This window comes from Caretta caretta, chromosome 4 (assembly GCF_965140235.1).
Source record: "Caretta caretta isolate rCarCar2 chromosome 4, rCarCar1.hap1, whole genome shotgun sequence".
Lineage (NCBI taxonomy): Eukaryota > Metazoa > Chordata > Testudines > Cheloniidae > Caretta > Caretta caretta.
In genome coordinates this window covers 44,783,437-44,927,615 of record NC_134209.1, presented here as the reverse complement: position 1 = coordinate 44,927,615, position 144,179 = coordinate 44,783,437, and the positions used below count along the sequence as shown (strand labels likewise).

Below are 144,179 nucleotides of genomic sequence, written 5' to 3'. Positions count from 1 at the left end.
CTGTAGGCTTTTGTCTCCTGCCCCCATTGAGCCTAATTTAAAGCCCACCTCACCAAGTTAGCCAGTCTGTATCCAAATATGCTCTTCCCCTTCCTTGATACGTGGATCTCATCTCTGCTTAGCAGTCCTTTTTCTTGGAACATCATTTCATCTCAAGGAAGCCAAAGGCCTGCTGGTGACACCATCCTTGCAGCCAAGCATTCACCTCCAGATTGAATCTCTCTCTGCCTGGGCCCCTACCTTTGATCAGAAGGATTGAAGCAGCTCCTTCACCCTTATTCCCAGAGCTCTGTAGTCACTTCTGATCTGCTCAAGGTCATACTTCACAGTATCATTAGTGTCCACATGGATGAGTAGCATGGGGTAGAAGTGAGAGGTCTGGATGGTCCTCAACAGTCCCTCCATAATGTCTTGAATAAGGGACCCTGTCAGGCAGCATACCTCCTATGGTGCCATATCAGGTTGACAAATGGGTGCCTGTCCCCCTCAGAAGAGAATAACCAACCACCACTACCCAACATTTCCTCCTGGGAGTGATGGCTGTGATCCTCCCAGCCTTGGGTGTACATCGTTTCTTCTCCTCCACCTTTGGGGAAGATTCCTCATCACTCATTACCAGGGCAGCAAAATGGTTCTTCATCACTATGGTGGGTGGGTTGGGAGTAGGTGTGGACCACTGCCTGCTGCTAGAAGTAACGAACAGCCAATGTCTTCCCTGTGACAGAGCCATATTGTCCTCCCCTAGAGGTGTGACAGTAGTCCTCTCTAGCTGGATAGCGTCCTCAGCCTTGGACATCTCCATATGAATACTCTCAGTGAATTCCTCATGTGCACAGATGCTCCTCAGCCTAGCCACCTCCTCCTATCGCTTTCCCACCTGTTTCCTGAGAGATTCTGCCAGCAGACACCTTTCACAATAGGTTTCAGTGCCAAAAGTACTCCTTTTCTTTCACAATAGACCATCCAGTGTGAAAGGTATTAAATTTATGGGCCAAATTTAACCCTCAGATTCTATTCTATTTAAGTTCTTATAACATGCCCAGCCTCATGGCACCTGCACACCTTTATGGTATCTGATGTGATGCTCTTATTGACTTCAGTAGGGATCTAAGAACTCAAAGGGCAGATGTAGCCCATTGATTGTAGAACAGTGAATTTATTTACAGGTTTGTTTACTGTGTTATTTTTAGTCCCTATATCCAGAAAAATGTGATATTACTCTTCATTCTCTAAGATCTTTCTTTTCAAGATATGTGGATCCTTTAAACTCTATGCCTATTTTCTCTCCTCTGAGCCATCTATTTATGGTCTAAGAGGGGAGATGAGAAAGCAAGCCCCCAAAATAGGGGTGGAAAAGATTAAAATGCAAATAAATGATAGTACATTTTAAGACTGCAACTCTAGTTTGTATCTGATAGAAAGGCAGCACAGCAGGTTTCCCCCTGTTACTGTGACAGGTCACCATTTCTAATCTCAGGGTCATGTCCACGTTCTCTCTATGATAATTGCTTGAGTTGACATCTATCCTGACCTTTATTTACTTTGGCCTTTCTGACTGCGGAGTGTCACACAAGCAAGAGACGACAGAAGTCCCATAAAATGCAGTGATGATTAAGGAATGAGCATATTACCCCTGTGACCTTTGGTGTTAATAGATGTATGCTATGTTATGCTATTTTAACCCCTTAAGGTGGCACACAGTACAAATATTTGTCTTGTTTCTGTGGGACTTCAGAGAGCTATATCACTGACTTTATTATTTGTGTATGAAATACTGTAAAATGTTCAAATATAAGCTTTTATTCTGGTCCCTGATGCTGTAATTTAGGAACAATACATACCTAAATTACCCAAATTGGACATCTGGACTTGGTTTTATAGCTTTGGCTCCCTCTGTTAGGTAATACCACTGAACATAAAAGGTATCAGCCTTCCTCTTGTTAAGCTAGGCCATGATGCTACTCCTAGTGAAGTCAATGGCAGTTTATCCTCTGACATTAATGGGAAGAGAATCAGGCTCCCAAAGCTCAAGATAACTGTTCTTGAAAAGAGGGTGGGTATGGTCTAGAGGAACTTCCTAAAAGTTATCTTACTAACTGTTTCCATAAAGACATTCTTCCTGCTCATTTCACCCCAGATTTTAATCAAGCAGTTGGATAACTTTGTGGTGTGTATAGTTTGTCACCTGGCCAGTATTTGACTGGCCTGGCTTTTTTTTATTATATGAATTTGCCAGAAAAATAATTTAATCTGCCAGGTTTTTTTATGTGGGTCTAAAAAATTTAATTATTTTCACCATACACTGAATATCTAATGTTAAAAATTTGTGTACAGCTAAAGATGCTGCAGTGTTACCACTTCCACAGTTTAAGCGATGATAGATCAAAACTGTCGAAAAATACAGTAGCTGTCTGCCCACCAACACACAAGCACACCACGCATGTGAGAGAGGAGATGCGCAATGTTATCAATCTTATCCATAAGTGGTCTCTCTCTAGATACTATATGTAGCCATTGAAGGGGGACAGTTTGTGGAGTTGCCTTGTGTTTGTGGTTGCGATGGGTAAACCTTGTGGGTGTGTGTGCCAGTTTTTTTGCATTTCAAAGGTGGTAACCCTAGGTGTGTACCCCACACTGGCAGTGGTAGGGTTAATTGGAAGAGAGAGCAATTGTTGCACCTGTAAGGTGGGCCAGGCCCATGTTAGCATTAGGCCTGGCTGGGGAAGGATTCGGGTGACTAAGAAAGGCATTAGAGGGGAGCTGTGGCAAAGGGCCAGAAGAGACACTGGGAAAGGACAGCTGTGATGTACAGAGCTTCAAATGGTCAGAAGGAGGAAGGTGGGGGTCCTATCATTTTCTACAGAAATGAAACGAATATCACATGTATGTATCCCTCATCAATTCTGCCCCCCTCTGCCTTACCTCTGTTCCTCCTGGGGCTCTTCAACCCCCCATGCAAGGTCTAGGAGGAGCTCCAGCAGGGTCCTCTCTGCCTCTTCTCAGGCTGGGTGTTGCAGGGATGTGGGGGGGATGAGGTGCAGAAGAACTATCCTGATGCTGACTGGATGGGAGCATAGCCCTGTGCTGTTGGGATCTTTTTGCTTCTGCTGTGAGGATATTGTTAGCTCCCAGTGGAGAGCTCTGCCTGCTTCCTGTAGCAACTCTAATTGGCTGCTTATACCCCCAGGAAGGAAAGCAGCCAATTAGAGGGGGATTTCCCCCAGGCAGGTGTGGAATGTGTACCCTTCAGCCATCTGGCTTGTGGGTTAGGAATGTTATTTGCCAGGTCTGCAAGCCTTTATAGCCTTGCTGCCTCCCTGGACCACTTCCTGGTGGAGCAAACTTCTTTGTGAGCCTTGACAAAAAGGCCAAATGCCAGGGAGACATGCCGGGGGCTGGGTTTCGGGAGGAAACAGACATGGGCACACAGAAAGACTGACAGGAGCCAGGCCTCTGGGAGAAAACTCTAAGAGATTCCACTCTGCAGAACTCTTTCCCATTCTTGCACAAAGCCTACAAAGGAGCAAAGAGTCTGCTGAGGAGTGAGCCCACCAAGAGGCTGGAGAAAAAGGGCCTAGAGACTGGCTGAGGTAGAAAGTGGTCCAGGGTGGCATCAAGGAGTCTGAGAAAGCAGACCTGAGTTACTTCTTGTAGGGTCCCCAGGCTGATACCCAGAGTAGAGGAGGCCAGGGTTCCCCTACCAGCAACCAGTCACGGTGGTTTGAAAGCCACCTGACAAGGAGTGTTAGGATCACTGAGCCCAGAGTTGGACTGAAGACCTGTCATAAGGCCATTGGATTACTGTTTTGTGGGACTCTGTTACCACCCCTGAAGAGATGGGACTGAGCATGACACGAGCCTGAAGGGCTGAAGAAGCAGACCACCGCAGGCCTGGAGCAGCTGTTGGCAGAAATAACCATAGTGAAACATGGTTATTCCTTTTGCATTAAATGAGCATGCACACCTTGATGCTGTCCTTTCATGTTAGCTCCATCATCATATCCCTGTCCTCGGCAATTATCCAATGTCACACCATGTCTGGATAACTCCGGAAGTATATCATCTGACAGAACCTTTCCATTAGTTTCCTGCACATTCAAAAATTAAAGGAAGTGCTCTCCATTGTTGACTTCTGTCTCTTGGATTTTAACATACCTCAAAATGACAGACATTTGTTGCTTGTGACTGATAGATGCTCAATCCAAAATAATGGAGTCCTACTTCATCTTGTACATTACCTTTTCAGATAATTGTACATTAATTGTACATTACCTTTTCAGATAACTTCAAAATATCATTTTGCATTGTAGGGCTTGTGTAATGGTGTGTTTCTTTAGTGAAGAATGGTCTTACATATTCCTTCATCAAAGGCTCAAATGTAGCTGTGATAAACTAAGGGTGGGGAGAGAGAAGAGGGTAGCTCCCTTTTATGGGCACCCAGCCAGCCAACTAGCTATAAAATCCCTGTTAGTAGCTGTTCTCTACTTGCTTTACTTGTAAAGGGTTAAAAAATCCTTAGCTAGAAGGAAGGGAGTGGGCACCTGACCAAAAGAGCCAATGGGAAAGCTAGAACTTTTTAAAATTGGGGGAAAAAACTTCCCCTTTGTCTGTCCTTTCCAGAGAACAACAGACAGACACAGCATAGTTCCAGACCTAAGAGCTTGCACCAGGTGTGAAAAATCATATCATACTAGAAACTACAGCTACTCATTTGAAATCCCAGATACGCAAGTAGATCAGGAAATGTCTATGAAGGCATGATTAGGTTTATCTCTTTATGGCTTGTAGACTCCTCTGTGCTAACCCCAGGTGATTTTGTTTTGCTTGTAACCCTTCTTGAGGTCCAGCTTAAAACCATTCTGATGCTTAATTATTGCATTTGGTCTTTTTAAATCTAGCCTAAATCTAGCCTTTTTAAATAGCCTAAGTTCCAGATGTACTTTCTTGCTTTTTGTTTTTAATAAAATTTACCTTTTTTAATAACAGGATTGGGTTTGTGTGTCCTAAGAGGTCTGTGCACAGGTTGTTTAATTAACTGGTGGCCATGGCTGATTTCCTTTGTTTTCTTTCTCAGCTCTTCCCTGGAGTGGGGGTGAAGGGGCTTTAGGGTACCCCACAGGAAGGAATTCCCAAGTGTGCCTTCCTGAGTTCCCAAAGGGTTTTTATTTTTTTGAGCACTTGGGTGGTGGCAGCATCTACCCATCCAAGGACAGATGGAAGCTGTAACCTTGGGAGTTTAATACAAGCCTGAAGTGGCCAGAGTTAAATTTTTAGAATCCTTGCGGGCCCCCACCTTCTACACTTGAAGTGCCAGAGTGGGGAATCAGCCTCGACAGTAGCCATCGACTCTTCTTGGCCTAAGTAGTTTCCATTTACATGCTCATTTTTCTTCATGGATCCATGAAATATTAGTTTAAGTCAAGTAAAGAACAATGGCTACAATTCTTTCAAATACACCTTGCAAGTGGTTTATCTCAGTTTCAAGCAACAATTGTGAAGTCTGATCAATTGCAAATTCAATTTTCAGTCATAGTTCCAATTTTCTCTACTTCACAATATTTCTGATGTGAACATAGTTTTTTTTGTGAGTTTTGTGCATATATTACCATTCCTGAAAACCACCATGAATGATACTATGCTTATCAACACCAAATACAGATGCCTCTACTTTATCAACACCAATACATTGCCTCTACTTTACTGGAATATACGAGCCAGTTATGTTGTACATTTTCTCCATTTTTCAATACTCTTACATAATGTTTACAGAGAAGACTTCTTCCACTGTAACTGGGAAAACTTTTACCTTTAACTTGCAACAGTCCATGTTTCACTATGTTTATTCCTGCTCTGTCATCTATGACTTTTGGGCCATCTTGAAGGATCACGGACATCAAAAAGGGATACCGGAAGTAGTGGAATGTCTTCTGAGTTGTGTCTGTTCTATTCCATTTGTTTCAAAATAGTGCATAACTGTTAGACAACATTTCTTGTTCCTTACTTTCTGCATGCACCTCTAAGCTCTTTTCTTGATCAGTTTCTGGACTGATTCTACATTCAGAGAGGTGCCAGGAGTCAAAAAAACCTTTCAAGTGTACCTTTGTGTCTTTTAATCTGCTCCTCGCTTTCTCTCTTTCCTTTTTTTTGTACATTTTCTAAAACCTCCTAACACCTTGTGGAGCAGGGACTAGCTGTGCCAACGTTTAGAGCTAGAGGGAAAAAATGGGAATGAGGTGAGGCATAAACAGCCATAACCAGCCCTCTCACCCATTCTCTCACCCACACACCCTCTCTTGTTTACTCCATCATAATACGTAGAGGACATTCAACTACACTGAAAGGCAATACATATACTGAATTGAAAGGCCATATTGAGTTGGTTAGTTTTTGCAGTCAAAGAACATTCATATGTACTATGCACCTAATTTTAAACAGAAGTACATGTAACATGTACCTGCAATTGTAAAGCAGAGAGGTGAAAGCTCACCTCCAGCAGGGAGTTTATCATTCTCTAAGGAACAGAGTTGAGGGTGGGGGTGCACAGGTATTTCCCCAACCGTGGCTAGGGAATGTACCAACTCTGTTGGAAAAACAGTGCATATGTCTAAGGAGTTCAACCATGGTATAACCTCTCAGGCCAGGTCTACACCACCACTTACTTCGGTATAACTTATGTTGCTCAGCGGTGTGAATAAGTCACCCCCCTGAGCGACATAGGTTATATCCTGCCACCATAGCTGCTGCCTCTCGCGGAAGTTGATTTATTACGTGATGGGAGAGCTCTCTCCCGTCAGCATGGAGCATCTTCACCAGATGTGCTACAGCGGCACAGCTGCCTCGGTGCACCTGTGCCGATGTAGCGCTTCTAGTGTAGGCTAGCCTTTATTCGGTCTACTTTACATCTGCAGTAGCACGTTGAGTGTGCAAAGGGCCACACAAATGCCAAATATCCCATAAGTGCACTACATTTTGTCTGCCTGGCATCAATCAAAATAACCTTGAAAGCACGGACTGGATTTGAGGCCCCCTGCAACCACAGGGTTTGCCGGGTGGGTTGCTAAGGCACTCTGAGTGCTCCCGCCATCAGGCATTAGAAGTGAAAAGTTAGAAGGTAAGCGGTGGCACCACCATCTCCTTGTCCAGCCAGATTTTGAATGGGACCTGTCCACATGTCTTCATCTAGTTTGTGAATTGCTCTGGGGCTTCAGTGGGAGATAAGCATCTGGCTGCCTAGAGTGGGGCAGCAGAGCACACACTCAAAAGCAGAAACGTCAGAGTGCATGGGCACTTCTACCCTGAAAATTTAGGCTCCAAGTGAGTGTAAGTGATTACAGCATTCGGTGGGAGTTTTGTGGATTGCAGTGTAGCCTAAAACTGGGACTTAGGTGACAAAGTATCTAAGTATCTTTGTGACTCCAGCTTAGTGTGCCTGGGAGAAACAATAAATGCCTCAATCACTGAACATTCATTTTTAACACCTGGGGGATAAGGCAAGCTGAGCATGTGAATGCTGTGTGTCTGTAACTTGGTACAAAGGGACCAGGTGTGAACAGAATGGGTTTAAGTTTGCTGCTGGCCTGGGCAGCCTCCTGGCCCCATTCTCCAACTAAAGTGTTGCAGTAGAAGAAGTCAGAATGGGAAGCAAAGAAGCTTCAGATGGAGTAACAGAAACTGGCACCGATACACCAGAAACTGGCTGAGAAAGAAAAAGAGAGCTGAGCAAGCCTTACAATAGAAGTGTGAGGAGCAACAGTGAAATTATGCACCGGAAATGGAGACGCTGAGGAGCAAGAGGCTGCATGGAACGATAAGTGGAGAGAGACCACAGGATGCCAAGAGGGAGGACGGATGCTAAATTATTAATACAGCATTATTTTAGGGGGGCGGGGAGTGAGACAAAGTGGATTGATTTAAAAATCAAACCAATGTTTTTCCATTTAGTTATTTTCCCAAAGAAAGAATGATTCTTACTAGTTGGTAACCATTAAAACAGGTTGATTTGCAACTAAGTATAACCTTTACACGAAATTTGGTGCTTCATTTGCTAATCAGGACAATACACTATATTTGTACACATTATTTAAGCAATTATGTAGTTTAACTTACATTTATTCAGATTATTGATTTTTACTTTTTATTGTGTTTGCAAATGGTGAATTATTCATTTATAATTTACTAAATGATGATTTGCTACTTATGATTTGTTTCAAGCTCTATTCGTATAGAAATTCAAATTCAATTAAAATGCACAGGATCAGCATTTTTTTTGACTAAATAAAATTACTTTAAAACTGTATTAAATGGTATTTAGAGTCCTAAGTGCCTAAATCATTCTTAAAAATGAGATCTGGGTTACTAAATCAGTTAGGCTTTGCAACGACTGTCTGGGTAGGTGTACCTAGGGAAAAGGTACTTGGAGGTACTGTTAGGGTTCCCATGGGTAGGGCTTCCCACTCTATGGTTAGGGTTCCTATGGGTAGATCTGTCCACCTTGTGGTTAGTGATCCTATGGGTAGGGCGCCCCTCTCTAGGCTTAGGGTTCCAGTGGGTTTGGCACTTAGATCTAGGGTTAGGATACCAATGCATAGGCCACTTGGGGTAGGGTTAGCGTTCCCCTAGATTGGGCTCCCCATTTTAGGGTTAGGGCTCCTCTGGATTGGGCACCCAGGCCTTGGGTTAGGGCCATCCATAGGAGGGTACAAGGCCGGGAACATAGGTGCTGAGTTTCTAATCTGCCCAGGGGTGCTCCCCCTGATTCTGCCCCCACTCCACCCCTTCCCCAAGGCCCCACCCCCACCCTGCTTCCTCCCACCCTCGCTCCTTCCCCACTCAGTACCACTCCCTCCCCTGAGTGTGCTGAGCCCTTGCTCCTACCCCTTTTCCCCCTAGCACCTCATGACGCCACAGGTGAAACATCTGATCCGTGGTAGGTGCTGAGAGGGAAGGGGAGGAGCTGATTGGCAGGGCCCGCCAGCAGACAGGAGGCACTGTGAGGAGGAGGAGGAGGGGGGCTCCTCCTCACCCCGCTCGCCTGCCTCACCTCCCAGCCCACCTTCTATGGGGCTTCCCAAAGCACGGGGCCTGGGGCATTCACCCCGATTCGCCATGCCCTAGAGACGGCTCTGCCTGCGGGGAGGGTACTTGGGGCTAAGGTTAAGGTTCCTATGGGGAGGGCACCCCATCTGAAGGTTAGGGGTTCCTATGGGTTGGGCTCCCACTCTAGTTAGGGTTCCTGTGGCTTGCACACTTGGGGCTAGGGTTAGGCTTCCTATATGTAGGGCTCTCAGCCCTAGAGTTAGGGTTCCTATGGTTGGGGGACTTTGGATTATGGTTATGGTTCCTATGGGTAGTGGATTTGGGGCCAGGGTTCAGTTCCTTTGGGTATGGTTCCCCACTCTAGGGTGAAGGGTCCTATGGTTAGGACTCCATTCCCGAGGGGTAGGGTTCCTATGAGTAGGACTTTGGGCTAGGGTTATGGTTCCTATAAGTAAATGAGTTGGGGCTTGGGTTAGTTTCCTATGGGAAGAGCTCCCCACCATAGAGTTAGGGTTCATATCAGTAGGGTTCCCTGCCCTTGGTTTAGCATTGCTGTAGGTAGGGGACTTTGGGCTAGGCTTAGGGTTCCATGGGTAGGGCTGCCCTCCGTAGAGCAATGGTTAGTGTTCCTATCAGTATGGTTCCCTGTCCTAGGGTTAGGGTTCCTTTGGGTAGGCTCCCCTCTAGTGTTAGTGTTCCTATGGGTATGGGACTTGGGGCTAGGGTTCCTATGGGTAGGGATCACCACCCTAAGGTTAGGGTTCCTATTAGTAGGGGACTTGAGGCTAGGGTTATGATTCCTATGAGGAGGGGACTTGGGGCTAGCTTTAGGCTTTCTGTAGGTAGTGTAGTTGGAGATAGAGCTTTTTTCCCCCTGTAGTTAGGGCTCCACACCCAAGGATTAGGGTTGCTATTGGTGGTGCTCCCCACCCTAGAGTTAGGGTTCCTATGGGTAGGGTACTTGAAGCTATAGTTATTGTTCCTGTGCATAGGGTTCCCCACCCTAGGGTAAAGGTTTCTATGGGTGGGGTACTTAAAGGTAGACTTAGGGTTTATATCAGTAGGGTACTTGGAGCTAGGATAGGGTTTCCTAACCTAGGGTTTGGGTTCCTGTGGGTAGGGTACTTTGTCCTAGGATGATGATTACCGTGGATAGGGATCCCCACCCTACTGTTTTGGGTTTCTATGGGTATTGTACTTTGGGCTATTTTTAAAGTTCCTGTGGGGAGAGCTTCTGTCCCTAGGATTAAGTTTCCTATGCATAGGCTAGGTGGAGCTAGGGATAGGACTCCTATTTGTAGGAGACATGGAACTAGAGTTAGGGTTCCTATGGTTACAGTAGTTGGAGATAGGTTTAGGGTTCCTAAGCATAGGGCTCCCTACCCTAGGGTTGGGTTCCTGTGGGTATTATACTTTGAGCTAGGGTTAGGGTTCCTATGGTTATGGTATTTGAAGTTAGGGTTCTTATGGGTAGGTCTCCCTTCTCTAGGATTAGGGTTCCTGTGCATAGGGTACTTGGAGCTAGGGTTTGGGTTCTCTTTGGAAGAGTTCTTGGGGCTAGGTTTAGGGGTGCTATGGGTAAGGTACTTGTTGCTACAGTTAGTATTCTTATGGGTAGTGTACTTGGACATTGTTTTAGGGTTCCTTTGGGTAGGGCTACCGACCCTATGATTAGGGTTTGTATCTCTTGGGCTCACTGCCCTTGTGTCAGTGGTCCTACGGGTAGGATTCTTGGATTTAGGGTTAGCTTTCTAATTAAAAGATCTACCTGGTCTTCATTTAGGGTTCCATCAGGTAGAGTTGCCTGGGTTAGGGATGGGGTTCTAACAGGTAGGGCTTATTGGGCTAGGCTTAGGGTTTCACTATATAGGCATCCCCTTGCTAGGGTGAGTGTTTCCATAGTTAAGGATTCCCTGGCTCGGGTTAGGTTTCTAGTAGGCAGGATACATGGGCTAGGGTTAGGGTTTGAAGAGGTAGGCGTGCCTATGCTAGGCTTATGATTCCAACATGTAGGGCTCTCTGGGGTAGGGATAGGGTTAGGGTTCCAAGAGATAGGGCTGCCCAGGCTAGGGTTAGAGTTCCAGAGGGCAGGATTGTCTGGGTTAGGGTTTCAGTGGGTAGGACTTCTCAGGATAGGGTTAGGGTTCTGATGGGTATGGCTAACTGAGTTAGCATTCGGGTTCCAGCAGGTTTGGCTCCCTGAGCTAGGGTCAAGGCACCAGAGAGGAGTGCTTCCTGTCCTAGGGTTAAGGTTTCTGGGGGTAGGGCTGCCAAGGCAAGGGTTGCAAACTGACGGGTTCCCTGTGCTGTAATTAGGGTTTCAGAGGGATGGGCTTGCAGGGCTAGGGTTAGGGTTCCAACAGCAAGGGCTGCCCTGGTAGTGTTAAGGTTCCAATGAATAGGGCTGCTTGGGTTTCAGGAGGTAGGGCTCCCCAGGCTAGGATTAGAGTTCCAATGGGTAGGGCTGCTTAGGTTATGGTTGCATAGCCATAAGTTCCCTGAGCTATGGTTAGAATTCCAAAGGGATGGGCTCCAAGGCTAGAGTGTGTGTTCTAACAGGTAGGTCTCCTTGGGATTGTGGCAGGATTCCAGAGGGCAGGGATCCCCTGGCTAAGGTTAGGGTTCCAGAGGGCTGGGTTCCTACGGCTGGGGTTAGGGTTCTAACAGGTAGGGCTGCCCGGGGGAGTGTTAAAGTTACAAGTAGTAGGGCTGTCTGGGGTAGGGTCACCTGGGGAAGGGTTGGGGTTCTAGAGGGTAGGTCTGCCTAGAATATGGTTAGGGTTCTAGAGGGTAGAGCTGCCCTGGCTACAGTTAGGATTCAAGAAGATAGGGCTCCCTGAGCTATTGTTGCAGTTCTAAATGTTCAGGCTTCCTGGGCTGAAATTAATGTCTGAAATGATAGTGCTCTCTGAGTTAAAGTTGGGTATTGTTGCCCAAGCTAGGGTTAGGGTTCCAACAGGTACAGCTGCCTGTTCTAGGGTTTGGGTTCTAATGGTAAGGGTTCCAAAGGATAGTTGTCACTATGCTAGTGTTTGGATTCTGAAAAGTATGTTCCATACACCTTGGGTTAGGGTTCTAAAGAGTAGGGTTCTCTTGGCTAGGGTTTCAATTCTAAAGGGAAGGACTCTTCAGGCAACAGTTATGGTTTGAAAGGGCTGGGTTAGAGTTTCAGATAATACAGTCCATAGGTCTACGGTTGGCATTCCAAATGGTATGGCTTTCTGGGCTTGGGCTAGTGTTCCAGAGAGTAGGGCTTCCCCCACTAGCATTGGGGTTTCAAAGATTAGGGCTCCCTGAGCTAGGGCTTCAAAAGCTAGCACTCATCTGGCTAAAATTGTTCCAAATGGTAGGGCTCCCTCTGCTAAGGTTAGAGCTCCAGTGGATTCAGCTCCCCGAGTTAGGGTTCTAATGGGAAGGGCTCCTTGGGTTTGTGGTAGGGTTCCAAAATGTAGAAGGCACTTGGATGGGCCCCCACCCCTCACCGGGTGTGGATAACGTGCCAGATGTTAGAAGTCTGAGCTAGGATTAAGGTTCTAAAGGCTACAGGTTAGTGTTCCAGATGGTAGAAATCCACAAGGTAACATTAGGGTTCCAGAGAGCAGGGCTCCCCAAGCTAGGGTTACGAATCCAAATGGTAGGGTTTCCCAAGACAGGGTTAGGGTAACAAAGGGTAGTATCCCTCAGGCTACAATTCAATCCTAATCATAGCTGCCAACCCTAATCTTAGGCTGGGGCCCCTAACCCAGGAACCCTTGCTTGCCTCAACCCTAACACTAGCCCAGGAGACCCCCCTCAACGCCAGCCTTGGGCCTCCTGAGTACCACAACCCTAAGCCTACCTTGGAGCCACTTGCTGATCCCAGACCTAACTAACTTGGAGATCATGGTTCACCACACCCCTAACCTTAGCCTGGAGACCCCTGCCCCACCCAATAGTATCCTAGATCCTCTTACGCTTGGTAACCCCAACTCTAGGCTGGGACCCTCATCTCAATCCGGCCCTAGCTTGGGGCCTTCCCACTACAATATAAAACAAGTAAACTGAGTTACACATTGTTCATAAAAATATTGCACATTCTCCACATGTGGGTCCGTGGTCTAGAGTTAGGGTTGGAGTGGGCAGGGAGGCCCCAGTTAGGGTCATGGCAGACAGAGGGTCCCAAGTTAGGATGATGGTTGGGGTCTCATGGCTAGGTTTGTGGTTGATAGGGGTCCCCATTCTATTTCATTCCTACACATGTAATATAGATTTTATATCACAAGGAAATTAAAGTCACAATCGAGCATGACACTTATATGCACAACATGAACACTGCCAGTCAAGTCAATACTTTAGTGTCACTGAAGTAAGTGTGCTTAAGTACTTTTCTAAAAATCAGGGTTTTATTTGCTTATTGTCAGGTAGGCAAGCCATCTATTTCCTATAATAAAAATTCTTATTTTATTTTAATGAATAATCCCATTGTAATAGTTAACATCTTAATTTCATCTACTCTTGACAACCTATTATGAATACAGTGTCTCATATCCAGATCTTCAGATGGTGTAAATCAGCATAGCTCTGCTGAAGTCAATTGAGCAATGCCAATTTATACTAGCTGAGGATCTAGCCCTCAGTGTGAAGTCCATAGTTAATGAGCCAGATATTCATATGATGAAAACTTGATTACAATGGAGTTACGCTGATTTACACCAGGTGAGGATCTTGCCTAACATCTGGCAATATTCTTTACAGTTTGCATAGTAAAATGCTTCTATATCTATAAATCAGTAGATTGCATAGCAACTACTACATAGTGTCTCAGCATTTCTGTACAAGTGTTCCACTTTAAGTTGTGAGAAAGCAAAAAGTAGTTTAAATACATTTATCATTTTCATGGTAACATCCAGTTTTATTTTGTGGAGGAATTATTCTAATACCCAGATATGAGTCAGCACAGCATGCCATTGCACATTCATTCCATTAACCTACATTTATACAATCACTTGGAAAATGAGTGGTTTTTCTTATACTGTCAAAATATTTATGGGATACATAATCTGTATATTGTTGAGGTAATGTATGTAGTGTTTAATGTCCTAGCCACATTTTCCATTCCAGAAAACGTTAGGAGAGCTGGAAATCTGATTTTTTTTTAAAAAAATGCAACTCCAAAATGTCAACAAAGTTAGAGAGCAAGATTTGTTCTATATCTGACTTTCACAATATTTCTTACCAATGAAGACTGTTTCTGTAGGGATTACAACATTACTGTTTAATTTCACATTTCCTGAAAGTTGTAATTAATGGATATCATGAGCCCCTAGGCAAAACATTGGGCGGAACATAGAGATACCTACTTAAAGCTGAGAAATGGTCCATCCAGTGTGCATTTCATAGGATCATCTCATCACAGTTACGTCATCCCTCAACTTTTGCCACACCTTAACACTAAACTAGTTAAAGGGTAACAGGAATGAAATGGCTCTAGCTGTACAATAATTGCAATGACCCAATTAGCTTCCATCAAAAATATCTTCCTCCCCCCACCCCAATCATGTAATTAACCACCATTCAGTTTAGAGATTTGATTAGATCATCCTTATGTTATTACTGAAAATAAGATAATTAGCTTTTCATGATTAAAAATGTCAGATTCTGAGAGAAGAGCTTCTGAACCTTTATTGCTTTGTGTGGTCATAAAACACATTTTAAAGGACTGCAACAGAGTTTACACGTAAACAAAGTAAAAGGCTTTAGCATTACAAAACAAACACCCTACTTTTAACAGATGGCACAACACTGGTATTGCTGTTCACATCGCAGCTATATGCTTTGTCCAGCAAACCTTTACTTTTGTGTTGTCTTTACTTACACAACTAGCACCATTGGATCCTGTGCTACAGGCACTTAGAGACAGTCATCATGCATGGTCATAGCCCCACTGGTTGCACATGAGTGAGGGTTTGTCAGGATGAGACATTTATCAGTGGGCGATGTGTTTTTAAAAAGGAATAAAAGTCAAGGAAAGGAATTCAGCCTTAACCAAACTTTGCAGAGTTGAACATCCTGAACTAATCACAGCTGGTTTTGTACTCTGGCTGGATACTTTAATTAAGAGGGCTGAAAAATCAGAATAAAGGACACCCCCCCCCCCAAAAAAAACCAAACAAAAAAACCCACAACCTTAGGTGTCTTGCAGATTTTTGTTAATCCCATCCCAACTTTCACCTTTACTTATCTCTCCTCCCCACTGAAGGTTCCTTTTTTCTTAAAAGGGGGGGAACGGACCTCCAGTCCACCCACTACTCCAGGTTCCAGCCCACAGACCTGGTAGAAAGCAGCTATCTGCTGTGTCCCTTTAGCTAAGTCATGCTGCTGATGTAATTCCCTGGCCCACTTCCCCATGGCCCTGCGCTATTTTCACCCCTACCTCAGGGCCTTGTCCTGATAGAATCCCCACAACAAGCTCAGGGCTCCTTCTTGCTCTCCCTAGCTTCTTGCAGACCTACCACAGCCAAGGTCCTACACCTTCCCCAGCCACATTCCTACAACTCTAGTAAGAGTCTGAACTCACTGTAGCCCTGTAGCTCTTCTTAGACTGACCTGCTGAGCCCTGATTGGTTGCTTTCCACACAGCCACTCCAGGCAGCTTGGAGGACCTCTCTATTGCCCTTTTCTGGGGCAGGGTGTGGCAGAAGGCCTCCAGCAGGGGGCCTCAGGGCCTACTCCACCCCTTCACAGGTGTATTAACAGAAGAGGTGGATGTAAGATATGGAGGTAATTGTCCTGCTCTAATAAACGCTGGAAAGGCCTCAGCTGGATACTGTGTCCAGTTCTGAGCACCACACTTTAGAACAGATGTGGACCGACTGGAGAAAGTCCAAAGGGAGGAACAAAAATGATAAAAAGTTTAGAAAACCTGACCTATTAAGAAATGTTAAAAGAACTGGGGATGTTTAGTCTTGAGAAAAGAAGATGGAGGGGGGACCTGGTAACAATTTTCAAATATGTAAAGAGCTGTTATAAAGGGGATGGTGATCAATTGTTCTCCATGTCTTTACACAGTAGGACAAGAAGTAATGGAGTTAGGTTGGATACTAGGAAAACTTTCTAACAACAATGATAAGCACTGGAATAGATTTCCAAAGGCGGTTGTAGAATCTCTGTTATTGAAGGTTTTTAGGACTAGCTTAGACAAAACACCTATTAGGGATGGTTGGGGTATACTTGCTCCTGCCTCAGCTCAGGAGGCTGGAGTAGATGACCTCTTGATGTCCCTTCTAGCCCTACATTTCTATGACTATGACTCCATAAACAGTAATTTCTGAAATATGGTTGGATGACACTGCTCAATGGGATCCCATCACACCTGGGTATAGTCTATACAGGAATGATAGACAAGGTCACAGAGCTGAAGGGGGTCTACATCTGAAACTAAAGACTATATATAGCACTCCAACATCAGAGCCAGAATAGTAGCATTATGTCATCAAGCAAGAAGACTTGGTGGTCCTTCTGAGCAGACTGTCACCCTACAGTAGTGTTGTTACAGCCATACATAAGCAAGCTAGCAGTAAAACAAGTATGAAGGCAGTCAGGTGAGATGGAGTCATGGACCCTCAGGCTGGAGGTAATGGGAGTCACACAAGGGTCAATAGAGAAAAATGTTGTGACAGTCAGAGTCCCAAAGGGGCCAATGAGGGCAACAGTGTAGGCAATGAGTCACGGTGTCATGGAGAGCAAGGCTGGAGGTAGTGAACTCATCCAGGGGTCAATCAGGAAAACTTGGAGGCAATTCGAGTCACAAATGGGACTATGAGAGCAACTTTGCAGGCAGTGCATTCACATGGGGTCATCAAAAGCAACTCCAGGAGCTGTGGAGTGATGCAGGGGTCAAAGAGGATAAGGTTGGAGGCAATCATGGTCACAAATAGTTCAATGAGCTCGTCTCAAAACACTGAGGGGGGTCACATGGCGTTCATGGACCACCATGCTGGCCGCAGTGAGCGTCATTCAGGGGTCAATGAGGATAACTTTGGAGGACATCAGGGTCACAAGGGAGTCAATGCAAGCAACTCTGCAGGCAGTGGGTTAACATGGGGTCATAAAAAGCAAGGCAGGTGGCTGTAGGGTCATGCAGGGGTCAATGAGGATCTATATGGATGTAATCAGAGTCACAGAGGGTTCACTGAGGGGGTCATATCAAAGAAGTGGGGTCACACAAAGTTATGGATAGAAGGTGAGGCGATAGAGAGGTCATTTGGGGTCAATCAAGAAATACTTGCAGGCAATCAGGGTCACAGAGTGGTCAGTGAGAGGCTTAGAAGGCAGTGGGGCTACACAATGTCATGGACAGTAAGTTTGAAGGCTGTGGGGTCATTCAGGAGTCAATGAGGAATAATTTGGAGGCAATCAGGGTGACAGAGGGGGTCAATGATAGAAAGTCTTTTGGAGGTGGGGGTCACACAGGGTCATGGAGAGCAAGGCTGGAGGTAATGGTGTCATGCAAGTGTCAATGAGGATAAATTTGGAGGCAATCAGCATCACAGAGCCATCAATGATGCTGACAAACTGGGTAGAATTAGTGGGGGAAGCAAAAGTGGATGGGAATCTGGGGGGCAGTGACCATGAGTTGGTTGAGTTCAGGATCCTGACACAGGGAAGAAAGGTAAGCAGCACGATACGGACCCTGGACTTCAGGAAAGCAGACTTCGACTCCCTCAGGGAACGGATGGCCAGGATCCCCTGGGGGACTAACTTGAAGGGGAAAGGAGTCCAGGAGAGCTGGCTGTATTTCAAGGAATCCCTGTTGAGGTTACAGGGACAAACCATCCCGATGAGTCGAAAGAATAGTAAATATGGCAGGCGACCAGCTTGGCTTAATGGTGAAATCTTAGCGGATCTTAAACATAAAAAAGAAGCTTACAAGAAGTGGAAGGTTGGACATATGACCAGGGAAGAGTATAAAAATATTGCTAGGGCATGTAGGAATGTTATCAGGAGGGCCAAATCGCACCTGGAGCTGCAGCTAGCCAGAGATGTCAAGAGTAACAAGAAGGGTTTCTTCAGGTATGTTGGCAACAAGAAGAAAGCCAAGGAATGTGTGGGCCCCTTACTGAATGAGGGAGGCAAACTAGTGACAGAGGATGTGGAAAAAGCTAATGTACTCAATGCTTTTTTTGCCTCTGTTTTCACTAACAAGGTCAGCTCCCAGACTGCTACGCTGGGCATCACAAAATGGGGAAGAGATGGCCAGCCCTCTGTGGAGATAGAGGTGGTTAGGGACTTTTTAGAAAAGCTGGACGTGCACAAGTCCATGGGGCCGGACGAGTTGCATCCGAGAGTGCTGAAGGAACTGGCGGCTGTGATTGCAGAGCCATTGGCCATTATCTTTGAAAACTCGTGGCGAACCGGGGAAGTCCCGGATGACTGGAAAAAGGCTAATGTAGTGCCAATCTTTAAAAAAGGGAAGAAGGAGGATCCTGGGAACTACAGGCCAGTCAGCCTCACTTCAGTCCCTGGAAAAATCATGGAGCAGGTCCTCAAAGAATCAATCCTGAAGCACTTGCATGAGAGGAAAGTGATCAGGAACAGCCAGCATGGATTCACCAAGGGAAGGTCATGCCTGACTAATCTAATCGCCTTCTATGATGAGATTACTGGTTCTGTGGATGAAGGGAAAGCAGTGGATGTATTGTTTCTTGATTTTAGCAAAGCTTTTGACACGGTCTCCCACAGTATTCTTGTCAGCAAGTTAAGGAAGTATGGGCTGGATGAATGCACTACAAGGTGGGTTGAAAGCTGGCTAGATTGTCGGGCTCAACGGGTAGTGATCAATGGCTCCATGTCTAGTTGGCAGCCGGTATCAAGTGGAGTGCCCCAAGGGTCGGTCCTGGGGCTGGTTTTGTTCAATATCTTCATAAATGATCTGGAGGATGGTGTGGATTGCACTCTCAGCAAATTTGCGGATGATACTAAACTGGGAGGAGTGGTAGATACACTGGAGGGGAGGGATAGGATACAGAAGGACCTAGACAAATTGGAGGATTGGGCCAAAAGAAATCTGATGAGGTTCAATAAGGATAAGTGCAGGGTCCTGCACTTAGGACGGAAGAACCCAATGCACAGCTACAGACTAGGGACCGAATGGCTAGGCAGCAGTTCTGCGGAAAAGGACCTAGGGGTGACAGTGGACGAGAAGCTGGATATGAGTCAGCAGTGTGCCCTTGTTGCCAAGAAGGCCAATGGCATTTTGGGATGTATAAGTAGGGGCATAGCGAGCAGATCGAGGGACGTGATCATTCCCCTCTATTCGACATTGGTGAGGCCTCATCTGGAGTACTGTGTCCAGTTTTGGGCCCCACACTTCAAGAAGGATGTGGATAAATTGGAGAGAGTCCAGCGAAGGGCAACAAAAATGATTAGGGGTCTGGAACATATGAGTTATGAGGAGAGGCTGAGGGAGCTGGGATTGTTTAGCCTGCAGAAGAGAAGAATGAGGGGGGATTTGATAGCTGTTTTCAACTACCTGAAAGGGGTTTCCAAAGAGGATGGCTCTAGACTGTTCTCAATGGTATCAGATGACAGAACGAGGAGTAATGGTCTCAAGTTACAGTGGGGGAGGTTTAGATTGGATATTAGGAAAAACTTTTTCACTATGAGGGTGGTGAAACACTGGAATGCGTTACCTAGGGAGGTGGTAGAATCTCCTTCCTTAGAGGTTTTTAAGGTCAGGCTTGACAAAGCCCTGGCTGGGATGATTTAACTGGGAATTGGTCCTGCTTTGAGCAGGGGGTTGGACTAGATGACCTTCTGGGGTCCCTTCCAACCCTTATATTCTATGATTCTATGATTCTATGATTCAATGAGAGTAATTCTTCAATCAGTGAGTTTACACAGGGTCTTGAAAAGCGAGGCTGTGGGGACATGCAGGGGTTAAGGAGGAAAATTTTGAGGAAATCGGGGTCACAGAGGAGTCAATGAGAGGGCATACTGTGTCAGGGAGTTCACTTGAGGTCATGGATTTCAAATGAAGAGGTAGTGGGTTTATGCAGGGATCAATCAGGAACAACTTGGAGGCAATCTGTGTTACCCAGGGATCAATGAGAGCAACTCTTTATACAGTGTGTTCACATGGGTCATAAAGTGAAAGGCAGGCAGACATGGGTCAATCAGAACAACTTGGAGGCAATCAGAGTCACAGAGGGGTCAAGGAGAGCACTCTGCAGACAGTAAGGTCATTCCACGGTTAATGAGGAGAAATTTGGAGGCAATCAAGGTCAAGAGAGGGGGTCAATAAGAGTAACTGTACAGACAGTGGGGGTCACAGGGGGTCATGAAGAGCAAGGTTGGAGGCTGTGGGGCCAGGCAGGGATCAATAGGGATAAATTTGGAAGTAATCAGAGTCACAGAGTGCTTAATGAGAGGGGATATCAGGACAGTGCAGTCAGATGAAGCCATGCATTGCAAATGAGGAACTGGTGGGTCATGTATGGGTCAATCAAGAAAAACTTATAGGTAATCCCGTTCAGGAGAAGAACTCTGAATGCAGTAGGGTCCTGCAAGGGTAAAAGGATTAATCTGAAGGCAGTCAGGGTCACAGAGGGCTCAATGAGAGGAAGTCTGCAGGTAGTGTGTTCACATGGATTTATGTATAGCAAGCCTTGAGGCTGTGGGGGTCATGCACGGGTCAACGAGGATATATTTGGAGGCAATCAGGGTCATATAGGGGTCATGTCAAGGCAGTGGGGTCATATGAAGTCATGGATTGCAGGGTAGGAGATTGAGCGGTTCTGCAGGTGTCAATGAGGAAAAACTTGGCGGCAATCAGGGCCATAGAGTGTTCAAGGAGCACAAGTCTGAATGCAATGGCCTCGTGCAAGGGTCAATGAAGAAAAATTTTGAGGCAATCGGAGTCACAGAGGGGTCGATGAGGTAGCTTATCAAGGCAGTGAGGTTACATGGGCTCATGGACAGTAAGTCTGGAGGCTGTGGGGGTCATGTAGGGGTCAATGAGGATACATTTTGAGGCAATCAGAGTCACAGAAAGGTCACAGGCTAACTGCTGGCAGTGGTGTTCATTGAGAGCAAGGCTGGTGGGAGTCATGCATGGGGGCAATCAGGAAAATACATGTAGATCATCAGGGTCACACAGCAGTCAATTAGGGCAAGTCTGTAGGCAGTGTGGTCACATGGAGTCACAGAGTCACAGAGCACAAGGCTGCAGGTAATGGGCTCATGCAGGAGTCAATGATGAAAAACTTCAAGGCAGTCAGGGTTACAGTGGAATCAATGAGGTCAAGTATCAAGGCGGGGCGGTCATGCAGTGTCAAAGGGGTCAATGAGGCTAAATTTGGAGACAGTTATGGTCACCAAGCTGTCAATCAGGATGATGCTTGAGACAGTGAGGACCATGGAGGTTCATGGAGAGCAAGTCTGGAGGTAGTGGGAGGGGGTCAATGATAATAAATTTGGAATCAATCAGGGTTATGCAGCAGTCAATGAAGATGAGCCTGGAGGCAGTGGGAGGCTCACATGGCTCATAGAAATCAAGTCTGGCGGTAATAGGTGGGTCATGCAGTGGGTAATGGAGAACAAGGCTTTATTGTGGAGGGTGAGGCTGAAGGGAGTGTGTGGGAATCATGCAGAGGTCAGGAAGAATAAATGTAGAGGCAATAAGAGTCATACAGGTGTTAATAAGAGCAAGTCTGGAGACAGTTGGGGCCACACTGGGTCATGGAGAGCAAGGCAGAAGATAGTGGGGTGCACAAGGGGACAATGAGGGTAAATTTAGAGATGATCGGGGTCACAGAGGTGATGGCAAGTGTCAAGGCAATGTGTTCACTGAGGTCAATGAGGGTGAGGCTGGAGGCAATGGGGTCACACATTCACAGAGAGCAAGGCTGGGTGTATTGGGCTCATGTAGGGATCAATGATGGTCACAGAGAGTCTAGTGGGTTCAAATGGGGTTACAAAGCAAGGCTGGATTTAGTAGAGTGATTCAGGGATCAATGACGGCAAGTCTGGAGGCAGTGGGGTCACAGAGAGACAGACTGGATGTAATGGGGATCTCACAGCTGTCAAGGAAGATAAATTTGGAGGCAGTCAGGGTCACTCAGGGGTCAACGAAGGCAAGTATCAAAGCCACTGACTTCTCTCTTGAGCAAGGGTTCAGCTGTCTACTTTCTAGCTTGTCTTGGACCACTGACGTTTGCTGAGCAAATAGACCACCCTCTACTGAGGGAATGGAGGTCTCTCCTTTTCTCCACTCTCGGCTCTGGCCTGTTGTCATGCTTCTTGCTTAATGACTACCCTGTAAGGAAGATTTGGGTCTACTTTCCCATTCTTCTTTAGCCACTGGTCACTTTGACATGCCCAACAAAAATGACCAGATCAAGAAACCAGATCGTGATGACTGGGAGAATGGGTTGACAGCAATGGAGTGTGCCTTGCACCTGGAAAAGAATGTGAACCAGTCACTCCTTGATCTGTACAAGCTGGCAACTGACAAGAATGACCCTCATTTGTGTGACTTCATTGAAACTTACTGAAATAGTTTGTAAGTCTGTAAATAGGGTGTAAGGTTTTAGCCTTCTCCATCTTAAAATAGTTGGGCTTTTTGGTACCATCGTTGGAGACAACTATACCAGATTGATATGGAAGGGTAATTCCAATGTTAAGTTTAACATATAAAATTTCACATTGGATGCTGGGGTGTATGGTTCTTTCATAAAATGGTAAATCGTATCCTAACATCAACATATATGCTGTGTGGTTTTTTTTTTATAAAACAAATAGCAAACTACACATCCATGTACATTTTGACACAATGGTCAAGAACACAGATTGAGTTAAATCAAGCTCATGCATGCTCCTTTTAAGCTTCTTTTCTGTATAAGAAGAGTTTCCTGTAATATCATTCAATTCTATTTTGCATTACATGCTTTTCCAAAGTCTCAGAACCACCAACTCTTTCCTTTTCTCTTTGCTGGGTTCTCACTCCCACCACTACGGCCCAACCTATAACCCAACCTCTCTTCCTCCTGCCATGCTCTCTTCTTCCAGATAGAGCCATGATTCATGTTGCCTGGTATTGTTCATCAATAGCCAATGCATCTGACAGACCCCTAAAGTAGTTTGTTTCTGTGTCCCTAATGGAAACGGGACCTTGATTTTTTTTGGCACTCCTATGACTTGCAATAATACATAATGACCCCTCCAATCTATCCCATTCAGTAGCACAGATTTATTGACAGATCACAAATACAATTTTGCTATGAAACAGTCCCGGAGCTCTTGGGCACATTTTCTGATATTCCCAAGGTAGAGCCTGAGGCAAAAACCTTTCTATTAATATAATCATTGGAGGAAGACAAGTAAGAATGTTACGCTTAACAAACATGTTGGTTTGTAAATACCTCTTCAGCCGCCTCATGCCTTTGCTTTACCAACCAAATCAGTAGTTCTGCATCATTTCTGCTGTGTGACCAGCAAAATACATAGAAAATCATCCTGGGACTCACTATATTCTGCAATCCTTTGCTGATAGAAAAGTTTGTGGGTTTTGGGTCACAAGAGGAAGCAATGGTAAGTTTTGGGGTACTGTGGGCTAGGTGAGAGGTGACTGGGTGGTGGGGCTGGGTGGTGTAGACGGTTTGCTGGCAGGGTTGCAGGGTGGAAGGCTGGTGGTGGGTTTGTAGCTCACACCTGCAGTGTACCTACTACAGTTTAGTTTCAGGCTAATGTCAGGTTTTACTTAGCATGTGGTATCAAAACAGACTACGATATCTGGATATAAGACTTGAGAGCAAAAGAAAAGGTTCCATCTCTCTCTCTACCCATATCCATGTAGGTGCGATCAATTAAAAATTCAAGGTGTTTCACAGTTCCGAAGTGTTTGAGATTATGGATATTGTAATGTTCATCGGCATACATGATTTAGATAGCTGGAGATATGAAGAGGTAACAATGGAGTACAGTGATCGAGCTAATTTAAGGTCACATGACAAGATACAACTCCACCTCCGTCACATATGACTTTCACCATTTCACAGGCCGTGAGGCTACAGGATACATTTAAAAAGATTCTTTACCCACAAAGATGCTTCTTTATTAATCTCCCTAGACAAATAATAGGGGTTTAAAGTACAGAAAGGAAGGTTTGTGAATTTCTTAGCATATGTGCAACGTCCCTCAGGTGGTAGGTGGGTGCCCCCACTCCACCCCTTCCTCCAAGACCCACCCCACCCCTGCTCTGCCCTGCCTTTTCCCGCTCCGCCGCATCCCCAGAGCATGCCCCCCCCCATTCCTCTCCCAGCACTTCTTGCACGCCACGGAACAGCTGATCTGAAGCTGGTGGGAGGTGCTGGGTGGGAAGCAGAGGCGCTGATCAGCAGGGCCACTGGCAGGCAGGAGGCACTGGTGGGAGGGGGAGGCGCTAATACACTCAGCACCCACCATTTTTTTCCCATGGGTGCTCCAGCCCTGGAGCAGCCACAAAGTTGGCACCTATGGAAACACTGGCACTTGGGGAACTTTTACTGAAGAAATGTAGGCACCAAGTGAGCTTAGGTGCCCTTAGGCTTTGGTGGCATCTGAGTGACAGTTTTGTGAATACCAGAGGCACCTAAATCTGGGACTAAGGCACCTAAAGTGGCAGTTAGGTGCCTCAATCCATTTGTGAAGCCAGTGCTAAGTGATTTAGGGGCCTAAGCCCATTTAGAAAAATGCATCTTAGGCTCCTAAATTACTTGAGTGCTTTTGAAAAATTTAGCCAAAGTCTTTAAAAAAAATAATCTAAACTAATCTCTGTGAAATTAGAACAATTATAAGCAAAGGGATGCTTGTTCTTAAATAGATGGAGACTGACCCTTGAATTGTCAGTTTCTATGAATCTTTGTAAAGTACCATGCAATGGAGTTTTCTTTTTTAACCACATATATAATTCACTTAAAAAGTGATCTCCTGCAGACCTTTAAAGCCAGGGAGGGTGACAGCAAGGGCAAAAGGCTTATTCTAAGGGTCACATTTCATTTGCATAAGCAAGTAACCACAGGGCACTGTGGAATGTCTGTAAATAATTTCATTACAGAAATTCAGCTTAAAGGGACTATAAGTAATCCTCTGACAAACACTGTATATTGCTTCAAGTTCTTCTATAATAAAAATATTTAACACAACAATCCAAGAAAGCAGGAAATGAAACAGAAGATGCTGCACATCTTCCCTTTTTGTGCTCTCAGGGCAACATTATATTGTAGTATGTTTTAAAGAAGAAAAATGTGATGTTCATATTTTAGCAAAGTAATCTTATCAAACCAAGGTTATGTCATTCTATATGGCTGACACAGGGTGGCTAAACAAATACACAAATCTTTTTTGGCTCTTCCCCAATCCTTGCAGATCATCTGCTCAGCAGGACAGGTGTGCTGGCTTCATGGTATTCTGCCCAAAGGAATATCTGAATATATATATCAGTCTGTACAGTTTCTTGGATGCATTTTGGCTGAGGGGGCATTTAAAATACAAGTTTCAAGTATTGGCATCAGATTGACCAATTCTGACTATATAAAGATGCAATTTAGGCTTCAGGTCCCAATTCAGCAAAGCATTTAAGCTCCTGGGTCAACTTTAAGGACGTGTTCAGGCCCCATTGATTTCAATAGAATTTAAGCATATGCATAAACTTAAGTGATTTACTGAACAGGGATGGACTGACTTACATGCTTGTGGGTAAGCATGTGCTTTGCAGACGAGGCCTCATTGTGTAATACACACAAAACTTATGCCCAAATAAATCTGTTAGTCTTTAAGGTGCCACCGGACTCCTCGTTGTTTTTTGGATACAGACCAACATGGCTACCCCTTTGATACTTGACACAAAACTTGGTACCCTTCTGCCATGATGAATTAGCTTCTACCAGCTGGTTCTGTTTCCTTTCAGAGAGATGTCAAAGCCATGAATTTCAGACTTAGATCAAAATGGTCTCAAAAGTTGTGGGGTGTACAGTACAGGGTTTTGATTTGAAATTGTCTCTACTGGAAAGGGTACAAATCAGCAACATTTCAGCGCATCTGTTCATCATATCACAGCCACTTCTGAATGTCCCCATCCTATTGTGTTAATGCCAATGCAAGCATGAGATGGGACAACAGATAACTCTAGATCTTTGTATGCTGCATTGACCCTGTTGGAGCACCAGAAAGGCATTGTATCTCCTGTAGCTGTCCAGCATGCAGAAATATGCACAGTGCAACACCTACAGAAGGGGCCACGTGCACTTTTACTTGCTGTTTGGCCAACTTCAGAGGACAGTGGGGGACACGCCCCTAACTCCTTTAGGGTACTAAAGAGGAACAGCCTTATTCAGGAGAGCAGAGACAGCAACTGTAGCTGTCCCCTGCATTGGAAGGCAACATATTGGGAGACTCTTTGCATTCCCCCAACCCTAGTAAAAGGAAGTCGGCAACAATCTGGCTGTTAAGTTTCTAAAAATATACTCATCAAGGAAAACGCATGGAAAACATAGCACCTTTCTACTAGGTGAAAGAAAACAAATAGTCCTTTGTAGCAGTAATTTAATCAGCTAATCTCAGTTTATGTTAGTTTTTGTTTCATCTTGTTTATTTTTCTAATAACTACAATTATTCTCACACTGGAATTACTGTTTTCTCTGGAAAACGTGCTCAGTGAAAAATCAAATTGCATCAGAGCATGTAACGAGAAAATGTAATCCATCATTATTAAAAAAGACAGTTCAACTTTATCTGGGTGTTAAATAGTACAAATCCATGAGAGTCACTGAATGTTTTGAAGTCAAAATGAAGGGCATTACTGAGGCTGAAGTGGATTTGTCACAGAATTATATGTATTACATCAGAAATGGTCTAATACATGGTTGGGGAAAATGTGCGTTTCAGGGACCGGGGTAGAGAAAACAGGCTGAAGACCATTTATTTGTTTTCCACGTCTTCAAAGAAATCAAAATAGCTTCTAAACAGCAGGTTATTTTATGGAGATTTTTAGGATTAAACATAGAGTCTTCTTTGAATATAAACCAGAGTGTATGCCACTATTAATTTTAGAATGCTGTTTCTGGAGCAGAGCCCATGTATATCAGAAAATGTGAACAAATATGCTGCTATGTAGAGTTAGGCAACATGATCCAGAGGCTTGACAACAGAACTGGGAGTCAGGCAGAGCAGCTTGGTCAAGTCGTTTAGCCTCTCTATGCCTCAGTGTCCTTACTGGTGAAAGGGCACAGTGATGCTTACCCACTTTTATGAAATACTTTGAGATCCACAGATGAAAGAATTATATAAAAGTTAGGTGGTAGCATTATTAAATGTATTTGCTATTCTGAGAAAATACCCAGTAAACACAGCAGAAAGGATCATTTCCACAACACAGACTAGAAGCATGGCATACTTCATTCATAAGATTCAGGCTGTTTGTTTGAATCACACTGGTAGTAGCAGTGTGTGAACCATTCATAACAAACCCTGAAAACAAGTGAAATGCATTTACTGGCAAATTTAATCTAGAGATGGGCCCAAGTTGTAAGGTTTGGAGGTTTGGCTCCTGAACTCAATTATTCCAAAGTATGGGGGTTTCAAATCTTGGGTTTATTTCAGGTCCATAGTTTCATTATAAATCCAAACCTTAGGCTAAATTCAACTAGTCTGGCAGTGTTTGTGAACCTTCCCAGTTGTGAATAAAGCAGGAATGATTTACACAAAACTTGGCGTGTTCAGTTCAAAAGGTTTTTATTTTTATTTTTAGTTTGTTTGAACTAGCAGCTCAAAGCAAAACTCAAGTCACAGAAAAAAATCAAAATGTGCATTCACGTGCAATATAGTTTATAGATGGTTTGTATGAACCATTGTTCCTTTTAATGTTTACTGTCATGTTAAACAAATCACTGGCAGAGCAACTGAATAAAACCTATGAGCCCAGTCTCTATATCTCCCTGCTTTCTCTCTCCCTTCCCTAATTCCTTCCTACCTCTTCATTCACTTATTTCCAGTCTATCTCCTCCTCCTCCTCCTCTATTGACTCACCTTTCTTTCTCATTCTGTCTCAGATTTTTACCTGCTCTACCCTGGAACCTCTTTCTGCAAGTTGCTTAGCTAAGACTTGCAGCACAAGAAGTAACGGGGGGAAGGGGAAGCAAGAACCCAATGGAGGACATCTCTGCATAGCAATCTGTCTACAGAGCTTGCAAGCTTTGTGGTGATCTTTACATGAGCTCCCATTACATGAACTGCCATTGTCCACTTTGATACAGCTCCAACTAGCTCATATAACTTTTTTTCCATTATTTCCCCAAGTTATTTAGCCTCAAACGTTTCAGGGAGATGGAGAAGATATTACTGATGACCTGTTACATTTTTCAACCACTAGGCTGTCCAGTTTTGGTCCTATGGGATGAGCATTCTGTTCTCTCATGCAGGGGAACCAGCTCCCATTCTAATCCCAATTCCTCACTCTCTGGGCTGTTTGGTGAAGACTGAATACCGTGGAGGTACCACATTTAGAGCTACGGAAAGAAAGCACCTTCCATTATTTTGCAGTGACCCCCGTGGCTGAACTAGATGCAGCAATGATGACTTCCAAAGTGAGTACGGCCCAGCCTTCCTAGGTCAAGGAAGGTCACCATAATACTGGACCTTGAGGAAGACAGGGAGAATCCCTTTATTGAGGAGTGAGGAGCAAAAGTCCTCTTTTTAGAAGACAAACCCTCTTCGCCCTCATTAAGGAAAAGTTTTTTAAAAAAAATAATTCCAAACTATCATTCTTTTTAGTTACTTTTTCTTGCAGAAATCACTACAGGATGAAGATTCAAACAAACAACTGCACCTTCAAGCCATTTTGGAAGAAAGAAGTGAGCCCACATGGACATTTCCCCCCCTCCCCAAGAATATTCAGTTGACATTTTAAAACAAATTCATGCTGGTAGTTTATACCATTTTGTATTTGTTTCATATGAATATTCTAGCAAAAAAGTTTCCTGGTTGGGATATTCCCCCAAATTTGTGAATTTTGACAAATAATGGAAAATGTTCACAGAAAGAAAATCTGTAATGACTGGAAACTTGATTCTAAGATTCACCTCATTCAGTCAGGGAGTAGAATATTGTGTGTAATTTTTGGCATATGTCCCGTTAAAAGAGCTTTTATCTCAAATAATGAATACTCTCAATTAACAGCTTGTGAATCATCTAGAGATCAACAATTATTCAGAGGAAATATTTGGTGAATATCTGTTTTGATTAAATGTGTGATTTTGTTAAATCGGCTCACGGACAATGCAGGAAAACAGGTAAATGTAGTTCATTTTTTATTATGAATTATTCACCCAGCTCTATTGAAAGACAATGATTATGGAATGCTAAATTAACCATTCATTAGGATGCATTCACTTTCCTTTACTGTTTGGTGGTGGTATTGACTTCATTATGAGAAAAGTGTAGATGGATACCACACAGGCATTAGATTTCTCTGACAACACAGCTCTTCCAAGGGACAGCTCAACTAACATGCAAGCAAAGACTGAAAGACTGTCCAGAATCGCAAAAAGATTAGGTTAATAATTAATTATGAAAAATCAATTCTAAAGAGAATGCCAGCAACTCCCAACTCAAGTATTACGTTGGAAGACAATGGAACACAAGAAGTGATAACATTCACAAACCTTAGCAGTAATATGCAAGCCAATGGGATATCCAGAAGGAAAACATGTTATGAATTGGCAGAACAGCAGCTGCATTAACCAGCTGAAACAAGATTTGTCACTGAAAATCTAGCACGTATAGACCAAATCACAAATCTTTAAGTGTTATTTCCATCTTAATATATGGATGTGGAAGCTAGGAATCCACCAAAGGTACAGACATACATCTAAATGGCTTTGAAAGGAAATTCTTTAGAAATATACTTGGTGTTAAATAGAATGAATTTATAACAAATGCCGAGATTTGTCAGAGAGTTCAACAACCTCTTAACTCCAAAGTTATCCAGAGGAGAAGATGGAAATATCTGGGATGTGAGTTCAGAAGGAAGCCAGAGCGTCTGCCATGGCAGGCGTGCCATTGGACAATTGTGGAAACCTGTAACAGTGTCTGACTGAAAAAAAACGCTCCATCAAACAGTATTTAGAGAGGGAATACTTATGGGACTTAACACAGAAGGCATGAAAAGAGCGGCTCAGGATAGACAGGGATGACGGAGGCTTGTTCATGCCCTAAGCAATGTTTGATGGCATAGGAAGGATTCGGATTCAGAACTTAGAAATTGCCCTGCATTACTTCTTGAAGTGGCACTTCTAGAAATTTCACAACATGCTGTTCTGCAGGAGTTCAAAGGTTTTCCTACCTAAACTTAATTTTTGTATATTCCCTGAAAACCTATGATTTCTTATTCCAGAGATTAAAATACCATGTATCATTGTTTTTCTGGAACTTGGTGAAAAACTAGATGTTGGGGAGCTTTTTGTCATGGGGAAGGTTTGAGGTGCATATTTTATAAATATTTATCTAATAAAAGAAATGTTGAAGTTAACTATAATTAGGGTGACCAGATATATTAATTTTATAGGGACAGTCCCGATATTCGGGGCTTTTCCTTATATAGGCGCCTATTACCCCCCACCCCCTGTCCCAGTTTCACACTTTCTATCTGGTCACCCTAACTATAAGTACAGCTAATTCACACATTTTACAAAAATAGAAATCTTCTATCCTGTGTTTAATATAACCTGCCAAATTGGCAACCATTTCTGTGGTATATAGTCTACCCTCTAAACATGTATACATCCCATTATGCCCAGTCTTACTCAAACAAAACTCTCACGGTAGTGTTACCTGAGTAAAGGCCCTAACTTTAATGGGAGCTACAAGCACGTGTTGAAGCAAAATAGAGTATCTGGCAAGATGCTTTTCCCACCCTTCTGCCAGGTGCTGATGGCAGCAAGAAGGGTCAGGTGCAAATCACTAGGGTTCCTTTTAAGAACCATAACAATAGTTCAAGCCCCCATCCGGAGTCATACTCTCATTTCTGACTCTGGGAAATATAACAAAACTTCTCTTGTCACCTTTGTGAGTATTTTTCCCCCCACTCACAAGTACTCCATGTCCTTTGGGAACATGGGGCACAGGACTCTTGTAGATGGGAAAAGAAGGAAACACACAAGAAAGAAACATAAAAAGACCTTAATGTGTAAATATCTACTCATATAAGAAATAGCAACTCAAAATGCATATAGCAGTCAACCTCTCCCAGCCTCTGATAATACATGTCTGGCTACTGAAGGACCAGAGCCCTCTCTTACACAAATCTTACCTTCCAAAAATGCCAGTCACAGGACAAGTCAATCTCAAGGTGGCCCGGGGCATCTAGGGCTGGTTCTCCTCGAGCCCTGATGGCACTGCTTTGCCAGTGAGCAGCTACCAGGTGTAGGTCAGTGATTCAGCTCATCTTCACCAGGCCTGTGAGCCAGGGTATTGTGAAGTCAGCTCTGACCTGCAGGTTCAGTCAGGCTTCTTTCAGCAGGCAGCTGAGTTATGCTCTGCTACTGGCTCTGTCAGGCCTCTCTGCAGAGTCACCTTATCTACTCCACCACCAGTCCAATCTTATCCCACAGATTCTTCCATGCAGTGTCAGAAGTGCCACATGGAATAATCCAGAAAAACAGGACCTTTGGATAGAGTTCCTGCTTCTAGGATAGAGCATTTCCCCCCTTTTCTTTGCTGGAACCAAACTTTATTTCCCAACCTTGGTTCATATATTGTCCCTGATAGAGACCCCTCACCCAGAGCATATTTAGCAGCAGAGTTTCCCTGACCTTTCATTAAGCAGTAAGAATAATTAGTTATTACTGCATATGCACATTAAAACTTAAACAAATTGTAATCAAAACAACAAAGCTTAGATGGTGAAATTATGGGTAAACAATATGCAAAGGAAGCTGGCCAGAGTTGGCTTTTCCCCTTCTCCACAATAGAGGGAGCTGAAAATTTCACCCCTATAAGTTTTCTGGCCATGAGGCTTACACTTTGTGTAGGAGACTTATTTATATCATTCTAGATGCTGGACACAAAAGTACCTTTTTCACATATAAGCATTTTATAGTTGCTTAAATATAAATGAACATTGCATTCATTCCTGTGCTCTGGAAAGGCAGTTAATTACCATGTAATCCACAACCCATACATGAATGAATTAGCTATCCATAACACCATATCTCATATCAACAGTCTATTTATCTGCTTGCTGTTTAGCTATGTACTGAAATGCAAGCAAATGTGTGATCTATTCACAAAATAAAATACAGTGCATAACCCTAATTTGCTATGCTTATGTTGTTGGATGCAAGATGATACATAGAGAAAAATTCATGAGGGCATCTGGCTGCTTGGATTACTTTTATTGTGATTTAATTATCAATTAACAGTTTAAGAAATGATATTAGCTATTGACCTTGATCTTTTTTCTCTTCCTACTATTAAGAAAGCCCCAGCACCAAAACATGGCAGTTATCAGTTTCACGATAAAGAAATTATATATTATGCCTTCTTTCTATCTGTTACCTGGGAACCTGTTCCATGTAAAGTCAAGCATATCTACTCTGTAGACACCCCCTAAAAGACTAATAGCTAGTAAAGTAAGCCAGACTTCAAAGGCAATCCTTACTGAGACAAATTAGGCTACAGCGATAGAAAGGGCCAGCAGCAATCATTAATCTAACTGAAGGCCATTTTCTGAAATGTGCAGTTGTTTTTAAGATCAATGACCATTTCAAGATGAATAGTTCATAACTTTACAATACATCTTTCTAATTAATACACTATTTAAACAATAAAGGATTTCAATCTGGATTCAGTTCTTATATACTGCAACTACTAGAATAAGTCAATTTCTTTTGTTTAAAAAAATTAACTTGGATCTCCTGGAGTTTTAAAAGTAATTTGAGAGAAACATTTTCATGATGGTGTTCACAAAGCTGAATTTCTTGTGAGACCTTCCTTGGGTGTAAATTGATTAGTTCACAAACACACCACACCTGGTTCACTGTTACCCTGCACCTTTTGTCATCATTTACTCCTGTGCAAAGCATGTTTAAACTGAAACCATTTGAGTTTGATAGTACCCACTTTGCATTAGCCCAAATGATAACACACAGTGTAAGGCAGTAGAGAATTAAACCCAGTGCGTCTTTGCCATGCTTTTTAAAGCATGGTTCATAGCATGAGAAATATTAAAGACATAACAAGGAAGCAAGTCACTTGAGTGTATGTTTGTAAAAAGTTATATGATAAAGCTGTACATGTATTTACAGAAAACAAAGAAAGATTTATACAGAATAGTAGAACATTTTCATTCATAATTGAATAAAATACTTTATGCACACAAGTACCTCAGTTCTGGCAATTGCTCTTGTTGCTAGCAAGTGGCCTGTATCATATGAAATCTAAGTGCTCCTGTGGGTCTCAGTTGAGATATTCTCTTTATTCATGCTGCGCACTCCCAAGACTATTGGCACCTGTCAGTTAAAGGTATTATGTCAGCTGAGATGGTACTTTACACTACTCTGGCAAACTGCTGCACTGAATATACCTTTTTCCTTTCCCTCACTGCAAGGGCTCTGGTAGTAAATATAAAGCCAAAGCACTCCCTCTTGTGGACAAGCCCAAGGGAGGGGCCACATGGGAAAGAAAGCTCTGAGATCTCCTTCCTGGAGTTTTCCTCAAAATGTTGCACCAGAGAGTTTTGCACCATCTGCCCCATGGAAAGGAACTGAAAATTCTATCCTCAGAAAGTTTGCATCTTAGGGATTTGTTGGAAGCCAGATTCATGCACCTGGAGACTCTGTGCCCTTGAAATTGCTAGTAGGTGGTCCACTGCCTTTCTGGGTCCCTGGCAGTGAAGATCCATTGGAGCTATGCTAGAAGGGACTCCCTCTCCACTCCAGCCACTGGTACTACTCATAATAAAGACAAAGGTGTTCCATGGGTCTGAGAAAGCCTGCAGAAAACTTAATGTAGCCTCTCAGGCTCTATTGACTTCTTAGTGGATTCACCTCTGTTTGCCTGTTATAACAGATTTACTTCATATTTAGGAAGAACTATTGTTGTCAAAGTAGTTACACTAAATAATGTGATGGACATTTTAATCAAGGTTTACGTCATTAGGGTTTTCTTGTTTTTGGCAAGAATAGGTTTTACTTTAGGTTAGTAAGAATTTGTACATGTCCGAGAGAAGTCCTTTCGGATGACTACAGCATGCCAACCTGTGGTTTTAGACACCATGTGCTTCCAGTGAGTTATGAACCTTGAACTGTGTTCAAAAGTAAATTTACATATATTCTGAAAAGGGCTCTTACTTCACTTTCCAAAGGGAGATTCTGATAGTAAAAAATATCAGGAACAAGAAATGAGCTGGCATTTTACTTTTGTTATGTCAACCACAAAGAAGCTTAGGATGCTCTGATTCATCCATTTCAGTGACTTTGCAGAAGGACACAAAATCTCCTGCAGCTTCAAGCTACTGAGATGATATACAACTGTGTTGAAAAAGCAACAGCAGAAAAGAATGCAATGTTTTTTGTGAACCCAAGGAAGGAACCAGGAAAAAAACCAAACCCGTTTTCTAAATAAAAGTAAAATTCTCTCATTTCAAATTTCACTGAGAGCAGGTTCTTCATGTGCAAGAGGATAATGGGGCATCTAATTCTAAAATTAAACCTTCAGGAAACAAAGTGTGACATTATATGGTACTCAGAACACAAATTATTTTACAACAACTGCCAAGTTCTCAAAGATTTAAATAATTCCCACTGTTTGAAGTTGCGTCAGCTATCATACCTGAAAATTACAATGGTCAGATATAGAAGTATAGATTAGAAAAGAAAACTGTTTAAACTAAAGGCAAAATCAGACTGTCAGATCCAGAGGCCAGATCTCTATTCCATCTCTTTACAAGTCAGATCAATGGAAGTTTTCCAAATAGAGGGATAGCAGAATATTCACGGTGAACACTCTCCTCATGATTTCACTAGCTGGCCAGTGACTGGGATCTGGGGAAGGATTCCAGGAACCGAGCCTGTGAAAAAGACTGAGGAAGGGCTATGAAGAACTTTTTATTTGGTTGGAGGACCTCATTACTCTACCAGCCTGGAAACTATCCTTAAGAGGAAACTGAAACAGCAGATGCCTCTCCACACTGGAGAAGTAAGATGACTGTTACAGCCAGCATTGTTGGCAGGGTTGACCCCCACCCATCAAGGAAAGAGCATTGTGGAAGACATCCTGTGTCTGTGACAACAGCAACTATAAGAATAGGAGCATCAGACCCAAGCGTCCATCCTTGAAACTCTGTAGAGGCAGCAGTGGCCCAGTAATAACATTACAAGAGATCCAGGAATGCAGCCAACAGCTCATAAAGATAACCCAGGAATAGCATCTGGACCTACCCTAGCTGTGGAATTCCAGTGGGCCACTCTCAACCTCCACACAACTCGGAAAGGTCCCTCCTATTGATTGGAGGGAAGTGCCGATAGCCTGCTTCACTTGTAAGAGACATGGGCAGTGGACACAGAATCTGCAGAATACCAGTGATGAAAGGTACATAAAGATCAGAGCTATTCAGTACCCCCTTACCAAGACCAGGTAGTTCTAGAAGCTGTAATGGACAACACTGCTGTCCTTACTGCTAGCCAGCTGCCCATTGTGAAGTAGCAAAGACTGTGGAGTTGGCAGGAGTTAGGAGGCAGGGAATGTGGAAATAACCAATTAGGTAATTATAACATCCATTAACCAACCTATTTTTGATGCCCTAGGTGGGAGAATGAGATCTGTTCTGGGAGCCAGGTAAACCACAGGAGGTGAAGCCAAAGGGGCTGGTAAACTTTTCATTCTTAATGAAGATGATGAGACAATATACAGAGGGGAGAAGAGGCCAGTGAGAGGCTTGGTGGGGGGTCTCCAGCAAGAGTAGGGGAGCACTCAGCCCCGGAGGGGATGTGGAAAAGGCTTGTAAGAAAGAAGGCTCTACCATGGGAAGGAGTATACCAAATGAAGGCAACATTGGTGTGGGCTTGAGGCCAAGTGTTGACATCAGTTATTGTTTACAGGCCCCAGGCCAGGACTTCCAGATGGTGTCAGGATTGGAATCCCCCTTCATTTCCTGAATCAAGAGGGGAAACTAGGGCAGACCCTAGGAGCAGTATTAAGCCCAGGAAGGGCTTGTTTGTTTTGCTTAGATTTTTCTTTGCTTCAAAATACTCAACAAATCCGGGAAAGAACATCTTCCAAGGGAAACTCAGGCAGCAGATATATCTCCACACCAAACAGGGAGATTTCTGTTAAAAATATGACTCTAAGGCAATGAGTACTCATGCTGTTGTCAGGGAGTTGAGATGACCCTGCACTTTCCATATTGCTAAATAGGATGGGGGTCTCAGCTAATTGTCAACTAAATGGGAGGGAGGACCCTGGGGAGAGGGAGTTGTAGTACGGGAAAGGGGATCTCAGGATGGAAAAGGTTGAGGAACACCAGTGTAGGGGATTTTTTTGCCTTTATTTCTGGAATGTTTTGTGTAATTAATGAGATAATTTGGCCCTAAGAATAGTTTTTGTTTTCCTTCATTTGTGAATTTTGTTACTCAGAAGGATTTTAGTTTTGTTTATTATTTGTCAAAGCTTTGCTATTTCAATATTTATTTCTGAATTCAGTGATTGCTACTGCCTTTAGGTAGCCAGAGTATAAGAACTGACTGAATAGAACAACAAATGCCACATCTGAATATTTCGTTGTTAATTTATAAGGGCTGTTATTTACAGAATGAAGTGGCTTCTCTGACTCATGCCATGGAAAATCAGAATTATATCTAAACTGTCCTCTGATTTTAGGATTGTATTGTGTTCCTAGATTAAATGTGAGATGGCAATAATGCTGAGTTGGGCTGGTAGAAAAATGCAGTAATGATTTTTTGCACAAAAAATTGTTGAAATTTCAAAAAATAAAAAAAATTGGAACAGCCACTATGCTGACGAATAGCCCTCTATATCTCTCAGATAAAGACAAGATAAGTGAAGGACCAAAATCTTCACCTTGCATTTAACTGCTGTAAACTATACCACTGATATTGCAAATATCCCTGAAAACATCCCTACAAAACATCTTTAGGTTAAGAGTCTCCTGACTTACATAGCTTGAATGCATTTTTAAAAATAGCCACTTAAAAATGAAACTACAGTGAACTTTCAAACAAAATTTTATTAAATTAATAGGTAAACTCCTTAGAGCTGATACAGCTCATGAAAAATGTACTTAGATTACTCTTTGGGAGCCAAAAAAGAAAATGTATAAAAACTACCAAAAGAGAAAGTATCTTTAACACACACTCTGGCTCATTTTGTTTTTACCTTCTTTAAAAGTTGAGTTTTATTAAACAATTCATGAAGGGATGTTGCAAGAATGGGCGAATTGAACCAAAATGGACACGTTTTCAGGCTCATAATACTGGCTAACACTTTAACAGGAAATATATGTTATTTGTTTTTTGGGTCCTTCTGCTTTCCTGGATCTGGCCAGGACCTAAAGGCAGTAGCAATTATTTCATGCAGAATTAAACACTGAAATAGCAAAGCTTTGCCAAATAAAAAACAAAACTAAAATCCTGATGAGTAACAAATAATTATTAACATTTTAATAATATTTTGCATTTATAGTGAGTTTTTCATTTATAGATCTTGTAAGTAAAAAGATTCCTATTATAAAGCTGGGGAAACCAAGGCACAAAAATGCAACTTGCTCAAGGTCACAGAGTGAATCAGTGGGAGAGCTGGGACTAGATTAAATCCCTGTCTACTGGAACACACTCCCTCTCATTCTGTTCTCACAACATTTCCAAGGCATGTTTCTGGCCCAAAACAGTTTAGGAAAATTCACATAAGTAGCCAAACTTTTGGTGCTTCTCTGAGCCTTCTAACTGTCACTCACTTCTTTCTCACTTCCACTAGATGTTTTGAGACATAGCTATATTTATTTTAAAAAAACCCAAACCTACAACAAGCAATATTTTAGAACTAGCAGCCCATCTGTTAGATTTTTGTTTATGTATTGAAATGTAATTGGGCAACTGGAGAAAAATGAGCCCCAAATTTGTTAGGTGTTATTTTCATAAAGATTACACTTAATAATGTTGATATGGCCTCCATAATTTATTTGATTAATAATATTTGATCTAAACCCAAATTACGACTTCCCACATATATGACATAACTAATGAACTGTGAAAGGAAAGCTGTTCAGATGGTCACCAATAACCAATGCTTAGTTAATCCTTTAAATAAACTGGAGCTCACAATGTGTCCCTTTGAAGTCATAAATAATGTATATTTTTCTTTTGACTTTTAATAAGCCTGTGGAGTTCATCTCACAGTCTCCAAACACATATATTTTATTATGGGCCTCTGCAGTTTACTTTAATTAGTGTGTCTGAGTGCTTTGGGAGACTTAGCCCTACTGAAAACAAACAGAGTCTTACCATCTATAAAACATTAGCTCCCTTTGGTTTATCCTGATACACTGAGGCTCAGTGAGAAACACATGGTATAAGTAAACACTCATAATTGCATTAGAATTCCCATGTGTATTGGTAATTCAAGCTCTGTTTCATGATATTGTCAGAGCAGTTAAGACAGGTTTACCAATCTTGTGGTCTTCTGGGATTTCATGAAATTCCATTTGGAGCAAACTTGAAATGACAAATCTAATAGAAACAGCAGAAGACAAAACAAGCCACAGAGGCACTGAAATGCAAGTACAGTATTAAAAACCTTCTGTGTAATTGGATTTCTTACACAGCTGTGAAACTTCTCCTACCTGAATTATCATCGCTCATTTATTAATGTTTGTATACGACGGACGTGTGTGTTTTTTCTTCTACGGTGCCATGACTAACTTTTGGTGCAGTGTGTCAAGCAACCTCACATTCCTATTTCTGAATTAATTTCCCCAGAAAATGATGGATTACAGTTCCAAAACGGTACATGGACAATAAAACAAAGACCTCAAATTAAAAAAAACCCACCAGTGAGTTGAAAAATAACATGTCCCCAAATATTGTATGTGTTATTAGGAAGGAAGAATTAGGTGTTAAAAGATTTCCACTGTAAGACAGATTTGAAAAAAAAAAGAAAGAATCTTTTGCAAAAACAATTTACTTTGCCAATAATTTTCTGTTTCCTTTTGCTAGTACTGCACAATACCATCCATATGAGAGAGTGTGCGTAAACAAGCAGAAGAGGTCAGGGCTGAGTGAGAAAAAGCCCCAGTTAAAGCATAAATATCAGATTTAGATCAAATATTGCTAATCAAACAAATTATGTATGGTACATTTTATTCCACTTAGGTTGTTATGTTATGTTGAGCCCATCAATATGGTATCTGAGCACCTTCCAGAAGGGCAGTAAGCAGTATTCATAATTAAAACAATTATTAACAAATCTGGGGTTCACTTATGTGACTTCGCGATAATGTTCACTGCAAGAGACTATAACATAAAAACATCTGTGCAAAATGATGTGAGATGGGAGGAAAAAGCACTTGCATTAACAAATATAACTTTCAGGAAAATGTCTGTAGTTTTGTTCTTTTATACTTCTGAGCCTTCCTCACTATGAAACTTCCTCTCTAATCAGACTGGTGTTTTCTGCTATTAAAGTATTACATGATTTGGGGGAATATGGGGAATCCTGCTCTTTACGAGTATTTACCAAAAAAACCCCTTTCATATAATTTTTAAAAAAAATCTGAATTGAATTGACAGACCAATGTAAAAAGGAAGAGTGGCTATTCACAAAGTCATCCTACTTTCCTGGTGCCTGATTGCAAACTCTTACTTCCCATTGATGAGAAATTACTCACACGCCAAGTGACTGCTTACCAGAGAAATACTCTGATCATTCAATTTGCCTGTATTCTTGCCATTCACATACCACTGAAGTAGTTATTCAGCTAAACTGGCTGCCATTAAGTTGAGACATAAGTTCTGACCTCTGTTACTGGGCTCTTGAGGTCATCAAGGCTATGGTATTGCATCTTCCTACTTAAACAAGCCAGTCTTTGTGTATTCTCTTTTTTTTTTTTTTTTTGCATTTGGGTTTTGATTTGTTGCTGGCCACCACGGCCCTTTCATGTGCACCTTCTTCACCCCCTCTTGTGGAATTCTCTTCCCAAAGATTTGATAGTTATTTTATAGTCCAATAATGTTCTTTACCAAATTTTAAAAATCGTTGCTGTCTTTTACTTTAAGATGACTGCTGTAAACAGCACTACATAAATTAATAAAGCCATAATAATTTAAGGCCAATTCTTTCAAGGATATAGAGGGGTCAAAACAAATAATTGCTGCAGTTTTGCTTTATAGAAATGGAGAGGATGTGCCAAGGGCCAATGCCGCTACCTGCAGGATGTGGAGATGAACTCTGTTGTGGCCGACGCAGTGGGAGCTCATAGTGGTGATGAGGGTTGTGGGTAGGTTTTGCAAGTTGTGGGGGTACAGCAACAGCCATGGAATTGTATCCTGCACCCTAGAGAGGATTCTCTTTCTCTCTAGGACCCCTGTCCTCGGGTTGTGAATTTCAGTCAGAGTAACTAATACAATAAATCTGAACCCTGGAGCAATAGAACTTTTTTGGAGGAAACTTCATTATTTGAAGACATAATCTTGAAGATATTGTTTATTCTGTTTATTGAGCCACTTTGTCAGCTGCAGCCTAAGTACATGGAGCGTAATTCTGGAGGGTGGAAAAGTAGTTCCAAGCAGGCCATTTATACCACTTTGATCCTGGTGCTGTTTAGGGCCCCTACATTGGCTCTATGCCCCTGGGGACCAACCTCATAATAGACCGAAAAGATTGGCTCCATCACCATGTTATGTTGGTAGTTCAGCCCCAAATGGCTGCACTGTATTGGAGGATCTAGCTTACAGTGCCAAATTTACTGTACATCCTGTGCTAGATTACTGCACCAAGTGTTAGTCAGGATAGAATGTGGCCTATTCCTTAAAAATCATTTATTTTACATGGATACATCAGAACCTCATAGGATGTTGATGTTCTAATAGGGCTGCAGTACTTACAGGGTTTGCTGAGGCTATAATTTTAAATCCCTGTTCCAGAAGTATTTCCTATGCATTATATTGATCTGCACAAATTTGAAAAAGGACAGAACAAACCACAGGTTGTAAAGGCACATGATATTTATAACAAAATATCTAAAGCAATATGTAAATAAATACAGAATCAACTCTTGATAAAAATCAAATGATCAGGACAAGGCATAATGGGGGAGTTATTTAAACCGAGACGGACTCCCATTCATTTGTTGCTGTAGTGGATATAAAAAGATAAATTTCTGTCTTGGAAATTGAGACACAATCTTATTTTTTTAAATGATATTTTGCTTATCAGGTTTTCATTAGACAAGTCAGCCTGCTTTATATGTTTGTACAATTTAAGCAGGCTCTTAGTCTGTTTGTTAATCCACCCTGTTTATTTAAAGCTCCTGAAGGAAGTTATTAATCTGTCAAAACTTTAAAGATTTGAAGCTGATAAATAAATGAACAATGCTAAATAATTCTTTGTGTCATCTATAAAAACCAAGCGTTAGTGCTTTTCTCCATGGAGGTGAAGACTGGTTTGCTTTGAAATTACTCAATGTTTGCCTACATTATGTTATTGCCAAATCCTGTGCTGTCTGCTGAGCACACCCACTGGCTTAAGCAAGGTGCCTTACTGACTGGAACAGTCGTTCAGGAATCAAAAATATGCTTTAATTCAGTTTTCATTTTCATATCACAAAAGGTGCTATAGAATGACTTCCATTTGCAAAAGAAAAAGGCAAGCACAATTAAAAGCTGGATCTCTAATCCCCTTGCCTATGGCTTAGAACTGGAGCCAAAAGAAATATTGTCTTAACAGGTACATGTCCCCTGAGGGAAGGCACACCCCGGACCACCTACCTGTTGAAATGAAGAGATAATGGGATATTCAGTTGTATCAGTGGCCAACAAATTGTACCTTCGCTTCTGTGGCTGACAGAAAAGCATAGAATTAGTGGGTGGCAAAAGAAAGCTATTTTCTGACAGTGGGTGGATAAGCATTGTGGCAAATCAAACAGCATATTTTCCAGCTCCTGTCTCCAGCAGCCAAGTCACATTTTGAGACCTGAGAAAAATCTGTGTATGAGTAACTGACATTTGCGTGGAGAGACATTTATAAGTGATTGAAGGGCAATGTGAACTGCTAACCACTAATTAGGCTAATTGACACTAAGAGTGGGCGACTCAGCTGCTGCAAAAACACTAATTGTTATATTGTATTTCAGCTACCTGAAAGAAATGTAGTGATTAATAAATGGCTGTTAATTTTATTATGTGGAAAAAGTAACTATTATATTAATATTTGGGAAGTATGGAATTAAATCTTTTTTATTACTTGTACTGGGGTACTTGCTTAATCCTGAAAGCATAGTTGCCATTGGCAATGACTCAGGCATGCTAGGTGGAGGGTTTTACTTCCTTCTACTACAGTGAATTTTTTTCTTGCGTCTCTGTTCACCTTCAAGTGAAAACTACAAGGAGATCTATTTCTCTTTCTTACCAGGGAGAATCATAAACTCCTCTGAACTCCAGAGGACTATTGCACCACTCAATCAAGTGTTAACAAAGCATAGTTTAAAAATCTGACCATGTCTTCTATTCTCATAGTTATGGAGAAAAGCAAACCCTAAGGGCTCAAACGTGATAAGGCAAATTGTAAGAGTGGGAAATGTATTATTTTTAAAAATAATATGATTTTAAGATAATCTCTTGACCTTTCTGGGGCCTGATTTATGATTTTTCAACTCTTGCGGTTGGCAATACTGTTCTAGAAATGAAACAAAGTAAAACATACAAGATGTTGCTAGTTTCAGGACAAACATGGAAATGAAAAGAACCAAATTTGCTGGAAATTCATTTGGCTTTGTGAAACGTACATGATAATTCAAAGCAGAACTTTTAGCTCTCTCTGGACAGGCACAAATTGTTTAAAAACATTTTTTTAAAAATTTCTCATGAGAGGGTGTGCCATAGCAAATCATTTAGTTGATAGGTTTATCCTCTTTCTGCTTACAAAAATGTCTTCAATTTTCTCAAATTTCCTTCATTATTTCTGGTGAGTTTTGATGCTACAGATTAGTGATACTCAGACCTCAGTGGTTCAGGAGCCAAATTAGTGATCAATATTACCCAAAAGAGTCACGGTAGTGTGAATTCATTGTTTCATTTACTATAGTCCTATATATTCATATTTAAATAGTATGACAGGGGAAATATTTAGTTTAGATATATATATATTTCTCACAGCAAAATGACTAAGTATTATTATTTTGTCAACTACAATTGGTTAATAACATAGTAAAAGCATCCTGATTGGTTACACATTAAAGTGTCACTAGTGGCTCACAAGCCTCAGTCTGAGTATCACTGCTACAGATTAATCATTTGTAGGTTGTGAGTGGCCCCAGAAATGACTAGTTGTGATTATCATCATTATCAGCAGCAGCATGGCGTTGTTTCTTTTCCCTGACTAGATAATCATATCTCTTATGTAGAAGTTAGGAGGAGGAGGTTTTGCATATCAGGGCCGTTGAATCTTTCATGGAATGGGATGAGGTACTGTAAACAGGATTAGAAAATTGTAAGCTTTCCCCATTCTGGGTAACACAGGCCTTGCCCAGTGTATTATCATTATAAACATTTGCATATCAGAAGGTTTATTAGCTCGGAAAACAATTTAAATTGTATTTTCTCAGACATTCCCACAAAGTAACTATTAAGCCCTTATCCTGCAAACAGTTAGCACATGTGCTTAATTTTAAGCACTTCGCCGCTTATTTCAATTGGGCCCCTCATGTGCTTAAAGTTAAGCATGTTCATAAATGTTTACAGGTGCAGACCTTTAATGTGCATGTTGCTAAGTTTGTGATCGATTCTTTATCTACCTTATTTAACTGACACTGATCCGGGCTCTTGTGGTTTCAGAGTTAAAATTGGCTTTTCACAAGCTTCCATGCCTGAGTCTGAGTTCATTGTGTGTTGAAAGGGAGCGAACACAAAAGTGGTGCAAACATGACTGAAGTTTTATAAAGCATTTTTAAATTTGAGCACTTCTTTCCAGAAAACGTTTTGCAATATGAGCCCACAGTAAAACTTGTGGAAGTATGTTGACATGGTATGTCTAAATTGTGAGCTGTCTGGGTCAGAAGGAACCTTAGTGTTCTTACTTTACTTTGAAGCACATAACACATTGTTGCTAGTATGTAAATAAAAATGGCAGGTCTTCCAAGTCAAAGGTACACATCTCAACCTCCATAAGCAATACATGAAATAAAGCTCACCACTTGTGTTTATGCTTAGTCTTCTCCATGTTAACCCTAAACAACCTCCAAACTTAAAGCAATGACTCTATTGATGAAATGTTTGAAACCCTTTCAGATCAAAATGAGAAAGTTTCATTATGGTGTCATGTAGAAAACAAAAAAGGTAAATGGGAAAAGGATGTAAACTGAAGCAAATACCAAGTTTTACAACAAGATATTTTGCTCTTACTTCTGACAGAGCTTATTAAATGAGTTACACTTTGGATTCCATTAAACATAAAAAGAAAGAAATGAAATATTTTATTTAAAATTATTCTTACACCTTAAAATTGATGGAAACTGATGCACACAAAGTCCTGCACTGTAACAGTGTGCCTATTTGTGTAATGATGAGAGGGAAGAGAAGATGAGCACTGTCTTTGTTTTTTCTTTTTAACACTCTGATTTCCTTTAATGAAAGAAAAACTCTTCAGATCAAGTCATTTAAGATCATTTAAGATTGTATCACCACATACAATACCACACCTTCTCCACCCACATCCATCCCAGGATTTTCCCTGTCTCATTGACAGTTTAATATAAAAAGTTTTACAAATGTGTATTTTTTGAATTTCACTGCCCAGTTGTTTTGTGTGTGTGTGTGTGTGTGTGTGTAGTAACCTATTTATTTTACCATATACAGTAGAAAATAGATTTTTCTTCTCTGTTATATCTAAACATATCTATAATTACTTTGAAAAACTCAAATAACCAGTACTCTGTTAAACTGACAACCTAAATTTGTCCTGTGCTTATTTAATTGGCTTATTAGACATAACCATAACACATTCCTAGATAAGAAGCAGCGCTGGTTTGGCCTGGTTAAAGTAGTGGTATTTTTGAGTTATTTTAACCTGACAACACTTTCAAGCTAGAATAATGTGACAGTTCTCTCAAAACGAAGACTCCCAAATGGAAAGTAGTCATCAAATAACCCCCTTCTAGGTCAGATCTAATTGATAAAGTACACAAGCTTGAAAGGTGTGGTCTGGTCATTGCCAGAATGAGTTTGTCTCACTAACTTATAAAGCTGGCTAATAATCTAACCCACTTAAACTGTGCTTAATAAACTCTGTTATGTAAGTAAGAGGAGAGGAGCAGAAGTAAATTAATAATATACCTCAGTAATTCAGGACAGATTCAAATCAATGGGAGTTGTACCACAGGCTTCAGTGGGATCAGGATTTGGCCTGTAATACTACTGATGGGACTGAACACTTCCATATCTTTATATCCAGATATGAAATTTGTGGTTTGATCCCATTTCTACTTTGTACCCACATAGCCTTTTTCATGGTGCTTTCCACCAGAGGCTCTCAAAGTGATTTACAAACATTAATTTAGCCGCACAGCTCTTTGATGTAGGGAAGTATTCTTCTCATTGTAGAAACAGTGAAACTGCAGCACAGAGAAGTTAACCGGCTTACCCAAGCTCACACAGCAAGTCAGTGGCAGGGCTAGGAATAGAACGTATATTTCCTAAGCTGTGTTCTAATGCTCTAATGACTAACTAGAGTCCCCACACTGTAGACTATGCTTAGTTCTGTGTTCAAACCAATGGCCAACAATTCTAGTTATCTAGAAACCATCAAATCAGAAGTTCAAACTGAGCTACTAATCCATGTGCAATTGTTCAAGGACTTCAGCCAAATGAGCTACCAAATATATATTAATCAGGTACATGTTTCCTGCTGTCAGTCAGTTGCATCCTATCAATGTAATTGGTGTGATAATATGTAGAAAACTCACTAGCAGTTAATTTGTAAGAGGCACTAAATCTTGCTTTGTTCAATAACTTTGTCTTGTCCAAAACTAGTTCTCTTGCTGTGTCTTGCTTAACAAGCTGAATGCTATAAAGCTGATGTTTACAGATAGCTGAGGATATATGCACACTGTATAGAACAGACTGAAATCAGATAACTGTATGAACTTTTGTAAGAGACACTGCACTGTGTTTCTCACATAATATTATTGACACCACGGTGGAGTTAAGTGACATGCCTCTCAGCTGTAAAGTTACTAAATATAATAAAAGTTTATATACTATGGATTGCTGGCAGAACTTCAGTCTTTCATAGTTATCCATGTTATAGTCTCTGTCTTGCAAGAAAGTACAAACTTGTAACTTTCAAGACAAACAAACTTTGCTACTGAGGGGGAGTGGGAATGTGTTCTACTCCTGGATGCTGTGGAACCTGTTTCTCAATGAAAACTTTTTTAGGGTGTGAAGGGGAAAATACCTCGGAGGATGCTGTACATCTCTCAGTTTCCTCCTACTCTGTGTTGGCCAAGAGTATTAATATACTTATCTTGATGGCAGAAGGAAAGGTTTCCCCCATTTTTTCATTGTGGACTTTTTACATTTGGCCTAAGACTTTGCAATCATTCAGTGTGGGAGAGAGAGAAGGAGACAGAGATAAACAAATAGAGGGAAAAAGAAATGGAAATAAGACAGCAATACTGCTAGTATAGGGACAAGCACCTGAGCTTCAGAATCATCCCTCAATTTGTCTCTAAGGAAACGGTAAACTGATGTGGTTTAGGCCTTCTTCCAGCCGACACAGCATGTAAGTTACACTAACATTGACTCTTTTAGATGCAGTGTAAATTATACATCAGTAAGTGGTTGTAAGAATTAATACAAAAGAACAGAGCAGAGCCTGATTGACTGACTTGGGGCATGAACAGAGAATAAACAAGTGAAATTTATAGATGAAGGGGTAATGTGACCCTTATTTTTTTACTTCTGAGTGAGGCCATTTGTTTGAAGGTATAACGCAACTAACAAGAGAAAGGCCTTAATTGCATCTAATTGGCAGCTAAATAACAGTAGTGTGATAATGTCCACATTTTTCTGTGTCCTGTTGACAAATCTCTACATGTCAAGCTCCACTTCACTCCACAGCACAGCCAGTTATGAAATCTCATGGTATTTCAGGATTCCACACCAAGACATGGATTTGTTGTTTTAATGCATTGAGGTGGATATGCTCATTTTTGTGACTCCACCTGAAAGCACAGCTTATTGTTCATCTAATGCTGTTGTGTTCCATGCCCCGAAAAACCTATTGATAGTGACCGGTACTTACAACTAAGAGAAGTACACCACCTAAAATACAATGGCATTCTATACTGTAAAGCCATGAAAGATTCGGTCCAAACTTTTTCAGTTTAATTCATGTAAATAAGGGCAGGGGTTGTTAACAGACTTTACTTTGTGGAGGCAATAATTTTTTCATTATAATAAACATTCTACTATTCAAAGCTGCAGGTTGAAAGAAAAGAGTAAACATTTAATAAGAGAAAAGCTTTAAACCTTTCTAGATTTCATGTGCTCTTTAATAAGATGAAAGTAACATTTTGAAGTCTTAGGGTCTCAGAGAAACATTTTGAGGTGTGCTGTTACTACATCTCATCAGCTTCTTGCAGTCAATAGCTATTTCAGCTCTTATTGTGGTATGTTTGGCAATACACTTAAAAGATTACCACTTAATCTAGTTAAGTAACTTTGGCTTTAAGCAAGTGTCTATCTGTCCATCCAGCTGCTTATTCTTTTTTCTATCTCAAAAAATAAAAGAAACAAACAGTTTGTGGGGGAGGAAAAAAAGGACAGCTCAGCTTGATCTCGTTCTGTTTTTCATGCAGCTTTGAGTTTTACTAGATGGATAATTCTTTCTAGACTTTCTAGATTGTACTTTATGCATTTTTAATGTAAAATGTTTGTGCGTATTTCAGATTGTTATGAGCAATTAATGGGAAGTTTTGATCAGAATTTAGCAAAGGACTCTTTTCAAGAGGAGAGGATGAAGGTTAGAGCTGGTTGAGTCTTGCAGTCTGGTAGTCTGCTAAAGTTGTATTTTGAGGAGACTTTGAGGATGGGATGAGGTGGGGGTTCAATTATTCCTGGCAAATCCCTAGATTTGCACCCTAGTACCTGCAATTAGAATCTGGCCCCAAAATCAGACTTAGTTCCTGAGGAGTCCTATCTCTTTTGCTATATATCCCTGCCTCATTCAGTGTACCATTGAACCTGGATGATGAATGAGGCAGAGTTCTGATGAAAAGCAGAACTCAAGTGTATAATTAAAGGCTGTATCATAATGCACAAAGGGATGGATTTAAGGTTTTCACCTTAATTTTGGCATTCCCTAACTTTTCGGCCTTTCATTTTGTAGCCTAAATTCTCTTTTAACATAGTTTTTTTATTTCATTTCCTAGTTTTTTAAAAGAAAAAATGACATAAAATTTCTAAAATATAAATTTTATATAACTTTTTTTAATAATAGAAATATTTTAAAAAATCCAAAATATTATTAGCTCGACAGCATTGGAATGCTCTGCCTTGCACGTTCAGGGCCTGATACAAAGTCCACTGAAGTTAACAGAAGTCTTCCCATTGAATTAAATGGTTTTTGGAGCCCTGCTCATTCCATATGGACCCTCCAAGAGGTAAAATTTCACTCAGCTTCATCATGGACACACATGCAATGACAACAGAGTAGTGGGAGATAGCTATTAAAATCCTCTATTGTCATTTATAATTTATTGCACATGTACACGATACATTTTTAAATACTTATAGCTTGGCCAAAGACAAATGGACTTTCACCAGACCACCCATAAATCATCTGAGATTTACATCCCTGCCAAATGTCAAGTTTCTGTTCAAGACCTCTGAGACACCAGAGCTATTAAAAAAAAAAGATTGTAAATCTTTTTTTTTTATAATAGCAAAAGTGTATTTTTCACCATCTAAAATAAAAACACCCCTCTCTTATTAGTGCTTTTCATCAACAGGTCTCAAAGTGCTTTACAAAGGAGGTCAGTATCATTACTGCCATTTTACATATGGGGAACGACTGAGGCACAGAGAAGAGACGTGACAAGCTCAGGGTCACTCAGCAGGCAGAGCTGGGACTAGAACGCAGTCTCTTGAGTCCCAGGCCAGTGCTCTATCCACTAGGCTGCTCTGCCTCTCTCTCTGCCCTCAGAAATGGCTATGTCATTTTTTGGCTCAAACTTTTACGTAAAATTCACCTGGGGATAGACCTACCCTGAAAACTTTCAGTTTGAAAGGTGAAAGTTTGACAAGGTAATAAGAAATGGAAAAGGCCCTTGAGAGTGCAAATGCTTCGGCAATCTTAACTAGAGCCATTGCTACACATTTTTCTTACACGCACAGTGTAAAACTGGAACGAATTCAAGTCACTTCACTGGAACTAATTCAAGTCACTATAATGCTACTTTAAACCATGAACATTAATTGACATTAATTATTTAGCTGAATGTAGGCACATGGTGGGATCCAAGCAAAAATTTGGGACTGTGACTGGCTTTGAGGGCAATGGCAGTAAAATACTGCCAAAGGGAAGAAATTGTACCTGAGATTACTTTTACCCAAGCTTAGTGTCTTTTTTGCTGTAGTTTTCCTCAGAGTTGCTTTTTCTAAAATGATATTTGCGGCAATTTTTCTTCACCTCCGCTATACCAAACTTTGCTTGAAACAGAATAAATCTCTGACCCCAGATGCTTAGATAGTTGGGCGAAGCTTTTGTGTGTGTGTGTCTCTCCCATCTGAGAAGCAGCCTGAGGCCCTTTCCTCCCTCCACCTGGGACATGCCCAGGACACTCACCAAAAATGCACTCTTGCCCCATTCATCCCCTATGAAAAACCTAATAAAGCTAATGTCAGTTCTCTGTCAGCTGCCAGCTCTCTGATCTCCCTCCTGGCTATGACAGAAGTCAGTGATAAAGTTAGAGTTGGCTTGTTTCTTTCTGTACATGCCTTATTGCCCTCAGTCCATATTATATATATAATGGAAGAGTTGGAGAGAAGAAAAGAGGACAATGGAAATAAAGTAATAACATGAGAGACTTGTACTAGCAAGGCCACCTTAACAATGAATCTCAAATATCTTCTCTCCTCTATATGCCAACCATTTGAAATGCAATTTTAAATTAGAAAAATGCTCATAGGTTTCTATCCACTCTAAAATTAAATACCACAAATGCATCCAAACTAATCCCCTAAAATAAGCATGGAAATGAGAATAGTTCATCAGGTAGATAAGGACAAACCAGTAAATATATATTTTCAGGAATAATCTCCCCTTTCCCCTCTCCCCCACTGATGTAAGCTGCAGAGGGCCTCTCTCTCTCCAGATTCATAATTGTTCACCTCTGATCTGTACCGGGTGTTATATAGCAATGGTGCATCAAGGCTTAATTATTAGCACAATACTTATGGCCTTAAATTATTCAGGATATGTGTTCACAAGAGACTGTCTCTGGCCCCAGCTGCAGGTGAGGTAGTTGGGACTGGATCTGCTGGATGTCCTGAAAAACAGTCGAGAGAGGAGAGCTGGCAGCACCTGTTCTTTCAACTGCGGGCAGCTCTGTCTCCTTCGCATATGCCACAGGTTCTGAAGGGGGCAGGGAAACACTCAAGACCTTTTTTTGGTTCCTTTTAATATATGTGTCATTCTGGTGTTTTCTCTCTGTTCTGAGGTTCTCTGCTTTATCTGGGACTTGGTTATGGTTTTTTTTTTTTTGGGTGATATACCAGTGTCCTTTTAGTTATTTTCCTTTTAGGTGCCCGGGGCCTTCAGGTATTGGGTACCAGTGCCCTCTTAGTAACTCGTTACAGTCACTTCACATAAATGAGTTTGCTGTGTGAGATAATATTAGGAATTTTCTGTGTTGTAAGGTCCTGATTCAACAAAGCACTGAAGCATGTGCCAAGCTCCCACTGAAGTCATACGGAGTTAAGCACATGCTTACATGCTTTGCTGAAATGGGGCTTCAGAGAAGAAAATCTTAGGGAACCAGAAATGACTGATGCAATATTCAAGAAAATTTTCTTCCAATGGACATTCTTTTCAGTTCTCTCTTTCACACTGGAAGCTCAGCAGTACAGATATGCAAACTCTCATTGAGAACCTCAAAGGGCTCTGGGAAATTGCATACTTTGGGGCTACACAAAAAGTCCTAAATTGCTGTGAGCAACTCCTCTGAAGTCAGTGAGAATATTCAGCCTTGATTTACACCCTATCTAACCACACGTCAATGGAGATGCGTGAGGTGTCAGTTAAGGAAAATTTTCCCATTGTAGTTGCACAGCGTGCAAGTTAGGACAGGAGTTTTTTCCTTGTTGAGCTGAAGAGGGTGAATCTGAAGGCAAGATCTGGCTGAATGAGTCAAAGTTTCAGGAGCAGCCTTCAAAACTGGTCACCTAAAATAGCATATCTTAGCTTTTGTGGTCTTCATTCTTTGTCTCCTAAGTTTTTGTGTCCTCAAGAACTCAGATGTGTTTTGGCAGTGGTATTTTTTAAGTTCAGACTTGGAATTGGAGAGCACAGCCTGTTCACTAACACAAGATTTTGACATGCCTGAACTCATATCTGAAGAGCTACTACTGCAGTACTAGAAAACATAAGAGATGGAAATGGAAGAAAATAACTGACAATTTTTGATGTATCCCAAATATGACTGAGGTTTAGAAAACAAACAATCTGATAGATCTCAGAGTTATACATGAAATTATAGAACATGATTTGCATTTATACTGTTTATTTATGTATTTATTTATTCATTCATTCCACTGGTCAGGTGCTGAAGATCATGTCAAAGAAAGGTGAGTTGTTATACAACAGCTTAAACACTATTGCATAAAATAAATGTTTATGAAAAGAAAGAAATGCATGTGAAAAATCACAGTCTAAGAGCAATAAAATCATCAAAAAGTAAGGGAAAAAGACAATTAAAAAGAGCTTACAGAATTGCATTAGTGCTGAATCACTTTGAGATACTCACATGGAAGATTGAAAGAACAGATGGTAGTGAGAATGACTCCAACAGCCATTCAATACACACTTTTTGTGTCTCTAGAGAGCATTGTTAATTGTTTTTCTTTTACTAAAGCTGAGAAATCTGTTATTGCCCTAGAATTTTTTTCTTCTTCTCTGTCATTTAAGACGAGTTATCATTACTAGAGACAGGCCTGCAAAGTTAAGATCATGATCTGGATTTCACACACCCAGCATTTCAGCTTTGTTTGAATTCAGGATTTTCCCATTCAATCCAATATAGAGATGTACGGGCTAAATGTGAAAATTGGATCTGGGTTCAGATTCTGACCTCCCTTCTCAGTATTTGGGAGTGAGTGGACGGCTTGTATCAGGGACTTCTGCTGAGGCCCATATCTAATAGATAGCATAACACATAAGAGTATATAGAAGCTAAATACAATAAACTGTATGCCTGAATTTTTAAAATCAGAAGCATGTTGTGGCGGGTGAAGAATGACGGAATAGATGTAATAGATTTCCCCCTGGAGAAATGTAATGTAGAATTTACAAACATTCCCCCAGTATAAACCTGGGCGTATGACATAAGCCCGTCAAAAAATGGGGGGGAAATCTGGTCCGAAAGAGTTATAATTAATTAGTGGATCTAATTTCAGTTAAAAGTATTTCACTTTTATTACCCGCATATTTGCTTTCATATCACATTAGCAGAAACCTACAAGGCTATGATGACAAAATATGCGGGCAAGAAAAAAATTGATACAGATTTATTAGCATTAGCCAGAACCAGTTTGAAGCTGACTCACAGAAATGGGAGAAAAAAAGCAAGATGCCAGTGAAAGGTATCACAGGCATCTGTTGTGGATATTTCAGATATTTATGCCACTGCTGTTTCTTTAAAGAGGGGGTTTTTCTTACTGATTTCTTGGAGCTTAGAAAGATCAGAGTGAACAATTTATTTATTTATTTTAGGATTCTGCAGTTTCACTTGCTATATCTGAAAAGTGTTTCCTTCTCTTAGCATCTGAGAACCAACTACAGATGCTAGAGGAAGGAAATTCTTTTCAAAATATCAATTTGCTGTTCAGAAGGGGAATGAATGCAAGTGGATTGGCAGAACTGTATGTCAGAAGCTTGTACACTGACCTGCACATTCTGGCTTGGGTCATGCTACTGTTCCCTTATTTTCATGAGCACCAAATTCACTTGATTTGTATATGTTAAAACAGATGTATAGAAATCCAAGGTATTTTCTTAAAATTACTTCCAGTGAAGAACACTAGAGGTCACTCTAGCTATCTAGACCACAATTCAAGTATTTTATAGCAGCATTTCAAAGGGCTTGTTAGAACAGGAGGGCTGGTTGTTCCTTTCTGATCTTGATAAATCATCTTTTACAAACAAAGAAACAAGCAAGCAAACAGTGTCCAACTCTCAAAAGCATTTCAGAGGTTATTTACAATTGATTAAAAAAATAAAGACACTTAGGTCAGAGTTGTGTATGATTTAAATATTTCACTGATCCAAAGCAAATGAATGGCTTATTACACAAATACAAAATGCTCAGATTTGAATTCTAATATACATGGGACAGATTCTCTGCTATAGCTGAGTTCTGAGCCCAAAATTGGGGAGGGGCTGCCAAGCAGCCAATCATTTCTCCCTGATTCTGAGGGCTGGTCTGTGCCAGACCGGGCATGAGTTCCAGCAGCTGAGGACTTGTGTAACCTAGCAGGATTCCATTCTTCTGCCCTTGCATGACCCCTGCACCAAGAGAGGAGAGGGATGCCTGGTGCAGGAGAAGGCTTCAGAGGCTTTATGGCAATTAGGAATTTTCCCCACCACAAAACTCTTGGCTGACCCAATTCTTGCCCTTTAGGCCACCTGCATGGTGCACATGGGCCAGATCCTAACTGCTAATCTGACCCATAATGTTTAGTAATTAAGATTTTGAATTGATCTCAAAACATTACCGTCCAACAGTGGTTCTGTTAAGTACTGTACTCTGTACACACACATATATAAACACATTTAAATTGTTTTTCTTCATTCTGATTTCCAGAAACATCAAGTAATCAACTTTTATTTTTATGCTATTTGTGAAAGATGTCAAGGTAACAGCAATGGAAGCTGAGACCCTCTATTTATTCACTGAACCTTACAGCATGTGCACCAACGTACCACAGCCCTAACTTAGGGAAACTATTTTTAAGAGTACGAGGATAGTTACACTCTGCTGGCCCATTCAGTCATTCATTCCTGATCCTCTCCATTGAGACTGCCAGCTAGTCTGCCAATTGTTATGGTAGTGTTTGTGATGTAGGTACTTGTTCACTAAGCACTGGACTGAGATCTCCAGTCAGCAGACGGTCGTAACTTTTTAAGGCCAGAAGGGACATTAGTCTGACCTCCTGCATGACACAAAGCAAAGAAGCTCACGCAGCAGTTTCTTCATCAATCCCACAACTCACTAAAAATCACAAATGCAACAGACAATTCCTGCTGTGAAGTTACTGGTGAAGTAAAGGGAGTGTCACTTACTAAGGCCAGAAGATTGATTTATATATGATTCATTTAATTAATGATTCCACATAGCACACTACTGCACACATTTATACCGGGAAGTGCTTTTCACTGGATTCTGAAACCGGGGTGGGGGCGGGGTTGGAATTTTCAGTGAATCTGAGATTAGAACTTCTCTTAAGTAATACTTTTGTAAGTAATTTGTCCTGTGAAACATCATCAATGCACAAGCAACATTTAGCACTATAAAATTGAATGCATGAACATTCAGCTTACTGAGGATGGAGACTCCCCACGTGTCACACGACCTCTTTGTACAAAACAGGACAGCTGAGGAATAATCATGATATAGTGCATATGACAGAAATGGTAACCACCCAGACCCTAAGCACCGGTTGAACCTCAAAATGTTTGAAGATCTTATTTTGATCACTGTCCAAAAATTGAATGAAAATAACCACCTTCTTTGAGACTGTAAATCAAATCTCCTGAGAACAGGTTATCTTGTAACATTTCTGATTTGTCCTGGTTTCAGATGAGTCAAAAATGAGAAGAGAACGGCCTCCTTTTTCGCAGTATCTTGGTAAATTTATTTCGGGTTCCAGCTGAAAGAGTCTTGTGAAAAACAGAAGTGGAAGAAACATAGGAAATAACAACAAAAGGTTGAAAAGAGTTCACTTCAAATTTTGGATGAAAGTTCAGGTCAGTTCTAATTTTTATCTGAAATGGTTAATCTATCAAGATGTAACAGTTCACCATATTCTGCTCATGCTGTGCTCATCCCAGTTTGCTTTGCAAAACTTTCACTGAAACCCAAAAGGTTTTCTGGGCACTTTTTGGGATGACCCATGAAACTCAATCCCACATTTATGCTGATAAAACTTTTACATCACACCATCATATTTCTCTCTCTCTCTTTCTCTTTCCCCCTGTCTCTGGTAAAGTTTTCCAAACTATATTAGTAATTTGGGGTATCTCAGTGTTTGGGTGTCCAACATGAGGTCAGATTGTCAGAAAGTGCCAAGCATCAATCCTCTTCAAACAAGCTCTTTTAAACTGAGCACCCCAAAACAGTCTCTGTCAAGGTTCCTCCCCCACTCTGAACTCTAGGGTACAGATGTGGGGACCTGCATGAAAAAACCTCCTAAGCTTATCTTTACCAGCTTAGGTCAAAACTTCCCCAAGGTACAAAATATTCCCCCCCGTTGTCCTTGGACTGGCCGCTACCACCACCAAACTAATACTGGTTACTGGGGAAGAGCTGTTTGGACGCGTCTTTCCCCCCAAAATACTTCCCAAAACCCTGCACCCCACTTCCTGGACAAGGTTTGGTAAAAAGCCTCACCAATTTGCCTAGGTGACTACAGACCCAGACCCTTGGATCTTAAGAACAATGAACAATCCTCCCAACACTTGCACCCCCTCTTTCCTGGGAAATGTTGGATAAAAAGCCTCACCAATTTGCATAGGTGACCACAGACCCAAACCCTTGGATCTGAGAAAAATGAAAAAGCATTCAGTTTTTTACAAGAAGACTTTTAATAAAAAATAGAAGTAAATAGAAATAAAGAAATCCCCCCTGTAAAATCAGGATGGTAGATATCTTACAGGGTAATTAGATTCAAAAACATAGAGAACCCCTCTAGGCAAAACCTTAAGTTACAAAAAAGATACACAGACAGAAATAGTTATTCTATTCAGCACAATGCTTTTCTCAGCCATTTAAAGAAATCATAATCTAACACATACCTAGCTAGATTACTTACTAAAAGTTCTAAGACTCCATTCCTGGTCTATCCCCGGCCAAGACGACTACAGACAGACACAGACCCTTTGTTTCTCTCCCTCCTCCCAGCTTTTGAAAGTATCTTGTCTCCTCATTGGTCATTTTGGTCAGGTGCCAGCGAGGTTACCTTTAGCTTCTTAACCCTTTACAGGTGAGAGGAGCTTTCCCCTGGCCAGGAGGGATTTCAAAGGGGTTTACCCTTCCCTTTATATTTATGACAGTCTCCCAATGACATTACTGAAAATTTTTGTATATCTTGACCTGTTTGTTTATATAATGTAGACATCAGTAGTGAAGCTGTAGTTAAGTTTCCATTGAGATTTGCATTTCAAACAAGATTAAATCCCTCTGTTTTCTACTTTTGTGATTGAATTTAGCCTCCAAATTTGACTTGACAGATGTTTATTGAAGTCTCTATGAATTTATTGTGAAATGTTTATTAATTTTGCAATAGAAAATGTTTAAAAGCTCAATTTTTTAAAAATTTCCGCATTTTCCTCACATTTCCTTGGGTTTCCTAAATGACGACAATCCCCACAAACTTCACAGATATACACATTCTGATATCACAGAACTTTTGAACTTTTAAAATTGAACACAGAGAATTGTCCCTTTTATTCAGAATTAGTATTCTGAGCTATACAAAGATTAGCCAATGGATCTCATTAGATCCATCAACCATTAGTATCTTCTGATGCTGGTAACCTGCCTTCCTGACAAAAGGCAAAAGTGAACTGGATTCTTCTGGCTCATGCATCACCAAATGATTTGTCAACTAAGTTTCAATAGCCAAATCTTGAGTGCTGTTGATGCAAGTGGCAGAAATAAACTGATTGTCAAATCTTACTTGCGTTTGCAAGACTAGCAGTTAAAATAGTAATATTTTATTTCTAAACAGAGAGACTCCGATACCTATAGAGAATAAGTATGGAGTTCCAGCAAATGCTTTCACAATCACTTTTCTGAGTCACTGCACTTTCAGATGAAGAAGTATACAGAGTAAATCAGTAAATATGTAAAACCTTATTGGAAGGTTTGTTCTACGTAGCTGATACCAAATACACTATGTTGCCTTTCCTTTGCCTTTGTACAGTGCTACAGTGCCACGGTTTCAAACGCTTTCTTCATTTCCATTTAATCACTACCTGAAAGAAAAAAATGGAACTATATATAAGAGATAACACCAACTTGCACAGTAATAATACATAACAAATATATAGTTCTTGGGGTTAGCTTTTGCTGTTACACAAAAGTAAATATTAATTTGTTTAGTTTTCCATAAAACCTTTTACTTACCGCACAACATTTTGATTAAAAATCCAGAAGAATAAAAAATTAACATGGCCCACATCAACTGGCTTGCTGATTCTTCTCAAAATGTAACTGTAAACTGGGAATCACTGCGTGATTGTATTTCTAGTGGGGTCCCACGGGGATCTGTTCTGAGCCCTGTGCTAGTTACCATTTTTGTCAATGAGTTGGAAGAAAATATAAAATCATTACTGATAGTTTAGAGATGATACAAAGATTGCAGAAGCAGTAAATAATGAAGGGAACGGGTCATTGACACTGAGCAATTAACTGCGTGCAAGCAATCAAATAGTCATTTCAACATGGCTAAATTTAAATGCATACATCTAGAAAAAAAAGAAGGCCGGCCAGACTTCTATAATGGGGGAGTCTAGCCTGTGAAGCAGTGACACTGAAAAAGGCTTTGGGTTGTGGTGGATAATTAGCAGAACATGGAGCGCATAGCGAGATGCTGTGGCCAAAGGGCCAAAGTGATCCTTAAATGTATAAATAGTGGAATATTGAGTAGGAGTAGGGAGATTATGTTACCTCTGTATTTGGCACTGATGTGACTGCTACTGTGTCAAGTTGTGGTGTCCGCTATTGAAGAAGGATGTTAATAAATTAGAAAAGGTTCAGAGAAGAGCCATGCGAATGATTAAAGGGTTCAAAAATGGCTTATATTGGTAGACTCAAGGAGCACGATCTATTTAGTTTACACAGAGAAGGTTAATGCGTGACCTGATCACAGCTTATGAATATCTACATAGGGAACAAAATGTTGATAATGGGCTCTTCAATCTCGCAGAGAAAGGCATAACAAGAGCTAATGGCTGGAAGATAAAGCTAGACTAATTCAGACTGGAAATATAGTGCCAATTTTTAACAGTGAGGGTAATTAATCATTGGAGCAATTTACCAAGGACTGTGGTGGATTCTCTGTCACTAGCAATTTTTAGATCAAGTTTGGATGTTTTTCTAAAAGGTAGAGCTAGGGAAAACAGGAATTAATTTATGGAACTCCTGTAGCCTGAATTTTGCAGGAGGTCAGACTTAATGGAGCTCCCTTTTGGCCTTATAATCTAGAAATCTACCTATGTACCCACACCCAACAGCCACGTAGACCATATGTGGGCATAAAGGGAGTTTTTATGCCTTTGTGCAGGCACATAGTAGTTACAATTTAGCCTGTTATGTCTTCAGATCTTTTTTACCAACATTGGGGCACAGCATGGGTTGAGCAGTCCACCCACATGCAACAGCTTGCTCCATAGAGACCTAAGAAGCTACTTTATCTTTTTTTGTGTGTGATATTTTCAAAGACATGTCTTGCAATTGCATCTAGTGTCTTTTCAAAATTAATTCTGGATCAAATCAGTTCAATGGGCATTCTGATTTTATGAAGCTTGCATAAAGATTGTAGGATTTGACCCTCTAATGTCACTAGATTTGACCTCTTGCTGTGTGTACTTTCCAAAAGTAGTATAATCAGCATTATCCTACCTGATTGCTAAAGACAGTAGAAGTAGCACTGGAAAATCTTGTGCTAATTTTGAAGTTTCTTTAGAAGGTCAAGTTCAGGCATCTAATCCTTGCAGCACAGTTCTTAACCGAGAGTTAAAATTCAAGCTTCTCAAGGCACAGCTGTAATTCAGCCTCAGGTTTCCAGAGGTTAAGGGTCAGCACATTAATCTATTTGATATAATTCATAGAATCCCCTTAGAGAAAAGAAAAAGTATTAATGTATAACCAAGCCATGTTTTCTGGAAATAAATGAGAACATATCCTGATATAAAACAGTATCCTAATGATGAACCAAACTGATAATTATAGTTCCATTCATATCTTATACTAAGCATAACCAGTTTCACTCTAAGAATTGCTGTTCTTTAGTTCTATTAAAATATGTTTTAAATGGCTGCTTTTGCTTTGATTATAAAATCATTTATTTGAAAATCAGTTTGGAACTTTTTTTTTTCCTGGCAGCTATAGTATAAAATAAATCAAACCATCACCTGCACAAAACATCATCAGCAACAACAAAAGCTTTATAATAATAAAGATGTGTAAGTGGCAAAATATGGTTTGTTACAACCCTGAGAAAATGACTAATATTAATTAAGGTGGAGTGATCATTACAATGCAACGTATTTATGAGGATGTCATCACACACTTTATGAAGCAAGTGCTAGTAAAACACTACAGGACTTTGCAAAACAAAGCCAGGCATGTCTGGGAGTTGGCTCTGCCTGAATTTACACCAAAGATGGATTATTATTAGACGTTATCTTCATCTGGAGCTTCATTATTCTTCACTGAGGCCTCAGAGACTTTTTTTAAAATACTATTTCTGGCTTCTCAGAGCACAGCTACAGATGGATGTTACCACTGTAAGATAAGATGAGCAGATTCCCAGTTTACAAAACTAGAACAACTATACAGGAAGAGTAGGAAGAATGAGGAGGAATTGTCTATTGGGTGGTGGATTTTTAATTTTCAAATGCAGGTTTTCACTATTGGAAGCTCTTAGCTACTGCTTGTGCACTTTATATACACACTGCAGAGAAACATGGAGATGATTTAGATATGAAGTTTATTTTTAAGCTTAGGCTTACTGTAAAATTAATTCTTTTATTGCTTATAATGTTAATGCCACTGATGTAAAGAGCAGAGAAAAAGAGAGACAATTGAACCTCTCTGCTCAATCAAAACCTCGCAGAAAGACAAATGTACAGAGACTGATAGTCCCATCTGGTGCACAAGACGAGTGACACCTGTTCTACCTAACACTCTCAAAAAGAGAACAGAAGGGGCCCAACTGCCCCTGCACTATCATCCTTTCCTCCTCCAGGATTCACAGAGGCTTCTGTATGCTCAACGCCCAGACAGGCGGCTGTCAGGAAAGTTGCAAGGACTGTGAGAAGACTGAGCAGGTATGTGGCAGGAGAAATATCATCCTCATGGAGGTTCCCTGTGGGAAACAATGTTCAGTTCCTTATGAGACTCATGAATTCAGTACAAAAATGACCATTTTGTAACTCCTGTGAGAATTCTGAACTCAACTGTGGGATACCGAATGCAAATAAACATCGACTTAAAGAAAATGTTTTCCACAAAGCTGAATTAAAGATGTATGATCAGCATGTTTACAAACATAGGAGCCAATCCTTTGAGGGGCTGTGCATGTCCTGAGGGACACTTGGTTCCATCAAGTCCCACTGTCTTTGCCCCCACTGAGGGTAGTTAGTAACTTGTAGGATCACACTAGTTGTGTCCATTGCAAATTAGTGCACACATTCAGCACACATTCAGTACATAGTAACAAAGTTAATTAACATAGGTCCATTTTCTCCACCACCTAGAATGATGGTTTCTGGCTGTGCTGCCTCTCCAATCCCAGGTAGCGTAGCTCCTGCGAAAGCTATGTTGCTACTGGCTAGCTTCCTCTCACTGTACAGTAGCAGCATAGGAGGAATATACTGAAGTCAATGGGGATGAGGGAAGGGGGGATGACATCACCTATGAAAGTCAGAGTACTAATTCAGGTGCCTAATATGGCTTTGGTACAATTCTGAAGATAAATAAATAGTAAAAAAAGCAGAAGGATCCTTTCTGAATCCTAACACTGTGATGCAACACCAAAGAATAATGAGAAAAGAGTTTTCAGCAAATGCCTAATTTGGCTGCTGAGAGCTTAAATATAATGGAAAAATGATATTAAAGCGCGCACTGTTCAGTCAATTAGATGAAATGTCTTTATCAAGTAAATTTCAGAACAAATGATGCTAAAGAAACAAATTATTTTTGAAAAACCAGCATTGGGTACCTGACAGCTGACTGGGAGTTATTTAATGATCTTCCACTAGCATGTAAATTTAGAAAGGAGAGTGGTTTGGCTAGGGTGAAGAGCTAAAAAGGCAAGAAACCCACCACTCAAGGCTAAAGGAGCTAGCGGCAGACTTAATCCATAATCTTGTTTCATTGGATCTTTCTTGTTGAAGAGCTCAGCTACATACAAGACCCATATCTGGCCCTGGCCAAAATGCAGCAACTTGTTGGTCTTTTCTCCCTAGTAGAGTCCTATGAGCTATAGCCTAGCAGAATAGGAATTCTGTAAAAATAGTACACAGACTGGCTTTAACCAATAATCCGTTTGATCAATACACTTATATGAGCATGATCTCCTCCACCTGCCCTAAGGCAGCAAAGGGCAAGACGATATATAAAACCAAAATTGACTTGTGCTAATTCCATATTAATTAAGCTTCTCTTGACCTGCTTTCCTTGTTCTGAAGGAGACAACGGAGGATCTTTGCATGCAGAGCTGTGAACATGCTCTTTTGGGATAATTTCAGTAATCTCACTATATCAGTACCTTGAATTCATGCCCTTAATCAAATTGCAGCATATTAGGGCAAGCCATTGAGGGCTGAATATAGATATCATTCATTCCTATATAAAAGCCAATATAGCTGCTCAGAACAAGACAACTGATGCAAATTTATGTCCAGCAGACAAAAAACTTTGAATGTCACATGAGTCCCACTCTTTACATTGTCAAGGCCGAAGCATTTTTTCAGTTATTCTTTGAAAGAAAAGGCTCATATATTGTACTAATAAATATAAAGTGATAATCCAGCCATCAACGGGGCAATTTGTTAAAGGTTTGTTTATGGCTGAAATAAACATATCAGCAAATATAAGGCTGCCAGCTTGTATATTGCTCAAACACCATCAGCTCATGCCCCTACCTGAGGTAATGCAGTGGACTCTTACAGTGATTGATTTGGGCCATTAGCTCCAAATCAAAGTTGGTTTCAGTTCATCCATCTTCCTCGAGCCTTAGCAAAACTGTTATTTGAAAATAAACATTGAGTCTGTCTCTCTTTTGTCAGAAGAGCACCAGGGAGCTTATAGACATATGACCGAATACATCTCCATCTCTGCAGCGACAGCAGCCACCTCCTGAGGTTGAGCTGCTGGGCCAAGGTATTTTGTCTGCTTCCAAACTGGATATGGAAGACAGCAGATGAAGCCATTTGATTCTGGTTCAGTAAATACAAAATACTGGAAAAGATTCAAATATTGATAGATAGTTAAACTGTGCTGACTTTAGAGGGAATGATTCACATTATTCTGTAAACAGAACACTGTCCTTTATATGCCTGTTCTGTACATTTTGAAGAGATGTTTCTAAGTGTGAAGTTTGGTTCTGGGTCTTTTCCAATAGTTTAATGGTGTTTGGATCCAGGGTTTAACTTCAGAGCCATCTTTAACATTTGCAAATAACTGATGCTTTTTGTTTGAAGTTACCTTGTGCAATTTGAACTATAAGATGGGCTCAAACCACAAAGGAGTTGGATTTTGAAACCCACATTGTTTATGACCATCTCTAATTTAAGCACTATTTTCATGCCTCATAATATTTCAGTCACTCCTTACTTTACTTGCAGAAAATTTTATAAAGCTATGTTTATAATTAGAATATTAACTTCATAAAAATTGCACTGTTACTGTGAACTGCACCTTAATTTGTCTTTGATTTCTGTTTGCTTAATTAACTATCAAAGACACACTCTTACTATTGTTTGCCCCCTAGGGTCAATACTGCTGTAGAAACGGCCTGGGGATTCTTTTTTGCCTTGCATCATCAGCAACAATGCTAATAAAATCCTGATCCCAAGCTCTTCATGGCTATGATAGACATGAACCCTCAGATTCATACAGTCCTGCACTTGGCAAAGGTTAGATCTGGATCTGAAACTTGGAGTTCTGAACCTTCTGTGCTTGATGATAATGTCTGAAGCAAAAAGAACACTCCTCAGTTATCAGAGACAGGACCAAGATGGAAGCGATGACAAAGAAATCTTCTTTTGACATGTGAAACTCATTTGATTCTACGCTTTCTTTCACATATAATGATATCTTATGCCAAAGTTAATGGTCAGGCCACATGATATTTCACTGGGGGTCTCTGAAGTTACAGACATTGAGAAAAGGAGGTTTCTTTGTACATTTTGTGTCACAAAGATAAAACTAAATGTTGCAAACTGGCCTCAGTACTTTTCTTTTGCATTTTAGGGGATGATAATTGTTAACAGGGAGCTTTACAGTGAAGACTCAATGCTTCGGTTTGTCTTTCTGTGCTACTGATTGGTTTGTCTCAGCAGGAGTATGTGAACATCACATTGTAGCGCCTACCTCCTTCTGCCTTCTGTTGAAGTAAAAGGGGATTAAGTACAAACTGAGAAGCCACCCCATACAGTGTGGCAAGAGTGACCTCATTGTAGCTGCTACAGCCAGCGAAAAAATCTGCTGGAGCCTGCCGTGCTTTTGCTGGGTCAGATTCTTTGCCTTTTGTTATTTGAGCTTCCTTGTGAGAATCGCTGCTGCCTAGAGGCGTAACATGACATTCCCTTTCTTTGCCCTTTAATCCAATCAGAGGGGTCTTACTTTCTCACAGAGGGCTGGGATACACTTTAAGTTTAGTCCAGCAGCTGTGAAGTGAGCTTCGTTGGTGAAGATTAATACTTTGACTCTGATCATACATTTCAATATGATTGAAGCCAATAAAGGGAAGATTATTTTTCTGGTTATTTTTCAGATGTCTTGGGGTATTGTTGCTTACATGATGACATGTCTTTGTCCTGTCAGGGAGCATGAGATTTGGTCAAACATTCATCTTAAAAATACTGGGGGGAGATGGGGAGGTTCAGAGAGAGAAAGATAGAGAGGGAAATTGACTCAGTCAGTCAGTTTTGGATGGTAGCAGATGGGATCATGTCAAGTGAGAAACACAGAAGGCCTCTTCTGGTTCCAGTCTGACACTTCAAAGCAAAATGAAGAGGCACCATTTCAAAGGGGATACACACTATTATTTGATTAAGATGTAGCTTCCTGAATGAAATGTGCATGTAATTATTTGCATGATGACGGGTTTCATAAAAAAAGTTTGCTTTACTCTTTTAGCTCTAATTGGTTCTTATTAGTGGTGGGCCCAGCTTGGTACCCTAACTGTGAACTTCCACTCTGAATTTTTTTATTTTTATTTGTGTGTGTGTGAAGGGAGGAAGGGGTTCAGATCTCACCCTCTTGGTTTTGGATACAACTCAGAATAATTTAAAAGGCTTTTTACTCACATGGTGGACATGGGAAGAAATACCACTACAGCAGCGTTTACACTGTTCTTCCTTCCCATCTCTTGCTGATGGCCCACTGCCCTCCCACTCCCGCTGGAACCTGCTTCCCCTAGAGAATCGCCATCCCCTTCCTCACCCACCACACACATCGCCTCATGCTTTTCCCCAGTCATGACACCTTCTACATGGCCCCATGCCATTTACACCCCCCTCTCTTACATTAGGTGTCTTTACAGAGAGAGAACTACTAGCTTTCATCCACCTTCTCTTTTTTAAGTTCTGTGGAGAGCTGCCAAGAAAAGTAATCCTCTTTACCCCAGCATTCTAAAAAGGTTTTCCAAGGTGGATAGTATGTGGCCTAAGCCCTTCCCTGCAGGCCAGCATGGGTTGCTCTCTATTGTAGTAGCTGCCAGCTGCACTGAGCTACTTCCCAGCCAGTGGATGAAAAGGACTCTTGTGCCTTTCTCACTCAGAGTACAGTGCCAATGATAGTGGCTGCATGTAGTCCTGTACTACTTAGGATGTTGGGCTACCTACCTTCCTTTATTTGGGAAGCCCTCCCAAAAACCCAGTGCAGGACAAGAATCGACCATGGTTCTCCACTCAGTTATAACTTTAAGTGCTAGTTGCTTGGAAACTTTAATTACTAAAGAATTAAAAGTTTAGGATGGGATTTTCAAAAATGTTCCTCATTGGCCTAATTCCGTCTCCACTGAAGTCCAATATTCTTTGAATTCAGTTGGAGCAGAGTTAGCCCAAATGACTGGCTGAGACCCATAGTGATTTATTACATTTTTTGTAAATGCCTTTTCTATAAAAACTACCATATGCTGGAGTGTACAGGAGAACAAAGGAATTGCCATGCTGGATCAGAGTAGTCCTTTTCCAGTATCCTGCCTCCAACAGTGGCCAATCCCAGATGCTTCTGAGGAAGGAGCAGTAGGCAGTTACCAGCTCCCATGAAAAATTTACTCATAACTTCTGATGGAGGTTGGCTTATGCCTTGAGAGTTATCTCCTTTCCAAAGCTCTTGGGGGTTTTCTTATTTGTCTTCCTAAAATCTTTACTACTGAAGCTCTACACATAGTTGTTATCCATATAAATATTCATTCTGTTTTTGAATCCTGCTTACCTCTTCTCTTTAATGATATACTGAGGCAAGGAGTTTCATAGACTAATTGTTCACTATCATAGAATCATAGAAGTGTAGGACTGGAAGGGACCTCGAGAGGTCATCTAGTCCAGTCCCCTGCACTCAAGACAGTAAGTATTATCTAGCCCATCCCTGACAGGTGCTTGTCTAACCTGATCTTAAAAATCTCCAGTGATGGAGATTCCACAACATCCGTAGGCAATTTATTCCAGTGCTTAAATACCTTAATGGGAAGTTTTTCCTATATCCAACCTAAACCGTGCAATTTAAGCCCATTACTTCTTGTCCTATCCTCAGATGCTAAAGAGAACACTTTTTCTCCTCCTCCATGGAAAAATCCTTTTATGTACTTGAAAACTGTTATGTCCACCCTCAGTCTTCTCTTCTCCAGACTAAACAAACACAATTTTTTCAATATTCCCTCAGAGGTCATGTTTTCTAGACCTTTAATCATTTTTGTAGCTCTTCTCTGGACCTTCTCCAATTTGTCCACATCTTTCCTCAAATGTGGCATCCAGAACTGGACACGATACTCCAGCTGAGGCCTAATTAGCGCGGAGTAGAGCGGAAGAATTACTTCTCGTGTCTTGCTTACAACACTCCTGCTAATACATCCCAGAATGATGTTTGCTTTTTTTTTTGCAACAGTATTACACTGTTGACTCATATTTAGCTTGTGATCCACTACGACCTCCAGATCCCTTTCCGCAATATTCCTTCCAAGGTAGTCATTTCCCATTTTGTGTGTGTGCAACTGATTGCTCCTTCCTAAGTGGAGTACTTTGCATTTGTCCTTATTGAATTTCATCCTATTTACTTCAGACTATTTCTCCAGTTTGTCCAGATATTTTGAATTTTGATCCTAACCTCCAAAGCACTTGCAACCCCTCCCAGCTTGGTATCATCCACAATCTTTATAAGTGTACTCTCTATGCCATTATCTAAATAATTGATAAAGATATTGAAGAGACTCAGACCCAGAACTAATACCTGTGGGACCCCCTCTTAATATGCCCTTCCAGCTTGACTGTGAACCACTGATAACTACTCTCTGGGAATGGTTAACCAATTATGCACCCACCTTATAGTAGCTCCATCTAGGTTGTATTTTCCTAATTTGTTCATGAGAAGGTCATGCGAGACAGTATCAAAAGCCTTACTAAAGTCAAGATATACCACATCTACCACTTCCCCCTACCCACAAGGCTTGTTACCCTGTCAAAGAAAGCTATTAGTTTGGTTTGACATGATTTGTTCTTGACAAATCCATGCTGTTACTTATCACCTTATTATCGTCTAAGTGTTTGCAAAAAGATTGCTTAATTATTTACTCCATTATCTTTCCCAGTAGTGAAGTTAAGATGACTGGTCTGTAATTCCCTGGGTTGTCCTTATTCCTCTTTTTATAGATTGGCACTATATATGCCCTTCTCCAGTCTTCTGGGATCTCTCCCATCTTTCATTACTTTTCCAAGATAATCACTAATGGCTCAGATATTGCCTCAGTCAGTTCCTTGTGGAAAAGTATTTCTTTTTATTACTTTTAAATTTTTCTGCCTTTCAATTTCATTGATTGTCCCCTTATTCTTGTATTATGAAAGATGAACAGAAATGCCTCACCTACATTATGTATAGTGTTCATTATTTCCATACCTTTATTGTGTTCATGCATATTAATTTCCTCTCTGAAGTAAACAGTCCAAATCTTTTCACTCTCTCCCTAGAGATCTATATTTCTGTGTGAAAGGTAAAGTTCTTAATATTTCTGTGGCTGAAGAATCATGATATACTGCTATAGAATTTAAAACACAGCTGATTTTGGATCAATACCATAATAGAGGTTATGATGTTCTACTTATATTTTCAGGAAACACTCTTCTCCTAACCTGTTTTAATCAGATATCTCCAGACATATCACTTCTTCCAGTCAAAATTTAGAGCAGGGTAGAAAAATTGACATGATAATGAAAGTCTGGATGCAATCTTAGCTATAGCTCCACAAAATGTAGTGTAATTAAATATCAGGATCCGTGTATTCAAGAAATATAAGTAAATAAACATTGACTGAACAATTTCACTCAGGATAACACTTTATACAGAAATCTGATCATTTGTGAAATAATTTGAAATGACTTTGTTTCATTTCCCTCTTTCTAGTCTCGCTACAAGGGGGAACTTTCACTCTTTATAGTGACTAGTTTTACACAGTGCTCACAATGGACCCTCTTCAATAGCTCAACTCCCAGCTTAACCAGCAGATGCCCAAGGAATTATTGATCCAGACAATTTTTTTTAAATGAAAATTTCTTGGTATTTCTGCACTCGCAGTGGGACCATTTCCAATTTAAAAACATGAATCCAGTTCCTACTGAACAGGTATCCACTTCACAAAAAGAATCACTACAATGGTTGCATCTGGAACTCTGGTTAGCTAAGAACGGATTAGGTCACAGATAGCGAGCTATTCTTTCACAGCTAGGGTATATCTTCACTGCACAGTTAACCAGGGCTCTTAACACCCCCAACTATGCACACAGAAAAGGCTCTGAGCAAGGTTTTGAGGTGCTTTAATCCCATGTAGTTTACCTAGTTGAGGTGTGGATCAGACAAGGGGCTCCAGTTGAACGCGGGCTGGGACCCACCCACTTTGCAGTCAGGATGCAGGCAAAATCATTTGAGTGCTGATAATCTTCCAATTCCTTCCCACAACTGTCCCCAAAAGGACAGAGCAGTTCTCCCTCAGTTGATATAATTGACTTGGAAAGAATGGAAAGGTTACTCACTCTGTGCAGTAACTGGAGTTCTTCAAGGAATGTGTCCCTGTGAATGTGCCACTTCAGGTGTGCCTGTGCCATGCACCTTTGATTGCACGTTTTTGGTAGCAGTGCCCATTCAGCCTGTGCATGTGCCCTACACATCCTTATGGGGCTATATGTGGCTCCATGAGTGAACTGCCCTCAGTTCCTTCTTCATCACAAAGTCCCACAAGGGCAACTCTAAAGCAGAGGGGAAGAAGGACAGGTAGTGGAGCACTCACAGGGGGACACATCTCAAAGAACTCTAGTTACTGCAAAAGGTGGGTAACCTCTCCTTCTTCTTTGAGTACTGTCCCTGTGGGTGCTCCATTTCAGGTGACCCCTGAGCAATGTCCCCTTAAGGAGGTGGAGGATTCTGAGCAGAGTTCAATACAGAAGAGAGAACTGTGTTGTCTACAGCAACATTTGATCTTGCTGCAGGCACCAGGGCATAATGATTAGAAAAGGTATGAGCAGAGTACCAAGTTGCCCCTCTACAGATGTCTGCAATTGATACATCCTTAATTAAGGCTTTCAGTGTAGACAATGCTCTTGCAGAATGTGTTATCACTCTTAAAGGGGGTTGGGCATCAGCTTTGTCATAACAATCGTAATAATCATAATACAACCAGCGATCCACTAGGTACGTCTAGCCATGGGAAAATAATTATACCCGAATAATGTAAGTGGGTGGCAACTACTGCCAGAATCTTTTAGAACACAGTTGGTGACAAAGATAGTCTGAAAGGAAGCAACTTGTATTTGTAGTATTTGTTATTGATTCAGAAATGAAGAAACCTGATGAGTGAATAGCAAAATATGCATCTTGTAGGTTGAGAATCGTGAACCAATCTCTTCATTAGAATTAAGGAATTATTGCTGCCAGGGTCACCACCTTGAATTTTTGCTGTTTTACATATCTGTTTAGGGACCTGAGGTCTAAAATTGGTCTTTACCCTTCATTCTTTCTGTGGATAAGGAAGTACTTTGAATATAATCCATGTCCCCTGTGTTGCACAGGAACTGGTTCTACTGCTCCTAAATGTAGAAGTGAGGTCACCTCTTGTTGTAGTAATTGATTGTGATTGTGAGAGGGGTCCCTGAAGATGGACAGGAAGGGGGAATGTAGGAAGGATAGCTTTGAAATTAGCAATTAGATGTCATGGCTTCCAAAACTCATTTGTCTGATGTTATATGCTCCTATGCACCCTGAAAATGGGAGAGGCAGCATCCAAAAGGAAGAAGAGGGGTAAGATGTTTCAGCTGTAAAATCTTCTCAGCTGGATGATGGATACTCTCAGTCAAGCCATCAGAATTGTTATTTGGAGGACATGGATGGCTGGGAAGATGTAGTTGTAGCTGATGGAGGTTTCTTTCTTGAGTATCTTGGTCTCTTGGCCAGGGGTTCAGAGGGTCTATGATAGGCTGAATATGGGGCTGGGCATGCTCTTTATGCTGTCTGAGACCTACTAAATCACCTCTTATTTACAGGACTAAAAATTCCAAAGCATGGCTCTTGAGTCCTACAAAGTGCGTAGAGAGTTATCCATCGAGTCCACAAAGAGCTTGCAACCATCAAAGGAGAGATCTTCAATGGTACTCTGAACCTCTCTTGGAAAGCCTGACATCTGCAGCCAAGATGCTCTTCTCATGACCACTGTGGTGGATATAGACTGTGCAGCAGTATCTGCCACATCTAAGGAGATGTGGAGTGATGTCTTTGCTAGAAGCTGACCCTCTTGAATAGTGGCTTTAAACTGGTCACAATTTTGCTCTGGCAGATGCTCAGTAAAGGAATTACATTTGTTATAATATAAGTATTTGTATTCGGCCATGAGCGCCTGATGGCTTCCTATTCTGTACAGAAGTATGGCTGAAGCATAGGGCTTGGAGTCAAAAAGATTAAGCTTCTTATGGTCCTTACTGTATGGGATGGACTTTGAGCTACGTTGCCTGCCTCATTCATTAACAACCTCCACTACTAGGGAGTTTGGAGCTGGTTCAGGGAATAGAAACTCCAATTCCCTGATGTGACAAGGTGTATAGACCCCTCACTGGCCAGGAGGAGGTTAAGGAACAGTAATGGGATAAGGAGACCCCTCCCCTGTGCCCTTGCCAAGCATGCTTGTACTAGAGGTGGGGTTTAAAAGCCAGCCAGGCACCCCAGCCTGGGGCTGACCAGCCAGGGAGGAGGACATGCCCAAGGAGCTCCCGGGGAAGACAGGAGTCAGGCCTATACTGGGCCAGCGATCAGGAGAGACCCAGCACTCACAGCAGGGACAAAGGCTGGGAGCCCCAAAGGCAATGTTCCCAAGAGTTGGGCAGCAGCCAGATGGGACGTGGACTGGAATAGGAAGTGGCCCAATGAAGCTGACGGGAGGCCTACTTCTGCTCAAGCATTGACCTAGGTGGGACTACCGCCACATCTGAAGTGCTGCAATTTTTGAACTGTAGACATTGAGCAGAACTGCTGTCAATTGAACCAAATCCCCTAGGTGGGATTGCTGTCACAGAGACTGTAGCCACATTTGAATTGTAACAATGGGCAGAATTGCCACCACATTGAACTGTGACCACTAGGCAGAATTGCACCAAAGTGAACATAACCACTAGGCAGGAAGCCCTGCCCCAACCCCGCTGATCACAGCTGGCCAGAACATAATACTTTTTATCTGCTCTCTTGCAGGTAGGTGGTATTGTAGTTGGGGTTTGCCAAACAGTCTTAGCAGGCTCCATAAGAGCTTCATTCACTGGAATGAACTGCATCTGAAGAAGTGGGTTTACCACCCATGAAAGCTTATGCCCAAATAAATCTATTAGTCTTTAAGGTGCCACATTGTTTTTGTGGATACAGACTAACACGGCTACCCCTCTGATAATTCACTGAAATAGCAATTCTCATAGATGACAAGGTATGTAAACTAATTAGGAGTCTGTGGTGGTATTTCTGAATCTCTTCTAAGGAAATCTAAAGTGTGTCAGAAATTCACTGTATCACTTCCTGAAACTGTCTGAAGTCACCTGCCACAGCAGGTGGTGGAAGCATGACAACTTCATCAGGTGATGATGAGGAAATATTCATAAGAGATGTTACCTCCTTGTCTGCCCTTGCTTCTTGCTCCTCAAAGATCTTTTCCTTGGGCATAGGTGGTGGTAAAGAGGTTGAGGAGAAAGGACCCTTCTCTGTTCCCCCCGGTGGTGTGAAAACCACATCGTGAATTGTTGATGACAGAATGTCCATGGATTACAACAAGGTCAGAAGAGGGTATGGGAAGTCAGAAGGCACAGCTGGAGGCATCCATCTGAGTTCCTGCCATGCTGGTGTCATTTGAGCTCTATCCTCCTGCAAAACATCAATGTGGGAGGGAGAATGATGTGTTCTAGAGTAGACAGGGGAACCTTGCACCCAAATCTGAGAGAATTTGAAGAGTCCTCTTCCACATACTCTGGGAGAAGACGAGGTAGCAGCTGTTCAGCTTGCAAAGTATACAAGGCTGTGTATGGTTCTCTTGGTGATAAAGGGGTCGGTGACCAAGAGGGTCTTCAAGAGGCTATCAGGTCCTTAGGGTACCTGAAGTTTTGTGGTACTGATAGTAAAGACTGGCCCAGGACAAGCTTCAATACTGGGAGTCAGCTCTAATTTTCTTGGTACTACAGGATGTCTAGCAGTTTTCGGTACCATTGACTTTCTTGATATCGGTACCGGGGATTGTTTAGGGACGGGACTTATAACACCTTTCAACCACGTCTCTGCTGTCTGGGTCCAGGTACCCAATCTTGGTACAGAGTCTGTCTTAAACTGACTTCTCTTCTTTGCCTTTGCAGTACTGGCATCACTCAGAGCCCACATGGAACTCCCCTTGGGACCTGAGGTCTCCGTAGCCTTCTTGTGTGCCAGTGACCAAGACCTGCTTGTAGATGACAGAATGTCCATGGATTACAACATGGGGGGAAGGATAGCTCAGTGATTTGAGCGCTGGCCTGCTAAACCCAGGGTTGTAAGTTCAATCCTTGAGAGGGCCATTTAGGGATCTGGGGCAAAAATTGGGGATTGGTCCTGCTTTGAGCAGGGGGTTGGACTAGATGACCTCCTGAGGTCCCTTCCAACCCTGATAGTCTATGATATACTCCGTATGTCCAGAGGCAGATGCAGATGAAGACTTTGGAACCCTAGATGTACTGAAGTGTAACAGTACCATCTACCTCTCTAGTGGTCTCCTCTGACCAAGATCTTGATGTGGACAGAGCACTAGCAGTTCTGGGAGGCCTATGTACAGGGAGATCCTCCACCCCTGGATCGGAAGATGGACATAAAGTTTGCTCCATTATTAAGAGTTTAAATTTGATCCTACTATCTTTTTGGTACCTACTCTTGAAGGATGTGCAGATCTTGTACTTACTGGGGATATGAGTATCACCCAAACAGCGGAGGTACTGTTAGGAATAGCTTCATGGCAGGAGAGGAGCCCAGCATTCCTGAGCAGAATAACCAAGAAGATAACCCCTAGAAGGGAAAATTCTTTACAACTGTCTAATTATATCTAAGAATAAAACAATTTAAAAAAAATTGAGAGAAAGAAAAGAAAAACAAAACAAAACACAAAGGGAACAACTGTTTCAACATTATGAATTCTGAAACGTAAGTAACTGTAAACAAACTATCGAAGTAAATGCTAAATATTAGAGAACAGGAACAGTCTGCAGACTCATCTCAGGCCAAAGGCAGCTGCAAAGGAACTGAAGGCAGTTCGCCCACACAGCCCCATATAGTCTTGGTACATGGCACGAGGATGTGTAAGGTGCATGTGCAGGCCAAATGGGCACCACTATCAATAATCTGCAATCAAAAGCACAGGGTGCAGGCACACCTGAAGTGGAGCACCCACAGAGACACTACTTGAAGAAGAACCTAGAGCAGCTCAGCACAAAAAAACCCCATGATATATCCCACAGATACACACAGGTGAGTATAGAAACAGTGGGGACAGAGTACTCTGTCAGGGTTTTGCTGTGGGAATGCCTGCACTCAGGTTAGGCTAAGCTGAGTACTCAGACCAGGTGCCAATTACCTGGGTTAACCATATAGTGAAAACCTACCTCTAAAGATGATTCCTCCAATCAATATTGAGCCCCGTTCCTGTGGTATTATGGGGAAGTTTGCAGTGCTGCTGTTTGTGCTGTAGATAACAACAGGAACTTCAGAGCTGCCAGCATAGAATGTTACACAAACATTAAATTCATTTATATCTGAATTCCCAGTTACAAGAAGGGCCCTTATGTTCTATTCTTGCAATTTAGAGGGTCTTTAATGTGTGTGTAAATTACATTTATGCCCACTTTAAGGCTCCTTTGCACTTTCAGCGCAGCGTAAAGGGACCTTAGTGTAAACACAAATCAAGTCCCTTTAAAAAAAATGTTGAAATAGAAGTTAAATTGTACTTCTTATAGATTTACTTTTAAGAAATAGTAAATAAAAGCAAATTACCCTGGTAACCATGGAAGAAAAACAAGATGTGATGTCACTGGAGAAATGGAAGATAAGAGAGAGATAAATGAAACAAGAAAAGTTAGTGAATTAAATTTAATATTTTTATTTAAAATATTTTAAAACAAAATTATTGTTAATTATAGGGTGACCGTATCATAATAGGGTGCCCCAGCATGCTGGAATGTTGATCATTTTTGTGTAGCGCTGGCATTTTGTGTTTGGCTTCATGGCATGGTGACATCTGCACAGGGCACACACCCTGTTGTGCATTCTTGCTCAATAACCCAATAGATTTTTTCCCTTTTTTTTTTTAACATCGACAGCAAATGTTGCAATTTTCATGACTGGTGAGATAGTTGGGGATTTTTCAGCTGGAGGGGAATAGCCTAGCGGAGACGAGTCTTGCATTTGGAGCACTCCTGACAGGATGTGGACCAAGCAGGCCTTCGGCTGTTGGTTTTTTAGATCCTAAGAAACAATCGTACATGACTATTAAGAGATCATCTAATTTACTCACTGGTTTCTGGGCCACTCTTCAAAGCATGAACAATGTCCAAGAAAGCGATTGAAAATATAATGTGTATCTATATATTGAGTATAGCCCAGAACCTGTAGCCAGTTTTTAAAAATCTGATTTAATAAAAATTGGTCATCCAGAGTGAAAAAGAAAGTAAAAGCATTATTTGTTCACTACATAATAAGCTGGCTAAGTGGGGGGGAACTAAAGAAAGGCAGTTGGAATCAGTTTTCTCTGTAGAGCACTGATGTCAATTCAGGGGGAAAGAAATAGCTCTGACACTCAGAACGGCTGGATATGAAACCACTGGTGCCATTCAGTGCTAGGACCCACTGACAGATTTACTGCTTGTCGTGGAGCTGCTGGTGTATGATGGAAATGGCAGGTGTAGTCTGCTACAAGGATTTCTGTCTCAAACATCTATTCCATGCACATGTGTAACTGAGAGCAGCTAGAGGTCATGGAGGGACAGCTCTGTGTTTACAATGACTTATTAAGAAATGTAGTTATTTTCTTTAATCCTCCTCACAACAAGAGGCACGTCTCACTAACCTGTAGTTCTATTGCAATGCAGGGAACATAGCAAACTGACCAATTCAATACCAGGTAACAGGCACTGAAAGAGAGAGAGAGAGAATAGATTACTGCAGAAAGAAGTATTCTATTGCTTGTAAAAAAACTACTGCTAACACCTAAACATTTTAAAGCAAGTTACAGGAAAATCAAAGAGGAACAACACTATTCAACAGTTGAAAAATATGATATGGGTTACCAAGACAGGTCCAAGACAAATCCTAGATCCACATGCCTCCAGACACTGAGGATATTGGAAATTTGAACCTGGGTTTGGATCTTAATTTTGTGGCTAGAGGCCATCCCTAAATAATGTTAACTGAAAGTGCTTCTTAACATTGATGTGCATGTTAGCTACCACATCTCATCAATAAAGCTGGTCAAACTTCAACAATTACACATCAGAGGGGCTTTTCTGAAATTATTTTTGATTTTGCTCTGAGAGGCTTGTGACAGAGTTTCACTCAGTTTCAGGTTTGACCAAACCAAAAAACTCAGGATCTGATCCTGTAAAAACTTGGGCATGTGTTTGACTTTAAAACAGACATCTTAGGTCCTCTGATATGAAAGGGACTGGTCTCAAAGCATACAGTTAAGAATGTGTGTAAGTCTTTGCAAGATTGAGGCCTCAGTTGATTCTTTTAAGATTCACCTTATTTAGTGTCAAAATAATGAAAAAAAATCAGAATTCTGCATGATTTCAACGTGAAACCATGAATTAGCTCATTCGGATTAATTTAAAATTTGGAACTGGATCCCGATTCTTGAAGTTTGGAGGTGTGCAGACCAGAATGGTTGGACATGCAAATAAATGCACAATATTAGCAATCTTACATGAAAGAGATCCTCCACAATTATGAAATAAACAATGGAATCATTTAATTTATATTAACAAGTTGTTGCTCCAGAAGAGGTAAGAAAGGTAAAATACCTTCTGTGGATTTATTACAAGAATGCGCCAAAGGACAAAGGCAGAGAGATATTTAAACTTGAAAACCTAGGGCCTGACTCTTTTCTCACACCTGTTTTACACTAGTGTAATTTCACCGATTTCAGTGAAGTCACTCCTGTAGTAGGACCAGACTCATACCTTTGTCTTTGCATTTCATATTTTAATTGAAAGTTATCTATATTATTATCCACTCTAATTTAATATACAAGCTACAGATTTGATATCCATGCAGTGGTCCATTACCAAAAGAATAAGGCCATTCAGGTTTGTTTGAATCGCTTTCTGTCTGTCTGCTCACTGCTCTTGCTAAACAACTGCTGGTGCAGCTGCAGAGAAATGGCTGCCTGCAGTGTGTACATGGCCTAAGCAGGTACCTCATGTTTTGCTTTGAGGGGCCTGGCAAACATATTTGGTTTTCTCTTGCTGCCACAGCCATACCATTATTTCAATCTGGTGCAGTAGGTCATAATTTATTTCATGAAACTCTTCCAATAAATGTGTTTATGCTGTAGCTCCTTTGGCAGCAAAGTCCAAAATTACATTTGCTGATGAAGATAGGTATCCAGGCTACACTTTCCAGATCTCATAGCACAGCTTTATGATGGTGAGCATGAGCTAGCTACTTACGTGGCTAAAGTGTGCAAGGTGACTTCATGATTCTCCTTCAGTGGCTAATTACACTGAAGAATTATTGACTTTTTGTCTCATGCTGAGACCATGGAAATGTGAATCTCAACATAGTTGTGATTCCTGACATGATTGGCAATGTTGGGAATAAAGCCATAGCCTTAGAGACGCCAAGCTATAAATCTGATTAGCACTCTTGCAAGTTGAGCCACTGTACTGGGAGTGTTTTTACTATCACATTATCTGGTTTCCCATTTCTGTGGGCTGGGAAATGGAAGGAAAGCAGCTTTCATCCATGTGTACAATGCCTTAGCAATCACCAACAAAAGATGAAAGTTTGTAGTACAACAGCAGTTCAGTGGGTACAAGCAAAGTCTGAAAAGCCTGATGTCTTGCTATATCTTTTAATCAAACTAACAGAACAGAACCGATCCAAAGAATACTGCTATCCTATGTATAGGAGGTAGCACTTACTATTAAGATATAACAACCAAGTCATCTGGACATTTCCCCACTCCTTTTCTTATTTTTCCTCCCCCCCCTCCAAAAAGGAAAATCTTTTGAAGAAAATAAGTGCATCATTCATAGAAAGAACAAATGTGATAAACGAGAACACAATGCCCCTTTTCTTTAGGCTATTTAAATGAGGGCCAAATATTCTTTACACAGGGCCGGCTCCAGGCACCAGCGTTCCACACAGATGCTTGGGGCGGCAGTTAGAAAGGGGCGGCAGTGTTTCCGCGGCGGGGGCAATTTGGCAGCAGCCCCCCTATCCCGCTGGCCGCAGAGGCAAATAGGCGGCAGCTTCTCCCTTTTGCCGTCCGCGGTGGCAGTTTTGTTCACTGCTTGGGGTGGCAAAAACTGAAGAGCCGGCCCTGTCTTTACACATTCCCTCCACAGAATATATGTATTTGTTCTACACATCTTTCTATATTAAATGTTTGATTTTCAATAGCAGCTGCTTAAAAAGAATTCAGTGAAATTGTACTACTAACATTACAATATCAAATTTAAGTGTTTTTACTGTTAGTAGCTAACAGAGCAGTTTCCAGGAAATATGTTTCATATGTAGATTTTTTTGGTCTGATCTGAGATCTAACTCTTGGTGAAAAGTGACAGAAAGTGTAGAATAAGAGGGCATTGGTGACTTTGGACTTGATAGTTAAACCTCTGTTTTGCAGACAATACAAAGGGTCAGCATACGTTGAACTAGGTATGAAAGTCTGAATATCAGGTGAACAGAGGGGTTAATTCAACTTATTTTCTATCCAGAGGTAATAAGGAGGACTTCTTTTCCAACCAAATCTAATCTTAGGGAATTGCACCAATGAGAATTTTCTGAGTAGGCTCTGAAAACAAAATGAGTTATTATTTCTTGTCTGACAGTAGCGCCTACAGGCCCCAACCAATATCAGGAGCCCATTGTACCCATTCCACTCTGCAAACACATTGTAAGAGTCAGACCTGGCCACAAAGAGCTTCTAGACAAGAGATTCAAAGGGAAGGGAAAAAGAGGCACAGAAATCTTGAAATGACTCATCCAGTCATCAATGGCAGAGTAAGGCATGGAATGTACGTCTTCTGAATGACAATCCGGGGCCCTATCTACTGTGCCAAACCCATTCTCCTCTCACTATGTTGTAACCAAAGCCACTATTCAAAAAAGGTGAATATGAGCATTTATCAGAATGTGCTGTATTGTATGTAATGCAAAGTCAGCAAGAGATTTATGGATGCTTATGGATTTGGGGTTTAGAGAATTATTTTACACTCCATCTGAGCATTTCTTATCCACTGCACTGAAAGAAAGAACTTTCTCCCAGCAGGCAGTTGACCCTCCAGGAAACGTCTGTACCTATCGTGGGCAGATCTGTGGTTCCAGGATCTGACTGCTCAGTCTTTTCAGGACCCCTATGTAAATCTGTGGTGGCGACAGTACTCGAATCGAGGGATCGCCGATTGATGATGATTATGTTATCCACACTAGCAATTGCAGAATGGTTTCTGAGTGGAGGGTTGGGTAGGGGGAAGAATCTCCATTCCTTTTGCTTATTCTGGCAACATAAAAAGTTCATGAGGTGCAAGCTATTTTCCGCCATTGTAATAAAGGTGTGGAACACAAGAGAGCTAGTAAAAGACTGATCTTTATTCTTGAGCTCCAGTCACATGGCATGGATCAGGGTAATAAAGGTTAGCCTTACTGCCAATAAAAATATTCTGAATGGACAAATTTTCAACCAAAAAACTGGGGGGAAATGACAAAATGCTTTACAAAAATTCTTGGCCATTTTCAGACAGCTCTACTTCTACCCTGCCATATTGAAGAGGTCAGTAACCACTGACTCCAGTGACTGCAGTTACATCTATGAATACACTGTGAAATGTGGCCTGAATTAAAATCTTATCATTACTATTACAATTAAGCATAACAGAGCTTACAGCCAGAAGGGACCACCAGATCATCTAGTCTGATCTCCTGTATATCGCAGGTCACCAACACAAGCAATGGCAGGGAAATGATTAACTGAGATATACCCAGATTATCCTTGCAAGTGACCCACACACTGCTGAAAAAGGTGAACCCTCCCCCAAGATAACTGCCAATCGGACCTGGGGGCAAATTCCTTCCCAACTCTATATATGGCAATCAATTAAGCCCTGAGCATGTAAACAAGAACCAGAGAGCCAAGCACCAGAGAGAGAATGCTTGGTGCCACCTCCAAGACCTGGCCCTTTCCATCTAATGTACTATTTCCAGCCATGGCCATTCCCGATGATTCAGAGGAAGGAGATTAAAAAAATCTCAGAATATACTCTGTGTGTGAGGGTGGGGGGGAGGATTCCCTTCCTGACCCCTTCAGGTGGCTGGCTGAAACCTTGAAGCATGAGCTTTTAGGAACATAAACCTGAAGTGAGACCCAGAGCTGCTGAGCCCTGCCTCCTACAATCACAAGCAACCCCATTTTACGATCTCACTCATACATTTGTCCAGCTTTCTTTTAAAACTAATTAAGATGTTTGCCACCCCAACTACTACTGGGAGCCTATTACAAAACCTCACCTCTCTGATGGTTAGAAACCTTCCTCTAATTTCTAGCCTAAATTTGTCCATTTGTTCTTGTGCCAACATTGTCCTGTAGCTTAAATAGTCTTCAACCTCCCTGGTATTTTACCCCCCAAATGTATTTATAGCACAATCATATCCTCTCCCAACCTTCTTTTTGCAAGACTAAACAAGCCAAGCTCTTCCAGTCTCCTCTCAGAAGATAGGCCCTCTATTCCCCTGGTCATCCCAGTAGCTCTTCTCTGCATCTGTACCAGTTTAAATTAATCATTCTTGAATGTGGGTGACCAGAATTGTTGACGATATTCCATATGAGGTCTTGTACCTTGTACAATGTCACTAATATTTGTTTGTCTCCCCTAGAAATGCCTTGCCCTAATATATCCTAGAGTTCATTTGCCTTTTTCACAGCTAATAGTTATCTTGTGATTGACCCACATACCAAAGTCTCTCCCCTTCTTTGTCACTTCCAACTGATGAGCCCCCAGCTTGTAGAGGAAATTCTTGTTATTCGACCCTAAGTGCATGATCATATATTTTGTACTATTACATTTCATCCCATTTCTCTCACTCCAGTCTTCAAGGAGTCTTCGGAATCTACTGATGATAGTCACCATGATTCTGAAATTGTGACATCTTTTATGACACTATTATAGAGCATAAAAAGAAATTCACTGAAATTTTGTTTCAATATTTAGAGGATAACTTAAGGATTCTTTCCATTTATGCAGTGCTATCTCTTTCCTGGGCTAAATAATCGTTGAGGCCAAAACTGAGGTGTGTATTAACCTAGGAGGTTTACAGCAGCAAGTTAACAGCAAGTCGCTATTCTTAGACCGCAATGTCTCGTCACATATTTTTGATTACATGGAGATAAAAATAACGATAATCGATTTTAAGGCAAGAAGGGACCATTGTGATCATCTTACTCTGAGCTCCTGCATAACACAGATCATAGGATTTAATCCAGTGATTCCACCAGTGTGTGCAACAAGTTGTGTTTGAACTAAAGCATATTTTTAGAAACATACTTTGTTGTATACATTTTTTAAATAGAAGAAAAGGTGAAACAGTAGCTGAACAGACCAAGCAGCTGATGAGGCCATGTGTGTTGTGAGAATATGGACGGTGAATTCTGAGGAGATCAATAAAATGAAAATGGACAAGTACAGAGCCATAGGAACTAACAGACTAAAAAGGACAGTTCTTTAACAGTTGCTTAAACTAGATGAATCAGAGGAAGCCAAAATAAGACTATAGGCTTAAAATTATGGGCTGGATTCTCTGCTCATTGAATCAATGATGAAGTTCCCACTGATGTCAATGGTGGAAGTCAGGCCCTAGGCAACTAGCTAACTGCAATACCATATCCTAGGATACATTACTTTCTTACCACAGATGGTAATTTGTTTACTCTCTGAAGCATAAGGAATGATAAATTAGGGAGATAGGAATGAGGATTATAGCAGTCTGTGAAGAAATCAGGGTGAAATATAAAGCCCTGGTGACCAAGAGGAGTGACTTAGGGTGTAAGCGGAGATGTATCCAACCTACAGGCATTAGTACTCACATAGGGCCTAATTCAGCAAAATACTTAAGCACATGCATTGAAGTCAATGGAACTCAAGCACATGCTTATGTGCCTTGCTGAATCTGGGCCTCACTCCCCAGGACTCTTATTGACTACAGCTAATTGATATCTGCTATTTTGGGGATGGTTTTCCAGCCCAGTTAGGGAGATTTTGCCCATCCGACAGTAGGAAGTTGAAGAATTAGTAATGTCCAAATATCTAGTAAGAATTGAGAAAAGCACAATGCTCAAAGAAGGTTTCCAAGGCTACCAAAAGGTTAATTTTTGGCCTCAGCATACACAGAACTGATAGCTAGAGAGTCACATTTTTACTGAATATAGCTACAGATGTGCAAGTCTAATAAAATTCTCCTCCACCTCTTCCTCCTCCTTCTCCAATAATTTATCACTGTAGTGCCCAGAGACCCCAATCAGGATCAGGGCTCCACTGTGCTAAATGCAGTGCAAACACATAAATATGCTGTTTCTGTCCCAAAAAGATTACAAGATAACGCTCTGAAGTCAATAGGACTACTAATGTGAATAGAGTTAAGCACATGTAAGTGTTTGAAGGATCAGAACCTAAGACCATGCAATCTTCTGATATAGTTTTCAAAAGTTATTTGGGTTTTTACATTCTCGTTATTTCCATTTGACTGTTGTTCCTAGACCAGCCTTTACTGCTTTGACCTTAACTTTGTGCTCTTAGTAACGAATGTACAATACACACTTTTCAATGAAAAAGAAAACTTTTAGCATTAACCAAAAGTTATCTTAGCTGGTGAAAAATACACTTTCTTCAGAGAGTACTGGCATGTTATAGAAATTTGTATGTTGCTAGTAAACTAGAAATAAAGGAGGGATGTGGGAAGCCAAAGAAAAATCAAGCCCCACAAGACCAATATATAATCATAATGAAGCGTTGGCGGCAATTTGGCATTGCTTTTCCATCTGGGAATAGAAGGTCACAGGGTCTAATTGTGCTGCAGTGAGGGAAAGGAAAACATTTGCAGTGTGTGGATGTATTTGGAACTGTCTTACAAATAGGGCTAGGGAATTTAAAAAAAAAAATCAAACAGTTAAACAATAGAGAAATGAAGCAGGATATTGTTTGTGAAGGTCTGAGGCAAATTGCCAAACTTTCGGAGATGGCTGTAAATGTACTTTAAAAAAAAAAGTAAATACAGTGCTAGTGAAAGATGTTAGATTGACAATTCTTGATGCTGAGGTCAGAGCTGTACAAAGGATTTGGATAGAAACCTGACCCATCTGAAATCAAGATGGGTTCATGTTCTTAGTTTTACAGACCAGGGTTGATGGTAACTACACAGTCAGCTGCCAGAAGCCCTATTTGTTAACCGTAGACATCTTCAGTGGTAGAGGATACTTTCCCGCAACTTCTGAAGATCTTTGGGAATCACCAGGAAGGGCAACTGCACCTCTAAGCTCTCAGAAGGCAAGAGGTACCTGCCCTCACAATCAGAGCTGTGAGAGCTGTAAAACAGCACTACAACTGCTCAGGAACTGACTAGAGATGGGTAGGACAACATAATCCCTAATGCTGAGTACACAGACCTGAATCTCCTTAAACTGGAAGCCCCATCCCTGACAACCCCTGCAAGATTCATGGTTGTAGTTTACAGTTTCTGCACGGACCCAGCACAGCAACAATACAGAGCAGGTTCCACTATAAAAAGAAAAGCGAAAGCTGTTAGCACTCTTACTAAACTGAAGTATATAACATGCAAATTCTTCCTTTTATCTTTAAATGGCAATATCAGAAAAGAAATAAGAAGAAAAAAAACAGAGAACATTTTGTATCTAGAAGAATGTACTTCATTTTAACGGTAGTATAATTTTTCAAGGTTGCCCTTGCTATTATAGTCCAGAGCATTTCCTTTCTAACCTTGTATTTTCTATAAAGATGGGCCTGAAACTCAGATTTTGTATTTAGACCTAATCTTTTGCAAATCTTAGTATTGCTGCATGTAGTAGTATTCTTCTGATCAGAGTACTTAAGAATATACAGCTGTGCATTGGCCTGCATGCAGAACTTGGCTGAAAGTGTATTTAAATACTGATGTTACATCAGGGAGTATAGGGGAACAGAGGAAAGCGAAACACAACCTTTGCCAAGAACACTAAGATGCAGTCCCCATTACATAGCTATTATTATTTATTTACAGTAGTGCCCACTATATGCTAGGTAAAGGAGTACTTGTGGCACCTTAGAGACTAACCAATTTATTTGAGCACAAGCTTTCGTGAGCTACAGCTCACTTCATTGGATGCATACTGTGGATAGAAGCTGTCCTATCTCGGGGCCTCTCCTTCTGCCCCTCCACCCCCACAAACATGATACAGTTCTGTGGTGACCTAGAATCCTATTTTTGACGTCTCCGACTCAAGGAATATTTCCAAAATACCTCTGAACAACATACTAATCCACAGAGGCCTCCCTACCAACATTACAAAAAGAAGGATTCTAGGTGGACTCCTCCTGAAGGTCGAAACAGCAGACTGGACTTCTACATAGAATGCTTCCACCGACGTGCACGGGCTGAAATTGTGGAAAAGCAGCATCACTTGCCCCATAACCTCAGCCGTGCAGAACACAATGCCGTCCACAGCCTCAGAAACAACTCTGACATCATAATCAAAAAGGCTGACAAAGGAGGTGCTGTTGTCATCATGAACAGGTCGGAATATGAACAAGAGGCTGCTCGGCAGCTCTCCAACACCACTTTCTATAAGCCATTACCCTATGATCCCACTGAGAGTTACCAAAAGCAAATACAGCATTTGCTCAAGAAACTTCCTGAAAAAGCACAAGATCAAATCCGCACAGACACACCCCTGGAACTCCGACCTGGGATATTCTATCTACTACCTAAGATCCATAAACCTGGAAATCCTGGGTGCCCCATCATCTCAGGCATTGGCACCCTGACAGCAGGATTGTCTGGCTATGTAGATTCCCTCCTCAGGCCCTACGTTACCAGCACTCCCAGCTACCTTCGAGACACCATTGACTTCCTGAGGAAACTACAATCCATCGGTGATCTTCCTGATAACACCATCCTGGCCACTATGGATGTAGAAGCCCTCTACACCAACATTCCACACAAAGATGGACTACAAGCTGTCAAGAACACTATCCCCGATAATGTCACGGCTAACCTGGTGGCTGAACATTGTGACTTTGTCCTTACCCATAACTATTTTACATTTGGGGACAATGTATACCTTCAGATCAGCAGCACTGCTATGGGTACCCGCATGGCCTCACAGTATGCCAACATTTTTATGGCTGATTTAGAACAACGCTTCCTCAGCTCTCGTCCCCTAATGCCCCTACTCTACTTGCGCTATATTGATGACATCTTCATCATCTGGACCCATGGAAAAGAAGCCCTTGAGGAATTCCACCATGATTTCAACAATTTCCATCCCACCATCAACCTCAGCCTGGTCCAGTCCACACAAGATATCCACTTCCTGGACACTACAGTGCTAATAAACAATGGTCACATAAACACCACCCTATACCGGAAACCTACTGACCGCTATTCCTACCTACATGCCTCCAGCTTTCACCCTGACCACACCACACGATCCATCGTCTACAGCCAAGCTCTGCGATACAACCGCATTTGCTCCAACCCCTCAGACAGAGACAAACACCTACAAGATCTCTATCAAGCATTCTTACAACTACAATACCCACCTACGGAAGTGAAGAAAAAGATTGATAGAGCCAGAAGAGTTCCCAGAAGTCACCTACTACAGGACAGGCCTAACAAAGAAAATAACAGAACGCCACTAGTCGTCACCTTCAGCCCCCAACTAAAACTCCTCCAACACATTATTAAGGATCTACAACCTATCCTGAAGGATGACCCAACAGTCTCACAAATCTTGGGAGACAGGCCCGTCCTTGCCTACAGACAGCCCCCCAACCTGAAGCAAATACTCACCAACAACCACATACCAGACAACAGAACCACTAACCCAGGAACCTATCCTTGCAACAAAGCCCGTTGCCAACTGTGCCCACATGTCTATTCAGGGGACACCATCACAGGACCTAATAACATCAGCCACACTATCAGAGGCTCATTCACCTGCACATCCACCAATGTGATATATGCCATCATGTGCCAGCAATGCCCCTCTGCCATGTACATTGGTCAAACTGGACAGTCTCTACGTAAAAGAGTAAATGGACACAAATCAGATGTCAAGAATTATAACATTCATAAACCAGTCGGAGAACACTTCAATCTCTCTGTCACGCAATTACAGACATGAAGGTCGCTATCTTAAAACAAAAAAACTTCAAATCCAGACTCCAGCGAGAAACTGCTGAATTGGAATTCATTTGCAAATTGGATACTATTAATTTAGGCTTAAATAGAGACTGGGAGTGGCTAAGTCATTATGCAAGGTAGCCTATTTCCCCTTGTTTTTTCCTACCCCTCCCCCCCCCCCGACGTTCTGGTTAAACTTGGATTTATGCTGGAAATGGTCCACCTTGATTATCATGCACATTGTAGGGAGAGTGGTCACTTTGGATGAGCTATTACCAGCAGGAGAGTGAGTGTGTGTGTGGGGGGGGGTGAGAAAACCTGGATTTGTGCTGGAAATGGCCCACCTTGATTTTCATACACATTGTAAGGAGAGTGGTCACTTTGGATAAGCTATTACCAGCAGGAGAGTGAGTTTGTGTGTGTGGTTTTTGGAAAAAGGGGGGGGGGGTGAGAAAACCTGGATTTGTGCTGGAAATGGCCCACCTTGATTATCATACACATTGTAAAGAGAGTGGTCACTTTGGATGGGCTATTACCAGCAGGAGAGTGAGTTTGTGTGTGTGTGTGTGGGGGGGGGGGGGGCGGAGGGTGAGAAAACCTGGATTTGTGCTGGAAATGGCCCAACTTGATTATCATACATATCGTAAGGAGAGTGATCACTTTAGATAAGCTATTACCAGCAGGAGAGTGGGGTGGGAGAAGGTATTGTTTCATGGTCTCTGTGTATATAATGTCTTCTGCAGTTTCCACAGTATGCATCCAATGAAGTGAGCTGTAGCTCACGAAAGCTTATGCTCAAATAAATGGGTTAGTCTCTAAGGTGCCACAAGTCCTCCTTTTCTTTTTGCGAATACAAACTAACATGGCTGTTACTCTGAAACCTGTCTATATGCTAGGTGTTTTCCAAACACTCAAAGAGGATGAGTCCTTCTCCAAGGAGCTGACAATCTAAGGGCTCAAGAATTGGTTAGATCAATTGGAAATGTATAGTCTAAATCTAGTCTGTTCCTATTCAGCCCAGCACTGCAGATTCTAATACCTGGGAAGCTCACATCTTTGTACTTACTGGGGCAAGTGGCTCAGCATAGAAGTGGGAAACATATCCTTTTTGGCATAGAAATCATAGAAATGTAGTGCTGGAAGGGACCTTGAGAAGTCATTGTGTCCATCTCCCTGCACTGAGCCAAGACCAGGTATACCTACACCATCCCTGACAGGTATTTGTCTAACCTGTTCTTAAAAACCTCTAATGATGAGGACTACACAATCTCTCTTGGTAACTTATTCTAGTACTTACCTAGCTTTATAGTTAGAAAGCTTTTCCTAATATCTAACCTACATCTCCCTTGCTGCATATTAAGTCAATTACTTCTTGTTCTACCCTGAGTGCATATGGGGAATGACTGTCCTCTCTAAAACAGCCCGTAACATATTTGAAGACTGTTATCAGGTACCTCTCTCAATCTTTTTTCGCAAGACTAAAGATACCCAACGTTTTTAACCTTTCCTTATTGGTCAGATTCTCTAAGCCTTTTGCCATTTTTGTTGCTGTCCTCGAGATGCTGTCCAATTCGTCCACATTTTTCTTAAAGCATGGTATCTAAAACTGGACAAAATACTGCAGCTGAGGTATCATGAATGCTGAATAGAGTGAGGCAATTACTTCCCATATCTTACGTATGACACTTCTGTTAATACATCCCAGAATGATGATAGCCTTTTTCATAGCTGCATTACATTGTTGGCTCATATTGAATTTGTGATCCCCAGAACTTTTTCAACAGTACTACTGCCTAGCTAGTTGTTCCCCATTTTTTGTATTTGTGCATTTGATTTTTCCTTCCCAATGAAGTACTTTGTACTCATCTTCATTGAATTTCATCAAGTTGATTTCAGGCCAATTCTCCATTTTTTGAAGGCCCTTTTGAATTCTAATCCTGTCTGCCAAAGTGCTTGTAACCACTCCCAACTTGGTATCATCTACAAACTTTATAAGCATACTCTGAACTCCATTATCCAGTTATTAATGAAAATGTTGAATAGTACCAGACCCACAGCAGACTCATGTTGGACTACCTTAGATAATTCCCCCCAGTTTGTCAACAAACTATTGATAACCACTCTTTGGGTATGGTCTAACAATCAGTTATGCACCCTCCTTATAGTAATTTCATCTAACCCACATTTCCCTCATTTGCTTATGAGAATATCATGTGGGTCTATGTCATAAACCTTACTAAAATCAAGATATATCATGTTGCCTGCTTTAGAGCATCCACTAGTCTGAAATCCCTTCAAAAAAGAAAATTAGTTTGGTTTGGCATGGTCTGATCTTGTCAAATTCATGTTGGCTGTTATTTTATTACCCTATTATCCTCTAGGTATTTCAAACTGGTTGTTTAATAATTTGTTCCAGTATCTTTCCAGGTATCAAAGTCAGGTTAAATGGTCTATAACTCCCTGGGTCCTTTTTGTTCTTCTTTTTAAAGAGAGGTATTATTTTTGCCCTTCTCCAGTCCTCTGGGACCTCACCCATCCTTCATGAGTTCTTGAAGATAATTGCATATCAAGACAAGGATAACCATTCTCAAAATGCCCTCAAAATGAGACTTCTAGAGTTGGAAACAGAAAGAAAGAAACACAGTCAGATGCTTTGTTAATCTGGGCACCAACCTTCAGCCAGTGCTGGCCATATTACTCCTACACTTTCAGTCTTTAGAGGTACTTTATTAAGTTTCCTTAGATTGGGAAAACATTTCTAAAGACAGCATACCAGCATGGGTAATGTAAATGGGAGAGCAGCCTCCCACCACTTTTCAAATTGCACCAGAACATTACATATAGGGGGAATAAGTGAAATCAGAATAGAATTCTAAAATATTTAAAGTGAGATTATGCTTTTATGGCTTGATCGTCTTCCCAATAAAATCAATTAGAGCTTTGCCATTGACGTCAATGGAAGAAGGATTGGGCCCTTAAATTATATAGTAAAATGTTCTCCATTCCTTTCTGGTTTAATGTCTATATAGACGTAGTCTGAAGTAGGATGAAAGTGTCAGTTTTTACATTTAAGGATTTTTGCTTTATGAGGCTTGATATGTTAATGCTTCCTCTGGGGCTATTCTGGATGAGTGCATTGCACAGGTGGCCTTCTGCAATTTATAGACACAATAATTGAACAGGAGAAATAAGAGACAAGAGCATTTACAGCACATGGGATGCAGCTGGTTTAACCACTTTAACAGCAGGCATAACTTTTATATGACAGAGTCACTTTCTAAAACACAAGGGAAGAGGACTTTTTTCTGAGAGCCCCATGTACTTCTTTTTGCACTCGCTTTCTCTGCTGCACATACCAGGGCATTCTCAGAGACTCACTTTGTCAAACTCTTAAATGAGCAATTGAATCTACTATAATTTATACCACTAAAGGAACTCTTCTAAAACGAACATCTGTTAAATGCAGTCAACTTGAGAAATGTCTAAAACTGAACAGTCACATACCAAAAAATATTAAAGCTAGAGAACTGATGACAATGTGAAAAACAAAACAACTGGCTATTACAGTTCCTATTAAGTAAAATCAATGTAAAATAACATTATTTTTGCTGTCCTAACAGCTGTTTACATAGTAAACCTGTTTTTGTTGTTGACTGTGTTAAATATGGAACAGGAGTGAAATTTTCCATTGTTGAGAGTAGCCTGAACTGAAGAGAGCCTCCGTGCAGGGAAATGGTGATTATTTCTAATGCCTTAGGTACTATGGGTGAAACCCTGGCCTTATTGAAGTCAATGGAAGCTTTGCCACAATTTCACTGTAGTGCTATATATTTACTAAAAAATATAAAATACCGTATATACAGATACAGTGAATTTTCAAAACATTTATTTGAGAAATACATGTCACTGTTTCAGTATCTTCATTTACTGTGAATGGTGCTGATATGTCTCAGTTGGCTCTGCCATTTTACTGAGACTTCCTAGTAGGATGTCTAGTCCAGAGGCATATTTTATGACAGGAAGCCCAAATCCACTGAAATGCTTGAGAAAAAAGGAGAATGCCAAAGCTAAGGTAATATGCAAGGTAATATGTGTTATTTTAATTTTCCAGTTAATTTAATAATGATTTAGGCCTTTATTGAACAAGATCCTTAATCAGGTTTGTAACTTTAAGTTCATGACGTCCCTGGGGCGACTGAAATGTGTAAATTCAGGTAGTGAAATTTCTTAAATTTGCATTTGCTGAATCAAGGCCTTAATATGTGTAATACTTAGGTTTCAGAGGAACAGCCGTGTTAGTCTGTATTCGCAAAAAGAAAAGGAGTACTTGTGGCACCTTAGAGACTAACCAATTTATTAAATTAAATTTAATAAATTGGTTAGTCTCTAAGGTGCCACAAGTACTCCTTTTCTTTTTGTAATACTTAGGTTATTTATATAAACTTCAACAAAACTTACAACAACTTCAAGTTTCCTGCGTCTCTCATGCTTTAATATGCTGAGCTTCACTTGCTTCACAGGAGCAGCCCCAGGCTTTTCATTGCCCGAGGCAAACTGGAAACACACCCCATCCAAAGTTGGCAATTGTCTCTACAACAAACAGTCACTAAGCCTTTATTTTCTTTTGCCCCAGGCATCTGCCTTTCTTGACTATCTGTACGAGCCAGGCCTATTTCTACACCTCACACAACATCAGACAGACAAGATGGCTGCTTCCTGATTAGTTATGAATTTTCGTTATATGTACAAAGTTTTAAACAAAGTATAGCTTATTTATAATTAAATGTGATATTTAACATTACATTGTATTTTCCTTTAAGACTATAAATGAGTTCACCAGAGCAGGAACTGCACGGATCCTCTCTTCAGTTCAGGCTACTCTCAACAATGGAAAATTTCACTCCTGTTCCATATTTAACATAGTCTGCACTAAAAATGTCTTCATCTGAAAGCCTGCTGCCATAAATATGCTGTCAAATGCCCATGATTCTGAATTTCACAGAGCCCTTGCGTGACGCTGAGTTAAGGCCAATATTCCCCTCTGGCTCTAGGTGTTCTTTTAATTCTAAAAATAGACCTCTCCCACTTTTCCCAGTATCTCAGCAAACTTCCAGTTCTGTTAAATGCTGCTTATAGAATAGAGGGAGTAAATAAGTTGCCACATCTCTGTGCGTCCCATTCCCATGCAAGAAAGCAAACAAAAATTCTGCTTTGCTCATTGATTACCAAAATACTTTCTTGATGACTTGCTAATTTGATAGGCCAAGCAATTTATTAGGTGTTTCCTGTGCTTTTTAACTACAGTCTACATTGCAAGGAAACAAGTAGTGTCTGTGGCATGGAAGATGAGTCTGTGTCTGATGAGAGCCATGTGTACCAAACTCCCATTTTTCATAAGTGCTGTCATTTTACAGATGTATGACCCTCTTCTCCTGGTTACAGAGGAGGGGGGCTGGGGGAAGATAATGTACAGGGTTCAGTAGAGAAACCCTTGTAGGCAGATACACAAATCATGTCATGCAAACCAGAACAGGCTAAAGGAACATCACATCTCTTTGCAGAAGACAATAACAGATAGGACAGAGAAAGATGGAGTCTAAGATGATTAGGAAAACAGGAATGGTTAATGGATAACAGCAACGTGGCGCCAAGCAGTTCATTCCATGTCATAAAGATATGAGGCAACACAAACAGACAGCAGGTAAAAGGTCTTTGAAATTCGTCCAATCAGTGCAGATGCAGAATTTTGCTCCCAGCATAGTTGACAGAGAATATTATAGACTGTGGAAAAATTAATTTTTTTCAAATTAAGCCTTTTGTTTTCTTAGTGTTTCTTATTCTCAGTTGCAGTATATCATTTCCAATTTGGAATTGTTTTTTTAAAATGTGCTTCTCTTGTGATTTTAAGCACTTGCTTTTTCTTTGAAAACCTGGGTTCACATGTGTCTCCGGGCAGTCATTCCTCTCTTACATTAGGCCAGTAAGTATGGGAAGCAGCTTAACTCACATGGGAGTGATGTCCCCACCCCTAAAAGCCCAATGCGATTCCTGTTGCACTCCCTCCACTTCCACACTTGATTGGCTCACATTAAAAGGGGAATTCAGCAAGGGCTGAGCTCTGATAAACCAATCTGACCAGGAAGTTGCTTAGAACTCCCTATTATACATGGGATAAAAGAAGACACATATTTCCTCCCTCCTTCTCAGATTTAGGATTTGACTGGCTTCAGATTCCACTCGGAACTAGAAACGAGATATTATTTCTTAGAACACTTTCTATTTAGAATCTGTTTGAAAAATAAAATGAAATTGTTACATTTGGATTTTGTGTACAGCAGCATAATACATGAGCAATTAGGTAAACTTAACTGTGCCTTGACTTTCTAGGTCATGGCATGAGTGACATAGTAGAGTGCATTTAGCTTGTAAAAGCCTATACAAAGTCACTACCTGACAAGACAACCTTTCAGGTACCAGGCATCCAGTCTGCTTACATGCAAAACTGTTTAGGACCAGATTGTGGCTGGCCCTGCATGAATGTGCAAGGTGAGGAACACAATGGGTACGTCCATACTACATCTCGGAGTGAGTCTCCCAGCCCGGGTCCACAGATGTGTGTAAACGAGGGTCACACTAGTGTGCTAAAAGTAGCTGTGTAGAGGTTGCTTTGACATTATGGCTTGGGCTGTCAAGCCCAAAGCCTACCCCCAGGGCCCGAGCCTAGGAATTTACAAGTTCTCTCATCTTTCCTAAAGATATGAAAAAATACAATCAGCCTGTGGAAAAAGGCTGCAATTGTTTGTCCTTTCTCTAGCAAAGGTTTAATTTACTTCAATGGAAATTTTTGCCTCAATAAAGGAATGCAGCGACTTTCTGGTAAAAACAGAGGTTCCCTGGAACTACAGTCTGCACACAGTGAACCTTTCAGCCCTGTCATTCTAATTCACTATGAACAGAGCTTTAGTGTATCTAAATTAACAATAAACACAAGCTTTACTCCCAATCCTATTCCTGCTGAAGTAAAAGGCAAAACTCCCAATGACTTCAATGGGACAAGGAACAGATCCTATATATTTTAAAGACTGGACAGGGAATACTCAGTATTCTGGCTTTTCTAACTAAAAAGGTTCATCTCTGGTTTTGGGAAAAGAGAAGGAAAAAATAAACACATTTTGTAGTCTGTTGTGGAAAAAAAAAATGTAGACCAGCACAGATGATGATACATGAACAGGGTGAATCTGTTATCAATAAAATCAATTTTATATACTCATCCCATGACAAAACTCAATAAATTTAATGTTTACCAACAAAACCCCAAATCATTAAATGACAGTGGTTAAGTAGTTTCATTTGTCCCAATCAATTCCGTACAAAAGCTAAATAAATCAAAATAAGTAACAGCTACCCTATTATATAATAAAAATGTTAATTATTGCTGAGTTAAGACTACAGTTAAACAGAAAATGATTTGGCTTGCTAGATAACAAAGGTTGGAAAACATAGTGCTAAATCTCTGTGTGCTGTGATTACCTCATACTTGATAGCACTATCCAAGATGCCATTGTTTATTCTTTAGATAAATGTCCTAATCAATAGATACATAAAGACAAAACAAGAGTAACTAACAAAAGTGTATTTGCCTCTCATATTGGTACATATCTATTGAAAGCAAACAGGAGTCTCATCAGGAAAAGCCACTTTAAGTCTAGTTTGCGGTTCTTTTTGATTAATAGGTTTTGAAAACATCATGTTTGGGATATGGTAAATATACAGGCATTTACTTAGCTGAAAGATAAGGGACTATAAAGTCAGCTGAGATATGACACAGCAAACAAAAACTAGAATAGTGCACTCAAAGTTGCAAGTCACCTTCCTTCAAGACCATAAAGAAGAAACGTGTCCAGCATTGTACAAAGAGTTGGGGAGAGGGAGTCTCTTTCACACACATTTAATCAATTACATCTTGTTGCAGTGAATTCTAAGAGTGTTCTATGTCTCTGTCATTAGTTCATTCCCATTTCTGTATTTAAAAGGGGTCTTGATTTAAGGGTTCCAATTCCAGTCAAGATTGGGCCCTCTTTGTGCTAGGTGTTGTACAAACACATAAGTAGTAGTGGGTTGTAACTCTGACAGCAGTTATATGACCTATTTGATATAATACAGCCTCATAGTTGATTTTCAGTCTTCTGTTAAAATAAGAATGCTCTTCCACACGATTATAATGGATATTGGGGCAGATAAACATCCTGGCCCCAATGAAGTTAATGGGAGTTTTGTCATTGGCTTCACTGGAGCCAGGATTTCACCCCTTACATCTAGTAGGGATGCTAACAGTTGAGAATTTCATGTGTAAATTGTATCAGCTGTGTATGCAGGTTTGGCATGTACAAACGTACACACAAATACAGAAAACAGCTCCCAAAATGTTCATTTTCTGTTCATCCATACACCATTATTTAATACTCAGTCTTTCAAGTTCTGAAAAGTAATTGGAAAGTGTTTAGCTGGTGGTTAGAGCAGGGACATGAAGGGTGTCAGGACTCCTGGGTTGTATTCCATTGACTCACTCTGTATCCTGGGGCTATTTAACTACTTGTGCCACACCGAGTCCTATCTGCAAAGAGGGTGTTAAAATGTTTCTCTCACACTGTTGCTGTGAGGCTTAATTAATTTTTGTGAGGAGCTTTGAAAGCCTTGAATGAAAGTTGCTATAGTATAAATGCACAAAATTATTAACATTTAGGGAGACCTTAACAAAGCTAACACACTGCATTAGGGATCCTTTTGATGGGCAAGCACTGAAACTAATGAATGGAACTATCAGGATCATATCAAAAGAGAGACTTTTTATTTCCCCTCCACCACTACCACCACCTTTCTTATTAATTTTTTGGCATTATCCTTTTCCTTCCTATCTTTCCAAAGCCCCAGGCACTGGAATTTACATTTTCTTTGCATTATATTTTTAAGAAAGGGGTGGGAGGGGAAGAGAGCAACAGAGATAAAAGGAACAAACAGCACCAGATACCCACAAGTGTAACCAATTCCTTAGAATTAGCCTGTGCTTTTGAATATTTTATAGTTTATAAACTGAAAACACATTATGCTTTGATTTTCAAACAGCAGCTGATGTCACTTGCCTGTTCTAAACCTTCTAAGGGACAAGCATTCTGACTGGGATGAAAAAACATGCACTCATTATTTTCAGAGTACCCTTGTGGGATTCCACAGTTTTGTGGAAAGGTGGGGGTTGAGGGAGGGAGGTCATTGGAAAGGATGCTGAATCATAGCTTTCAGTGATACACAAAGAGTCAAAGTCCTCCCCAGTAGAAGTCCATTAAAGTCTTTAGCATTACACCAGGGATGATGGTGTGTGCGTGTGTGTACATACACACACACATACATATATTGGTATTAGTAGAAATACCAAGCACAATGATCACTCTGCAAGATAATCTGATGGGCAGTTTTTGGAGAAGGGGGCAGATGGATAATTTCCATTTTTGAGACCTATTATGCCTAACAGGCCAAATCTTGATCTCATTTGCACCAGGGGAATGAGATCAGAAATTGTGCCAACTAGAGCTGGGCAAATAATGGATTATTTGGACCACTGGCAAGTCAGAAAAACCTTTAAAAAAAAGATTTTGGGGTGAATTGAAAACAAACTTTTCCACATTTTTGGTGAATCAAAAAATAAAACGACAAAAAATGTTTGTTTCAATTTCTATTATTTTATAATGATTTAAAAATTAAAGGAAATTTCAAATTGAAAAGTAGTTGGAAATTTAAAAAAATGTTTGGATTTGTTTGGAATTTTTTAAAAAAAATTTTCCAACTGAAACACTTTGGCAGAATCTATATGAGTTCATGAAACGTTTGTCATCAAATCTGCATTTTTTGCTGAAAAAAAAAAAGTTCCAATTAAAAAAATTTCACCCAGCTCTAGCCCTGCTATTTAGTGATGAACAAAATAAATTCTAACCTGCAGTCTAGAATTCAGTGGACTCAGGCAAGCTAGAGAGATTTCACCCAGGGACAAAAGGAAACAACAAAATATTAGAGGGATACTGATTATTAAACATTAGTCTGCATGAGAAATAAAGCCAAATGTTAAAAGGGGCATAGATTACTAGGATAATTAGCTTCTCCATCTGTGAGTGCATCAGAAGCACTAAGCACGATTTTACATGTAAGATGTACAATAGTTATGTTCCAGCTTTGAGCCAGAGCAGTGTAAGAGCCAGGCAGTACAGGGATACTGTACAATTTCAACCGTTGAATTCTACAGCGATAAGGCAGACTCCTGGGATTAACAGCCCTGTCAAGGGTAACCCTCTGAAGTGCTTATTTGTTTAGAAGAAGAACCTCATTCATCATGAAGGAGTGATAGAAATGGAAGCCCTCCGACACTGTATCTGAAGTCTAGCTGGATGTATGCTTTCTTGGCATTGTGGAAAGAGGGAGATAAAATTTTGCTATCCAGTTTTGAAAACAGTATTAAAATGAAATACATAACTTGTGTTCAAAATGCCAAGCTTCTAAAATGTTTATTTCTTTTTCATGAAAATACTGCAAGCTCACTTGAAGGAGTATGTGTTTTATATGGACAGCAAAAGTACAATATCACAGCATTAAACTTAAATGAAAACTTTCCATTAATGGGATTATTTTGACTTGTCTTCCTTTGGATTGTTAATCTGAACATATCTGATAACAAACAGATGAAATTTTCTGAGTAAAATAACCTATTTTTTTAAAGTAGCATCATTTAAATAAAAAATAAAAACAGAATAACCATTGCCCATTTGCAGACATTATATGGAAGCGTTCAGTAAATGGTCTTGTGCTGAAAAATCTGAATCTGGATCCGAACTTCCTTCACATTTTGGGGCATTTGAGTCTGAAAGGTTATTTTGGATCCATCTTTACTCTGTACATTACTTACTACTAAGAAAGAGGGTCTAAGAAAGAATTCTAAGAAAGAATGTATATTTTTTAGTAAAGAATTGGAAGCATTTTCAATTGTTGGACGGCATTGTATGTAAAAGGTGAGGAAGGTAAGAACCTGGGGAGGCTTGAAGATGTGAAACACCATAAGGAGTAACAGGAGGTGATCCTCTGCTCTGCTGGTGGTCTTGGAGATACTGGACTTAATTGGATGTTAGGGAATTAAAGATATCTTGTTCTGTCATTTTGACAATGTGTCCAGTGAAATGCACTCGGGAAACTCTTCATTTAATAATATAAAATAACTTGTAGGGAGGACCATTAAAATATATGCTTATGGCGTGGAAAAATTGCCATTAACCGAGAGGCTGGGTCTGGGGGTCTTTCACAGTTGCAGCAGGAAATGGTAATTTTGCTTTGTTGTGAACATGTTTTAGGGACATGTTACTCTGTGTTAAATACATTTTAAAAAAACCAACAGATTTTAACAAATCATAAGATTTCTTCTCTCTTTCTTCTGCTGCACACCAAGTACTATGAATCCTATTTTTAAATGACCATCCAGTGCAATTCCCCAAGTGGAGGAGGTCTGTAAGTGCATAGCTCCATAAACTTTAATAATAAAGAATTATGCAGTATCACTGTCTTCAGTCATTTGATTAGCTGCCACTATATCATTGCCCAAGTGGTAAACCCAGGCAATGATATAGCTTCACAGCTGATGCTGGCACTGCTTTTAAAAATGATAAATGATCTGTCTGCTGTGTGACATAATATCAGGTACTGTACATCTGAAATTGTCTTAATTCTTGAGGTCATTTTTGCACTGATTCTGCATTGTTTTTTCAGCTGATTATCTCAGATTGCTCATGGAACAGCTCCCTCAGAAAGTGCTAATTAAGATACTGAAGATTCTCATCTAATATTTATACTTCTGGTGTTGGACTAGATCATTTTGCAGTGCATGAACGGCGTCATGAAGAAGGAATTAGAAGCAGTATAGCTTTGAGCCTCAGCTAATCCTTCACTGATTAGTGAGATTCTCATCATCACCTATTCTGAATGCACTTCTCTCAGGATGTTGATAAAGCCCTTCAGTATCACAATATGGACTTCCAAGCACAGCTATAGCTTTTCTCCCCAATCAAAGTGAAACCCTTAGTTCACCTGGTTAAGCTAGCTAATCCTAAATCGGCTTTTAGATTGTCACTTAACAACTCCGAGGCACTCCAGAAGGATCCCACACAAATCCTGTGGTAAATGAGGCCTAGACTGAGTGAAAATGAACAAACAAAAAGCTCTAAAAAATGGACAGTGATTTCTTTATCTAAGACATATTTTTATTTCTTTTGGGTGAGAATTAAGATGTCAGAAATTGGACAGTTCTGTTAAATTGCTCTTCAAATCATGATATGTAGCTATATTTTAAACTATACACTGAAGTAAATGATGAATTATGTAAGCAGTTTTGGTGCTTTGTCATTCTTGAATGTGGATGACTATTAATATAGCACTTAAGAATTGTAAAAGTTTCATTAATCTGTGTATATTTGTTGACCTTGAAAAATGTCTGCACAGTTATTGATCAGATCCACATCTGGTGAGCCTTCTGCTTCTAATTAACATTAAGCACAAGGTATGATTTCATGGTAATTTTTGTACATCTTTGTACCTTATAGGAAATGGTATGCATTTACCGAGTTTCTTGAGCTATGGAATATAAAATGCACTGCAAATCCCTAACTGGAAAGCAAAACTTTGAGCTTGACTTATGGATGTTTTCCTTTTTTATAAGCAAAGTGAAAAAGAAAACCCAGTTGGGTACAACAGGCGTAAAGGCTTACTACAGAAGTGCAGAAGTGTTGTTGTGGTTGCTCAGTAACCAGAAGAGTGCAAGAGATTTTTGCATGCATGAACAGAAATGTTGGCAGTGAGCTCAAGTACCCAAGAGATAGGCTCACCGTTAGGCTGACTTCTCAGTTGAAGAGCAACATAAAAAGGCTTCACTGGGTACACGGAGATTTGAAATCACATGAGTTATTTGGTGGCATGAGCGTATTCTGGGCAACAAGCTCACAGTTTAGTTTAAAATTAAATGGCACAAATGGAATTAGATCAAATTTTGAAAAGTGTAGGCTGTGAGCTAAAGTATGGGAGCATTTGGGATATTTTTTCTTCAATGTATTAATTTTAAAAGCATACAAGATACTGAAGTAAAAAAAAAAAGAGGAAAGAAAAAAAATTTCAATAACTCAATTTTTAAAACACTTGTTTAGTGCCTTGACCTGCAATCAGCCACAACCTAAATTAGGCAAGAATTTATTTTGTTTTAAAAACAGATTAACAAAATGAGAATTTGACTTCATTTTCCCCTGCTCACCCCACTCCCCCATCATGCCTTTCATTCATCTTTCTTGTACAGCAGAATGAGATCACAATGATTCTCCAGTCCACAACCAAAATGACACTTACAGGGCAAGCAAAAGTTGGCAGAGAATAAAACTCTTGCCATCTGAAGCAGATCACTTAAGTATCAATACTCACGGATGACGCCAGATTAAATAGAGAAAACACGCAGACATCCAAGTTTATTATCTTTCGTACTGAATTGTTTAGAAATAATAAACAGAATACACAAACTCTGTATGTACCACAGTAGTTTATTTTGTCTTGTGGGAAGTTTTAACTGTTTCTAGGATTAAATGGCTTTCCCCTTCTGTGAAGGGTCTGATGTAAACTCTTGTACCAAGGCTTAAAGTCTTAAGGCTGTTGGAAGTTTCCGTCAGTCAGTCTGTCTGTCAGTGGATAAAAAGTTGGTTGCTGATCTGACCTTGTTCATGGCTCTCTGGAAAGACGCCATCAAACGACTGATACAGTCTGCAACATGGGGGGGGGTGTGTGGGGGGGAAATGGGGGAAGAGAGCCATTTGGTAACAAAAATGATTGTGTCTTTGGATTTTTGAGCAAAAGCCTTTAAACCACTATGCCACTGTATTTTCCACTGGATGCATCCGATGAAGTGAGCTGTAGCTCATGAAAGCTCATGCTCAAATAAATTGGTTAGTCTCTAAGGTGCCACAAGTACTCCTTTTCTTTATGCCAATTTTGCACTTATGCAAACTCCTGTAACTGAAGCCATCTTTATATAAATCCTAATAGATACATGCATTTGCCAGTTTAGTGGATGGGCCGAAAAATCGGGCATCTTTGGGATGCAGTTTTCATTTCTGAGACAGGTTAAAATGATCTTTGTTTACCATGGTCATTCCAAGATTTTGCTGGGCAAGCTACACATGCAGGTTAGCAGGTGAGTACACTGTGTACCAGTTTGTCAACAAGTTTGTAAACTCGCAACAGATCATGTGTAATAAGTTATTATTGGTTTACTTTATAAACATTGATATGCAGATTTACCCCATATCAATTAACCTTGACCAAGACAATGTCTACTGCAAAAATTATATTCTGAAACTATTTTTCTTTCATTTATAGATTTTCCAAAGAAGCGAGGAACAGCAGATTGTTTTAATCTGTGTAAAAACAGGGCACATTACATTTATCCCACTGGAGTTCACACACATCTAGGGAAAATACTCTCCTCTCTCTTATTGATTTGAAATGGATTTCTCTTAATATTTGCCTACATGCAAGAACTTACTCCCAAAGAGGCAGACAAAAGCAGGTGAGTAGCAGTCTATAGTTTTGGGAGTGTCATTTTGAATTTTCTGTTAATTAGGGATAAAGATTTCCGGACGTGCTAACCTTAGTTGTGCTTTTATTTTCCACCTTTCAGAGTAAAAAATGGTTGATATTTCTAAATTTGCATTTGTAAATTATGAAAAAGAATATGGGGCCAAATCCTGAAGTCCTTACTCTGGCAAAATTCCCCTTTGCAGCATGGAGTTCTGCTGGAGGATGGAATGTATAAGGACTTCCGGATTTGGCAGCTGGTCTGCATTTTGGTGAAGTAGGTTTCCTGCCTGCATTAATCTTCCTGTATTATTGTTCATTTTCTGCAAATTTATATGGGAAAGATTTACTCTGTAAGAAGAAAGAACATCTTTTCCTTTTATGCTCTGAAAGAGGAGCCTGAGAAATAACTTACATCATGATGCTACACAATTTCAGTAAGAACATTATGGGCCAGATTCTGGGCTTAGGCTAAACTACATAGAGCATAAGTCAGAGTTTGTATGTGGCTTAATGCTTGTCTTTGCTCTCCCCTGATCCTGGGGCTGCTCTGTGCAGGACAGTACTCCTCTGCTCTGTTAGAGCAGCCTGGAGACTCCTCTAGTTTATACTATTTAAAATATACTGACAATAATTAGGAGGAAGTGCTTACCAAGTAACAAAATATTATTACATAGTCTTACTTTAAGAGGCAAATTCTATTCCCAATGTCTATTGCCAACTTGACAAAAGGAACTGGGTGCTGCGGATCTCTACAAGTAATTTGAGACCTACCGAGCAGCAGTAGACCTACTTTGCAGCTGCTACCCTATCAGCAGGGCTGAAGTAGGCATTGTATATCTCATGCTTTTGCATCCTGGGGTACAATGGCCAATGGATCTATGCTGCAAAGTATCCATCCAGCCCATCCCCAAAGAATCACTTTGCCAGGTGGGGCAGGGTGCCATAACAAAGCAGGGCTCTGAGGAGCACAATGGGAGGGAGCAGATACCCCTCCTATGTGGGGTTCTGAAATCCTGCCCAGTTACATTGTCCTTGGGACCATCCACACCCATGAAAGGTGAAAGATATTGCCTCATTTTTTTAAAATGGCATTTGGACATCAACATCTATCTATAGGCATTTGTCTGACCTGTCACATGACATGAGTCAATGAGGAGGAGGTCAGGTCAGGGGTGCATCTTGTCTCACCATGTTTGTAGTTGAAGAAAACAAGCTAATAAAAGTTAGCTTGGTTAATTTTTATAGCTCTTTCTATTAGCAGAATGCAGAGTTTATCATTTAGGAGAAGGGTAAAATCATGATAGATGAAAACCAAATATTAAACATGGACAGCACAAACACAAGGAAAATGCAGGTCACTAGACAATCAAAGCAGACAATGAAGACTGGGAGTGACTGAGGGGCATAGCTCAAGATATAGAAGAAAATGGTTTGTTTGCAAAAGAGATGCATATTCTTTTGAAATTCACTGATTGATTTTTTTTATAAGGTGGAACTGAAGAATCTTTGAAGACTATCTACAATTCACTCTCAGATGTGCTAGACGGGTGAAAGGAACCTATTGTGTCATTCTGTGCTATACAGCATCTGATGTGATAAAATAATCTTGTTAAACAATGCAGTTTATATTTTACCAAGGATCCTAGCACAGGCAGAAAGTCTCAATATGGAAAAAGAACAAGATAGCCATAGAAGAAGAGGAAAGTTAGAAACAAGTTTTCATCAGACTAGCTATTAAACAAATTATGATTAAGGCTAAACTGGAAATCAGTCCTTGGCCTTGATCTCTTGGAACACTTACCTTTGATTCAATACTGAACCTAATGCTTTGGAATAGTGTTAAGGGGCAATGTGCTGCTGCAAGCATCATCTTTTAGACAATGTAAAACCAAGATCCTGACCACATATGATCTTATGGGCATTTGCTGCAAAAATAAGAGTGTTCACCTCACGTCGTCAACAAATTCCAACTACAGGCAGTCCTCAGACTTACAACACAATTGGTTCCTGAAAATTGCGTTGTAAGTCGAAATGTTGTAAATCGGAACTGCAATACACTTCATCGTGGGACTGAGCGTTGTAAAGTCGAAACCAATTGTCGTAAGTTGAATCAGGGTGTCAATTCAGAAATGTCATAAGTGCCGTTCGTCTTAAGTTGAACATCATAAAGTCGAGGACTGCCTGCATGTTCTGTTGTAGTACTTCAGTTCTCTCTGCAGTTTCAATTGGAAACCATATCCTTCTTCACGTCCTACCTACATTGTTGTCCAGCATTGCTATGCAGTTAATCTTCTGCCATATTGTACCCCAGCAGTGGCAGCATGTTAGTAGAGGATGATATCTTTCCAGTATATATAGTTTGCATAGTGCTTGGAGATCATTTTGGATGAAAGGTTCTAAATATATAACATAATGTTATTAAGCTGGCCATTTAAATATTAAAGCTTTCTGTAAAGTGGCTCTCGGTATGTCACTGATAAACAAATCTGCCTTTTTTCTAATTCGTCTGTTTTTGTAAATGTTTAATATTTTTGAATGCTACCATTTTGTGCGATGTGGGTGAAAACATTATCATCATTAATTTTGTTTTTTTAAAGGGAAAAACGTTACCAGAGGTATAAATTATTGAATGAAAATACAACTCCAATAGAATTTGAGCCTAGAATCTCTGACATGAAGAGCAGCAACATTATCTACTAGCTTCCCCAAAATCTTTCATTAGGTATGGCTACTTTCATGCCACTACCAGAATCCAATGATTAACAATAGAAAGATATGCTTTCCTTCAATTTATGCTAGCGATAGAATAAAGATGCCTGTCCCAAGTTACTTAAAATATACAATTACACAAAATAAACAAAGTAAACAGGCTCCCTTAATTTCTCACGATGCATAGTATCTCAGGCAGAAAAAAAAAAGAAACTTAAGCTCTTCCACCAAGTTGACATCACTATTAGCCTGTTAAAAATCTTCCCCTGCCTAAAATAAGAGATGAGATGGGCCTTGCAGTTCAACCTAACAATCAGCAAGCTCAGTCTAAAATGGGTGGAGGGCACTGAATTTACTGACATTTGTTTCCAGTATTAATTGTTTCGCTTGGCTACCGTCATTACCATTCTCCTAATACATTAGGGCCACGATTTTTTTAAGACGAATGCCTAAGGCCATATTCTGGCACCCACGCAAATGGCCTGATTTTCAAATTTAATGAGTGCCCATCAACTCCCAAATTATGTCAATAATTTAGGAGCCTAATTTCAGGCCCCCTTTAAAAATAAACACGAACAGCAACAAAAATCCTCAATGTACAATCATAAATCTCAATCTTATTAGTTTACAAGTTGCATCATAAGATTACACTAGGGCATATTATAATAATCAATATTTAATTTTTTTTTATTAATGATACCATCACCGCTCCTTTTTAAACAATCTTTCAAAGCAAAGACTTTTTAGAGTTTGCTGCCACAAGAACAACTACGGCTATGCACTTTCAGTCCTGGGAGGAAGCAAAATGTCCAGAAGCCCATGACACTGAAAATAAAGAGTGGGGGAAATTGCTAACTAACTTTTCCAAATCCCATTAAAAGTTTGCTTTGAGTTTGGTTTAAGTCACTTCTTATTTTATCTGAACTGATTTGTTCATCTCTTGTTTTTCCTGGGATGTCTTTGTCCTTTGTCATAATAAACAAATGAATCATTCAGAGGAGAAGACATATGAGAAGAGAACAGGATCTGGCAAAGCAAATAAGTATATCAAAAGGAGAGCAAAAATATCCCCTGTGTGGAAAACAGGGTTTTATTTGCATCATCATGGTATTCTAATGGGGTAAAAGCTCTTATGCACAGGACCATATGCTAGACAGTAGCATGGTCTCAGGGGAAATTTTTTTGAGTATTTGTGGGGAATTTCTATTCTCCTCTTGGAAAGTTTGCGGGTGTTTGTGGAAACTTCACAAGCTCTCAATCATTTTCAAGCATCTGTGATATTTTTATAATATACAGAACTTTGCAGCACTGTGAAATCTACATTTTACTTCTCCAATTCTCTGCATCAGCCAGAGGGGAAAATACATTAAACAACATATTGTCTTTGTTGTGTTGTAAAGAGAGAGACTTGAGCTTCCTGTATCATAACTTCAGACTTGGTGCTTCCTAGTCCCTAAAACAAAAATGACTAACAAACACTCCCGCTTTCTGATTTATGACACTGTGCCTGGGATTTAAAACCCTAACACTATTTCTAAAAGAACAGCAAGTCAATCTATCTGGGTTTTTAGATCATGATACAGCTGTGGGGGCCAGGGAAAAGGTATGGGGAAAAGAGACACTATTCCCCCATTCCAGAATGTTTTACTGTGTCTGGTAGAACTGTTCTTTCTCTCACTTGACTGTTTACAATCAGTTTACAATAAACACACAATGCGGAAAGGGTTTTACATACAAAATACTAGGTTCAGAGTGTTTCCAGGTGCGAAATAGCCCATATGCCAATATGCACTGCAGCCTTTATTTAAGCATCTAAGCTATTTTCAAGTCTATTAGTCTTAAAGAATATAGCACACATATATTTTGGAAAATTAATTACTTATTGTGAGTTCATAGCAGAACCATGATCATCTATACCCTTTATAATTTTCAGGAAAACTAAAAGGAACCATTTATTCATTTACTCAATAACATTCAAGAAACTTAAAACATGCAAAATCTTACTTGTGTGCTTGACTGTAAGTCTGGGAGTAGTTTTAATGAAATCAGTGGGACGTGTCATACGAGAAAAGTTAATCATTCTCAGAACTGTTTCCAGGATTGGGGCCCAAATGATTAACTTCATCAAATTCAGTAATTCATAATGAGTAATCCTAGCTGTGTTAAAGAAATTGCAATGGCAAACAGAGTTTTGAAGAAAGAAAAGGAGTACTTGTGGCACCTTAGAGACTAACAAATTTATTTAAGCAGAGTTTTGAAGGTTTCAGAGTAGCAGCCGTGTTAGTCTGTATCCGCAAAAAGAAAAGGAATACTTGTGGCACCTTAGAGACTAATACATTTATTTGAGCATAAGCTTTCATGAGCTACAGCTCACTTCATCGGATGCACTGAAGGTATCCATGAGAGTTCATTTTGCCATTCATGCTTAGCATGCATGACTCATTCTTTGAACACACTGATATATCTGCACATATAGTATACTGAGACAAGGTAAATCCCACTTTTCTTTCTTGTCTTTCAGGTATTTTCAGTGGTTTCTTTGTGCTTGGCTTTTATGTTTGAGTTTTTCAATCCCATTTCTTTCAAAACCTCTTGGAGAGTAAACAGAGAGGCTTTGTACCATGAAAAAGAGGAAGACGAACAATACATAGAAAATATTGCAAACTCCTTTTGCATTTCTTCTTTTAAACATGATAAATGTAGGTAAAACCTTTTCTTAAAAAACAAAACCACAAAACCCCACAAGCCCTGTGGTAATGAAATAATTTTAAGAGTCCAAGAGAAAGTCTCTCACCCCCCCACCACCCAAAATCTATTTATCAGGTTTTTTTCTCCCTGCTTTTCTGAAATTCTATTGTAATTGCTCAGCTGTTCAGAGTAAACAGATAGCAGAGAGGCATTCCAAAGGATTGCATCCTTGACACTGCAGTTAATTTTAAGGATCCTTGATCAGCTGCTCCTGAGGCTCCATGAAAAACAAAAATATCACTAAGCGAATTTTACGGCATCTCTCTACATTTCTCTAGATGGCAGCATTTACCTTATAGACTGTCGTTTGGATACAAATTTCACACACAGGAGTAAAAACAAAGAATGAAGCTATTAGTATTGACCAGAATTGAAATGATTTGCTGTGATCGTTTTGGTTTTTGCATTTTCATTTTTTCTTTGGTGCACAATTCTTTGAGCTAATAACTGCTGCTGTAGTCTTAGAATTACCAACGAACATCTAAAGACCCAATCTAGCTATCCATCTAACCACAGAATTCCTGGTAGGTTCAATGGGAGTTCAATAAATAGAATAATGGAACTCCCTAATTCACAAGTGGGTAAACTGGCCTGGTTAAAAATGAACCAATTATATCCTTCCAACAAATCTCAATTTGTACCCAAATCATTAAAAAAATTTGAAAACACTGAATTATCTTTCCATCTTTGAGCACCTCTAGGCTTCCTGCACTTAGCTTGGACCAGAATTTGAAGTACACAAATAGGGTAGGAAACACTATTCTTGCATTTTCCCTGAACTGAATCAGGAATAACCAGAAGGCCCATTGTCATGAGATTTCCAGACTGATTTCTAGACTCAAGCAGAATGAAAGAATGCTGAAATTTCTAGTTGATTATCTGAACCAAATCTCTGAATCTTTTCGGGTCTGCCACTTAATAAGGCCCTGATCCTGCAATCCCCTATGCAAGGAAGGACCCCTGTGCTCCTGCAGAGCTCCATTGAATTAATGTGCACATCTGAATGCAGTACTAGGGCCAAAATTAGTGAAAGAGAACCTAAATTAGTGAGGATTCGAGCTTCAAAAAAGGTTCCCTGTTCAGTCCCTGTTCTCTAACCCCCATCAAAGGCTGAGTTTTTTTAATAGGATTCTCATCTTCATTCTCTCCATTTCTTTTTCTATTCCACATTTACATTTTAATTTTCTATATACCCTTTGATTATTAGAGTCTGGGCTATGTACTTTGTGCCCCTCTAGAGAGGATTATGTCTTCCACAGTCTCAGTGGAGATCCCTTGTACGAGACCTGTTCACTTAGACTTTGCACGCAATTCAGAATTGGGATGAGTCTCAAAGTCTGGCAATACAGGATGAATATGGATAAAGATGTGGGGGTATCACAATCTTGGATTACCACTGGTAAAAAGAAAAAGTAAGCTAAAAGAAAGGCAAATAAGTTGCCCAGCGGTAATGTACAAATGGGATTCCTGTCACTGGCCCCTGAAGTGTCACTGCAGAAAATTTGAAGCTTTAGAATGCAGAACAATGAGAATGTAAGCATTGTACTGTGTAACAGTTTGATACAGGTCTTATTCCAATTAATCTGCTCATCCCACTGTCCTCTGATGAATTCCCAACCATTTAGGAATTCATTTCTCTCTCTCTCTCTCGGGAAACTTTTGTAATTATTTTTAAAAATAGTGCTGTGATGAGTTGACGGTCAAATGCCTATTGATCATGTGGAAGGATATGTTCTTTTTCTGACTTCAAAGACTGCAATGCTGGCCAAGGAATTACAACTCGCATCCAAAATGCCAAGTGAGAAATAGATGGGGGCCAGGGTAAAGAGGTTGTGTCCCAGAGTGACAGAAAGAAAAAAAGTCTCAAAATTCTTCAGCTAACTCACGACAGAGGCATGAAGCTATTGTGAGGTGCCAGACCTATTGGAATAACATTTGAAGATAATAAGAATTATTTGAATAAATGGGTTGTAAATCTACTTAACTACTCCATTTATAATGTTACAAAAGCAGCAATTCTTTCCCAAGTCAATAGGAACACAGTGGTCATGTTTAATTTAATAATCAAGTAATCCATGGACATTAAAACAAACGGCATACTCCAGATACATTTTCAAAGGGTGGGGGGTGAAGGGGGGGAAGTCATATTGAAATCAGATGCCATGTGCATCACACATCATTTCTTCCTGTATTGCACTCCTGTCCTGCCCTGTTTTTTCCAGTTCTGGAGATACATCTGTTTCTTCTCCCTCAGTTGATATGATCCAGTTAAATCCAAGCTTTGGAGACACTTGCATGAAACATCAGTGATTACTCGATTTCTCAGTACATAAATCTAACTACAAACCTTGCTGTGTAGATCTCTGTAATGAGGTAACTTTTCCTACGAAACATTTTTGCCTTTGCTGCTATCTGTCCTGAGACCCACTCTAACCAAATGCTGTCAAAACTGATGTCCATATAACACACAAAACAATTCTTTTCCCAGATCAAGCTGATGGAGAGTGAAAGGATTAGACAAGAGAAGTTGCCTTTCAGTTGTTGCAGGGACGTTCAGCATTTCAATAAGCAGCTACAGTATAATTTGAATACTCAACTATCTGTACTAAAAATCAAGGGCTCATATAACTTCAGCTGAATAAAAATTGTTTACACAGACAACTCTCTTTAACTTGCCATTTAGATGCCCCAAAGTGTCCTTATGCTGTTTGACCTTTACAACTGCACAGGACCCTGTATGACGCATTTGCACTAGCCCGAGCTCCATCCCCAGTTCCCTGCTCGGTTCTTGTCCTCCATCACCAGTCCAGTGCAGATGACCCCCATGATTTAATGTAAATGTGACTAAGTCATTTGAACAGTCTGCCAGTCAGTCAGTCAGACAATGAGGATTGATACAACAGCAGTCAGCAGCAGTCTGCAATGCTGTGTCCAGGTAAGGAAGGGCATGGACCAGCTGAATTAATCTGGTCAGTTCATATCAGAAAGGAAGTTTGTCAGACTGAATTCTGTGGCATACCACAGTTGCCAGATTTTGTCCCTGTTTAACCACCTCCTCTCAGTGGGGGAAGGGGGAAGGAGAGAGTCATCTTATGCCCCCTAAACATTTATGTATTTTTTCAGGGCTGCTGGAACAATTTGTATAGTTGGGTGCTGAGAGCCATTGAACCAAACTGTAAACCCTGTTTACACCCCCCTTCAAGCCAGGGGGTGTACCAGCACCCCCAGTTCCAGCACCCATGCATTTTTTGCATTTCTCTCTTGGCAAATAATTGACTAATTGCTGTTGTGATCTGCAGGATTTGGCTCTTCCAGGTCTTGGCTGCAGAGCTGGTCAGCCTTTGCACCTGAGAATACTTAATCTGAGGTGAGGAGGACACTGAATTTTCTTGTATGCTCCCTTTCCTTCTCTGTCTGGTCTCCAGATCTCAGATGTGAAGGTGGCCTACAGCTTGATGAGAGGCAGGATGGGTACTTGTGCCTATGCTGAGGGGAATCCAGACTCAGTTGCATTGGAAGATGGAACTACAAACAAAAAGCAACACAAAACCTAGGGTCATCTCTGCAGATTTTCAGTTGCTTTAAAAATATCCTTGTTAGTGGGTATAAAGCAGCAGTAGGCAAACTATGGCCTGCAGGCCACATCCGGCCCCTGAGCTCCTGGCCCTGGAGGCTCGCCCCTGGCCCCTCCCCTGCTGTTCCCTCTCTCCCACAGCTATGTGGCTGCATGGGCAGTGGGGCTGCGAGCTCCTGCTGCTCTGCGCGGCATGGTAAGGAGGCAGCGGTGGCGCACACGCGGTGGTGAAAAGGTTGGGTAGGGAATCCCGGGGGGCAGTCAGGAGACAGGGTGCATGGGGCAGTTGGATGGGGTGGAGGTTCTGGGGCGGTCAGGGAGCAGGGGGGGTTGGATAGCGAGTGGGAGTCCCCGGGGGCCTGTCAGGGGGTGGGGGTGTGGATAGGACGGGAGAGTCAGGGTACAGGGAGCAGGGGGAGGTTGTATAGGGGGTGGGATCCTGGGGGGGGCTGTTTGGGGTGGGGGTCCCAGGAGGGGGCAGTCAGGGGACAGGAAGTGGGAGGGGGCGAATAGGGAATGGGAGGCAGGCTGTTTGGGGAGGCACAGCCTTCCCTACCCAGCCCTCCATACAGTTTTGCACGCCAATGTGGCCCTTGGGCCAAAAAGTTTGCCCACCCTTGGTATAAAGGGTAGACCTCTGAACATAGGACAGCCTTTTGGAGGTGCTGATGATGGACTTGTGGATCAGTGAAGTTATGCTGCCTCATATGATATTTCCTCATATTACACCTACTAAGGAGAAAGCTTTAATGTTGTGTGTATTGCATTAATACTATATATTGGTAAATATAAATGTAGTTAGTACATCAACTTTTGAGCCTTTTGACATGGTCCCAATGTAATAGTATCAGTGTAACATCTAGTTTGAGAAGGTAGGTGAGGTAATATTTTCTATTGGACCATATTTTGCTGGTGAGCGAGACAAGCTTTTGAGCCACACAGGAGCTCTTCTTCAGGTCTGGGAACGGAAAGACGTATGGCTTGAAAGCTTGTCTCTCTCATTAATGGAAGGTGATCCAATACAATATATTACCTCACCCCACCTTGTCTCTCGAATACCCTGGGATCAACACAGCAACAACTACACTGCATATCGTATCTGGTGTGTCTTCTGAAAGGAAGCTAAATTTTGTGCTTCCTGGGCAACAGACAATAAGCTAATGGTGTTTTACATCTTTGAATAGTATGGTACTAATAACTAAAGGGTAAAAAGCAACATGAAATGTGAATTCTCAACAAAGGAATGCAATTAGCCAAACTGACCAAAGTAAACAATGTAGGTTATTTTATTGTGGTCCTGTGAATTTCTTACTACACTTCACACTTGAAAAAAATGGTGTAAAAACTGTCATTAGAATCAATTTTCCTTCATTATTGCATTTTCAGTTAGGAATAAAGGAAAAAAGGCAAAATTTGCATGTTTTCAACTGTTGTTTTTAACTTTTTGAAGAATGTAAAATAAAATCGTGTCAAGCACAATTTCTGTAAAGCAAAAGTACTTGCCATTTAATAGCTCTTTGCCTTCTCCTTTGAGAAAATATTTAGAATATTATGTACCCAGTATGGCTAAAATTTGAACATATGATCGGAAGAATAACCACAGTGATCAAGAGATACTGAAATCAGAGAAAAAGGAGAAGGAATAAGAGAGGTAAACACTAAAGTAATATTCTATATGTTTCACAGAGACTTAATTATAGAGTTTCAGAGTAACAGCCGTGTTAGTCTGTATTCGCAAAAAGAAAAGGAGGACTTGTGGCACCTTAGAGACTAACCCATTTATTTGAGCATAAGCTTTCGGTAGCTCACGAAAGCTTATGCTCAAATAAATGGGTTAGTCTCTAAGGTGCCACAAGTCCTCCTTTTCTTTTTAATTATAGAGTACAATTATTCATTGGAACACACGAGAAGATGGCTCACAAAGACACTGATATTTTACAAACAAATCTTAGGATTGCATAGTATGTGCCATAATGTTTTATTTCTCCTGAATCTCGTTTTTTTTTTTTTAAAACAGCATAATGATAGCTTGATCCAGACCTGATTCACAGTAAATTGAGAACACGGAGGCTTTCTAAAATGTTATAGTAGCATTTCTGCCAGCAGAAATATAGGAACAAAGTACAGACCCTCCTTGGCTAGGTATGTCATTTTTAAAAAAATGCTCCTTGCTCTTCTTTGCACTGGGATATTATGCAGCAGTCTGATCACTAAAGTTCACATGCCTTTTATCCATTAATAGCCTTTGCCAGATATAATTCAACTCTTTTTGGAGCTTTAAAAAAAAAAAAGGGATACCAAGAAAACTGCTTTGTTGATTATGTCGTCCTAATCCACTAGCTGGCACTTTAACTCATGTGAAGAAGGATCCTGGATTGCTGGGGTGGGATGGTACTGGCCCTGTCCAGCTATACCGAAAGGAGGACAGGAGACACTTGATATGGATCTAATCAGGCCGCAACTTTATTATTAGATGTCTGGGACTACCCAGAAGTTAAAAGTGTACAGTGCAGTTACCCCATGTTTATTCCATAATTACCCAGGGGCTTTTACCAGCTCCTCCCTCTTTTCCATCCAGGTCCCTCCAGTACATCCATTGCTGGGACCTTAACCCTTTAAGGTGGGCTGGCTCCCTGCCGTTCCAACCATCGGAGCACCAAACCCCCGACCTTTCCATTCCTTTAACCAGTCCCTCCTTTTTAAGTCCTTTACCAGGCCATTTATCTGACAACTGGATGCCTTCTCTATGGAGTACCTGCACTGAACATCTGCCACAAGGAGGCAATTAGTTTCGTTTCCTCCTGCCCTAAACCCAGCTGTGATCCCAGACATCTTCCAATGGTCTTTTGTGTAGCAGCCCAAAAATATGTCACCCCCCAAGTTTGATAGGTGAACCCCCATCCTCCCAAATGAACTCAGTTGCCCCTTGCAATATGCAAGGATTCTCAAGGACTCCCGCAGGCCATATAGGTGACCAGTATTCCAGATCCTGAAATTGGAAGAACTCTTTACAGCTTTCTTCATAGCTGAGCCATGTGCCCGGAGCCCAGGGGAACAATGTTTCTTGAAAGCCAAAACTCTGATCAATTTACATTCACTTTAACTATCCACAGGAGTGAACAATCAGTCCTTAAGAGGGAAGGACAAATGGAGCAGTTCTTCTTCTCTCCCTGTGGAAAGATGCTAGCAGTGGGCTATAATTCAGCCTAATTGAACAGAAGTGGGGGTGCATTTAACTGGGGCACCAGCTATGCAACAGAGGAGCTATGGAAGCTCTCTCTGAGTTCTTCCCCTCTTGCTTTCTTGGACAGTTCCTCCTTCTTTTATTCTTCATCCTTTCTGGTTGGTCTTGCTCACCCTTACATCCTCTATAAACCACTGTAATATGTGCTGGAGGGAAAAAAAAGAGAAGACCTGCAGACCAGTAGGACAGGTTGCTCCACCTTCAGTAAACATTCCTTTATGTACTGGCAGGGGGGACTCTGTCTCTCTAGAGTACTCACACACCGGACTTTACCTTCTTATTGAGCTCTGTTGAGTGTTCCTCCTCACCAGGGCAAAATACACCCTCTCGCCACCCACCCAAATGGGTGGGAAGCTACACATATACTATTAGTCAAAGACTGGGTCAAATCCAGGGATCACTTGATGATTACCTGTTCTGTTTATTCCCCTTGGGGCACTTGGCATTGACCAATGTCGGAAGACAGGACACTGGGCTAGAGGGACCTTTGGTCTGACCCAGTATGGCTGTTCTTATGAATTGTAGATATAAAAGGAGAACCACTGTAAGAGAGAATGGGCCACTTTATAACTTCAAAAATGTGGCTGGTGTGTGTCTTTGTGGGTGTGGTTAAAACCTTGACCATACTTTTCACATCCATGCCAAAGAATAAAATATTTGCTCCTTCTCTAGCGGTATGGAGACTTCAGCATGGAGAAGTTCGGCTGGTCCATTATGCAGCAATTACAGTTTTTATGAGGCCTGTCAGATATGCCAAAGACAACACTGATGTTCTGAAATAGACTTTTTTTTTGAGAAAGAGGAGGTATTCAGGCAAGAGAATTAGAACATAAATTGGCGGAGTGGCTGTCTTGGGAGATGGAAGAAATTTAGATATAAAAAGATGAGTGGGTTATCAGAATGCAATATCCCAGATGTTAACCATGTGAAAGCTACTGTGGGTTCTGCTACTAATTTATCAGGGAGTTGAACACGTTTAAAAAGGCAAAATAGGATCCCCTGAGTGACTGAAGGTTCCCAGAGAGTTTTATTTTTTTCAAGCACAGGTCTGTATGGTCAAGGCCCAAAGTAGTTTTCTTGCACCTTACTGCTGTCATGGAAAGTTTGTGAAGCCTTCTTTTTAGCTTTTATTATGATTACATATTTATATGATGGTAGTGTTCAAAGAATATTGGCACTCCATTGTACTGGGTGCTGTACAAACACAGAAAAGAGAAAATCCTTGTCCTGAATGGTTTACAATATAAAGACTTCTGATGTAGGCTCTCATTTATAATCCCATCATTGGATTGCAGAGGGGGAACAGATTAGAATTTGGCCCTTTGTGTTTTACAGGTATGGCAAACAAGCAACATTTTAGATATAATCACCAAAAAAAATCAACACTAGACATCAGATAAAGATCAATGTATGAAACTGCATCATAGTTTATGTTAGATGGAAGAAGCCAACTGAGGAAGAGAAGAACTAAGGGGAGTCACTGAAGGGGTTAAGCCAGAAGGGTATCCCAACTATTTCTAAGATCTCCTGGAAGAGACTGAGAAAGAGCCAGGTGCATGGGTGTACTCAATATGGCTCCCTCCCATCATACTGGATTGTTGATAAATCATTTTAACAAATCATTTTTAGATTATTGAAGTTGGTGTCTTCAAACTTTGGCTTCTTTGTGGTTTTTCAGCAGTGATGTTGGGGCCAGGTAGAGATCTGCACTTGTGTGAACACTGAATAAGAGTTGCCTTTAGAACCAAAAGCATACAACAGCCACTGTGTTAGAACCTAATTCTGCCAGGTACTGAGCACTCCTTGTGAAGAAGCACTGAGCACCCGCATCTCACACTGAAATCAATAGGAAATGAGAATGATCAGCACATTACAGGATCAAGTTCTTAAATCTGGCCATAAGCAAAGCAGTAGTTAGCTGGTAGGTGCAATAAAATCATAGATTCATTTTTTGTGTGATAGTGTGAATTTTCTCATTCTTCCGTATTAACTGTAAAGTGGCACCAGTTCACTGCTTTTGCATACCACTTTGGATACCCCCTGACTTCTTTTAATGTGTCCATGCTGGTTCATTGCTGAGAAGGAAAAGTGGCATTGTGCCAGCCCTAATTTAGCAAGAAGATGCTCCAGGCAGAGCATTTCTGGGGATTATTACATGCCTTGAGTGTGTCAGTGCCCAAGAAGTGCAATGATCCCACAGACATGTCGGGAATAAGTCATTGCTATTTTGAAATGGATATTAAATGTACAGTAGGAGAGCATGGGAAAAGGAGGGAGGGAGAGAGAGAGAGGATTTGCCACATTTTGAAAAGTTTCCATGAAGATCACAATGGGCGCATGTTAAATGCTGCAGTGTCTCTTGGCTGTATGTCTGTCTAGCAATCCTCCACTGTTTTGCAGAGTTAGCGATAAATCAGGCTGGTTTAGAACATTTTAGGTATACTGGCCATTCATCACATTCCTAGTAAGCAGGAACATTGCTATGTTTTCTCCTTATTCACATATGCCTCTAGAAAGGGTAACAGCATTTTAAATGCTCAATTTGTAAATGCTTGTTTATCATTCTAGAAATCACTGTCTTTTGGAGATACTCTTTACAAGGGTGCCTGTGGACAGGATAATTGTTTTGTTGGCATATATGGACACAGACAATAGATTTGACAGATCTGTCATCTCCATCCAGATGTCATTTTCTGTTCCATGTTAAAGGATCTACAATTAAATACAGCTTTGGTTCTTTACAAGTTCCCCTGTAAATGCTCTATTTCTGTTCTGTACTAGACCAGAGATTCCACCCTCAATCACTACTGATTTAATGCCTAATTTTTGTAATTGATTTCACATTTTGAGTCTGCAATTTTGTGCCCACAAGTAATTGTGGGAATAAAAGATGGCAATCTAACCTCTAACTGTATGATTGCAGGATAGGGCTTCTATGAAACAGGCAGAGGTCTTAGATCTCCATTATACTGCCATAAACATGATGACACTAGGCTGTAGGTCACATTAAGCAATTTATTTGTTATGTACTACAAGTACAAAATGAAGCTGGAAAAAATAATAAATCCATTCATATTGTGTCTCTCATATATCTATCTATATAACAGGAGTGCCAAAAATCGTGTAACAGTTCCACTAAGAATAGATCAGTAATCAAATATTTTTACTTTCAAATCCTAAGATGCACTTGACTATAGTTCGTCTGATGGGTATCTAAATCAAATCAAATTCAAGTAGCTCAAATAAACTGAAAAAAAAAATCAGTCTTTGAATTTTTATTGTTTTACAGTCTCTGAGCATTCAAAGGACCAACAAACATAAAACCAATTTTGTATTAGCTCCAAACTCTAATGTAGTTGCTGTAAAATAGGAATTGAATGAATCTACAATCATTTCTCTACTTATCTAGACCTTTGTGGAAATGGTCTGTGTTCTTGTACACATCTTACAACATTAAATTACAATGACATAATGGATGGTTGTTTTACGAATGCATTTTCTTTCTTTTTTAAAATGACTCATTTTGTGATAGGAAACATTGATTTTTGTTGTTGTTGAAACATAACATGTAATTGTAAATAAATATGTTCATTACACATAAATATATATTTATGCATGTTCATGCACGTGTGCGCACGTGTGTACAATCACACATGGATATATGGAGATGAAGGATGATCTTGTGGGTAAAACAGACCTCGAGGCACCATGTGAGTTTTATTCTGACTCTACCACAGATGATATCTTATCTTGCTATTAGTTTTTGCTGAGAGTATCTGTTGCAGTTATGAAGCTTTCTATAGCTACTCGCTATTTCTATTTATAGCTAAAATTCATTCCAGTAGGAGTAGTGTGGGGCAAACAACCTAACTAGTTTAAGATGGAACTTCATAAGTTTGTGAACAGGATTATATGGTGGGGTTGCTTGCGATAGGAAGGGACGGGACTTGGTGATCTAGGATATCCCTTCCGGGCTTATGTCCTATGTTTCTAAAATGGTCGAGTTACTCCATCTTAGTTACAAAGTTAAAATAGATTAGCAGTATGTTTGCTTTGCAGTCTCTATTCTTGGTCATCCCCGTATGTATTGTGTTTTTAAATGTAACTAAGGAAGATGTCAAAAGCATAGCATAGGAAAGATTTTAAGTTTATGAAAATCATTTTGAATTGCAACAGAAAAGATGGGAGTAGGAAATCTTACAATCCACACAACCATTTCAAAGTGCAACATTGCTGGCAAACACGTCATTTTCTCCAAGGAATTAAAAGAATTAAAAATCTAGGTCTATCAGAAAGTGATTAAGATAATATTTTCCAAACTATTCACAAAGAGATATGGACTGTATCAGATTGGTTTTTAGAAGTCCTGCACACTCACTGCTCTCACAGACTTGCATTAGAATTGTAGGTGCTCAGCACTTCTAAAAAAATCAGTCCCTATATAACTGATGTTGATCAAGTCTCTCTGAATTTGTTGAAAGTATTATTATTACTACTATGATTTACTGAAAATATTGGTACTAAAGAAATAAAGTCTCTGAGTTGTCAATTGTCTCTTCTGAAGTTGGATGACAAATGGCATTTTCCATTTGCTTGAACAACTTCAGGCTGGTTAAAATCAACAATTAGTACTTAAAAACCAGAACACCAAATGTGACAAGTTAGTTAAAATCTATTGGGGAAGGAACATGCAGACAGTGACTGTAGGACGGGGTTATTACATGGGGGGTTGCGAGCTATCAGCCTCCACTCCCAAACCCCGCTTTGCCTCCAGCATTTATAACGATGTTATAAATAAAAAACACGTTTTTATATATTTAAGGGGGGGCGGGGGCTGCATTCAGAGGCTTGCTGTGTAAAAGGAGTCACCAGTACAAAAGTTTGAGAATCACTGCTGTAGGAAATTGAGGAGGAAAAACTACTGAAAGAAATCCACACCTCCCAAAAAGCAAATATGCTAAATTTGAACAACAAAGACAGGAGGCCCCTGTGACTTTCCTCAATGAAAGGAATGTTCAGATCTTTTGTAGTGAACAGAATTGCAGGTACTAGTAGGTTGTGGACGGCAGATAAGAACTATTTTTCCAATGGAGCAGTTTTCTGTCAGAATATGCTGTTTCATGACATTTAAATGTTTTGCAGGAACATGTTGATTTCAACAAAATTTGACAGAAGAAAGTAGAAACATTTTATGTGAATATGGTAAAAGTGTCTTATTGTGGTAAAAAGTATCTTATTACCATTTTGCCTTATTTTGTTTTGATTTTATACGATATTTCCATATTGACTTTATTATATTTAATTAAATATATTTAATATTGTATGCTCTATTATGATGTTTTGACATTATCAAAACAAAACAATATCATTGAAATAAAATGTTTCCGAATTTCCATTTCACAGAAAATGTCAGCATTTTGACTTTTCATTCCGATTTGAAATAAAAGCAAATTTTGAAAATGTCAGCATTTCGAGCAGAATGGAAATGGTATTTTCCACGAGCACTACTGCAAATAAAGGAAAGAAGGAAAGATTTTGTTTTGCTGCTAATGGTAGTTTTGCTCCTTTACACACCCATTTCCCCACACAATCCTTGGGAAAGTAAAATTTAATCAACTCCATTTTAAAACCTTTCAATCATTAAATTAATCACTGACCCTTGGTAATAGCAAATCTGAAGTTGCTTAATTTAGAGTACAGGTATTAGAGTGCTGTGCCATTTTCAGGAAGGCATGACCTGCACACACATGGTGTGTGCAAAGTTATGCTGTGCAGAAGACTCTCTTTGGTTCTATTTGCACGTTCAGGGGCCAGACCGAGCTATCCTGTGGGCCAGATCCAGTTGGACAACACACAACTGGTTGGGCATGCGGTGCATGCACTGCGTATATAGACAGCACACCACTGATTACAGGTAAAAGCTATTAGCGTCCACTCCATCCCCTATGTCCTCCCACCTCCAGAGCTGTGTTGAGCTCAGCTTTGCTGCAGCTTAGAATCAAGACCAGAATACATGTTCCTTCTTCCTCTTACATCAACAGCAGAAAGACAGGTCCTGCAAACAGATCTCTGCTACTGATCTGAGCTCATTTTGCTGGTGCTGCAGAAAGCGGAATAAAATGCAGATGACTCTTTAATAGTTACATTGTCTCTAAAGTAGATTCTGGGATATGTTCATACAAAAAACCAAAAAAAAAAAAAAAAACCCCAAAAACCCAACCTCCCAGCAGCCGCTTAAAATCAGGGTTTTGTTCATGTTCTTTGCAGGCTCAAAGAGTGCCCCAGATCTACAGGTTTTTTTTGTAGACCAGATCATATGTTTTTTGAACAACTCTATCCCCTTTATCCTCCAACTTCCACAGGCACCCCCCTGCAGCACAGGCAGTCGCAACAGCCCCTTTGCTACAGGAGGTAGGTCCAGAACCATCCCATTCTCACCTGAAATGGTTTTCTGTCTTTGGCTTCGCCCCTTCCTTCCCTGGCACCCTGAGGCCAGGTGAGCCCCTCCAATTCTCCCCCTGGTCTTTGTGGGGACACCATGCAACTGCTCCCCATCACAAGGGTCTCTAAGGGCCTGCTAAGTACAGACCACTGACCTTCTTAAGGCCAAAATAGGCAATTCTTCACGGGGTGGCAGAAGTGAAGATTCAATCCTACTCTTTCCGCATCTGGCTCAGTCAGAGATCTAAGGCAGGAAGATATCCACAATTCCTAGCATAGGAGATATGCAGAAAACAACAGGGTTTCTAGAAGCAACCACATGTTAGAAATTTTGGGGCGTGGTGACTAGGGTCACCATATCTGAGATGCAGAAAAACCAGCCACTGGCCAGCTCCTCACCAACAAAATGTGTCCTAATGCTGACTATAACTAACTGTTACTAAAATGTTTTAGAGAGCCATTTCTTTCTTGCTTCTCTCTCTCACACACAAAACACCTCAAAATGTGTGTATTTTTATATTATCATTTTTCTTACTTCATCCTAACATGGTGCCGCAGTCCAGTCTACAGGGGTATGAACTGTAGAGGGCTCTAACATGTCCCGAATGAAAAAAAAACAAAAACAACAAAATAGCACATTAAATCTTAACTGGTGAGGCAGTATAAAAAATTCCTGCTAGTTAAGAATTACTAGGAACACTTGTGTAAGGCCCTGAGCCCATACGGTTTGGTCTGATGCTGACCCTGTGGAAAGGCCGGGTTTGGTTTGTGGACCTGTATTAATCAGACCACGCAAAAATGTGTCCAGGTCAACTCTTTTGTGCTAAGAGTAGTAAATATGAAGTCAGTGGGAGTTAGCCTGTCATTTGTGCTTCTGAAAATCTTCCCCATGTCATTAAAGTGAGCAGTCACAGAGTGTGACAGACACATTGAGAGCAGAAATGATGAGCAAGACATTACATATTTATAAGCTATTTTTACAGTCACCCTAAATTAGCCGATATTTATTTCTTTTGGTATAAGATGTTGATAGAGCAATTTTTACTATTAGAAATGAATCTGAAGGAAATGTTTCAGTAGCGCTGTTGGATAATACTGTAGCAAAACACACAGATAAAGATGATGTAGCAAAAAAAAAAAAAAAAGCATTGAGAAAGAACTAAACAGCAGAGCATCTCATCCAGAACTAGTAACCAATTTAGACTCATAGCAGATAAACATGAGTAAACAAGTAAATGTGAGGTTGTTACACATCACCGGACATTGGCAATGCCAAGAGGGATGAGCTGGAGTGCCGATGAGAAGTGCAGTTGGGAAAGTAACTCAAATACTTTCCTGATGGACTGTTTTTTTTCCTCTAAATAGACAACCTATCCTAAATTCTCAATTACTGAGGAACAATCTTCACTCATTGTTATAGTTTGCTTTCCACCACCAACTCTCTGTATAACTTTTTTCATGAGCAATGTACCCGAATGCATGGATGCTAAATATCTAAACTGTATTCTTAAATTCATTCACCTAAATTTGGGTTATTGCTGGTTATGCAATATGTTTATGACTTTAAAAACAAACTTTGTATTTGTGGATAATCTAAGCGCTATACCCAGATGTACAGACACACTTTTCTCAACCTATGTATTATATAGTTTTTTTAACATTAGCTTTAATAAAATTTTTAATGACAACTATCAATCCCAAGATATGTATGTGTGTGCATGTACGAGCAAATGTGCAAGAAAGAGAATGATTTTGAAGCTAAACATGGGACAGATGAGACATATGGCCACAATATTCTGTTTTTATTAATAGTATGAGACTGCATTTATCTAACATTCAAAGGCCTGAATTAAGAAGACTGTATCATACGCCAGTTCCTATCAGTTCTTTGTACCAGTAGAGGAGAAGGGAACAGGGCTTTGATGTGGTGGGGTGTGAAATAGCAGTCTGTGCCACCTGCATAATGTGATGACTTTGCCAAGTTACTTCCACTATTAAGAAAGCATGTTTAATCATTCAAGGGAAAACAGAAATTTTATCCAGTACGATTGTTTCCTTCCAGTGGTGCAAACTAACTGTAAACTCAGTTTAACCAGACAATTAAGCAGGGTTTACAGCTGCTTTGCATTACCAGAGCAGTGCAAAGCAGCCAGAGTATTCCAGTGAATCTAGCCCTCCATGTGCCCATCAGCTAGTGAGAGGGGAAACTGAAGACCAAATTCAGTCCTGTCTATGTATATGATATTTAGAAGGTAAAGGCACTGAAATCTGATGGGAGGGCATTCAACTATATTAAGGATAAGTTTGCCACAGGGTAGAATTCTGTTGAAAAATTACTTGTGCAAGAGAAGAACAATTAGTATCTGTCTGTTGGATTCTTATATTTAATTGTTTTTAGGGTGGGGGGGAAGGCATTTGCTTTTGCTATTAGACCTGACTATACAGAAACTATAGAACTGGGTGCAGTGCTTTCTCCGTAGTTAACATACAGCCAATTCAAACTAATGACTAACAACATTTCTAAAGCCTCAATTTAAACCTTCCTCCAGACAGGTAACTAATAATTTATACTATAACTTGTACAGATGGAGGAACAAACGTATGCTAGACTGACCATACAATATGTATAGTACAAGGAAAAAAAAACCCCAAAACACAACTTGTATTAGAAGACACTGAAAATAGGATCACAAGAAAACAACAGAAGATTAAATTGCCACCAAAATCTTACAGTAGAATTCCTGGAAAATACCTCCATCTGAGAGCTCAGCAGAAACACAGTGTGAGTGCTAAGGAGCTGAAGGTTGAATTGTGTTGCAAAATTGCTCATTTAGCTTCAGAAATTCCTTTGCAAAAAACTACCCTTTTCAAAATAACACAAAATATTCATGGCACCTTAGAGACTAACCAATTTATTTGAGCATGAGCTTTCGTGAGCCACAGCTCACTTCATCAGATGTGATTCATCTGATGAAGTGAGCTGTGGCTCACGAAAGCTCATGCTCAAATAAATTGGTTAGTCTCTAAGGTGCCACAAGTACTCCTTTTCTTTTTGCGAATACAGACTAACACGGCTGTTCCTCTGAAACAAAATATTCAGTTAATTAAGAAAGAGCCTTGTCTGCTGGTCTTTGAGCTATGGAACTGTAGATCTTGTCAATAATCTTATCAATAACTTTCCCCACTCTGATCTCAGTTACACAAGCATGAAGAAGTGAGTGGATTTACTCAGGATTGAAACTGGCCTAATGAAGGGGGAAATCTGCCCACTTGATTGCTTCTGAATATGGGGCTGGATACGGCAATATATGTTTTGACATTTCCGCACTGAATTTTTTGTGAACTTTTCATTCTACACAGAATATAGATATCTTGACTATTCTTCCAGATTCAGCACAAACAAAAATGTTGAAATATTGGCATTTCCTGAGGGATGTAAATTGTAATTTTTTTTTATGATTATTAACAATCATGTTACTTCCTATTCCTTATGCCTAAAGACCCAATCCTGCAGTCTCTACTCAGGCAAAACTCCCTTTATATTCATACTGAAGTTGTTCCTCCCTTCCGCCTCCCCCAATGCTTCCTTATCACCTTTTATATTTTTCTTATTTGGGTCCAACCCTTTCTTCCCTTACCATTTTTTCCCTTCCCTTAAAAAAATGAATTGAGAACTCTAACTCCCTTATGAGGAAATTATAACACACTGTCACATAGTGCAGGGACACTAACTGATTCTTAGTGAACAAGAGGTTAACTTCAGCTCAGCATCCCCGTTTCTTTGCACAGGTGCTCAAGGGAGAGGCTATGTGAGTATCTGCTTGGATGAAAGACCGAGAGGGGAATGCCCTTGGGAAGGTAAGTTTCCGCACCAGTGGGTCAGAGAATTGCATTATGTCACAAGGGTGGGCATGGCTGTTTATATATTTTAATTTCCGGTTATGAACACTAACACTTGAAGCTTCTGTGCTGAAGCTGGCTTAAATATATATGTAAGAAACAGGGGCCTGGTTTTCAGAAGCTCCGAGCACCTGCATCTCCTGTTGGCTTTAGTTAGAATTCAGTACACAACATCTCTGAAAAAGTCATAGAATCATAGAATATCAGGGTTGGAAGGGACCTCAGAAGGTCATCTAGTCCAACCCCCTGCTCAAAGCAGGACCAATCCCCAATTTTTGCCCCAGATCCCTAAATGGCCCCCCGAAGGATTGAACTCACCAACCTGGGTTTAGCAGGCCAATGCTCAAACCACTGAGCTATCCCTCCCCCCCCGATAAAGCCCCCAGGCCTTCTGGAAAACCTGGGTTTTAAGGCTAGTGAATTTTTGTATGTCTTCAAAGAGTATCAGTTCTTGTTTGTAAATACATAACTAAAAAAAAGGGTTAAAAAGCTTATTAAATTTTTATGAAGGATACCTAAGAAATGGAGAGAGAACCCTCTGGCATATTCCCAAATTCGATGTTTTTCAGTCACAGTCATTTGACTTTTGTCTTCCTCCACAGCCACGCACATGAGACTTCAAGTTCACTTATTAATGTTTAGGAGCATAATGGTGTCCTCTCATTTGTAATCTTTCTGTTCTGCTAGTTTCCTTGATGATGTGAGGAACATGAGTCTACAAGCTGAGCACTGTCTAGCAGGGTTGTGTTCAAGAATGTAATGTCTGAACTTGGGATAAATGAATAATGGATGTTAAATTGTTTACTTAAGACAATGAATGGGGTGCTGGCGTGCTTGAATATTAGCTTTTGTGGTCAGAATCTCAAAGCACGCTGTGCAAGCCAAATTTCAGTTTCCTGTATACTGTTCTGCAGGAAACTGATTAATTTGGAAGCCTGGCTTGTGGCTTTTTTTTTTTTTTGGTAAGTTCATGTTCCATGTTTTGCAGGCACTTGCTGAAATGTGATTTTTCCTCTTGTGACGGAGAAGGCTCCTTGTAAAATCAAAAACTTTCAAAAGTTTTAAGAATGGAAGGCTACACTGGAAGAGTCCCTTTGGAGAAAGGAGGAGCTGAAGTCAAATATGAGGAGGTGGGGGTTCCAGACTCTACCTGCCTATAGGGTTCCTGTCCCCAAAAGCGCCAGCAACTGAAGAGGACTATATAGGTCATTCACTGCCACCACATACTACAGCTGTCTCCATTTTACTCTTGGAGAGAAGGGGAGGGAAATGAAAGGCATCAGATAAAAAAAAGTGATTGTTTCAAAGAAAGAAATTATAGGAGATTTAATTAGTGAGGTTTAGCCCCATTTGGCCTTCATTACTAGCCTCCATTGCTGCAGAGAGAGAACTACACAGTACCTTTGAATGCCCTCACTAAAACAGGATGCTGGTAGAGGTAGATACGCATTCAGAAGTGTCTTTGGAGTTGTAAGATCTGCGAGCCTGCTGGGAATCAAGGAGAGACAAATGAAGTTAGTGATGGCTGAAAGATAGAGAGGTTTGGTTTGGATAAGTTCTGAAAAGGTTGGATCGTTATCTGAAGTTAACAAAAATATATCAGACTTTTTTGGATCTTTCTCCTCTTCCTTCCTGTTTCATCCTCTCCCTGCTTTCCTGACCTTTCTTCTGCCTCCATCCCTCCATTATTCTCATCCCTACTTCTCTGAACCCCAGGAAAGTATTCCAGTTCTTTTATCTTGACCTGACCTGATGTATGCCCTGAGTTTAGGTGTTACATGACTTATGAGGTGCAAATCTCAGATCTGTCATATTCTCTGCTAGGCTACGTTATTAACATCTCTAACATTCTGGGGCTTTCTGAGGTGTCCGGGGATTAGCAAGATCTGAAGACAGTAGCCAGCCCAAGGGACCTTGACAAGCTTTATGGCATCTGGAGAAGGATTTCAGCAAGAAAGAGGTTTAGCAGAGGACTGTTGGGAGTCACAGAAAAGGACAAAGGCACGTATTCTATCTTTTATGAATCCATTCTATTCAGGACAAGATCTGAGATGAGGATAGGAGTGGCTCTTTTTCTAACTTATTCATCCATATCCAACACGGGACTCCATTTACAAAAAAAGGTACAAAGAATGGTAAAGAGAAGGATTTGAGTAGGCAGGTAGGAAAATAATGGCAGATGGATGAAGAGAAACCTCAAAAGGTTTGGATGAATTTGTATGTTTAAGATAAGTATCCAGTTTTGGGGGGCACTTCTGAACTCGATCTTTGTACCTTTAGAGGTTTTGCCATCACTAATGTTTACATCATCAAAAAGCGTGTGTGTGTGTGTGTGTGTGTGTGTGTGTGTGTGTGAGAGAGAGAGAGAGAGAGGAGAAAGAGGCTGATTTATGAATCTGAATTCTTGGAAAGACAAATTAATTGCAGTGTGGCACTTCTCTGTAAACTAATATTGACATAGAGGACAGCAGGAAGAGATGAAGACAATGAGGAGACCCTGTAGCACTTAGCAATGAGGAGACCCTGTGTCACCAAGGCCTATTAACCAGACATGTACCGAGGCACTAAATTTGTTTGGAAGAAATAAATGTACATCCTAAAGGTGAATGCAGTAATAATAAGCATTTTACAAGATTATCCCCTTACAAATGCACACAGCAGAAATGATTACACCCCAGACCTCTGATTAATGCTGGGCCTATCTTTTAAAATATATATATATTGGACATTCAAAACTATGTGTAATAACAAAAGGTGAAAGCCTATGAAGGAATAAAGAGAATGGATATATATAGCCTGATCCGCTCCCCATTAGAGTTGACTTAATGATGTCAACTGACTCTAATAAGCTTTAGATCTGGCCTATAATTCATGAAAATCTGTTACATAAAGACATCTCTAACTACTTTTATATGGAGTGTCTTGCACCAGATTATTTGTATTACACTGGAGTATGCAGAAGTAATACTGATTGTGCTCACTCTGGGCTCTTATGGCAATGAGCTGTGCATCTGATCAGGAGGAAAAATTTAAATAAATGCTTTATTTTTCACCTAAAAAGGTCAACAAGATCATAGTTTTCACATTGCCCAAAACCGCCCCTAGGCAATCGTACTGGAGTGTTCTTGGAAGAGGTGCAAATAATATAGTACTTGTATAGCACTTTACATCTTCAAATTGCTGTTAGAATATTAACTAATGCATGAAATGTTAGCAGGCTTAAGTTATACAACTTTACAGCTCACTTGCTGCATTTATCTTTACTGCTGCATCTCCTTTTACACTTATATCAATTTTAAAAAGTTATATTCACTTATAAGATTTTTTTTTAATCGGCAAATGGGTTTATTGTATGCGGTGGGGTGAAAAAAAATGTGAAAAATGCACTTTTGGGGGGAACTGACCTAGCAAAGTCTGGGACTGAGGGTATCTGCAAAAAATTATACGATTAGAATTGGCACTAACACTTCCTGGATCCATTAAGCATGCGCATATCTGCTAATGCATTTATTTGACAGCTTGCAGTGAGCTCATTGGAAATGCTCTGCAGCCCTTTTCTCACAGAAATAACAGAAACAGCATGACAGCCAGATATTGCAAAAAGTATTCAAGACAGAAACTTAAGCCTTTTAAAAATGACAAAGGCAGTGAAGAGGGTGCAAATATTATGAAGATGAGTATTTTACCTTTCAAAGAATTCAATGAAGAGACTAAAAGCTCAAGGGCTAATCTAGAAAATGTTTTTCTATAATTTAGGCCTGCATGTCTCAAGCACCATGAAACCTGTCTCATTCAGATGACAAATTCCATTGCTGCATCATTGCCTATATATTGACGATCAGGGAATGGGGAAGGTGCAAGGAACTTTGTGCTCCCACTCACCCACCTACCCCTTTCCCTTACTTGTGCATCTTACAGAAGGAGCAGGGATAATCACAGTCCCTATGTTTTAGGGAGTGTAGGGATTGTTCTCTCCATGAGCCACTGGGGAGGATGGACATTGCCCCACAATGGTGAGAGGGTGATGGGGACGTGATCCCTCTACATCAGCCTGCAGAGTGGGCTAGGCACACCAGGGAAAAACACTGCATCATTCTAAAGGATATTGTTGCCTGCACATCTCGCTACTGCGCTGGTGCAAGTGGGCACAATCCCTTCCGGTGTATCCTCCTGGAATGGTGCCCTTACAATTTAGCCCTTAGAAATTGTTTTCAGAAGAAATGTAAAGACATGCTGGCAGAGTGAGCATCAAACAGCTTTAGAGCTAATAATAATTTCAGATGCATGAGAAATACTACCCATTGTTACCTTTTCTTTAAACTTATAGTATCACACTCATGGACCTGAAAATGCTGTTCGAGCTATACTATTTTTCATTTCCAGAGCCATCATTTCTGGGGCTGAAATAGCAGTAAAAATCATCCAAGAAAGTATGAAGATACAGTAATAGCCTCCCAAGGGGCATGGAAGAGCCAAAAGCAATGTCCAGTATTCCTGAAATTCAGTGGGATAGCAATTCTGTGAATGTTCTGCTTAGATAAATGACACTTCTGCCAAATGCCCAACTAGCTATCTTTCAATCCTAAATCTTTCCCCTTCACTTGTGCTTGTTTTTCACAGTGGTAGTTTTATCATTAAATACATTTGCCAGATTTGCATAAAGCTAGGTGCCTAAAGTTATGCTCATAAATCAGTATTTACATGTCTAATTAAGTGGGCTAACTTTCAAAAGTGCTGAAATCCACTGAAGTAAATATGAAATAAAAACTATTTAGACTTGATTAGCCCGCTAAATCGTTCAGATTGCAAGTTCTTTGGCACAGACACGGTCATTTATTATACGTTTGTACAATTCTTAGCACAACGGTAGTGTGGTCTGTAGTGGCTACTTCAATATACAAGTTTAATAAAATAAATAATTTAATTTGATCACTACAAATAGTGTTGGATACAACTGAGTTTGCCTAGAAGTTAAAGATTTCTTATATTTTAGCTTATTCATGTTCTTTTCCATTTACAGAGTCCCACACAAAATGGAGAATCCTCCATCTGGGAAAACTGGTTGGGGCTCCCAATTAGCCTTATTACTTCCCCAGCACTCAAACCATTTCCACACTATGGACCATCTATCTGAGGTACTTATATGTCCCCCTCACTAGTGTATCTAAGTGCCTCACAATCTTTAGTGTATTTATCCTCCCAACAACCCTATGAAGTAGGCAAGTACCATTGTTCCCATTTTACAGATGGAAACTGAATCACAAAGAGGCTAAGTGACTTCCCCAGGATTACACAGGAAGTCTGTGGCAGAATGAACCTGGGTCTGTTAAGTCCCAGGTGAGCACCCTAACCACTAGACCATCCTTCCTCTTTGGGAATCAAGCAGTAATTTTTGATGGTAATGAAACATATGAACACTAGGGTCCTGATTCTACTTGCACCAGAGTAACTTCACTGATTTCAGTGGAATTATTCCTGATTAACACTGGTGTAAGTGAAAGGAGAATCAGGCCTCTAAGTCCTGTCCAATGAAAAACATTATTTCATAGTGAATGAACTCTGCACCTCACTAAAGCAATTGGATTAAACATTTTGAACTAACACAGAATCCATGAATTTTAAAGCTACCTTGAGCCTCCTCCATATAATTCTAAAAGAACACAATATTCTTCATGCTAATGCAGTGAAGATTGGATCTCAACATTTCAATATGTTGATAAATGCAATTGTAAAGAGACATTAAACTGCAGAATCATTTTACTTCCAAATTTTTGCTAACTTAACACACCAAGAAACCAATATTGAAGACAAAGACATGCTATTTTGTGATGAAATGTTCTTAGACATTGTCTGCTAAATCCCTATAATTAGCATGGCCCCTGGTGAATGTCACTGCGTATTTGATGAAACAGGGCATGAACTCTGCAGCAACACCCGGGGGGGTCCGTAATGCTATCCAGAATGGCTCTTGGAATTTTTAACTACTAGATAGGTTCTCCTTATCTAGGAAACTCAGGGGAGAAAGGCATTTGTCCAATCTAATGACCCCTGTTAGCAGATTTATGCCACCTCTCTCTCACTCTTTCTTCCCTCCCCACTCTACTGATGTTTAATTTGAGGATTTACTAAATTTCAGAAAGTTTATATTTAGGAAAAGAATATTGAATTAAACTGGTCAAGGAAACAACCAGTGAAGCCCATTTTCTATTTTATTGTATATGCTTGTTTTTGCCATTATTATTGCTCCGTTATTAAAAATACAACACAGAGATATAATCTCGAGGGGAAAAGATGCCTTCTTTTCAGAAAAGAAATAATAATTTTATCAAATACAAAAACGTCAAGCAGCTCCACAGGATTAAATTAAAAATGTATATTAAATAGACAGCCTGACCTAGGAAAACTTAGCACTACCTCATTACTATCAAGAGTAGTCATTTCATCCTGAACATGTTACCCAGTCTTTTACTTTCCTTCACAAAGACACAGAGTACAAGCTATGTCACTATTCTCTTTCTTCAGGTATAATCATTTACTTTTCATATTTCAAGTGGCAATAATTCTCACCAGAAGCATTGAGTCCTGAAATATTATAGAATTATTTCAAATTGAAATATTAAAGACTTCAATATTAAGGTCAGATTTTTTTTTCTTTTGAATGAGACTTCACAGTTACAATCAATAAACAGTGGAAAGGGATTAATTTTACATAATCTTGTTGGTCAGATTTGCAAAATGAAAGCCAGAGTCTGTTTTGGAAACAGGTCCCATTTTATGCGCTGTATTGTTTTATTTTGATGGGGTTGGTGTGTGTGTGTGTTGGGGTAGGGGTGGTGATAAGGGAACAGTAGATTGAATGAAAGGTTCCAGTTTAGCCCTTTTCTAATATTATGTCCTAAGTAGTGCATGCTTCCAAGAAAATGATCACACACGTCCGGTGAGCTGGAATCAAGAAAGGAATAAAGTTTCCTGTTATATTAAGGACTAACTCCTTGATTAAATGACAGGTTTCAGAGTAGCAGCCGCGTTAGTCTGTATCTGCAAAAAGAAAGGAGTACTTGTGGCACCTTAGAGACACCCGTTGCCAATTGTGCCCACATATCTATTCAGGGGACACCATCACAGGGCCTAATAACATCAGCCACACTATCAGAGGCTCGTTCACCTGCACATCCACCAATGTGATATATGCCATCATGTGCCAGCAATGCCCCTCTGCCATGTACATTGGTCAAACTGGACAGTCTCTACGTAAAAGAATAAATGGACACAAATCAGATGTCAAGAATTATAACATTCATAAACCAGTCAGAGAACACTTCAATCTCTCTGGTCACGCAATCACAGACATGAAGGTCGCTATCTTAAAACAAAAAAACTTCAAATCCAGACTCCAGCGAGAAACTGCTGAATTGGAATTCATTTGCAAATTGGATACTATTAATTTAGGCTTAAGTAGAGACTGGGAGTGGCTAAGTCATTATGCAAGGTAGCCTGTTTCCTCTTGTTTTTTCCTACCCCCCCCCAGATGTTCTGGTTTAACTTGGATTTAAACTTGGACAGTGGTCAGTTTAGATGAGCTATTACCAGCAGGAGAGTGAGTTTGTGTGTGTATGGGGGTGGGGGGGATGTGAGAAAACCTGGATTTGTGCAGGAAATAGCCCGACTTGATTATGTAAAGAGTTGTCACTTTGGATGGGCTAGCACCAGCAGGAGAGTGAATTTGTGTGGGGGGGTGGAGGGTGAGAAAACCTGGATTTGTGCTGGAAATGGCCCACCTGATGATCACTTTAGATAAGCTATTACCAGCAGGACAGTGGGGTGGGAGGAGGTATTGTTTCATATTCTCTGTGTATATATAAAGTCTGCTGCAGTTTCCACGGTATGCATCTGATGAAGTGAGCTGTAGCTCACGAAAGCTCATGCTCAAATAAATTGGTTAGTCTCTAAGGTGCCACAAGTACTCCTTTTCTTTTTGCGAATACAGACTAACACGGCTGTTACTCTGAAACAATTTATTTGAGCATAAGCTTTCGTGAGCTACAGCTCACTTCATCAGTTGAATGCATCCGATGAAGTGAGCTGTAGCTCACGAAAGCTTATGCTCAAATAAATTTGTGAGTCTCTAAGGTGCCACAAGTACTCCTTTTCTTTTTCCTTGATTAAATATAGCCTCAAAACAAATAACCTCCCTCTGTGTTAACTAGCCTAATTAATCTTCATGCTAGATTAACTTGATAAAACATTGACCTAATTTAGGATTAAAAGATTACCAGTAACATTTTGAGCTGAAAGATGTAACATGCCTCATGTCAACACAGTAATGACAGAATTAACCCTGCAAGCCCTCTTGAATCAGTGCATTAGATGCTGCTACTTGAGCAGGGTTTAGATGGTCTGTTAATGGCTGCCATACAAAACAGGCTAATACTGAAACATTCACAGCTAGCTGAGCAGACCCACTATAGGTCAGGCACATACTAAGGCAGGCCATAAAGTCAAAAGGGAAAACGACTGAGCATACCACATGCAGACTGAAGATGTGCTGGCTGCTACATGTCAAGTGAATTCTACAGTCAGATAGGTGTTTGGCTCTAGTAATAAAATAAATTGGATGGCAGCTCTTTGACTTTTTTACTAATAAAATAAAGGAAGTAACAGTGACATTTGCTTCTGCCTCAATAGAGCATCGCCATCTTGGATTTTACTCAGGGATGTCAATAGCATCAAAAAGCCAGTTCGGGGGGGCTGGGGGGGAGGTGTTAAAATAGATAATAGATTACAGCATAGAGTGAGACAAACTGTGCTTCCAAATATTGAAATGCCCAACACATCTCACATTATCCATTTCAAAGCTCTCCAGATAAAACTTGCTCCACTCATTACAGCAGATGCTACAATTTAGAATGCAACTAGAATATAAATCCTTCATTCACTCATGCAAAGATGTTCCTTTGGGGTTGGAACTTCCCATGACTGGTCACAACTGAATATATCTGGAAAGCATGAAAAAAATACATAGTTTTGGGGATATTTCATAGACCATTAAAGGACAAAAAGAATATATTTTATTTCACTGAAAAAAAGGAGATGCTCTGACTTGCTCATCAATGGATGAATAAAAGTTACTTCAAAACTGGTGTCTAGCTAGTCTTCATAAATGTGTTGGTTCTACTGCGCTAACAAGAGTAAAAACGTGGTCATCACTTATTTGAGTCAGTAAAGTAAGTAGAAAGAATAGTGAACACACATAGGGAGCAGATCTATTGAGTAAGGTGTTGGCATATTTAACACTAACTTTTCAGAGTAGATCTGCCCCTTTATCCGTGATTCTTCTAGCCACTTGCTTAATTTCTTTATTGTTTCCCAAGTCTTGAATAGTAAATATTCACAGGAAAAGCTGACTACTTAGGGCCAGACTGTCTTTTATTTGATTATGTACAGGTAATGGGGTTGACAGTGCAAAGACCCTTTATACCCTATACAGGGCAAGTCCTTGTTCTTGAGAGGATGCAGAAAATACTCCATCTATGCACACTAGAGGATGAAAATTGCCCCAAAGGGGCTGATAAGGATCAGGGAAGAGACAGAGCTATGGATCGTGTAGAGTGGTTACAGGGGATCTAAGAGACTGCCCCCTGGATTGACAGTTGGACAGGGACCACTACAGACTAACCTTAAGTGAGTCAAGCTTGTGAAAGGAGGATACAAAATACTGTAAACACATGTAGCCAATAATTTTAGTTTATCATCCATTTATTGTGTGATGTTATGATTAATTGACGTCAAATTATATAAAATCATTGTATGTTAAATAGAGTTAAATTGTAGGATTATAGAAGTATAAGACTGATCAGTATCTCGAGGGAATCATATTAGATATCTAAGTAAGGAAGGCTGAAATGCAAGACCTGAAGCCTGCAAGATTTTAGCTTAGCTATTTTAGGCCTTTGAGATAAGAAATGCTGACATAAGTAAGTGACTGAAGAATAACCCAATGCCCTAAGATTATGGGGAAAGAGATACCAAGTGGTAATATTGTGACAAATTAGCTGGAAGATTAATTTTAAATCATAACAATGCTATAGAGGCACATCGGTCTCCAACATTGTCTTAACCAGAGGATACAGGTTGTGCATCAGTGCTAACGAGAATAAAGAGAACCTACAAAACCTATAGATATCGGGGTCCTTTATGTTTCTAGGGGACATCAGACCAATAAGGAAGAAGAGGGTTGACACTTTCATGTACATATGCAGAATGTAGGTGTAGACAGAATCACATTATAAAAATGTGGTGCCCAAAGCAGGAAAATTGAGCGTCCTATGGGAGAACTCCAGCAGGAACCATCCATTTACTGATGATCAATCCACGAGAGAGAGCCATCTGACTCCAACTCTGTCTAGAAGGATGTGGGTATATCTGTAGTTATAACTGGTGCCTGGACACATTTAGGAGTTCTATATACTGTGACATTAATAACTTTGTTGGTAACTTTAAAATTGATAAACGATAGTGGACCTTGTTTTTGTGATTGCGTGTGTTACTTGCCTATGGTTTCATAGGTTCCTATGAGCTCTAGATCGAAAATGAGCAGAGATAACTCTGCTGAATTTAAGACTATAGCCGTCAGAGCCGAACCCTCGATGGTGTAGTATAACATCACTAAAATTAACTTTAAATAAAATTAAAAGCTGCACACAGATAAATTAGAGAAGGACCAAAGCAAAACACAGAAAAAAAATGGTCTCTCTTGCTTTGTCAGTTATTCTTTTTTAAACAATTTTTGCAATATTGTAGTATTAGCCTTTGGCTAATTTGGGAGGGCTTTTTATTTTTATGCATACCTTACAAAAGCTTAATATAAATCATATGACATGCACTCTCCCCCCACCCCCCCAGGAGGATAAATGGAGGAATTTTTGCATTTATTTCCATTAAAACCCAGTGCCCCTTGATAATTTATTGCTGTAGCTATATCTATGCATTATGACATTTTTTCCTATATTAAAAAAGGAACAGGATATTGAAGTTTTCCTAAAGCTACTATTACTAATGTCCCAAAACAGTATATTTTGAAGTGTTTTATTATACTCTGTCACTTACCATAAATTCATGAAAAAGAAATCAATTATTAATCCTAGTTTGGTCAGTCAATTTGGCACAATATAGAGAGGTTTTGAAAGCTGAGTAACAGAATTAAGAGCAGTTCTCTTGCTTTTATTCTTCTAGACTAACAGATTGCAGCCAAACCAAGCTGTGCTGCAATTCTCATCAGTTCTTAAAAGCTACACAGGGTGGGTGCTAGGTCAGTATGTGGATGGGACAACATACAGGAACACTCAGTTTTTCATGATGGGAGGCCTTACAAAAACCAATTTACATAGTAATAGAGAGAACCATATTGCTGGATGTGTTGTATTTTCAGTTAGAAGTAAAACTCTTGACCATCACTGGTTATTAGTAAGGCTATGATATTCTTACAGCAGTCACAGTGGTAAAGGAAATCATGAATTTAAATAAATTCTGTAAAATCTTGGAAATGTCTGTAAAAATACATTTGATTAAGCTCCCACACCAAGTGGCATTGCAACCTAGTGCACGGAGTTGCAATTTTAAGATGCTTATTGTAGACAAATGAACTAAGCAGAGAGGAGTAAACGTATTGGTATGCTCTAGATGCTTTGTGCCACAATCCCAGTTTATGGTCAACTGTGATGCCCCAGTGTACATTGTACTGAGAGTTGCAGGTACCACAGAGCCCTGTGGGACCCTAGAACAATTCAACAGGAGATATGGTTAATGCTGTATTTAAATAAAAAATTCCACCTAGCTTCTCTATTGTTTTATATCTTTTCGCTATTAAAAGTGTTTTTTTCTGTCATTTACAGAGTCTTAAATGAAAGACATTTATTCCTGTGAAGAGAATTAAGACAGTTCCAAATGGTTTCATTTTTATTGTTACCAGGAAAATAAAAGCTACAGCTCACCTTTTCATTCTGACTGCATTCTGCCAGGGTATTAAATTAATTCTCCTCCCTCTTCCGTTAAGTGGTTCGCTTTTAGTCAGTGTTCAGTGCTGAAGTTACTTTGAGTACATGTTGAGTTATTAACTTTCTCTTTACTTGGATTTATTGTGAAAGTTTTCATACTCTATTACAAAACTGAAAAAATCTTTTGGTGGCAAACCATAGTAAAGGTTTAACTTTTCAGAAGTGTTCCTTTATTCTAGATCTGAACCTGCTTCCACTGCTCTCAAAGGGATTTTTTTCCATTTAAGTGAAATGGGAATGGAATCAGCTTCATTATGCATACTGTCTGTCACAATTACTATAAAAAATAGTTTGAGATACGCTGGTGACATCATTTATATGACTAGATAAAAGCAATTACAGTATCACTAATTATATCCACAGTAGAACCAATCATTACAGCTTGTCTAAAATTGGTCAAAATTTAGATGAAATAAGAGGGAAATAGGTCAATGGCATTTTTGTGAATTCTCCCTCTCCCCTGATTATTTACCTGCTGTTAACCCTAGTCATTGAACACAATATCCAATAATTAAACCTACTTTGTTTTCGTCCAAGGACCTCTGAGAGCTTCAGAAACATTAATTTGGCCTCTCAATACCCCTGCAAAAGAATAATATGCTCACATTACAAATGGGGAATTGAGGCACAGAGCTTAAATAATTTGTTCAAGGTTGCACAGCTAGTCAGTGTTCGAAGCAGGAATAGAATTCAGCAATACCAATCCAAGGGCTTAAATACAGACAAGCACTTAAGCGCATATTTAAGTTTAATCTTATGAGTAGTCCCCTTGACTTCAAAATTAAGCATGAGTTTAAGTGTCTTGTTGAATTGGTTGCTCTATCACTAAACCACATCTCCTCTCGAGCTAGTCAACATATATTTTCTGGGAGGGTACAGAGAAGATTAACTTTATTCATGTGTGATCTCACGATGAGCTCAGAAATAAAGACAAATATTTTATAATTTTAAAATAGTGATCTGGGGCCAAATCATATCTTCCATTTTCACAAATTGAGGGAAAGGGGATGTAGTGGCTGGCATGAGACAGAAGTAGAGGGCTGAATTGTTTCTCCTTCTCCTGACCCTAAGAAAGTTTCTCCATGGCAGCTCCAAGGACTCTTGAGTCCGCACATGGGAAAGGAAAGGGGTATGGCTGGGGGATAGCCACTGCATGCAGCATCAAACTCAGCTCCACCATGAATCCATGAGTTTGTTAAATTGTCAGCATGAAATTTAGATGGTTTTCCTCTGTATACCTTAGAGTATGATGTATCCAAACTGTCTTCATTGCATACAACCTGCCTCAGAAAAATCCTCCATATCTTTTGGCCAGAACAATCTCAAATCAAGATCTATTGACACAGTGCAGCCAAGAGGATCTGAGTACCATCATTGCCAGGAGGTGTTGGAGATGGATTGGCCATGTGCTTTGGGTGGAAACTGATTCCATCGCCAGAGTAACAATGAGATGGATACCTGAAGGCAAGCGAAAACGAGGCCGCCCGAAAACAATATGGTGAAGAGCTGTGGAGGCCGAGCTGAAAAACCTGGGGCACAGCTGGGGAACCATTGAAATATTTGCCAGAAAGAGACAGGAGTGGAGGAGCTTCGTCACTGCCCTAAATGCCCGAGGCGTAACAGGAATATGATGATGATGATTTAGAGCGCTATTTTAGGAGGCAATTCTAGCATTAGTGGGCACAAGGTGATCCCAGAACCTGCACTGTCAGGAACCAGGACCCAGGGCACAGGACATCCATGTGGATGACCTTAAATCTCTGACTATTTCTGTGGGAGAGAATAGTTGAGGTGAGGGAATCTCACTGAGCCAGTTCCACGGGGATGGGGAGGACGAAATGATGTTTAAGAATGACAAACTTCCAGGGAAATTCTCTGAGAGTGTTCAGCTCAGTTTTCCTTCTCCATGTGGAAATAACTGCCCAGGATCTGATCTGGCCTTTTGTTCTTACAACCTGCAGTTTAAATGCAGTGTATGTTCTACTTATTTATAAATCTCTCACTCTCCATTTAAAAAAAAATGTGTGTGCTGTGTTAACATTACCTGTGCTCCTAAAACGTTTTGGGTGATCAACAGCTCTGCATGTCAAACAGCATATACCACTTGCTTTAGCCAGCAATATAAAGAAGTGAGATAAAAGGGCTGGGTGAGAAAGCCAAAGTAGTTTTATAGGAATCCTCTCTGACATTATGACTCTCCATCTTAGAAAGTTATTTCAATGTCTCCAGAACAAAACAAAAAACTTAACATTCAAAGTTGTGAGTACTCTTAGTTTGCTACCAATGTTGTCATCAAACCACAATCACATCTATTTGGTTTTTAAAACGACCTTCACACCATGATTGACAACCAAAAATTGTATCAAAATTCTTATATATAAATGATTTGATGAGGCTGATGCTTTTCATTATTCCCGATTTTAAAGTAAGGCTACATCTACACTGCAAAAAGGGCGTTCTTAACACACGTTAACTATCCCATGTTAGTTAACTTGGGTGAAAAAAGCAGCCTAACTTGGCAGTTAGGCTTTTAATTGAGTTTAGCAGCTCAAGTTAATGCCTAGAGGGCTCTCAGGCCCACCAAACATCCTGGGTCTGAGCTTGGGTGCTAGCTGGAGTCTCTGCCAGAGCTGCAACATGTACCTTATTTTTAGTGTGCTGGTTCAAGCCCAGCTAGCATGAGCCTTGCTCCCAGCTGCAATGTAGGCATACCCTAGGAGAGCCTGGAGTTGAACCTGAGCTGATAACCTGACTTAACAAAATCTAGTTTGTGTCTTCACTGTTATTTTAGGCTGAGTTAGCTAACCTGAGTTAAGAACGCACCTTGTTTTGCAGTGTAGACATGCAGGGTAGGGATAGGGTCCAGGGCGACCTAGAAAAATGGGATGATTGGGCCAAAAGAAATCTGATGAGGTTCAACAAGGACAAGTGCAGAGTCCTGCATTCAGGACGGAAGAATCCCATGCACCACTGCAAGCTGGGGACCGACTGGCTAAGCAACAGATCTATAGAAAAGGACCTGGGGATTACAGTAGATGAAAAGCTGGATATGAGTCAACCGTGTGCCCTTGAAGGCTAATGGCATATTGGGCTGCATTAGTAGGAGCATTGCCAGCAGATGGAGGGAAGTGATTATTCCCCTCTATTCAGCACTGGCGAGGCCAGATCTGGAGTATTACGTCCAGTTCTCCCCCCGCCCCCGGCGAAAGGATGTGGACAAATTGGAGAGAGTCCAGCGGAGGGCAACGAAAATTATCAGAGGGCTGGGGCACATGACTTACGAGGAGAGGCTAAGGGAACTGGGCTTGTTTAGTCTGCAGAAGAGAAGAGTGAGGGGGGATTTGATAGCAGCCTTCAACTGCCTGAAGGGAGTTTCAAAGGGGATGGAGCTCGGCTGTTTTCAGTGGTAGCAGATGGCAGAACAAGGAGAAATGGTCTCAAGTTGCAGTGGGGGAGGTCTAGGTTGGATATTAGGAAACACTATTTCACTAGGAGGGTGGTGAAGCACTGGAATGGATTACCTAGGGAGGTGGTAGAAGCTCCATCGTTAGAGGTTTAAGGCCTGGCTTGACAAAGCCCTGGGTGGGATGATTTAGTTGGTGTTGGTCCTGCTTTGAGCAGGGGGTTGGACTAGATGACTTCCTGAGGTCTCTTCCTACCCTAATCTTCTATGATTCTATGATCCTTCGCAAACTATTAACTGGTTATATTGGTTGGTTGGCTGGATTCCCTTTCTGCCATTTTATTTGATTGCTTTTAGAATGAAAGTACATAACTACTCCATTACTGTTCTTATACTGTATTTAGAAGCAGAAAGGGATGAAAATAGCCAAGCACTTTTCTCCTTTCTCCCTCTCTCCTCACATAGACTAAAGACTTATTTGTTGGCCTGTATGAGAGTGTGGGTGTAAGCCTTTTATGATACAATATCATCCATACCCACAGTAATACTGAAAGTTGTTTGTAAATGCAAATAGCAATCTTTTTAACAACCCAGAAATATCTCTTTTTTTAATAGTGGTGTTATTGGGGTAAGGAGGAAATTGGTTTAAGTAACAACCATTTTACAAAGCTTAATCAGATAAATGACAATTATATATAAAACTGACACCTTGTTACTTAATATATCTGCTTCCCCTGCCTCTTCTACTCAGATCTGCTTGTTTTACTGAGAAAAACAAATGTTTTACTTCTTTTAGTTAGAGCTGAGCTAATACCCCCAAAATATTCTCTGAGATATTTGCTCAAATAGAAGTTGGGTGCAGCTATGTTCATGTCACTTTTGTGGTCACTTTCCATAAATAATTGAGCAAACAAAATTATTAGCAGGAATGTTCACCGAAACAGCACACTTTAGGTGAATAGAGAATATTCAAAAAGCATAAATTATAAAATGTGAACATTTGTAACAGAAACCAGTTTGCAAGAGGTACATTAATTGATCAGGGAACAGAAACATACCATGTGATTTATTTGCCCAGTCAAAACTAATCAATTTCATATATTCAAAATTCTCAGATTTCATATATTCAATGTCTGCAACAAACTGCTTGTGGATGGAATACAAAGCAAGAATTATTATTGCAAAATATTTGCCAAACTATTTCAAATGGTGAATAAGTTTGAGAAAAATCACAATCTACACATGGATAATTCACAAACAGAAAAAGGGATGAATTTCTCTGAATAAGTTATTTGCTACGTGTTACTGATTCACCTATGTTACTCTTGTAGAGCCAGTATACTTATGAAAGAAGGAGCGGTATTTTATTCTGTCACATGCAACAGGAACAAAATCGTTCACTTGGTTCCAATTTGTAGAATTACCATTACTAGTGATGAAGTATTGTAAGAAGCAGAAAACATACTGCTTGACTTTCAAATAGTTGAGTTTGCCATATAGTATTGGCATGGGATGGGGGTGGGGGGAATGACATCACACATTTGAGCTGTAAATCGAGCAAGTTTGTTAAGGAAGTAATTGAAAAAGGCTAAGCCCATGGCGTCATTTTGACAGTCAATAATTCTCCTGCGTTTGATTGCAATTTAAATGCACCTACTTTGGCAAGTTATATTTAATTTATTTGTCAGATGTATTATTCCCATTATAAAATAATAACTGCTTTAGTCACCTCCTGAAAAAATCAGACCTGACCGAAGTTCACGAATATTTGCTAGAAACCATTATTCACTGGCTTTGTCTGTGGCCAAAGAAGTCACCGCTCACTAATAGCAAGGATGACCATTTTGTCAGGAACTAACACAGAACTGCATGACACTGACAAGGACAAACATTATTATAATGAAAAATGGTGCAGGTCTTTCTTGAAAAGGGCACGTAATTTGCATTGTATGTCTCCCCACCCCCCACAGGAACTTGTCGAACTCTGAATGCTCTAAACCTGGTTGTATTCTAATGAAATAACCAGTTACAGAAAAATAGGAAATTCACTTTTATTGTCAATAAAATCAGTAGCGTCTAATTCTTTTTACTGAATTATTAAAATGTATTGCTCATCAAGTTTTGAAACAGAAATAATTATCTAGGTAAAGTGGAGCTACAAAATAGAAAAAGTCTGAAAATTATATTGAACATCATTATTCAGGCCCAAATACACAAGAGAGAGACATCTTTCCCAACCCCCACCCGACCACAGAAAAGTCCAGGTGTTAAGTTTAGTTTTCTAGATATTTTCCCTCTCTTATATTTTATGAATGCAATTTCATATCTGTCTTGCCATCTGTCACAAGAAAGAACAGACATAGAACAGTGGCAAATTCACGTTAAAGATACTGTCTTGGGATAACAAAGAGAAAAATTAATGGACATGGATTTACAAATTATTAATGATTTTTCTTGTCATTTTTTGAAAAATGAAAGCTATGCACGCTGTCTCTCTCCCCAAACAGATTGCATTTTATTCCTCTGCAGTTTGTCCGTCAGGCTTCACTCTGACAACATAATCCAAAACTAATCCAGAGCATTCAGTTTTCCTTGTTGGCTCTCATGCACTCTGCTTAGACAAATCCTGCTACCTGTCAGCCCTCCTGTGTGTGCCAAACAGGCTGCCAGGTTAACCCCTGGGGAAGCTGAAAGACCTGCTGACTTAACCCCTGCTTCCCTTCAAATAATCCACTGTAAATACATAGGATGTTAACAGGCTAACTGTTCTAATCAGGGCTGGATCCCTTAAAAACTGTTTCATACACAGCCCTTAAGAACTGGGGATCTGAGCATCACTGCAGGAAGAGGAAAGGCACTGTTTCCAATAACACAAGCTCTAAGCAGATGGATAGAACACACTGAAAGATCTTAATCCCCTAAACCAGTTTGTGAAAATATACATATCACTTCACTGGGCCATCTCACTGCTTATAAACTCTCCCTAATTGTCAGAACAAAGTAAAATAGTGCCATAAAAGAAATCCTAATTTAGTTATAATTTAGACTCACATCAGCTCCTTTTCCCCCATTGTTTTTGCCAGTCATTATTAAAATTAACTTTTCTATTCTTAGATTTTTTTTTATGGAGCCTAAAATTGTATGTAGTACAGCTGACTAAATAGAACAGATTTCAATACACTGCAAAATTTACAAAAAAAGATTTTAAAACTATTTTGACAGGTAAAAATATATAATTATTTTGCACCATTACTTAAAACAATTCATTCCTAATACATCAAACCTGAAATACAGAGGACAATTTGAATTTACAAGTCTTTAAAAAATACTCACTATTTTTTTTTCCCCCCAATTCCTTCTCTTCATTGGAATTCAAGGCACTTCTGCTGCTGCAGCATCAACAATCCACAGCAGAAAATAACTTGGGTAAGCACGGCATACCAAGGAACACTTAAAAGCCACACTAAGCTTAGCCACATGAGAAATGTAATAAAACATCGCTCAGCTCATTTAATGTTTGGAAGGCATGATGTCCCGGTTAATATCTGAAGTGGGGGAAGGTAGGGTAAGCCATGGGAGTGTTCCTGAACTCTGCCACAAACAAAACTGGGAAGGTCTATTGTGACTTCTGATAAGAACATTTATTTTACTTCAATTAAATTTCAGGCATTCTCCTGAGAGAAAGAAAGGGAGACTGTTCTTCCCCACCCACATTCATATTTATACATATACGCACACATCTATCAGCCTCCGGAGTCCTTCGAAACGTTTAATTTGTGTTACAAATTCTTAGTAGCACTGTTTTTATGTAAACTTGTGGACCTAATAAATAGACCGTCACCTTATACAAATCACAAATTCAAGAGATATTTAAAATAATCCTTTCCCTTTTAATTAAAGGGTACACACTTAAAAGTCCATTCTTGCTTTCAAGAAATTACTGGTTTTATAACTATGCTCAGTTTTTACCATAGCAAACAGATCTGAAACCTTATTTTTTAAGCTCACCTATTTTTAGATCTTTACAAGGTCTTATACTTCCTAGCAATATCAACATACATATTTTGCAATATACATTTTTACATAAATTACTGATTCTTTAACATGACATTTTATGAAAACCAACAGTGAATGTGTTCTCTTAATCTGCACTCTCTCTCTCATCTCAAAATGATCATTATTTTGTTGACAGAAAAGTTCAATGGAGTGTCAGACAATAGTTTGTCTTCTGGGAGTTGACAATGTTTGGTGGGGAGAAGGCAGGCGCCTATGAAATGTATCCCTGTCTGAGATAATGCTGTTTTGAATCAGAGTTACTATTTTATTTAGTTTGCTTTTTTTAAAAAACATGTGCATTGGTTAAATTATTTATACAAACAAATTAAACAACAAAATGTAAACAAATTACAAAGTTGGAAAAGTAAAATGAAATAAAGACTCAATGGCCAAATTCCCATTGATGTCAGTGGGGCCAAGATTTCACTCTCAATCTACTGAAGGCACTAATAGATTCAGTTCTATTGATTAGTATTAATCAATACAGAACAAAATGTTTTAAATGTAAGTTCTGCACAGTAACAAAGCTCAATATTGTACGTAAAATACTGATGCCAAAATGAGGAAAACACTTAGATGTGAGCGCAGTTTCATAAAACAATTAAATGTTATATTTAGAGGAATCAGTCTCGACAAGATATTAAAGCAAATTCCTAAGAGATAACTCTTTTCAAAGTTATCTTTTAATAAATGTGCATTGTGCAAATGTGCCTTAGCCTCGATTAAATTCTCACAGCACAAGAATTCTTTAGAGAAGAACAGATGGCTATTTTGCTGATCAAAATATGAAGATGTATCAGAATTGAACTGGAACTTTGAGAATTGCTGAACAAAAATCTTACTTGCAGTTGCCAAAAGTCAGTCAGTCTTTAGGGATGCTAAGCAAATTAATTTAAAAATAACCACACACTGCGGTTACCTAGCAAATGCCTGGGTTTAAGCTGAACTTCTTTGCTTTTGTACTAAGTCAGTAATGAGCAAACAGTGTTTGCAGAAGGGCTCTAAGAATGCTACTAAAGTGATTCAGTGGAGCAACATTTTAGGCCGAACTTAGGCATGCACTCAGAAATTTAGTTTTAAGTTGCGTGATAATCCAAATATACAGGCTTAGATGTCTACATTACAGTTGTTTATGATATGATGATTAATGTGTAACTAATCAATACATTACAAACCTATGTTGACAATTCCAGGGCATTTGTTGATCATTTTTCCTTCATATAACACCAGCTGGGAGATGTTTTCCTATTATTGATCTTGCCACTTATCAGCTATTCACAACATATTTCTTTGTAGTTGGTACAAAATTTAAACAATGTGGACCTGGTTCA

General features: G+C 40.2%; 1 long non-coding RNA gene across 2 annotated transcripts; it reads right to left on the bottom strand.

Annotated features, from left to right (window-relative positions):
- Positions 1-58,435: 58,435 nt before the first annotated feature.
- On the bottom strand, positions 58,436-142,410 carry LOC142071747 (uncharacterized). 2 transcript variants are annotated; one of them, XR_012667936.1, is made up of 7 exons: positions 142,126-142,410; positions 135,911-135,971; positions 124,738-124,824; positions 75,534-75,597; positions 74,074-74,153; positions 59,393-59,607; positions 58,436-58,489 (listed from the first exon to the last, which is right to left on the bottom strand). It is a non-coding gene; the product is annotated as an uncharacterized LOC142071747 (long non-coding RNA). The 2 variants fall into 2 exon arrangements; XR_012667937.1 differs by lacking the exon at positions 124,738-124,824.
- Between the last annotated feature and the right edge of the window lie 1,769 nt (positions 142,411-144,179).